The following is a 137,422-nucleotide window of genomic DNA, read 5'->3' on the forward strand; positions in this document are numbered from 1 at the left end:
ATCCCCATATTGTTTTAGTTTTTTTTGCTCTTTTGCACCCCATTATGTCTACTTGCACATCATCATCTGCACGTCTGTCACTCCAGTGTTAATGCTAAATTGTCATTATTTTGCCACTATGGCCAATTTATTGCCTTACCTCCCTAACCTTACTACATTTGCACAAACTGTACATAGATTCTTCTATTGTGTTTTTGACTGTACGTTTGTTTATCCCATGTGTTGATGTTTTTGTCGCACTGCTTTGCTTTATCTTGGCCAGGTCGCAGTTGTAAATGAGAACTTGTTCTCAACTGGCCTACCTAGTTAATAAAGGTGAAATAAAAATGATAGGAAGTACTGTACTAGTCAAACGTTTTGCACACATCTACTCATTTCAGGGGTTTTCTTTAGTTTGACTATTTTCTACATTGTAGAATAATAGTGAAGACATCAAAACAATGGAATTGCACATATGGAACCATGTAGTAACAACAAAGTGTTAAACAAATCAAAATATATTTTATATTTGAGATTCTTCAAAGTAGCCACCCATTGCCTTGATGACAGCTTTGCACACTCTTGGCATTCTCTCAATCAGCTTCACTTGGATTTTTTATCTTCACTTGGATTTTCCCAACAGTCTTGAAGGAGTTCCCACATGTGCTGAAGACTTGTTGGCTGCTTTTCCTTCACTCTGCAGTCCAACTCATCCCAAACCATCTCAATTGGGTTGAGGTTGGGTGATTGTGGAGGCCAGGTCATCTGATGCAGCACTCCATCACTTTCTTTCTTGGTCAAATAACCCTTGCACAGCCTGGAGGTGTGTTGGGTCATTGTCCTGTTAAAAAACAAATGATAGTTCCACTAAGCGCAGGGCAGATGGGATGGTGTATCGCTGCAGAATGCTGTGGTAGCCATGCTGGTTGTGTGCCTTGAATTCTAAATAAATCATTGACAGTGTCACCATCAAAGCACCTCCACACCATTTCACATCCCCCTCCATGCTTAACGGTGGGAACCACACTTCCGAAGATCATTTGTTCACCTACTCTGCGTCTCACAAAGACATGGCGGTTGGAACCAACAAATTTGGAATCAGACCAATGGACAGATTTCCACCGGTTGAATGTCATTTGCTCGTATTTCTTGGCCCAAGCAAGTCTCTTCTTCTTATTGATGTCCTTTAGTAGTGGTTTCTTTGCAGCAATTCAACCGTGAAGGCCTGATTCACACAGTCTCCTCTGAACAGTTGTGTCTGTTACTTGAACTCTGTGAAGCATTTATTTGGGCTGCAATTTCTGAGGCTGGTAACTCTAATGAACTTATCCTCTGCAGCAGAGATAACTCTGGGTCTTCCTTTCCTGTGGCGGTCCTCATGAGAGACAGTTTCATCATAGCTCTTGATGGTTTTTGCAACTGCACAATTTTCATAGTTATAGTTATTGAAATTTTCCGGATTGACTGACCTTCATGTCTTAAAGTAATGAAGGACTGCCGTTTCTCTTTGCCTATTTGAGCTGTTCTTGCTATTGATGGGTTCGGATTTCTAAACTTAAATATTGTTAATAATCACTTACACTAGAGACATGAGGAGTGCCTTAGTCTTGTTTATACACCAGAAGTTAATGGGTATCTGTTGGAGGAATGTATATGGTTGGGTCAGGAGGAGCTAGGGGGCTTTGGGAGGTGCTGAGTAGAGGAGAGGCAATCACATAATTGCGGTCACTGATAATGGAGAGCCGTGGATTTGTGAGGAATGGGGTTGAGGTCAGGTCACATTAAGGGAGAAGGAAGAGTTTATTGCCCACATCACTTAATGTCCTGAATAGTAATAAAGGTGTAATATTTAAAGGGAAGGAGGAGACTCCTCCCAAATTGGGGTATATATACTACCACTGGTGGACATATGTTTTTGTTTTATGCAGCTGTATGACCCAATGTGTGAATAAACTTGGTTTAAGCTTTACTAGTCGTCCGTGTGTTTTACTCGGTTCTTTGAGAACCTAACACCATAATATAGACTTGGTCTTCTACCACCCCTACCTTGTCACAACACAACTGATTTGTTCAAAAACGAAAAAACTCCACAAATGACATTTTAACAAAGCACACCTGTTAATTGAAATGCATTCCAGTTGAGTATGCAAGCTGTCATCAAGGCAAATGGTGGCTACTTTGAAGAATCTCAAATATAAAATATATTTGGATTTGTTTAACACTTTTTTGGTTACTAGACCATATGTGTTATTTCATAGTTTTGATGTCTTCACTATTATACTACAATGCAGAAAATAGTAAAAATAAAGAAAAACCCTGGAATGAGTAGGTGTGTCCAAACTTTTGACTGGTACTGTGTACAATCATGTGTCTTACCCGGTTGTACAGTACAATAGCATACAAATTGGATGACTTAACTTATGATACATCTTGGAGGATGTATAGTATCATACTTCTTTCTCTGAGACCAGGTTGCTTGTTGCCCAGTAACAACAAAGGAGATCTCCTCTAACAACAGAAATGGCAACCAAATTAATTTTTTTCAGGTTTTCCTCTAACCCCTCTTATGCAACATGTTGTTTGGGACAAACAATCAAATGCACGGGACTCTCTACCGCCTCGTGCCAGATGTCATCTATCAAGGTGCCAGAGGGCAGGAAGGGGGAGGGAGGGTTTGGCGCTGGGTAGGGAAACAGCTGGCTCACACTGAGGACACACCTCTCTTTGGTCCATATATACCTGTGCTGATACAGCCTGTAGTTTCAGGGTCACAGCCACACCCAGGGCAGGTCAAAGAGCATCACTGTCTCAGTACTTACTCAGCCTCCACCATGGGGAATTTCATCCAGGGATGCAAAGACTACTTCTCTCAGCAAAAGAACACCAACATCCGTCTTACACTGCCGGTAGTCTGCTTCGTCTGGCAGATTGCCATGATCATCCTCTTCGGAGTCTTCATCCGCTACGACGAGGAGTCGGACACACACTGGGTAGAGACCAAGGCCCATGACAACATCACCAGCGACATAGAGAATGACTTCTACTTCAGATACCCCAGTAAGTACATTCATAATCACTGGACTGCCTGGTGCATTGTTTAGGTTGACAATATACAGTAAATGTATGATTCATGGTTTCATCTTCATTGAAATGATAAAGAATCAGGTTATTAATAAGAAGCATGCTTGCTGTTTGATCAGATGACAACCTTTGATCTCTAGGATGTTTGACAATTTCCCCTGTGAAATCCCCTGGACAACGATCTCAGTCTGAGTTATTTTGAAAGCATCTATTCATTAGTGGACAAATGCAGTGGCAGTCCAAATTTGCCTCTCTAACGTGGGTTAAAACGACCTACCCTCTTTACCAAATGTAGGTCAGTGGTTATTTCCAATTTGTCTGATTCAAGCTTGGTTTATGCCAGCTTCGGATGGTGCATCTTTGCTGATAGCCAGGCTGAATGAGTGGCAAGTTAAGTTTACTTGTGATGTTATGTGGTATCTGTTTCCTCTTGTAATATGATGTGTTTTGATTTGTCAGGGATTATATCCTACCTGTAGCTCTGGCGTGTAAACTGATAGGGTGTGTATCATAAACGTGCTAATCTGATGATGACATATCCAGTTGAACATGTCGAGTTAACAGCTATAAAACTTTGACCAAATGGTACATCAGGACTGATTTTTTATAAAAAACTTTGCAACTACTGAGAGCCCCTTGCATTGGATGCAATAACATGTTGCATTACCTATTAGGATTTATTTCACACTTTGAATAATTCTCTCTCTCATTCTCCTTCTAACCCTCCTCTTTCCAGGCTTCCAGGATGTCCATGTGATGATCTTTGTGGGTTTCGGGTTCCTCATGACTTTCTTGAAGAGGTACAGCTTCGGCGCAGTCGGCTTCAACTTCCTCATTGCTTCCTTCGGCCTGCAGTGGGCTCTGCTCATGCAAGGCTGGTTCCACTCTCTCGATCCCCAGACAGGAAAGATCTTCATCGGTGTTGAAAGGTATGCACTGATGAGGTGTGCACACACATAGGAGAGGGGAGGCTTAATCAGTGACTTGCTACTCATACTGAAACAATGGCAGAATGGTTATTTTTTATTTTACCTTTATTTAACTAGGCAAGTCAGTTAAGAACAAATTAGTATTTTTAATGATGGTCTAGGAACAGTGGGTTAACTGCCTTGTTCAGGAGCAGAATGACAGATTTGTACCTTGTCAGCTCGGGGATTTGATCTTGCAACGTTTCGGTTACTAGTCCAACGCTCTAACCACTAGGCTACCCTGCCTCCCCTACCCTGCCCCTATTGGAGCAATAGACTGTACCATAGACTCTCTTAGGGTTAAGCAAGCTGTCACCATGGGTTAAGTGGTGATGGGTTAAAACAGGTACTGGAAACTGGCGGTCCGCGGGCATCATATTATTATTATTATTTAAACTGGGGGGGACTCGGGGTCTCAACTTACTATTGAGAGTTAGAATAATAGAATAAACTAAGTGCAATTTCAAAATGTGGTTGTGCATCAGAAGTCACTCAATTAGCCCATGTCAGCTACATTTGTTATTAGATCGGCGTGTTAGTCTAGTGGCCAGCTATCTAAGCATGATCGTATTATCGACCAGTGTGGGGCCCATTGATGCAAATATTTGCCTCCACCCCATGGCAAATTGTGTAGAATTGCAGCAAACTTGCTTTAGAACAGCAACATTTTCTTTATGTCCCATGCCAAAATGTGCTGTATTGCAGGAAATGAACTTTGAAATGTAAATGTCTTCTCTTCACTGTCACGAGGGGGGTCACCCCCATCAAAGTTGCCCATCCCTGGGTTCATCTGATGGATGGGTTCTTGTTCTGAGAATCTCAACAACAAGAGGCGGGGAGGTTTAAACCATTTAGGTTGACTTCATCACAAATATCATTATCCTTGAGACTTCTCTCCCGTGGTATTCATCTTGAAGGGCAGACTATCATTCCTCTCATAGCTGAGAGAAAGACCTGAAGGAGGATTACATGAAGGAGGATTACTTACTGATCTAGTCATTCAGGTTTTACAACTGTATACATGACTGACTCTCTCACATGACTCTCCAGTAATAATCTCCACCCCACCCACCTGTGTCTTCTATCTGCAGTCTGATCAATGCTGACTTCTGTGTGGCGGGCTGTCTCATAGCCTACGGGGCAGTGCTGGGCAAAGTCAGCCCGGTCCAGCTGTTGGTTATGACCCTGTTTGGTGTCACTCTGTTCGCTGTGGAAGAGTACATCATTCTGAACTTACTTCATGTGAGTCCCATCAAGCACTCTCTGGGCGTACAACTATTAAATTAAACACAGTGTATTAGCCATGGTTGGATTCATTTAATTCACCCTATAACCCTGATATAGTAACTTATTTATCTAACCTCAATGGCCTGCAGCCACGTAATCACATGGTTTGGTACACCTGGTAACAAATGACTGTTTCTGTCCACACAGGCTAGGGATGCCGGTGGCTCCATGGTTATTCACACCTTTGGAGGTTATTATGGTCTGACCATCTCCTGGGTCCTTTACCGACCTAATTTACACCAGAGCAAGCGTATGCAGGGCTCTGTGTACCACTCCGATATCTTCGCCATGATCGGTGAGTTAGTTGTCCATTGCATAAACATATGAATGGTTCTGATTTGCTCTGTGTGGGTTTCACTCCCTCTGGTGATGGTGACCTATCTTTAGTTTGTAGAAGTGTTCTGCCATGGCACTGTTCCTGTTCTGAAGTGTGTGTGATGATCGGTGTGTTTTAACTATGTTGTCCCTTCTCTATCCTCAGGCACACTGTTCCTGTTCTGAAATGTGTGTGATGATCGGTGTGTTTTAACTATGTTGTCCCTTCTCTATCCTCAGGCACACTGTTCCTGTGGATGTTCTGGCCCAGTTTCAACTCGGCCATTACTGACCATGGAGACGGTCAGCACAGGGCAGTCATCAACACCTACCTGTGCCTGGCCTCCACTGTCCTCACCACAGTGGCCATCTCCAGCTTCTCCCAGAAGACTGGCAAGCTCGACATGGCAAGGAACCGTATGTGTGTGTGTGTGCATGTGCGCGTGTGTGTGTGTGTGTGTGTGTATGTGTGCGTGTGTGTGTGTGTGTGTGTGTGTGTGTGCGTGCGTGCGTGCGTGTGTGTGTGTGCGTTTGGACGTACATTCTCTGTAACTGTGTATTTGTGACACTAACTGACAACCTCTCAGTCTGCACAATCTTCTTCTGCGCTCATCTTGTTGACTGACAAGTTTTCGAGTGTCATGACTGGTGCTCTCTCTTGCTTATCAGGTGCATATCCAGAATTCCACCCTGGCGGGGGGTGTTGCCTTGGGGACAGCGGCTGAGTTTATGATCTCTCCCTACGGCGCTCTGATCGTGGGCTTCTTATGCGGCATCATCTCTACCATGGGCTACATCTTCATTTCTGTGAGTCTCACCCCTGGTCTCTCACAGCTTGTTTTGTAGGCTTAGTAGGTTCTGTCCAAAGAAAGTCATGACAACTCTTACAACTCTTATTTTCTTCTTATGAATGATGTTGAGCCACACACAAAAAAAAGGTATAGCACTCTAAATGGCTGCCTAATCTTTATTGGGCAGATTCCTTTGCCATAAACGGTAATACACTATTTGGGTGTGTTGCGGGTATGTTGTTAAACCTTTGCCCGTCTCCTCCCAGCCCTTCTTGGAGAAGACACTGAAGATTCAGGACACGTGTGGAATACACAACCTGCACGCCATGCCTGGGGTGATTGGCGGTATAGTTGGAGCCATCACTGCTGCAGCTGCCAGCGAGTCAGTCTACGGAAAGCAGGGGTGAGTCAGGAGACCCGAGGGCCTAAGGCTACACAGCCAAACCACATGAACCTGAACATGCATCCTTGTTACCAGACAATCAGAACACATATTCCCCCACAACCTCTCATCAACCAATCATATCACACAGTTACTGTATGTCACAGGTCGTATCTTAAACGATTAATGTCATTTTACACCAACCAAATTATGTCACAGTCACAGTTTAGCCTGTAATCTGACAGTTAGTTGGAAATATACAGAGTCATTAGAAGACTCAACATAAAGCCTAAATATGGGACACAATCTGATTCTGTACATTGTTATTTTCCGTCCAGGTTGATCAACACGTTTGACTTCACTGGAGACTTTAAGGACAGAACCGTGTTAACTCAGGGTGGATACCAGGCCGCTGGAATGTGTGTGTCCATCGTCTTTGGTGTTGCAGGCGGAGCTATAGTCGGTGAGTTTGGCCGGCCATGGGCATTTTATAGGGTGACCTAGAGGTGACGTGGGTCGTATAGGGGGTGACGTGCCTGAAGGAGAGTGACTGAAGTTGACACTATCTCCTCTGGTCACAGGTTCCATCCTGAAGTTACCCATCTGGGGAGATCCTGCTGATGAGAACTGTTTTGATGATGAGGTGTACTGGGAGGTAAGGGAACCAGCCACTCATCACCTGCTGTTCACAATACAACCACTGGGTGGTGCCATTGTCTTTGATTTAGTCTCACGTGATGAACTACAGACCACCTTTGAGATCTACATCTGAATTTTTATGACTAAATGGAGAAAAAGAAGAAGAACTATAGTAGTCAATAAAACTATTGCATGACATTGTCCACACTGAAGACATTTCACACAAGTATGAAAAAAAACTTAAATCACCTATGATTTCTTCACAGCTCCCTGATGAAGAGGAGGAGCATCAGGAGAGCATCCCTCCCATTCTGGAGTACAACAACCACATGATCCACAAGCGGCAAGACCTGTAAGTCCATTCAGCATGCTCTGTTTGACCATATCACAAAACTAGTTTGTGATTTGTTGAAGTTATAATCAAGGATTAGTTTTGAATACAGTACTTGTTTATAGATAATCCAATCTTTTTTCAAACCATTATGTTCTCTGTTGATTGTAATGACTAATCATTCCACAGGATAGAACAGTGTAGGAAAAAAATGTGTGTTTCACTTTCTGTCATGGTTTGCTCCTAACAGATCTGAGTCCAACTTCTCTGTGGAACACTGTGAAAGCTAAATACAGAGGTGTGAGGACACCACCACCCAAACATGTCCTGCTGGACCATGGAATTACCACGGAAATCCAACAGACAACCGCACTCCCCCTAAATGAAGGCACCTATACAAGGCACATTAAAACATGCTTTCTTGCATCTTATGTTAAGGTCATTACCTAAATCTGAAGCCATTAGATACTGTACGTGCCTTCACCCCTCCCCCCACCAGCCACCACCCACTCCATTAGATCACATACACTTCCTATATGGATATCCACTGGCACGGAACACTGTGTCCTGAATTCTGGTAGAATGCTGATCTATTGCAAGGACCTCTAAGATCTGCACTTAATCCACATGATGTGTGTCTAACTATAACCTACCACACAAAATGGCCAATAGAGCTTTTCCTGAGCATTGGTATACTGTGTAATATATATATATATATATATAAAACAATCACACACTGTGAAATCTTTGATCAAAACCACTGAATTGAATGAGGATGAGGAAAGGATTTTTCAGGAAATTACTTTGACCAATCCTCATTCTGTGGCCTTGTGTGTTGTACATTTTCTTCCCATTTTCTTTTCAGAGAAAATTGTATTTTAATATAGCTGGTGCATATGTAAAGAGGACAGTAGTTTACTTTTAGTTCAAAGTGAATATTTTGTCTCTAGTGCTCTGGGGGAAAAAATGGTTTTGCTCTATTTTCACAATGCAGGAGTACCCTTTGAGTCCCCAATATGATCATTTTCTTTGTTTGGGATAAAGATTTAAAGTATTTAACCAAAGAGTTAGTGTTGAGGTGTAGAAGTACATTTAAACTTTACTTGAACGTTTTTGGTGACATGATGTATTTAAACAGCTTTTAAAGCTATGTACATGCCAACACATTTTCATCGCTATCGCTAATGATTCAATGTATCCCCTGCCTTCTGAGATGCCCTCTATGTCTTCCACCTCTTAATTACGTTTTTACTGTACTGTTAAAATCATGTTTATTTAAATGTTGCTACTCATATAACTTAATAAATAAAATGTGAGGTTAGATATACTGTTTGCCTCTTCTCCTTGATAGTTCCACAGTCATGCAAAATGAATGTCAGTATGTGTATATCTGATGTCATGCTCAGTGTGAATGAGAAGATACTGTACACAATATGTACATACAGACCAGCATGATCAACATGTACTGTAACAGGTGGGGCCTTTTGAATGTCCACCACTATGGTGAGGTAATGAAGGGCTAAAATCAATGACCTGCTATCCTTTTAAAAGGCAACTGCAGTCAGCAATTTCGGAGAGGGGAACCGCTTTTCACTGCACGCAAAATTACTTTTTTGCAGCAGATTAGGAAAATGAACGTAGCACGTTAGGAGACTGAGGTTAAGGTTGAGAAAAAAGATTTGGGTCAGAGCTAGCAAAAACTAACCTGCTACAAAAATCACTTTCTATGGAAGTGCTGTGAAAAGTACCCCATTTTGGAGAGACTAGTACCATGGGGCCTGCACCATGTGACCATGTCTGTTTGAGGATGATGAATTGTTTGTTGATTGTTTGAAAGTCATGGTAAGTCTTCTATTTCAGTTCAGTAATATTATCTGAATTGTTTTGAATATATTAATCATGTAAATGTTATTGACTGTAGGTGTAACAAGATGCTTTGGGACAGATTACAACTAAGGAGAGTTTGAAAGGGGTTTTTGGCTAGTGCTTCAGTGGTAACTTAAAGGTGTGTTTGAAAAGTGTGTTGCGCTCAACTGTTTTCCTCATAGAAGTGCTGTAAATCACTATTTTCTAGTCCAATTACTCTGAACATACCTACCAGGAATCAGCTTTGGACCTTTATTGTGTGATGCTATTGCCCCTACAGTTATCATAAAGCTTTTGCAATGTATGTAGGGTGCTCTGTCCTGTCTACACTAAGTGAGATCTTAGACCAGCACCTTTGACCTCACCCTGTGTTAAAATCTGAGCTAGTAAAAAAAAAGAACCTGCAGGGTTCTCTGTCCTGACTCTGTCCTGACTCACGAGGCACACCCCAATGTCATTGTGACCTAGCCTGGCCACTTCCTCCGGTCAAAGTTGGGAGTTGGAGGGCTTAGAGAGGTCAATCCAGAGGCCCAAGGGGCTGTATTACATAACCAGAGACACATGTTTAGCCTTATACGGCAACATGTTAGAGGTTAAAGGTTAGATCAATCTCTGTCACACTCTGTGAAGTGAAGAGCACCCCTCTGACTAACTGTCAGAGGCCTGGTGTTGGCCCTACCATCTGTTACTCTCAGCCAAGTCCCTCCCCTCATCTCTCGCTCTGTGTTTTCTGTGAACAGGTATTATTTGAATGTATTGTTGTGTATTTGAATGCGTATATGGATGTGTAGTTTCATGTGTATATTGTATTTTGATGTGTATTGTTGTGCTAAACAGATCTGGAAAAGAGACCTTGGTCTCAGCATTGACTCCCTGTCAAAATAAAGGTTAAATACCCCACTGATGTGGAATACGTCCTGTGTCTGTCTGAGACTCTCTATGGTATGTTCATTATAGGTCTGACAGACATGATTATCGCCATCATTGTACCAAGTTATTAGTAGCACCATAAACACAGACAGAAAGCAAACCATATCATTGTTCGCTGAGCATATATGTGGGTGTGGTGGGTTAAGGAGAGGGGATGAGCTGACCCGATAGAGGTCTGTGGCCTGTCCATTTTCGTCATACCAGACTGGTCACCCTCAAGGGCAACCTTTCCAATCCCAGGATTCTCATGGTAATGAGGCCTAACAGAGATCCCGGATCACTGGACCGACCAGTCAATAGGGTCATTTCCTGATCCATCACCATGGCGTTTAATCAACTCTAAACACTCAGTGTGGACACTAGCTTTGTGCCTGCCTGACAAACCAGCTGGTTTTATGAGTGAAGAGGACACAATAAATTATGATTCATATATTTAAGCTTAATTATGAGGTTACTTATCTTAACTATCAGTTTGAACACAATAGTTTGCTGAATATTTTACCAGGGACCATTTATTCACAATGGAAATGGTCTTCTACAGGAATGAGTGGCAAAATATACTGTATATACCTGCATTTGGAGAGAATTGGACAGCTTCCTCATAATGAATCTACTCTGGAGTAAGTTCAGTGAGCGCATGTCCCTAGGTTTGGCCCCTGAGTCCTGAAGTGACTTCATGAGGAATTCCTCACTTCTAATCCTGATGGGAGGAAAGTCAACCAGGGGAACCCTGACACTAAGGCAGTGTGCAGCAACTCCAGCCCAGGTTTAGGGGATTACATGGGATAAATTAGATGGACAGCAGGGGAGAGCAGGGAGGGTGGAGCAGCGATTTCCCTGATTCACATAGCTTTCCCATGAGGAGGAGGGAGGAGGGATTGGAGCTTCAAACGGAGGGAGAGAGAATGCTAGACAGAAGAGGTAAAGAATGAGACTGAGGGGGAGAAAGTGAGAGGGAAATGGCTTCAAATATCTTCTTCTGGCTAATCAAACAAGGCTGTGGGAGTTTGGGGGGCCGACAGAGGGGGATGGAGGCGGGATGCAGGATGAGGAGGAGGAGGCAGTGGGACTGTAACAGAGATGTCCCTGTTAATCTTGTGTTTGAAAAGTGCAGGAGGACAGGCAGGTGGGCAGACCCTGCTATAGTCCCGGGGTGCTGGAGGAGAGTGGAGGGAGCTCCTCTCCTGGATCACATGACCCTGGGAGTGTGTGTGAAACCACTCTACCCACCATTGTCCCCCTGGGGCCAGCACCATGTGAAAGGCTGCAGAAAGCCTGTAATCAGATTAAAGGTTGCTGGGAAGAGGGGGGGGCAGATTTTCGGGGAACGTGAAAGGGGGGAGGTCGGTCTCTAATCAATACCTGCCATTGAAGTGCAGGAGAGGGGCTAAATAACGCAGCAGGTGGGTGTGGGGTACTGGGCCGCGGGGACAAATTGGCCTGTTGTTGGAGGGGGGAATAACGGCTGGGCCAGGAGGAGTGGCACAATCAGTAAGCTTGGAGTGTGGTAGAATGGGTGGGTGGGAAAGGGGGGACCGGGAGAACTCAAAAGGTGGCGGCCCTCTCCCCTCCCGCCCTGGTAATTATATCACTTTTGTGAGCTGATTGGAGCAGGCTGCAGGGTCCATCTGGGCTGATAGATCTCTATTCTCAGACTCACACTGGTCTCACCAACCCACCACTCAATGAACTATCAGGGGCTCCTCTGCTCTTAATAAGACTCATCATCATCAGGCTTCCTGAGAGGTCTGTCCCTGTCAGTCAGCCATCACACAACACCACAGCTCCCTAATGACAGACAATAGGCTTCCCTCCAGGTCCCAGGTGGAGCATTAATGGAGAAAGAACTTCAACTAGTCGCACCATTTCATTTGAACACTGAGGCTGTGGATGGTCTTTTGTGCTTAGGTGCTTGAATGGATGTGATGTGGAAGGAATGAATGTGAAAGAGGTTTCTGGTTGGGAAGGACACCCTCTTGAAACATTCTGGAAAGTGAGAATTATCAGGGGTGGAATAATACATAAAGGAAACTTCTCATCTCCGTGTTTCCACACACTGAACTAGGCCAATTGCCTTATTTTTTTAATTTAACCTTTATTTAACCAGGTAAGTCAATTAAGAACAAATTCTTATTTACAATAACGGCCTAGCAAGGCGCAAAATGCCGCCTGTGAGGATGGGGGATAAGAAAAACGATGTAAGACAAAATGGACAACACAAACAGAAGACGCTGGCGACCGCACATTTACACCGGCAAACAAACAGTGGATGTGTGTGTGGTGTTTGTTAAGTAAAACAACATTTTTCCTTACGTAAGGAAACGCAAACTAGTGACATCAGGTGACAATTAGAAACAACTACTACCAGATCGCTTTAGGTTGGCTTGGAGGGAATTCCAAGACCAGGGGACTGAGTAATGAAAGGACTTTTTTCCATGCTCGGTTCTAATTTTCAGGATTGTTATAATAAAACAACATTGAGATTTGAGCTTGTTTTCATTTCGAGCTAGAAGAGAGGATAGATAAAATGGCAGTTTCCCTAAAATGGCCTTCCAAATAAGAATGTACCACGTGAATAAATAATACGGTTTACTATAGAATACTACGGTACTTATTATAGAATTCTGTAGTAAACTGTAGTATACTGTAGAAAACTATACTACGCAATATAGTATACCTCAATCATGTGTATACTTACTATAGAATGTTGGAGTATTCCCACTGGCTCCAGGTCATCTATACGTCTTTGCTAGGTAAAGCTCCGCCTTATCTCAGCTCACTGGTCAATATAGCAACACCCACCTGTAGCACACGCTCCAGCAGGTATATTTGACTGGTCATCCCCAAAGCCAACACCTACTTTGGCCGCCTTTCCTTTCAGTTCTCTGAAGCCACTGACTGGAACGAATTGCAAAAATCACTGAAGTTGGGGACTTATATCTCCCTCACTAACTTTAAGCGTCAGCTGTCAGAGCAGCTTACCGATCACTGCAGCTGTACACAGCCCATCTGTAAACAGCCCATCCAACCACCTACCTACCTCATCCCGATATTTGTTTTTGTTTTTCTGCTCTTTTGCACACCAGTATTTCTACTTGCACATCCTCATCTGCACATCTATCACTCCCGTGTTAATTGCTAAATTGTAATTACTTCGCCACTATTGGCCTATTTATTGTCTTACCTCCTTACTTCATTTGCACACACTGTATACAGATTTCTCTATTGTGTTATTGACTGTACGTTTGTTTATTCCATGTGTAACTCTGTGTTGTTGTTGTCGCACTGCTTTGCTTTATCTTGGCCAGGTCACAGTTGTAAATGAGAACTTGTTCTCAACTGGACGACCTGGTTAAATAAAGGTGAAAAAAATAAATAAAATACAACTGTAGAATAAATAGTATAATAGTAAATACTGCATTATACAACCGACCACAAAACGCTATATTAAATGATACAGTAATGTCTGCAAAAACACTACAGTCTGCAAAAACACAATAGTAATTACCATAGTATATACTACAGTATTTAATTGTTTGCACATACCCTGCCCATTCCCCTTACCATATCCCAATTTGCGTCACCCATAAGTGAGAAAACTACATGCCAAGTATAGACCATATATTGTGTTCCCTACAGGTTATCCTCTACAGGATCGGTGTCCTGACCTCGGGATGGTTGAGCTAACATAGGCTAATGTGATTAGCATGAGGTTGTAAGAAACAAAAAAAATTCCCAGGAATTTTCTGATATGGGCAGAAAACATAAATTCTTGTTAATCTAACTGCACTGTCCAATTTACAGTAGCTATTATAGTGAAAAGATATCATGTTATTGATTGAGGAGAGTGTACAATTATGAACTTGAAAATGTATGAATAAACCAATTAAGCACATTTGGGCAGTCTTGATACAACGTTTTGAATATATATACAATAGTTCATTGGATCAGTCTAAAACTTTGCACATGCATTGCTGTCTAAAGTCTAAATTGCGCCTAGGCTAAAATAATTCATTTTGGCCTTTCTCTTGCATTACAAAGATGATGGTACAAATAAAATACAAAAAAACAATAACAACAAAAAAAATCTTGGTATTATCTTTTACCAGATCGATTGTGTTATATTCTCCTACATTAATTTCACATTTCCACAAACCTTCCTTTCAAATGGTATCAATAATATGCATATCCTTGCTTCAGGTCCTGAGCTACAGGCAGTTAGAATTGGATATGTCATTTTAGGTGAAAAATTGAAAAAAAAGGAGCAGATCCTTAAGAGGTTTTAATTAAAGAAAAGAGGAGAAGCTATGAACTATCTATTCAGACCTCTGACCAACCAACAAACCAACACTACAGATCATGGAAAATTTGCTCTTTGAGGATTTTGTCCCATAGATTTCCTCAAGGACAAAGCCCCCACTTCTATCACAAAGTTTTTTTTAAACTATAGTAAATACTACAGTATACTACAGTCCACAAAACACTACAGTAATTGCTATAGTATATTACAGTTTTTTTTACTACAGTATTTATACTATAGTAAACTGTGAATAGTAGAGTATACTACAGTCATGTTCGTAACACAGTAAATATTGCAATAAAGTCTTCAAAAACACTACAGTGAATACTATAGTATTCATACCATAGTATACTATAGTATTTTTTTCATGTGGGGCTGCATGATATACAGAGTCAAGAGCCTTCAGTGTAGAGCTTGAGGCTTACACATAAATAGGATCACCTTAGTCCAACACAGATTAAAAGTACAACAAATCAACTATTTTCTGGCGACAAAGGAACAACAAGCCTCAAATCGTACAGATTATGTTGAATGATGTTAAAAGCTGTCTGAGCTTTTTCAAATACCAAAGTCAAACGGCTGCCATTTGAATAGAGAACAGTGTCATCCACATAAAAATGTACATCAGCTGTCTCAATATGTCTCCAAATGTTGTTGATCTAGATAATAAACAACAGGGGACCTAAAATTGATCCTTGAGGCATATCTGAGCACAGCTCTATGGTGTCCAACTTAGAACCGTGTTAAGGCAGATGGTTAGAAGAGTTAGAACAGTGTGTTAAGGCAGATGGTTGTATTGACAGGTAGTTAACAAATCACTCCATGACATGAGTAATCCCAATACCCTTCAATCTCTGCACCAAGACAGTATAGTCCACAGTGTCGAATGCCTTTGACAAGTCTATGATTGCAGATACACAATGCAGCTTCTTATCCAGGGCACAGTGAACATCAATCAGAACCCTCAAAGTTGCTGTGACAGTGCTGAGGCTAGACCTGAAACCTGTTTGCGTACCACTGAAAATATTGTTTTCCTGGAGGCAGGCTTTAAAATGCTTAATGACTAGGGATTCCAATACCTTTGCCAGAAACAGACCATTTAGATATGGGCCGATACTTATTCAGTAGAGTAGGATCACCTCCTTTCTAAAGAGGTAGGACAAATGCTGATTTTCACAACTTGTGGATTTCATTACATTCTAGGGTGAGGTTAAAGTTGTATGTTAAAGGAGGAGCAATGATGTCTGCAGCTAACTGTAGTAGGCGGGGGTCTAGATCAACAAGTCCAGGGGATTTGTTGACATCAATTGCTTTCAGGGCTCTACGCACCTCTGAGACAGAGAAAGACGAGAAGGAGAACCTGGAGAAAGAGTGCCTTGGAGAGGGAGAGGGAGTGCCTTGGAGAGGGAGAGGGAGTGCCTTGGAGAGGGAGAGGGAGTGCCTTGGAGAGGGAGTGCCTTGGAGAGGGAGAGGGAGTGCCTTGGAGAGGGAGAAGGAGTGCCTTGGAGAGGGAGAGGGAGTGCCTTGGAGAGGGAGAGGGAGTGCCTTGGAGAGGGAGAGGGAGTGCCTTGGAGAGGGAGAGGGAGAACCTGGAGAAGAAGTGCCTTGGAGAGGGAGAATGAGTGCCTTGGAGAGGGAGAGGGAGTGCCTTGGAGAGGGAGAGGGAGTGCCTTGGAGAGGGAGAGGGAGTGCATTGGAGAGGGAGAGGGAGTGCCTTGGAGAGGGAGAGGGAGTGCCTTGGAGAGGGAGAATGAGTGCCTTGGAGAGGGAGAAGGAGTGCCTTGGAGATTGAGAGGGAGTGCCTTGGAGAGGGAGAGGGAGTGCCTTGGAGAGGGAGAGGGAGTGCATTGGAGAGGGAGAGGGAGTGCCTTGGAGAGGGAGAATGAGTGCCTTGGAGAGGGAGAAGGAGTGCCTTGGAGATTGAGAGGGAGTGCCTTGGAGAGGGAGAGGGAGTGCCTTGGAGAGGGAATGTCTTGGAGAGGGAGAGGGAGTGTCAGGTAATAAATATAGTCATATATCACTACTCTTTCCTGACCCATATTCTTTCATGTCAGGTGACATAACTGGATGTGTGTTGATTTTATCTATCAAGCTCTTTTAGGTCACTGAGAAAAAGATACTGCTACCTGAGACTGTTGTAGTCATAGATTGGTTATTTTCCACTCTGTGAGATAGGTAGATTCTAGAGACCAGGATTTTTTTGACAGAGGTAGATGCTTATGTCGATGGAGAACTGCCCTACAAACGCTCCACGCTCCTCTCCCATCCCCAATCGTCACCTATTCACAGATAGAACACTGTTCTTTGTAAAACATTTGTTTTGCCATCTGACATTAGTCCATCTGTTGGGGTCAAAGGGGATGTTATTGTGAGGGAATGACTCTGTAGAGGAGTCACTGAGGAGGGAGAACCAGAGAAACATAAATTCATAGATGGACTGGGCTTTGATCAGGACACAAAAGCAGCAGGATCAGTGATGGTGTGAAAGGGCTGGCGAGCGGGGCTGGATTAAATGGATCCAATTAGTTGCTCCACCTGCATCAAACCACCAATTAGAGTGGGAGTAGGCTGGTGGGGAAATGTCTTATAGTGCCGTCTAATCGAGAGGTGATCATTAGCCTTTTATAAACCAATAGCTTGGTTTGATTGGCAGGTAGAATCAGAGAGTGAATAGGAGATGGAAAGGGTATAATGTGAGTGAAGGTTCTGTGTAGCTGCTACAATGCTCATTGTGGTGATCATCATGAACCCAACAGTAAGTTGAAATGCATATTATATGTTGTGATTATTGCTGGTATCATCTCTGGGATCTGAAATCCCTCCCTTGGCGATGCTGCTGGATAATTAACTAGTCAGGACTGTAAGTCTCGACCAGGGGTAGGCAACCCTGGTCCTGTTTGATTTAACCAACCTGGAAGACGAGGTGTGTTGAATTTAGTCAATCACTGAACTGATCAATTAGCTCTGTTGGTCTGGTGTGGTGCCTAGTTGGAACAAAATCCTGCAGTACCTGTCTCTCCAGGAACACCCCTGGTCTAGACATTGTCAACAAAGTTTTGTAGCTGGGTTCACTCGTTAGTTGACATGTTGTCAAATCGGGAGGATGACTCACCCCACTAGGTTGTATTTTCTTACTGTCACTCAGTTGTTTTATTGCACACCAATGCCCTCAGAGCGTTAACTAGAAATGTGACTATTCAGGACTTAAAGGTTCATTGAAAATGCAAGTAGAACATCACAGACATTAATTTGTTTATTTAGTTTTCTTAGTTGCTAATCATTTTCTGGAATTGTAGGTGGAGAAATAGCTGGAGGACATAAAGTCAAAGGGTGAAACAGACAGACATATTTTAAATATTGTTAGACAGTTCAGATACTATCAATGGCAGACCATTGACTGTAAAATAAAGCTATTATATTTCTGGTCCTGAGAATAAGTTAAGATGTGATAGTGATTGCAAGATGGTATTCTAAAACAGAGCTGCAAATTAAGCTTCCGTAAAGCAGTTGTTGGAGCAGCCTGGGTGCTCATCCCCACGCCCAGAGCGGTCTCTGAGTGGGGACAATGTCCTTTCTTGCATCATGATGCTGCTGGAGGAATAGAGTTACTGATAATGACAGGGTTTAGTCCCTGAATACAGGCCTACTGACCTTCCCCAGCCATGATAGACTAATGGATCAGAAAAAACTGATCAACAGCATTCTATAAAGGCCCAGTGCAGCCGAAAACATTATTTTCCTGTGTTTTATATATATATATATATATATTTACACACTACGAGGTTGGAATTATACTGTGAAAATTATTATAATGCCCTTTTAGTGTAAGAGCTGTTTGAAAAGACCACATGAAATTTCAGCCTGTTTTAATGGGATGTAGTTTTGGCCTGCCAGGTGACATCACCAGGCGATATTGTCACGGGATTCTTCTGTTGAAGGAGAGGCGGACCAAAACGCAGCGTGGTTATTTCGATACATCTTTAATAAAGATGAAAATAGAACAATATTCAGAACCATGAAAAACCGAAAACAGCCCTATCTGGTGTAACAAACACAAAGACAGGAACAATCACCCACAAAACAGGCTACCTAAATATGGCTCCCAATCAGAGACAATGACTAACACCTGCCTCTGATTGAGAACCATATCAGTCCCAAACACAGAAACAGACAAACAAGACATCCAACATAGAATGCCCACTCAGATCACACCCTGACCAAACAAAACATAGAACATTCAAAGCAAACTATGGTCAGGGTGTGACAGATATAAGTTAATAGACCAAAAACAAAGAGTGTTTCAAACCTCTCTGCCGATAACAGATAGTTTTCAGGTTAAATATCCCTCCCATTAGGCTCATCCAATTAAGCCCCTAACTCAGACCTCTCAGTTCTAGAAAAAATCTTGCTTGAAAAATTGCTCTTTGTTTCTTTTTGAGGATTTTAATTGAAAACAATCACAGTAAAGTACTAAATTGCTACCCATAAATTATTTGATATTGAGATTAAATGGCTACATTGGACCTTTAATCAATCCCTCTGTTACCAGACAGGAGAACTTAACTGATCCTCCTTCACTGGCCCGGGAAAAAAGGATGGCTACCTGACAGAGTGAAGGAAAAGATAAAGAGAGAGAGAAAGAAAGAGGGAAATACAACAGGCCCCTAAATTTAACCCACAATCAAAAAAAGGAAGCACCAAGAAAGTACTTAGGACAACTACACCTCTCTACGGCCCTTTTGTTCCACCATCTACACCTCTCCACGGCCCTTCTGTTCCACCATCTACACCTCTCCACGGCCCTTCTGTTCCACCATCTACACCTCTCCACGGCCCTTCTGTTCCACCATCTACACCTCTCCACGGCCCTTCTGTTCCACCATCTACACCTCTCCACGGCCCTTCTGTTCCACCATCTACACCTCTCCACTGCCCTTCTGTTCCACCATCTACACCTCTCCACGGCCCTTCTGTTCCACCATCTACGCCTCTCCACGGCCCTTCTGTTCCACCATCTACACCTCTCCACGGCCCTTCTGTTCCACCATCTACACCTCTCCACGACCCTTCTGTTCCACCATCTACACCTCTCCACGGCCCTTCTGTTCCACCATCTACACCTCTCCACGGCCCTTCTGTTCCACCATCTACACCTCTCCACGGCCCTTCTGTTCCACCATCTACACCTCTCCACGACCCTTCTGTTCCACCATCTACACCTCTCCACGACCCTTCTGTTCCACCATCTACACCTTTCCACGGCCCTTCTGTTCCACCATCTACACCTCTCCACGGCCCTTCTGTTCCACCATCTACACCTCTCCACGGCCCTTCTGTTCCACCATCTACACCTCTCCACGACCCTTCTGTTCCACCATCTACACCTCTCCACGGCCCTTCTGTTCCACCATCTACACCTCTCCACGGCCCTTCTGTTCCATCATCTACACCTCTCCACGGCCCTTCTGTTCCACCATCTACACCTCTCCACGGCCCTTCTGTTCCACCATCTACACCTCTCCACGACCCCTCTGTTCCACCATCTACACCTCTCCACGACCCTTATGTTCCACCATCTACACCTCTCCACGGCCCTTCTGTTCCACCATCTACACCTCTCCACGGCCCTTCTGTTCCACCATCTACACCTCTCCACGGCCCTTCTGTTCCACCATCTACACCTCTCCACGGCCCTTCTGTTCCACCATCTACACCTCTCCACGGCCCTTCTGTTCCACCATCTACACCTCTCCACGGCCCTTCTGTTCCACCATCTACACCTCTCCACGACCCTTCTGTTCCACCATCTACACCTCTCCACGGCCCTTCTGTTCCACCATCTACACCTCTCCACGACCCTTCTGTTCCACCATCTACACCTCTCCACGACCCTTCTGTTCCACCATCTACACCTCTCCACGACCCTTCTGTTCCACCATCTACACCTCTCCACGGCCCTTCTGTTCCACCATCTACACCTCTCCACGACCCCTCTGTTCCACCATCTACACCTCTCCACGACCCTTATGTTCCACCATCTACACCTCTCCACGGCCCTTCTGTTCCACCATCTACACCTCTCCAAGGCCCTTCTGTTCCACCATCTACACCTCTCCACGGCCCTTCTGTTCCACCATCTACACCTCTCCACGGCCCTTCTGTTCCACCATCTACACCTCTCCACGACCCTTCTGTTCCACCATCTACACCTCTCCACGGCCCTTCTCTTCCACCATCTACACCTCTCCACGGCCCTTCTGTTCCACCATCTACACCTCTCCACGGCCCTTCTGTTCCACCATCTACACCTCTCCACGACCCTTCTGTTCCACCATCTACACCTCTCCACGGCCCTTCTCTTCCACCATCTACACCTCTCTCTCTTTTTAAGCCAACACTTTGAGAATGGATTGACTTTTGGTTTATTTGCCTAAATGCCAGTCACATCGGTGAGCTCTCAAATGAATCTCTCTCCGGTAACACATATCTGTTCCTTTAGCATTCAAGCAAGTTGCTCCCGAGTAACTTTTCCCATATCCCTATTCCTTCCTCATTCTACGTTCCCGCTCTTTTCTTTCATATGCAAAGGAGAGCCTGTGCTCCAACCCCCCAGCCCGTCATCATCATTCTGTACCAGTGGCCTGCAGCTCACTGCAGTTGTTTTAGAGTCTCTGTCAGACCTCCACCGCAAAGAACAACCATTAGTCATGATCTTATCCTCCAAGTATCTGCCCCTTTCTTTTCTTCCTCTCCAAGTTTCTGCCTCTCTTCATTCTCTGTGTGACAAGTGATGGAGAGAGGGAGGGGTCTCTTCTCTGAACCATCAGTTGAACTTCACACTGGATAAATAAAGAGGCCTTTTCAGTCGGTCACAGAGAAGGCCCTCTCTCTACTGCAGGGCGCCGTTGCTAAGGTACAAGGCCTTTTCATTGCTCGGCTCCTGTTGCTAGGGATGGCGCTTCTCTCTCACTTGAGGCTGGTTGCTAGGCAAGGCAGAGTGCTAGAGAGTGCACGCGGCCCGGTCTGGCGGTATTGTTCTGCCTGGCGAGACATCTCTGTCCAACGGGAGCCGTGATTGACGCGTCCCTGCCTGCCTCATGTTGGCCTGGTCTGGACTCTGAACCCTGAGGCTGCTGGGTGGCACACACACACACACACACACACACACACATACACACACACACACACACACTCACACTCACACAGTCTTGTGAATGAGTCGGGCTGATTGAAGGCAGGTCTGACTCCTCTCGGCAGTGAAGCACTCCACACATTCCTCCACACCCAGGGGAGGGACAGAGTAATTGTCGCTAGCCCCGATGGTCATCCATTCAGGCTCTGGACTTAGCCACAACCAAGCTATGTTTCATAACTGCAGTTGAATTTGAGTAATCTTTTTGCAAGTGTGTTTGGTTTTCTATGAAGGACTATCTCAAAAGATGTGTGAAAAAACTGAATTGAGGTAAATGGATGGAGTCTTCAATGCTATTTCCAATCTTATTTCCAAAACTATTATCCTGGTTCTCAGAACACACATTGTCCAATACAGCGCTGGTATGCCCTCACGTAGACATTCCCATGCATGTAAATCAAGGAGCTGAGAGTGACATGTCCATGTGTTGTCAGACTGTCCCATGGTGACTGGTGGGGAGCTGAAACAGAGAAGCAGAGTGGCTGCCCATTGTGTCCCTGTAGGGTTTGGCAGCCCAGAAGTTGTCCCAAGTGGCTGCATTTGCAACACATGCATATTTATGCCCACATGCAGATGTATGCAAATTGAGGGCTGTGGGAGGCTGTAGATGTGTCTGTGTCTGACTCTGCAGTGAGAGAGACAAGGGAGAAATCAGAGTACTGACCTTGCTGTCACAGGGCTTCAATTGAGGATGGGGGGCTGAATACCCCTCTCTCTAGCCCTGTCTGGGTGAGACCACCCCAGGCATTGCCCCAGCCTAAGACCCAGCCCCAACCACAGCCCCAGCTACAGAGCACAGCACATCACAGCAGCCACACAGACAGACAGGTTTGGAAATCAGAAAGGGGAGGTGAAAGCAACATTGTTCCCCTCACCCAGCCCCCAGAGGCCTTGTCTGGTCGTGGTCTGGGTCTGGAGCCCCTTCCATTGCGCTCACTACAGTATAGGCTACTACTATGCTCACCGTGAGAGATGGGGCGGGCTGAGAGACCACAGCTACAATAGGAATCTAGATGCAGCAGGCTGCAGGTGCTGCTGTTATGTGGCCTGCATTGATGATGCATATTTGATTATGATAGTTAGCATGCATGGGAATACAGTGCCTTGCAAAAGTATTCACCCCCTTGGCGTTTTTCCTATTGTGTTTCATTACAACCTGGTATTTAAATTGATTTTTATTTGAATTTCATGTAATGGACATACACAAAATAGTCCAAATTGGTGAAGTGAAATTTAAAAAAGTACTTGTTTCAAATTCTAAATAATAAAAAAGGGAAAAGTGGTGCGTACATATGTATTCATCCCCTTTGCTATGAAGCCCCTAAATAAGATCTGGTGCAGCCAATTACCTCCAGAAGTCACATAATTAGTTCAATAAAGTCCACCTGTGTGCAATCTAAAGTGTCACATGATCTCAGTATATACAGTGCCTTGCGAAAGTATTTGGCCCCCTTGAACTTTGCGACCTTTTGCCACATTTCAGGCTTCAAACATAAAGATATAAAACTGTATTTTTTTGTGAAGAATCAACAACAAGTGGGACACAATCATGAAGTGGAACGACATTTATTGGATATTTCAAACTTTGTAACAAATCAAAAACTGAAAAATTGGGCGTGCAAAATTATTCAGCCCCTTTACTTTCAGTGAGTTCAGTGAGGATCTCTGAATGATCCAATGTTGACCTAAATGACTAATGATGATAAATACAATCCACCTGTGTGTAATCAAGTCTCCGTATAAATGCACCTGCACTGTGATAGTCTCAGAGGTCCGTTAAAAGCGCAGAGAGCATCATGAAGAACAAGGAACACGCCAGGCAGGTCCGAGATACTGTTGTGAAGAAGTTTAAAGCCGGATTTGGATACAAAAAGATTTCCCAAGCTTTAAACATCCCAAGGAGCACTGTGCAAGCGATAATATTGAAATGGAAGGAGTATCAGACCACTGCAAATCTACCAAGACCTGGCCGTCCCTCTAAACTTTCAGCTCATACAAGGAGAAGACTGATCAGAGCTGCAGCCAAGAGGCCCATGATCACTCTGGATGAACTGCAGAGATCTACAGCTGAGGTGGGAGACTCTGTCCATAGGACAACAATCAGTCGTATATTGCACAAATCTGGCCTTTATGGAAGAGTGGCAAGAAGAAAGCCATTTCTTAAAGATATCCATAAAAAGTGTCGTTTAAAGTTTGCCACATGTTTGGTGTGTCTGGGAGACACACCAAACATGTGGAAGAAGGTGCTCTGGTCAGATGAAACCAAAATTGAACTTTTTGGCAACAATGCAAGACGTTATGTTTGGCGTAAAAGCAACACAGCTGAACACACCATCCCCACTGTCAAACATGGTGGTGGCAGCATCATGGTTTGGGACTGCTTTTCTTCAGCAGGGACAGGGAAGATGGTTAAAATTGATGGGAAGATGGATGGAGCCAAATACAGGACCATTCTGGAAGAAAACCTGATGGAGTCTGCAAAAGACCTGAGACTGGGACGGAGATTTGTCTTCCAACAAGACAATGATCCAAAACATAAAGCAAAATCTACAATGGAATGGTTCAAAAATAAACATATCCAGGTGTTAGAATGGCCAAGTCAAAGTCCAGACCTGAATCCAATCGAGAATCTGTGGAAAGAACTGAAAACTGCTGTTCACAAATGCTCTCCATCCAACCTCACTGAGCTCGAGCTGTTTTGCAAGGAGGAATGGGAAAAAATTCTCTCGATGTGCAAAACTGATAGAGACATACCCCAAGCGACTTACAGCTGTAATCGCAGCAAAAGGTGGCGCTACAAAGTATTAACTTAAGGGGGCTGAATAATTTTGCACGCCCAATTTTTCAGTTTTTGATTTGTTAAAAAAGTTTGAAATATCCAATAAATGTCGTTCCACTTCATGATTGTGTCCTACTTGTTGTTGATTCTTCACAAAAAAATACAGTTTTATATCTTTATGTTTGAAGCCTGAAATGTGGCAAAAGGTCGCAAAGTTCAAGGGGGCCGAATACTTTCGCAAGGCACTGTATATATACACGTGTTCTGAAAGGCCCCAGAGTCTGCAACACCACTAAGCAAGGGGCACCACCAAGCAAGCGGTACTATGAAGACCAAGGAAGACCACTATGAAGACCTCTCCAAACAGGTCAGGGAGAAAGTTGTGGAGAAGTACAGACCAGGGTTGTGTTATAAAAAATATCTGAAACTTTGTACATCCCACAGAGCACCATTAAATCCATTATTAAAAAATGGAAAGAATATGGCACCACAACAAACCTGCCAAGAGAGGGCCGCCCACCAAAACTAACCGACGATGAAAGAAGGGAATTAATCAGAGGCAACAAAGAGACCAAAGATAACTCTGAAGGAGCTGAAAAGCTCCACAGCAGAGATTGGAGTATCTGTCCATAGGACCACTTTAAGCCGTACACTCCACAGAGCTGGGCTTTACGGAAGAGCGGTCAGAAAAAAAGCCATTGTTTAAAGAAAAAAATAAGCAAACACGTGTGGTGTTCGCCAAAAGGCATGTGGGAGACTCCCCAAACATATGGAAGAAGATACTCTGGTCAGATTGAGCTTTTTGGAGGTTCACCTTCCAGGAGGACAATGACCCTAAGCATACTGCTAAAACAACACTCAAGTGGTTTAAGGGGAAACATTTAAATGTCTTGGAATGGCCTAGTCAAAGCCCAGACCTCAATCCAATTGAGAATCTGTGGTATGACTAAAAGATTGCTGTACACCAGCGGAATCCATCCAACTTGAAGGAGCTGGAGCAGTTTTGCCTTTTAGAATGGGCAAAAATCCCAGTGGCTAGATGTACCAAGCTTATCGAGACATACCCCAAGAGACTTGCAGCTGTAATTGCTGCAAAAGGTGGCTCTACAAAGTTTTGGCTTTGGGGGGTGAATAGTTATGCACGCTCAAGTTATCCATTTTTTGTCTTATTTCTTGTTTGTTTCACAAAAAATATTTTTGCATCTTCAAAGTGGTAGGCATTTTGTGTAAGTCAAATGAACCCCCCCAAAATCTATTTTAATTCTAGGTTGTAAGGCAACAAAATAGGAAAAATGCCAATGAGGGTGAATACTTTCACAAGCAACTGTAAACTCAGGAATTTTCATTGCTGAGAAGAACATCCCCCACCCTTTCCTTGATTGTATTTGTATTCTTTTTGTTTTTGTTACCCCCTTTTCTCCCCAATTTCGTGGTATTCAATTATTAGTAGTTACTGTCATGTCTCATCGCTACAACCCCCGTACGGACTCGGGAGAGACGAAGGTCGAGAGCCCTGCGTCCTCCGAAACACAACCCAACCAAGCCGCACTGCTTCTTAATACAGCGCGCATCCAACCCAGAAGCCAGCCGCACCAATGTGTCGGAGGAAACACCGTACACCTAGCGACCTGGTCAGCGTGGACCTCTCGGTCGCGGCCGGCTGCGACAGAGCCTTGGCTCGAACCCAGAGTCTCTGGTGGCACAGCTAGCACTGCGATGGATTGTATTTGTATTCTGATTTGAAAAGGGTTAAACTACAGTACATTTAGGGTGAGAGAAGAGGCGGATGGAAAGTAAACACAGCTCCTGCTTGGCTGTTGGTCTTGGTGTTAAACATGGTGAAATGTACAATTCAACACCTCCAAGTTATGTCACATGCTTTTTTTCCTCTTGTTTTGGGAAATCCTGAGTTGTTGTTTTGTCCAATTCTGATTGGTTTAGGACCTTCTGTGTGTATTGTCCTTCACTAAGCCCTTCCACTATGGCTTCTTGCAGTGTTGTTTTGAGCTTAGGTGAATGACAGAGCATCTTCGAAGGTGTCACCATGCTTACTGTCAGAATGTCGATGGAAATGCTGTAAACCAACTGAAATCGTATTCGTATTTTGCATTCCTGTTGTACTTACAGTACCAGTCAAAAGTTTGGACACACCTACTATTTTCAGGGTTTTTCTTTATTTTTACTATTTTCTACATTGTAGAATAATAGTGAAGACATCAAAACTATGAAATAACACATATGGAATCATCTAGTAACCAAAAAAGGGTTAAAAAAAATCCAAATATATTTTATATTTGATATTCCTCAAAGTTGTCACCCTTTGCCTTGACAGCTTTGCACACTCTTAGCAATCTCTCAACCAGCTTCGCCGGGAATGCTTTTTTAAAATAGTCTTGAAGGAGTTCCCACATGAGCACTTGTTGGCTGCTTTTCCTTCACTCTGCAGTCCAACTCATCCCAAACCATCTCAATTGGGTTGAGGTTGGGTGATGGTGGAGGCCATGTCATCTGATGCAGCACTCTATCACTCTCCTTCTTGGTCAAATATCCCTTACACAGCCTGGAGGTGTTTTGGGTCATTGTCCTGTTGAAAAACCCCCCAAAATTTTGGGGGGGGTTGCAATTTCTGAGGCTGGTAACTCAAATGAAATTATCCTCTGCAGCAGAGATAACTCTAGGTCTTCCTTTCCTGTGGCAGTCCTCACGAGAGCCAGTTTCATCATAGCGCTTGATGGTTTTTGCACCTGCATTTGAAGAAACTTTCAAAGTTTTAGAAATGTTCCGTATTGACTGACCTTCATGTCTTAAAGTAACGGACTGTCATTTCTCTTTGCTTATTTGATCTCTCCTTGCCATGATATGGACTTGGTATTTTACCAAATAGGGCTGTATTCTGTATACCAACCCTACCTTGTCAAAACACAACTGATTGGCTGAAACGCATTAAGAAGGAAAGAAATTCCACAAATTAACTTTTAAGAAGGCACATCTGTTAATTGAAATGCATTCCATGTGACTGCTTCCTTATGAAGCTGGTTGAGAGAATTCCAAGAGTGTGCAAAGCTGTCAATACGAAGGGTGGCTACTTTGAAAATCTCAAATATAATATTTGTTTAACACTTTTTTGGTTACCACATGTTCCCATATGTGTCATTTCATAGTTTTGATGTCTTCACTATTATTCTACAATGTAGAAAATAGTCCAAATATAGAAAAACCCTTGAATGAGTAGGTGTGTCCAAACTTTTGACTGGTACTGTATACGTTTTCAAAGTAGAAAGTAATAGAAACAAACTTCAGGAGAAAACCTGTTGTAAATCTTGCCCATTGGGAGTCAGGTCCATCACATTACTTTTATAGTGTGGTATAAAGGATTTGGAGACAGGCGCAGGAATACACAATAGGGTTTTTTAATACACCCAAAACAAACACGTATACAAAACACTTGTTTGTACCCAAACAAAAGAGGACACGGGACGATAATACACAATATATAAAGCACGCAGCATAATAGCTGCACCAACGCATAGGTACTCACACGACCAACAGACATGGGAAAAATAACCGACAAAGACAGAGGGAACAGAGGGCATATAATTTATATAACATACAAATCAGGGGAAATGGGAACCAGGTGTGTGTAATCAGACAAGACCGTCTGGGGTTGATGATAATGAAACCCGTTCAGTGAAGCCTAGAAAGCTGGTGACGTTGACCTCCGGAACTGGTGAACAGAATGAGCAGCAGTACCGAGGGGATCCGTGACAGTACCCCCCTCCCCTCCCCCCTCCGATGCGACACTGGCCTCGGGGACGACCATAGGGGCGCGGGGGGGGGGGGGGGGGGGGGTTGATCTGGGCGCCGACGGTGAAAATCCCTGGTCAGCGAAGGATGTCCACCACAGGAACGCAGCACTGCTCCTCTGGGCCGTACCTCTCCCAGTCGATGAGGTACTGGAGACGACCCTCCCGACGCCTCGAAATCCAGGACCTCCCGGACCGAGTTCGCCGGAGCTCCCTCGATGTCCAGAGGAGGAGACGAGCCATCACTGGGACCAGCCTCAGCAAGGGAACCAGGCACCACTGGCCTGAGGAGAGACACGTGAAAGCTTGGGTTAATGCGTTAATCAACTAGGAGTTGTAAATGTTACGTTACCTCATTAAGCCTCCTCAGGACTTTAAAACCTGTTACGGCTAGACGTTCCACTAGCGGAACCGCTCGACAACATCCGGTGAAATGCAGAGAGCCAAATTCAAATTAAATTACTATAAATACTAAACTTTCATGAAATCACACATGCAATGCACCAAATTAAAGCTACACTTGTTGTTAATCCAGCCAACGTGTCAGATACATGACATTCATATTTCAACCTGCCAGGCGAGACACAAAACGCAAAAATAACAATATAATTCATGCCTTACCTTTGAAGATCTTCTTTTGTTGGCACTCCAATATGTCCCATAAACATCACAAACGGTCCTTTTGTTTGATAAATTCTGTCGTTATATCTTCAAAATGTCAATTTCTTTGGTGCGTTTGATCCAGAAAAATACTGGTTCCAACTCGCGCAACATGAGTACAAAATATCTAATAAGTCATCTGTAAACTTGTTCCGAACATTTCAAACAACTTTCCTAATACAACTTTATGTATTTTTTTACGTAAATAATAGATCAAATTTAAGACGGGATAAACTGTGTTCAATACCGGACAAAAACAAAGTGGAGCGAGCTTTCAGGTCGCGCTCCCCTAACAAACAGTACACTAGAGTCGACCCTCGTTCTGAACAGCCATCCTTCTTCATTTCTCAAAAGATAAACATCAACCAATTTCTAAAGACTGTTGACATCTAGTGGAAGCGATAGGAACTGCAAGCAAGTGCCTTAGAAATCTAGATCCCCATCGAAAATCCATTGAAAAGAGAGTGACCTCAATTTTTCTTTCCTAGATGGATTTTTCTCACGTTTTTGCCTGACATATCAGTTCTGTTATACTCACAGACATTATTCGAACAGTTTCAGAAACTTTAGAATGTTTTCTATCTAAGTGTACCAATTATATGCATATCCTAGCTTCTGGGCCTGAGTAGCAGGCAGTTTACTTTGGGCACGCTTTCATCCGGAAGTGAAAATACTGCCCCCTAGCCCGAAGAGGTTTTAAACGGCCAAAAAACCGTGGGGTCAGCTTCCTGCAGGGCAGGTGGAGTAGTAGGTTCCGGGTGGAGAGCCAGACCCGGTCACCTGGGGAGGAAACAGGCACCTCACTGCGGTGGCGGTCGGCTTGTTCATTGTGCCAACACACTGGAGACGAGGGCTGGAGACGAGGATACGCAGCGTTGCAGATCTCCTCAGCTCGCTGAAACCACTGATCCCCCACAAGAGCCTCGATCTGGCTCGGATGCCAAGGTGCCAGGGCCGGCTGATACCCCAACACACACTGGAAAGGAGTGAGGTTAGTGGAGGAGTGGCGGAGGGAATTCTGCACTACTCCGTCCAAGGTAGAAAATCTGCTCACTCCCCCGGCCGATCCTGACAGTAACAGCGCAGGAACCTGCCCAACTCCTGGTTGACCCTCTCCACCTGCCCATTAGCTTGAGGCCGATACCCGGAGGTGAGACTGACCATGACCCCCAGGCGTTCCATGAACGCCTTCCATAACTGTGAGGTGAACTGAGGGCCACGATCTGACACAATATCCTCCGGGATCCCGTAGTGCCGAAAGATGTGCATAAAAAGAGCCTCAGCAGATTGCATGGCCAACGGAATCCCAAGCAGAGGAAGGAGGCGACAAGCTTTGGAAAACCGGTCCACAACGATGAGAATGGTGGTGTTCCCCTGGGAGGGGGGAAGGTCAGTGACAAAGTCCACCGAGGGTCGTTGAGGAACCGGCAGGGGAAGGAGCTTTCCATAAGGGAGGTGTCTGGGTGTCTTTGACTGAACAGAGATGGAGCAGGAAGAGACATAAACCAGGATGTCCCTAGCCAAGGTGGGCCACCAGTACTTTTCCGTTAGGCAGGCGATGGTATGGCCTATCCCAGCATGACCCGACACAGTGCCCAGGAAAGGAGGCGGTTCCGCACACCTGTGGGCACGTAGGCGCGGTTCTCCGGGCACTGTGCAGGTGCGGGTTCCGTATGCAGGGCCTTCCATATGTCGGCGTTCACATCCCATACCACTGGCGCGATGATGGGGATCTCCTCTCCCTGCCTCTCCTCTACGTCATAGAGGCGAGACAGGGCGTCCGCCTTCACATTCTTCGAGCCTGGCCTATAGGAAATTGTGAATTGGAACCTGGCAAAGAATAGAGCCCACCTGGCTTGTCTCGTGTTTAGCCTCTTCGCTACCCTAATGTACTCCAGGTTGCGGTGGTCTGTCCACACCGGGAAAGCTGTTTGGACCCCTCCAGCCAGTGCCTCCATGCCTTCGGAGCCTTCTTGACTACCAAAAGTTCCCGTTTCCTACGTCGTAGTTCTACTGGGCGGGGCTCAGCAGCTTAAAGGAGAAAGCACAGGACCGCAGCTTTGGAGGGGTCCCCGGTACACTGGGACAGCACTGCGCCATATATCTTACTTCAGAGGCATCCACCTCTACGATGAAGGGGAGTGAGGGGTCGGGATGTGCCAACACGGGAGCAGTGGTGAAAAGTGCCTTCAGCGTCTCGAACGCCCTCTCCGCCTCCGCCATCCAAAGAAGCCGCTGGGGACCTCCTCTCAGCAGGGAGGTAAGAGGCGCGACCACCGTGCTGAAGCCCCGGATGAACCTCTGGAAATAGGTGGCGAACCCCAGGAATCGCTGAATTGCTTTTACGGAATTGGGGATGGGCCATGACCTGAGTGCGCTGACTTGTTGCTCCTCCATCTCCACTCCTTCCGTGGCGATGAGACACGGACCGATGGAAAAACTAACTTTTCTCCTGTTTAACATATAGATCATGCTCCAACAGTCTTCTCAGCACAGACCTGACTAACGAGACATGCTGGACATGGTCAGAAGAATAGACCAAAACGTTGTCTATATAGACCACTACGCCCCATCCCAGCATGTCCCGAAACACTTTGTTGATGAAGGTCTGGAAGATTGAAGGAGCATTCGACAGGCCAAAGGGCATTATGAGACACTCGTAATATGACCTGTGTTCATGAAAAAAGCAGTCTTCCATTCATTGCCTGCACGAATGCGCTCCAGATTGTAGGCGCTCCTCAAGCCCAGCTTCATGAAGTACTGCGCCCCGTCCATTTGTTCGACGATGGTTAGGGCGAGGGGTAAAGGATAGCTGAACATGATGGTGGCCTTGTTCAGTGTTCAATAATCAATGCAGGGGTGCAGTCCCCCCATGTTTCTTCTTGACACAAAATAAGCTTGAGGAGGATGGTGACTTAGAGGGGCGGATAAAACTCTGCTGGAGACTCTCCTGTACATAGGTCTCCATGGCCTCGGTCTCCACATAGGAGAGGGGATAGACATGTCCTCTCGGGAGTGCTGCGTCAGACAATAGGTCAATGGCACAGTCCCAGAGGCGATGGGGAGGCAGGCGTGTAGCCTGCGTCTTTGAGAAAACCCTGTGCAGATCCTGGTACTCCTCCGGTAAGTCCACTTGAGGAGCACAGTACAGACTTTCCACCGTAGTGACGTGACAGACACCGCGAGACACCTCCCCTGACACTCCTGCCAACCCAGCAGTCTCCTCTCCGACCAGGAAATAACTGGGTTATGCAAACTCAATCAGGGGAGACATAAAACAATGGGGTGCGTGGAGGTGTCTATAATCAAGAAAGTGATCTGTTCTGAATGAGTGTCATGGGTCAGCAAAGAAACAGGAACAGTAATGTGATGTACGAGCCCTGTTCCTATTGGATGATTATCCAGGGCTCGAACTGGAATTGGTGACTGTAGGGGAACCAAAGGAATGCGTAATGCAGTGGCCATCTAAGAGATTCCCGGCAGCTCTGGAATCAATCAGAGCTAACGGGAGTGAAGGGTACTCGGGGAATTTAACGGGAAAAGACACTGGTTGATTTGACAGACAAGGAGAGGAGACCTTGCCTCCTACCTGGTTGGTGCGGGGGAATTCCCTGGCTTGTCACCTCCTCGCCTCTCAGTGGATAGAGAGCAGGTCGGGAGAAATGACCCCTTTCTCCACAATAGAAGCAGAGGCCCAGATTCATCCTTCTCCTATGCTCTGCCTCAGGCAAATGTGCCGAGCCCACCTCCATCGGCTCTGGCCACTTAGCAGGTGTAGCCATGGGCTCCGAATTTCTCACAGGTCTTCTTCAGGACCGGAGGAGGTTGTCCAACCGGATCCCCATGCTGATGAGCTGGTCGAATGACAGGTTGCCATCACGGCAGGCTAACTCCAGCTGTACCTCCTCCTGCAGTCTACTGCGGAAAACGTTGACCAGAGCCAACTCGTTCCATCCGGTGGAGGCTGTGATGGTCCGGAACTTCAGGGCGAACTCCGAGGCGGTCCTAGATCCCTGGCATAGTTAAAGTAGATGCTCACCCTCCTCTCTGCCCTCCACAGGATGACCAAACACTGAGTGGAAGAGGAGGGTGAAGCGCTTGTAGGACTCAACCTCGGGTCCGCCCGTCTCCCAGACCGCGGCACCCCAGTCCAAAGCCCGTCCGGTCAGTGCCGAGATGACGGTGGCAACCTTGTCTCTTCCGGAAACAGCCCTGGCGTAGCAAGCGAGGTACAGGTTGCATTGTAGAAGGAACCCCTTGCATCTTGCTGGTGCGTGGTCAAAGCGCTCTGGGAGGAACAGGGGTATTCCACGGACCGGCTTCGATGGAATGGAGGTAGATTGTGGTGTGGGAGCTGGAGAGACTGGTGAGACTGCACACTCCGCTCCAAGCGCAGGATGGTTTCCAGCACACTGTCCATGGCGATACCGAGTCTGGAGAGACAGTCCTCATGGTACTGTACTGTCCCTACAATGTTCGCCAGCTCGCCAGCTGTCTCCATTTTGCTGTCGGTTATTCTGTCACGCTGGTAAAAAGGATTTGGAGTCAGGCGCAGGAATACACAATAGGCATTTTTAATACACCCAAAACAAACACGTATACAAAACACTGGGCTGTACCCAAACAAAAGAGCGAGGGTAAACCTCGTTGAAGGACACAGGACGATACCCGTAATACACAATATATAAAGCATGCAACATAACAGCTGCACCAACGCATAGGTACTCACACGACCAATGGACATGAGAACAATAACCGGCAAAGACGGAGGGAACAGAGGGCACATAAATAACATACTATTCAGAGGAAATGGGAACCTGGTGTGTGTAATCAGACAAGACAGTCCGGTTTGATGATAATGAATCCGTTCAGTGAAGAAAAGAAAACCGGTGATGTAGACCTCCAGAACTGGTGAACAGAATGAGCAGCAGTACCGGGGGAAATTTGTGACATATAGCATGAAGCCAATGGTGTGCACACTTTACTCTTTCTACTTTGATGCATTTTGATGCATCACATTGTCCTGTGTGGCTGTGGTGAGAGGAGGCTGCTGCTACTGACACACAGACAGGCAGACAGGGGGCAGCCGACTCATACAGCACAGGACAAGTGCAGTGGAGGAAGAGAGAGAGAGTCAGAGAGAGGGAAGGAAGGACAGACTCACAAAAAGGGAGGGAGGGAGCGAGAGAGCATGGGACAGGGAGGGAGGGGTGTATTCTCTGGGGAAGGCTGTGTGTTTGGGTGAAAGGCGACAGAGTGTGTATTGTTGGAGCCTCTGACTCGCCACCCTGGAGAGCCCCCTGTTCCCACGGTCCGCTCGGCAAACAAATGCAACCCACCTCCCCTTCCCCATCTTCCCCCAGTCCAACCCTCGAACTCCGAGGTGATGTCATTAATTACCATCAAAATTAGTGTGACAGCAAGCGTGCATGTGTCTGCCAGTGTGTGTGCGTGTGTGCGTGTGTGTGGAGGTGGGTGTGGGGATGAGAAAGAAAGAGACCATTGTCTGCTCTGGAATAAAGAAATCTCCACTGAACCATTGTTAACAAGGAAGGCAGAAATATTGACAAAAATACAGAGTTCTGTGAGTGAGAGTTGGCCTGTCACATCATGTCAGAGCCTCACAAAACCTGATCTCCACACACTGCCCTGCCTGACCACTGAGAGACACTGTGCCCCGGTGACTGTGGGAGACTGTGTGTACTCCTGATGTAACTCAGTTTTACCTCCAATGTCTCGAAACAGAGGGAGTGATCTTATTTTTTTATGAACGGTCGTGTGTGTGTGTGTGTGTGTGTGTTTGTGCTTGTGAGTGTGTGTGTGTGACAGAGACAGAGACACAGTATTTGTGTGTGTGCGTGTATGCATTTGTTTCTTCATAATGTGTGTATTGGCGGGTGTATGAACACGGTCTGAACATACAGTAATAACACAGCTGCCTGGCCATTAGCCTCTTCCTCTGTGCTAGGATCTCTACTCATTACCATATATACAGTATACACAGTTGGAGAGAAATGCTTTGTGAAAATGGATGGAGTATATGTCCTGTTTCCCTTCCTTCAGAAAAATGTAATTTGTATTGGACATATATGGTAGCTTAAATGCTGCAGTGTTCTAGAATGTGTGCGATGTCACATAACCCAAACCTTTGCGAGTTATTTTAGTCGCATCGTGTTGTTTAGCCGAGGAAGACACACAAACATGCTGCCCTCCCTCTTTGTGCCATGAGCAGGGGAACCAGATTATTGTTGATCAAATTTGCAGCCACATGAATGCATGGGAGTCCACCTCATCAAAGTCCACACAGATAATTGCTACTATTTGATCTCCACTCTCTCGAAGGACATTCAGTGTTAATTAGGAGCTCTGATTGGGGCAGAATGAGGCGAGAAATTAGGGGAATGTTTGTGCTTTGTTGTCCAGCACAAAGCTCTCTTCTCTGGGTTTACCCTGCTCTGCTGGGTCGAGGTGGACGGAGGTCCTAGACCCTGTGTGGCTCCTTGTTTCCAGGACCAGGCCCGTCTCTGTCTCTGGGAGAATGCTTCTCATCTGCCCCTCATCCTCCAAGCTCATCAAGGCATCCCAATGAGCTGAAACAATAAGCTGCATTGAGGGGAAGAGATGGACAAATTAATGCCCTTTCCTATGATTGCTAGTGTTGGGGCCACAGGAAACATCTTCACATACCCCTTGTTGTTAAACTCATCATGGCAGCCAGGCATGCTACCTTTGGATCCTTTGGATGGGAAGCCAGATATTTTAATTGGGTTTTATGTGTTTTTGTGTGTCTGTGTGTGCACTTGTGTGTGTTTATGCATGTCTGCTTGTGTGTGTGTGTACGTGTGTGTGTGTGTGTGTGTGTGTGTGTGTGTGTGTGTGTGTGTGTGTGTGTGTGCGTGTGCGTGTGTGCGAGTGCGTGTGCGTGCGTGTGTGTGTGTGTGTGTGCGTGCGTGCGCCAAAGAGGAGGACCATAAATTAGCATGTGTATGTGCATGCCGACTTGCATTAAAGTACATGTAATAATTAATGCAACAAAATAATCTAACATTAATATCACTTTAATATCACTTTTAAGTTCAATATACAGTACATACACAATGTATTGGCATGGGACTGAGTCAATGGAAAAGCATCCAATTTGTGGATACATTTTTTCCACTTACAAAATCTAGTGTCACACCCTGATCTGTTTTACCTGTTCATGTGTTTGTCTCCACCTCCTCCAGGTGTAGCTTATTTTCCCCAGTGTATTTATCCCTGTGTTTCCTGTCTCTCTGTGACAGTTCGTCTTGTATGTCAAGTCAACCAGCGTGTTTCTCCCATTGTCCTGTTTTTTCTAGTCTTCCCGGTTTTGACCCTTGCCTGTTTTCTCTGGACTCTGTACCCGCCTGCCTGACCCTTCTGCCTGGCATAACATCGAGCCTGTCTGCCACTCTATACCTCTTGGACTCAGAATCTGGTTTTGACCTTGACCTTGCCTGTCCACGACCATTTTCTTGCCTACTCCTTTTGGATATAAATAAACAACTAAGTCTCTAACCATCTGCCTCTTGTGTCTGCATCTGGGTCTCGCCTTGTGCCCTTATTGTACAAACTGGCCATGACAGACTTGGACCAGCTCTGCCACACTGTCTCCCTGCAGGGAGCCACTATTAGGAGACATGAGGAGCTGTACAGGACCTTCGGGAAGGGCTCCGTTCCTTGACGGAGCGCCACGACCAAGGATTTAAGGAGATTATGGAGCAAATCAGGGAATTAGCTCAGAGGCTGCCTGCCACCTCTGAGAAACCCCAACCACCCAGTAATTTTTTCCTATTAGTGGTGAGCTTGTACAGCCTACCTTGGCTCCCTGAGAACCCCATTTAGCTCTTCCGAAGCGATATTCTGGGGATCCTGCACCTGCCGGGGTTTTCTTTCTCAGTGATCTCTTGTCTTTGAGCTACAGCCATCTTTGTTTCCTTCAGACCCATCTAAGATAGCGTATGTTATTACGCTAATGTCGGGAAGGGCGCTCTCCTGGGCTACGGCAGTTTGGAGCCACAATCTGCCATTTGTTGTCATCTGGAGGATTTCATGGCAGAAGTGAGGAAGGTATTCGATTCTCCGGTATCCAGGAGAGAGGCGGCCAGTAAACCTCTGGAATTACGTCAAAACTCCCGTAGTGTGGCAGACTACGCAGTTGATTTTCACACGTTGGCCGCCGAGAGTGCCTGGAATCCGTAGTCTCTTTTCGATACTTTTCTTCACGGATTATCTGAGGTGGTAAAAGATGAACTAGCTGCTCGGGAACTACCGGTGGACCTCAACTCTCTCATCGCCCTCACCATTAGAATTGATGGACGCCTAAGGGAACGCAGGAGAGAGAGAGAGTCTTGTCTCATTCATCCGCAGTGGCTCGCTCACCCCTGAGGGAAACTGGAAGTCCCCGAGGATTGTTTTTCCGAGAGGATCTGAAGCCACACGAGCTCCCTCGAGAATCATTGACAAGGGGTGAATCAGATACACCAGAACCTATGCAACTGGAAAGAGCTAGATTTTCACCTAGGGAACGTTCACATAGGCTAAGCTCCAACAGTTGTCTGTATTGTGGGGCATTTCATTGCTACCTGTCCAGTGAGGAGACCTAGATCATTAGTAGGTACAAGTACTCTGGTGAGTCAGATTGGGAATTCCCTAATTCCTATTACCCGTACCCCTTTTGCTATTATTCTGCTGTGGGGAGACCAGTCAGTCTTTTCGGGTGCTCATTGACTCTGGGGCTGATGAGAGTTTCATGGAGGCTACCCTGGTTTCTGAACTAGTTATTCCCACTCAACCCCTTTCCGTTCCCATGGATGCCAGAGCACTGGAAGGCCGTTCAATTGGCAGAGTCACACACAGCACAGTTCCCAGGACTATTTCTGGTAATCACAGTGAGTCAATACAACTGCTTCTCATTGAGTCTCTTTACATCCCTATTGTTTTGGGATTTTCTTGGCTCCAGAAGCACAATCCCAATATTGACTGGACCATGGGTTCAATCCTGGGTTGGAGCCCATTCTCACTCACACTGCCTGAAGGCGGCGCAGCCTTCCCCTAAACCTCTGCCTGCTGGGTTAAGTTTGGCCTCAGATCTCTCTGCCGTTCCCACAGAGTATCATGACCTCCGGGAGGTTTTCAGTAAAGCTCGTGCTACCTCCCTTCCTCAACATTGTCCTTACAATTGTGAGATTGACCACCTCCTAGGCACCACACCGCCTCGAGTCCGGATTTATTCCCTGTCTGGCCCTGAGACCAAGGACATGGAGGAGTACATTGATAACTCTCTGGCGGCTGGAAGCATTCGCCCTTCGGCCTCTCCTGCCGGTGCAGGGTTGTTCTTTGTAGGAAAGAAGGACAAGACCCTGCGTACATGTATTGATTACCGGGGACTCAATGACATCAAGAACCGGTACGCGCTACCACTCCTTGCCTCGGCTTTCAAACCTCTCCAGGGGGAAAACATATTTTCTAAACTGGACCTCCGGAATGCCTACCACCTTGTCCGGATACGTGAAGGAGACGAGTGGAAGACTGCTTTCAATACAGAAAGTAGACACTATGAGTACCTAGTCATGCCATTTGGACTCACTAACGATCCTGCAGTCTTCCAGGCTCTGGTTAACGATGTGCTCCGGGACACGTTGAATCGGTTTGTTTTGTATACCTCGATGACATCCTGGTTTTCTCCCGTTCTGCCCAGGAACACGTTCTCCATGTTTGACAAGTTCTTCAGCACCTTCTGGAGAACCAATTGTTTGTTAAAGCGGAGAAGTGCGAGTTCCACCTCTACACAATCACTTTTCTGGGATACATCATCTCTGAAGGGAATGTTCAGATGGATCCGGAAAAAGTGAGAGCGGTGGTGGATTGGCGCCAACTCACGTCCAGGGTGCAGCTACAGTGGTTTCTGGGGTTTGCAAATTTTTACCGCCGTTTCATTCGGGGCTACAGAAACCTGCCAGCTTCCCTCTCTGCACTCACCTCTCCCAAGGTACCGTTCACATGGTCCCCAGCAGCAAACAAGGCTTTTGTGGATTTGAAGCAAAGATTCACCACTGCCCCCATCCTCATCCATCCGGATCCGACCCGTCAGTTTGTGGTGGAGGTTGACGCTTCCGACATGGGAGTAGGGGCCGTTCTTTCCAAGCGATCCGTCAAGGACCAAAAGCTTCATCCCTGTGCCTTCATGTCTCAACTCGACGGAGGAGAACTATGACATTGGCAACCGGGAACTCCTAGCAGTAAAGATGGCCCTGGAGGAGTGGAGGCATTGGCTGGAAGGGGAGGAACATCCATTTTTAGTTTGGACCGACCACAAGAATTTGGAATATCTCCGCACAGACAACTGCCTTAACTCTAGGCAGGCCCGGTGGGCTCTGTTATTCACTGGGTTTAATTTCACCAGCTCCTACCGCCCAGGGTCCAAAAATGCGAAGCCGGATGCCCTTTCCCGCCTGTACAGATCCGCTGCCACACCCTCGGAATCAGAAACCATCCTCCCTGCCTGATGTTTGGCCGCTGCGGTTGTCTGGGGTATTAATGTTCCCAGCCAGACCCTGGGGAAGGCCCGGCTACCCAGATGTTCGTTCCTGATTCAGTCCAGTCCCAAGTCCTGGAATGGGCTCACTCCTCCAGGCTTACCTGTCATCCTGGTGCTTGTCGTACCCTGGCTTTCCTCCGACAGCGCTTCTGGTGGCCGACCATGGCTCCTGATGTCTCGGCCTTCGTTGCCGCATGCATGGTGTGTGCTCAAAGCAAGACTCCGCGGCAAGCTCCGTCTGGTCTCCTTCAGCCACTTCCTGTTCCTCATCGGCTCTGGTCCCTTATTTTCCTGGATTTTGTCACTGGGCTTCCTCCGTCAGATGGCAACACCACCATGCTGATGGTGGTTGACAGGTTCTCCAAGGCCGCCCATTTCATCCCTCTTCCTAAATTACCTTCCACCAAGGAGAAGGCCCAGCTCATGGTGCAGCATGTCTTCCGAATCCATGGACTCCCGGTCGACATTGTCTCAGATCGGGGTCCTCAGTTTTTGTCCCGATTCTGGAAGGAGTTCTGCACCCTTATCGGGTCGTCGGCCAGCCTGTTCCCCGGGTTTCATCCCCAGTCCAACGGCCAGTCGGAGCGAGCTAATCAAGATATGGAGACGGCACATCCGGTGTCTTGTTGCCAGTAACCCCACCACCTGGAGTCAGCAACTGGTCTGGGTGGAATGTGCCAAGAACACTCTCCCCTGCTTGGTAACTTAACTATCCCCCTTCGAATGCTCCATGAGATATCAGCTCCCGTTCTTCCCAGAGAAAGAAGAGGAGGTCAACATACTTTCAGCCCAAATGTTCATCCGCCGCTGTCAGCGTACCTGGAAAAGAGCTCGGGCGGCTCGTCCCAAGACAACCTCCAGGTATCATCGACAAGCAGACCGTCACCGGACTCTGACACCTTGCTAACGGGTCTGGCAGAGGGTATGGCTATCCACTCGGGACCTACCCCTCCGGGTAGAATCCCGTAAACTTTCCCCCTGTTTCATTGGTCCTTTCCCCATTTATGTAGTCATTAGTCCCACTGCTGTCTGTCTGCTGTTGCCCCGTACCCTCCGTGTTCATCCTACTTTTCATGTGTCCAGGATTAAGCCCTTGTCTCACAGTCCACTGTCTTCCGTTTCTAGGCCTATCCCTCCCCCTGGGTCATTGATGGCCAGCCTGCATATAAGGTGAGATGCCTCCCGAGGGTTCGGCCACGGGGCAGGGGTCTCCAGTACTTGGTTGACTGGGAGGGTTATGGTCCGGAGGAGAGGTGCTGGGTTCCTGCTAAAGACATCCTGGACCCGGCCGTCATCGCCCTCTTTTCGTCTTGTATGTTTTCAAGTCAACCAGCATGTTTTTCCTGTTTTCTATTCTCTTTTTCTAATCTTCCCGGTTTTGACCCTTGCCTGTTTATTTCTGGACTCTGTACCCGCCTGCCTGACCCTTCTGCCTGCCCTGACACCGAGCCTGTCTGCCACTCTGTACCTCAGACTCAGAATCTGGTTTTGACCTTTTGCCTGTCCACGACCATTCTCTTGCCTACTCCTTTTGGATATAAATAAACAACTATGACTCTAACCACCTGCCTCCTGTGTCTGCATCTGGGTCTCGCCTTGCGCCCTTATATCAAGGTTTTGCCAATTATTCAGAACATGTCATGGAGATCAGAATGCTGAGTTTAATTATATTTCCTACACCAGGGTCAATATCCACAAAGCATCTCAGAGTAGGAGTGCTGATTTAGAGTCAGTTTTGCTTTTTAGATCAAAATTAATAATACAGATCCTAGATCAGCACTTCTACTCTGAGACGCTTTGTGGATACGGACCAAGATCTTACTTATCATAGTTTGAAAATGAATCTAAAGGCACTGTTTCAACTAATGTTAAACCTCCTGCGATTACAGTTGTAATGGATAACATGTCTTCTTGACAGCTTATTATCTTTGAAACATTTAATTGATGTATGTTGTTTTGATTAAAGAAGAAATAAAACTGGCCATCTTTAGACTAGTTGAGTATCTGGAGCATCAGCATTTGTGGGTTCGATTACAGGCTCAAAATGGCCAGAAACAAAGATCTTTCTCCTGAAACTCGTCAGTCTATTCTTGTTCTGACAAATGAAGGCTATTCCATGCAAGAAATTGTCAAGAACCTGAAGATCTCGTACAACGCTGTTTACTACTCCCTTCACAAAACAGCACAAACTTGCTCTAACCAGAATAGAAAGAGGAGTGTGAGGCCCCGGTGCACAACTGAGCAAGAGGACAAGTACATTAGAGTGTCTAGTTTAAGAAACAGATGCCTCACAAGTCTTCAACTGGCAGCTTCATTAAATAGCACACGCAAAACACCAGTCTCAACGTCAACAGTGAAGAGATGACTCCGGGATGCTGGCCTTCTAGGCAGACTATCAAAGAAAAAGCCATATCTCAGACTGGCCAATAAAAATAAAAGATTTAGATGGGCAAAAGAAGGCCAGCATCCTGGAGTCGCCTCTTCACTGTTGATGTTGAGACTGGTGTTTTACGGGTACTATTTAATGAAGCTGCCAGTTGAGGACTGTCACGCCCTGACCTTAGATATCTCTGTTTTCTATATATTTTGGTTAGGTCAGGGTGTGACTAGGGTGGGTACTCTAGGGGTTTTTGTATGTCTAGGGGTTTTCGTATGTCTAGGGTTTTTGTAGGTCTAGGGGTTTTTGTATATCTATGTTAGCCTGATATGGTTCCCAATCAGAGACAGCTGTTTATCGTTGGGATCATATTTAGGTAGCCATTTTCCCTTTTGTGTTCGTGGGTTCTTGTCTATGTGTAGTTGCCTGTCAGCACTCGTTTGTATAGCGTTTCGTTTTGTTATTTTGTTAGTTTGTTCAGTGTTCATTCTTTTAATAAATAAGAATGTACGCATACCATGCTGCGCCTTGGTCCAATCCTTATAACGAACGTGACAAGGACTGTTTCTCAAACAGACTCCTCACAATGCAGTTTTAAGAAAATAGAGAAAATAAAGTGTTTACTAAATAAACTAAAGCAAAATAAATAACAATAATGAGGCTATATACAGGAGGTATGCGTGGGGGTACAGGTTAGTCGAGGTAATTTGTACAAGGGGGTGGCCATTTGATTAATTGTTCAGCAGTCTTATAACTTGGGGGTAGAAGCTGTTAAGGAGCCTTTTTGACCTAGAATAGACTGCTGAACAATAGAGTTCTCCATACAAGAAGTATAGTTATAGTACAGTTGACATGCTGAGTTCTCCAGTGCAAGGCTGAGACAGAGGCCCGCGTTACCAGCAGATGGTGCCAAAGTGGCATAGACTGGCACAGAGAAGCCTGGCAGCGATTTGGGCATCTGATCTTCACCCACTGGGTTTACCATGCAGCCTCTGCTCTCTGTGTGAAACACAATACCTTATGTAGTCATCTATATTACACTTACATTGACTTTCTGCAGGCATGGTCTGTATGTGGGGGGTAGGCCTGGAAAAATCTGGTTTGTAATGTGCTCTCCTGTTTAATGGCCCATATAGTTAACAGTGTGCATCCACATATAGATTGTACATACATAATTGAATTCATGTTCATTTGGAAATGATCACAATATTTCTAAGTTGTTTTGAGCGGCAGACTTGAAATGGATTTGGAATGGCACTTTGCATGAGTTGATGCTGAGGCATTACAAGCTGCTATAATGAATATGTTTGTACATTGTTGCAATCATTTGAAAAGGTCAAGAGTTTAAAGAAAATTGATACCACATTGGAACTCCACAGGATCAACAGAGATTTCAACGTAACAATGCCATTACAATAGAGTGAAAGAAGTTACAAATAGGTAACATACAGAATATTTTTTTCACGAGAAATGGCAATGTCTTGTTTGAGTTGTGGTTGACATATATAATTATATATGTTTGACTGAGATGTGTTGAATAAAAAAAACGCATCACTTCACTTGGACATAACCCACACATAGGCTTTACTGGCCAGTCACCAAGATGGCAGTGAGTGGGCAACATTATTGAGTCCTTCCTACTACACAGGAACTGTATCAATCACTCAGAGAGACCCAAACGGAAGAGCTTAACACATTTCTCCCTCTTTCTTTTCCACTTTTCACAATAAACAAAAGGGGGATAGAACCAGAACCAGTGCACAGATCCAGGTCTCGAGTAGGGCCGGCAGTAATGGTGGTGTTGGTCTTGGCTACTTCCCCCATGGTCTGTTCTGTCTCCATTAACATTCTGAGGCTGTGCCACTTGGAGCACCAGGCTCTGAAAGAGAACGCTTAGACTCTCTCTCTCTCTGACTAGGAGACAGCTAGGACAATAACTCTACTGTGTGACTTCCTACTCTCTATATATTCAACCTCCCCCTACAAATATACACACTGCACCACCGCCATGAATGGACCCCACTGTTAACTAACCCTACAGTGAGTGGCCATGATTAAATATAGGCCTCTGTGTTATTTTGTTATACTTTTTGGGGCTTAATGAATGTGTTTAATACACTGGTGTATGTCCATTCTAGAGCAGAGTCTCGCGTTCAGATGACATAATACACATGAGTTAGATCATCTAAAAACATGGGCTCTATGCTTTCATGGAGAAATCACGGAATTCCCATCCGCTTCCGTGCCTACTTACTAATGAGCATTGATTACAGGATGCCACTAGATGCCGCACTCTTAGCAGCTCCTTTTCCCTTATGGGATGTAGTACAGTAATTTCATTTAGGACAGTCATTGTGATAAAATTGCCTAAAACATAGTCCCTGTTTTTTTTGAAAATGGTATTAGTAAAGCTAAATTTATTTCGATTTATTTCAGTGTCTTAGAAAAATACCCTTTGAGAAGAAAATATGAAATAAATAAAATACATCAAATGTTGCATTTATAAGGACCAAACGTTTTCTACAAATGGATATATGTCACTTAATAGATTTAAATAATAGTAGAGATTTAGTTGAACTAGATATACGTCATACCAACACATTATGAAAATAATCTCAATGGGCTATTTGATGAAAACATCTGAAAGGATGGTGACAATAAAAGATTACGAGGAGAAGTCAAATAGTATTTACCATAAGTACAATATAGTCTTTAAAATGTATAGGCTACTATTAACACAAAGGCAATCAGCACACATTTAGAAATGCTCACAAACACCATATAAGTTGTAATATAGCCTATTAGGCTACAGTGGCATGCAAATATGCCTAGAAGAAAATGTAATTCATTAAAAAAAATGAAAAATAGAGAAACAAAGGTTACAGTAAGTATGTTTTTATGATAGTGTGGTTTATATATTTGTTTCTCCTACGAGACTCGCCTGATGCCAATTAAACGATTAAAGATCGATAATTATACAACTCTGAAAAGAAAAGTTGAATATAATTTCCACTCCTCTAAAATATAATTTTAAATATTTTTGAGGGACTATCCCGATTAATCTCAAATAAAAAATGGGTCTATAAAATATAATAAATTCCGTTCTGATGAGATCAAATATGTAGCTGAGATATAATAGAGAAATGCATAACGATTGAACTATAAAAACATATTTCCTGCTATGATGCTATGTCAATCCCTTTTGTTTCAAAGGGGCTGACATGAACAGTTGAAGTCCCTTTTATCCGCAGCATAGAAATGTGCTTGATCGAAATGTTTTATTGTCAATTCGTTGGTTGAGGTCTTTGTGCAAGAGGACTTAAAACTATACAATTGAAAAGCTATAAGCATTGTAGTAGCATGTCAAATGCATCACATAGTTAAAATAATGTCTTAATTTTTTCCATGGACCAGATCAGGTAGGCTACAGACTACTGTAGCTGGCAACCACACCCCTGAAGTATGGTCAGCACATTCTTTTGAAAACTTATTAAAACGTTTTTCATTACAGTAACTTTAATTTAGTGTTTGAATAAGTTCTGCAACTACAACTGCTACAATAACACATGCTTAAAATGATAAATAAGATAAGAGTTTATAGTATGAGATTTCTGATATCACAACTAGAAACGCTGAAACTATGAAGCTCTGAAACGTATCGAAATGTATCAATGCTGAAAAAATAAGCAGCCCTCTGGACGAGAGCCTAATTAAAGCGAGCCAAGAATAGAGACACCATTTAGACGCCATCTATTTAAACATTTAAATCATGATTTTCCATAATAGCTCAAACTTTGAAGCTCTTTATCAGATGTCGTTGGTCTTCATAGCATTGTATTGGAAGCAGTTGGGTTTTGTCATATTGACACAGTTGAGTTCATTTCATTTGGAGATTAGAATATTTCTCTGTCCGCCACGGGCTCTGTGAGTTAGCCCACTCAACATGCCCTGCCTAGCCTACCGATTTGCTCTGTTCTCTAAACTCTATTCAATAAGCCTACAATATGTGGCCTCTCTATAAGCGGATACATTTTCACCTGATCTGTAGGCTATTTATTATCGAGCATACCAAGGTTTTCTAATGCATGCATAAAGCTATAGACCTAATACAGCAGTGTGCATTAATGTGCTGGTTATTAATTGCCCAACAAATAAGTTCAAAATACATTAGATATCTTATCGAATGTAGCCTTCAGTAGCCCTACTGGAGCACTTGGGGATATGTTAAGGTTATGGGACGTTATTCATCCCATACTTGGACTTGGAAAATCTATTTAGCTACATTGATGAGGAGCACTTATTTTACAACACGATAACACCTATTGTTAACAGGGCTATGCCCACGAAGAATTCAAACATCATTAAAACATCATGAAATTAGAGAGCACGAGTACTGCTCTTCTTCATTAGGTCTACACTTTACATTGGTGCCACTCTACGCTCGTTTGTCAGAGTAGGCCTACTTGGCATCATGTTTGAGGCCGACCACACGTTAGTACGACCACGACGAAGGGCACATTCAGAAAACACTTACAAGCTATGTATCATCAATGGAGTGATCAAATTCGTCTTTGTTTCACGCGTGCAAAAATGGGTCGCTCTCCTTGGTCTTTAACCTTTTCAGTTTTTGTTGAAAAGTGTTTCATGTCTTGAGTCTAATCAGGCCACAATCGTGCTTTAAGGAGTTAAATATGTTTCTGCCTTCGCTGTAACTAGGTCTATAGTTGTAGAAATGGTGGTTGTTAGAAAAGAGTGGTAATTACTCAGCCACGACATGCTCATACATGCGTGTAGTCACATTGTTCAGCACCTTGTACACTGGACAGCGCCCAACTAGACTTTCTCTGCACAGCAGGTCTCTCTCTCGCTCTCTCTCTCTGTTCAAAATTATATTGATGTTATTTAATATAGCTTATCACACATATATCATGCAAGTACAATATGTAGTAAATTATCTAGTTAGACAAGTGAGATTTTATTGCTGATAAAAATACAGTTGTATTTTTCTCAGCATCTTGAAAACAGAAACAGTGGCCTATCTTAGTAATAAGAATCGAATACTAAAAAGACGAACATGCGTCATAAAACAACAGAATAAAATACTTTGTGGAGGAGTTAATGACTGCTATTTGCAAATTGGCTGCTATTTTTTAAATGACTTTATGCTGTTGTACTGATCAAAAGGCTTGTTGGGAGCATAATGGCCATGTGTCTATCCCTCTTGACAAAGAGAAGGCTTTTAAACCTGGACACTTTCCAAACGTCACACCTTCCCGCCTGCCCAGGGTGCATTAACAGTATAGCTGGCAGTGGTGAAGGAGTAATTATGTTTAATTATGTTTAACACTGTGTAGTTAACGCTGTAGCAGCGGCAGTGAGAGCATTTATAAAATGAAATTACATAAAAGAACATGTATTTTAATAAAGCTTTTTAAAGATTAATTGATGTTGGGCACATTGCTTTACGCGGACACAGGGGCAGTGTCATATCCGTATAAAATAATGTTTCATATCTAATGTAGGCCTATTCTATCTCAGCGACACATACTCTGTAAAAACTTTAACCTACTTAATGTGGCTAAAGTTGAACTCAATTTTCAATGAAGTATGAACACATTGCCAACTCTTTTTAGGCTTATTTAGTTTATTGTTTTAAGACATTCTGATATGGGGCACATTTTTGCTATGCTTCACGTGAGCACTTCATGTTCATGACTGATATATGATTGGCTATAATACGCACGGGCACCCTATCAAAAATGATTTATTGAGATATTTCTCGAGAACATTATTTAATAGAAAATGATAAGGTTATCTTTTAAAAGTAATGTTTTGGCTACACGTGCATAATTTTCTACTTTGCCAAAGGCCGTTGCCAAAGTTCAAACAGGGCCGTTCTTCAAACATAACGCTCTCCTTTCAGCTCTATAGTATACAGAGCTATATGCCTCAAAAGTCATTGCCGAGATGCTTGCCTTCCTTCATGTTCTGGGTCCACTACCACAAACCCCTGTGTATAATTGGACTACAAACTGCTGCAGTCTGTAGAAATGCATTCTCTCTCCTGAGGAGGTCGCTTTTGCACCTCTCCACTGAAATGCGCATGTGTGTTAAGGATGCTTGCGTAGATACTTTGTCGTAAAGATGTTGTTTGTGCTTTTATGTTGACACAGATATATTGTTCCTACCGAATAGGATTGTAATATAAAGAGTGAATAAAAATATGGATGAAATTGTTAAAAATGTCTCTCTCTCTCACGCACGCACGCGCGCGCGCACATACACATACACATTCACACACACACACAAGAGCGGAGGAGGGAGGGAGGGAGAGACGTGCATCGCTAAGTCACTCCCCAGTTGGTCATTGTGCTTTGAGATTTTCAGGCATTTTGTCATCTTTTCATTCGCATTTACATGAACACTGATGTAAAATAATCCTATGTGTAAAAGTCTAGTTATACAATCTCTCAGTTATACAATTACGTTTGTACAGTTTGGGACTGTTCAGCAGGTTTAGTGACCAATAATACTGACAACGAGGAGGATCATCATTGAGAAATAAATGTAAATGCATCTTCATCTACTGTCTATTAGGCCTATCCCCAGCGTTAAATTACCCTGCCCTTCCTCCTCTTCCTCTTCCTCCCACATCGTATTATCATGCATCCTCAGTGCACAACTCAATGAGGTGTGTGTGTGTGCATGTGTATGCGTGTATTTTCAGAGAGATATACGCATGAGTGTGTGTGTGCCAGTGGTTATGGTGGGCCACAATTTGCAACATATGTAAATAGTGTAGAATTATATCCAAGACAGGGTCATTCTCTGGCATGGTTCTTCATGCCAGAGTACAGTATCTTGCCTCAGTGAGGTTTCCTCTTTTTGTTGTCTTGATCTGAAAAGACTGAATAGTTGAGAAAACCGTTCTAATTATATGGCAGCACAGCTTATTTAGGTGATGAAAAGGGACTTGCAGTGTCATAGCACCCCTTTAAATTTGCCAAATAAGGAGTGGTAATGATGAGGTGAGAAGGAGTGAATGCCTAAAACAAACTATAGAGGAGCTCCACTAAAGCAGCCAGGGGCTTAAGATATATTAAATTACCATGATTAGGACTTTAGGCATGGTTCAAGCCTGTTTGAGAGGCTGGGGAGCCTGAAAGTGGTGCTATTCATGTCTGGGGAGCAGGGTCAATAGGTCGGTGAAGTTCACAGGACCTGTTTCTATTCTTATGCTAACACAGAATACAGGCCCTAATGCTCACTGGCTTGGAAGATATAAATGATTGGGCAATAATCCACGGCCCTCCGTTGCAGGGGGAGCTGGTCTATAGCTAATTGCGCTCTGCCTGCTCTCCATTCAGGAGACGGCCATAATGATGTCAATGAAAGACTGGCCGTTTTCTCTGCTCTCCTCTTTCCCCACTTGCAGTTAAGAGAGGTACACGATTGTGTTTTGATATCAGTGCACGGGGGCTCAGGCGTTTCTGAGTGCTAGTCTTGTACAGGAGGTTCTTGGTTCTATTGAGTTTATGGCTACATACAGTGAGATGCTGTGTTCTGTTGACAATGACTGCTTACAGTCCATTCTGAAGTTGGCTAGATGTTTTTCCCTCCACATCTCATAATGATAGCCACAGAAAAGATGTCTATTTTACAGTCCCATAAACCGTTTTAGGAATGATAGAGTTTGAGCTGTTAGACTATAGATGCCATGTTTAGTCACCTCCCTACTCCCCAGGATGGTTTAGTTGTTCCTCCATCCAAGAACGCCTCTTAGAGTGTAGCAATGTAAATAGATTAAATTATGATGACGAGTATTTCATTCATTTACATATTGTTACACGGCACATAAAAGGTTGTTTTGTTCTCCTACGGCAAGCCTGAAGATTAATTTCTCAGTGATGGTAAGTATGAGGACCCTCAATGCCTCCCGCTACAATAGGCCCTATCTATCTCCTTATGACAAGCAGAAAATCTGAGAAGAATAAACGAATGAATACAAATGATCTTGGAGTGCCATGTGACAGAACACCTGCAGTCAAGTTCCTGTGGCTGAGACACGGTCTAGTCAGCTCGTCTGGGAGCCTGGGCTGTTTCTCAAGTATTTTTCACATTTACACAACTAGTCTAGTTTAGGCTAGGCTGGGAGCATCGTGGGAGTGGCTTCAGTTTACACTGCACACATACAGAATGTATTGACATTATCATAAACGTTTTACCCCAAGCAAGAGTAGTGGGGATTCTGTAAGAGATGGGATACATTGTTACTGACTTTTAGTCAGGGATACATTGTTACTTTTGATAGTTAAAAACCCTTAAAATGCAAGGGAAATTAGGTATATTATTGGAATTTTAAGTCTATTGTGCATTGAAAAACTGCAAGGTCAAGGTTACAGAGTACGGTTTTGAATATACTGTAATTAAAACACATATATGTAATCCTTTATTACCTAGTAGGGGATATGATTATAAGCATGTTTCAGTGTCTGTAATCAAATGATCACACTTTCAGTGTCACTGTGAAAGAAATTCATGTCAGCTCCTGTCAATGGAGTTCATTCCATTGGCCATTGGGGAATAGACGGACAAGCCACTTAAACTGCGGTCATCCCCTCTGACCCCTAGCTGCTCTAGAGGGCCCTGGGGAGACACTTAATAGCACTGACATCTAGGATTCTAACAGGTCCCTCTCTGAATCACATTCCAAGCATCGAAACCCTTCACCCCATCATCAAAACTCATATTTTCTATACACTGTATTGTTATATTGCATTGATGAAAGCTATATTTGACATCATTCCTGAATATGAAGTGCAGCCATTTTTTTAAGTACCTGCATTTCAACATAACATTGCCCATTAGTGCCCTATGAACTGTCCGGTATCATAGAATGAAATGTAGAATTTAAAAAACTATTTTCATAAAAATACATATTATGAAAGGTTAAATTGTTTATAATAGATGGCTAGTTATAGATTCACTGGATAAATTGTATGGGAATAAATAGAGAAGTATAAGGAATAACAATGTTAATTTTATAAACTATCTACAAACTAGTTAATTGTCTATAAACTATGTAAACACTTCATCAACTACTGTATTTATAAACCTTTTAACATAGTTATTTGTTTTCTTACTTGCCTGTTATCTATACGTTTAGGAAATTACTATGTCTTAAAACACCCCAGGTTTGTTGTGAGCAGGACATGTTGATAAGCACGTGTCACTTTATTGGTCTTTCCCGGGTCAAGCTGTCCCTTTACAAGGACAGGTCATAACCCTCTCTGGCTGGCGCATCCATCCAGCCCTGTTTGGCACTGGACTTGGATATGGGATTGTCAGCAATATAGACTCACACTCAGCTTACTGCTTGATCCCCTCCTGACACTAAAACACAATAAAGTGCACATTTATGATAATTTCTGTCATTGTGTTTTAATTTCACCAAATTACATTCAGAGTCTCTTCTGAATGCTGTGGCTATTTGGGATAGCAAAATGTCTGCATTTTGGCGGAAAGTAATGCAGCTTTTCCGACAAAAGAACGTGCAATAAACAATATTCTATTTGAACACTAACCCTCATTTTATTTTATGTAAAGCAATCCAGAAACGTTTTATTGTAGGCTATTGTATTTGCAATTAAACCTCCTTTAAGGAAGTAAACTCAACTGACTAGAATGTAAAGCTAGTGTAGTGTTCACGTATAGGGTATCTGAAGCGCTAATATATGGAGGCAAAATGTTACAAGTACGTATTATTTTGAGATGTTCTACTGTAGGCACTCTAGAAATCTAAGCTAATAAACGATTAATAAAGATGTATCGATATTATATTCTTATACCGTTCATTTGTATAGGCTAGATGTTTCATTAAAAAGGTGTCAGAGATAGGTGTCCCATGACATAAAACTCGTAAAACAATCTGTGAGAGAGTCAAATATACTAAGTAGCCAGCCCGTCTATGGGCAAACGAAAGCGACTTCAGTTGGAAGGGTCGAAAATAAAATATAACTTTTGATAACCGTATTGGATATATTTAGAATAAGAAATCACTTGAGGTATTTTGGCATCAACTAAACGTTCGATTGGAGTGTGTTTCGGGCCAATCTATGACCAAATGTCAGTGACCAATGCAAATTATTCCCAACGTGGACGCGACTAATAATGCAGAGACAACATAGCCGTAAATTAGTTGTCAGACCCATGATCAATATCATTGCTTTACAGACTGGTTAAGCACAACACAAAATTAAATAATTCGCTGCTTACCTTAATCACAGGCTTTGTGAAAGCAATGATTCGTGATTTTTAAAAATCTAAAATTCAGATGTAGGCCTAGCCTATTAATTTGGGTAGAATGTATTTGATTTTCAGATTATTTTTTTCTGCGGTCAATTCACGATGAAGCATCTTTGAGGGGAACGATGAGTTGCTTGTTTTGAGTCGACGAGTCTGTGCTATCCAGTCTGAAGTCAAATGGCGAATGATTGGCGATACTCTATAGAATTTAAAGAGCAATTAACAATTAAATGTTCAAAACAACAACGCCTTCTGAGCGAGAGGGAGTTAGCTCAAGGAGGGAGACTTCTGCAGGAGCATGTCTGTATTCTGCACCACTGTGTCTCAACCGGCTCGCTCAACTTCTACACTTTCAGTGTTTCTCTCTTTTTTGATTCACGTCTATTTTCTTTGCATGTTATTATGCCTTTGCACTTTAGATTTCGTCCAATCCATTAGCCTGATTTTATTTATCTCAGTTTTTGCAGAATAATTTTAGGTTATGTTCAATGTTTCTCAGCAATTACGTGTCACCTGTCACTCAAAATGCATAGACAAAAAATGTATTTGAAAACAGTTACCGATCAAAGACCAACAAACCTGAGAGCTTAGAATCCTTGGTAGGCTACTTTTTAAAATGTATTTTAGGCTACTTCAGAAGACTTCATGAGGATGGTCTGTTTATGTCCAAACGGTTGAAGGCCTATATTCACATTTCAAAATAAGGCATAATATTCACACTCATCTGGTAAATAGAAGATCCAGACCAATCTACCAACAGCTTTCTATTGTGGTGTGCTTTCCAACGTGCTGATACACATACTGTCTTTAAGAACAACATACTGTCGTTCTCAGAGTCTGTGTCTCTAGGCTGCGTTTAGACAGGCAGCCCAATTCTGATCTGTTTTTCACTTATTAGTCTTTTGGCCAATCAGATAATCTCTGAAAAAGATCTGATGTGAAAAGATTCGATGTCTAAAAAAAAATCAGAATTGGGCTGTCTGTCTAAATGCAGACATATAAACTTCAATATCAATCATTTCTGTATTTCCAATCAAAAAAACACTAGAATATTTTAGACATCTGTTGTATTATTTATTCTGTATACACATTCAATTCAAACAGCACAGAAGTCATGACAAGTCAGAACTCAATTACAACAACATGTTTTGTAAGACGTTTGTGTACAAGTATGTGTCCCTTTCTTTATTGCAGGTATGTTCAAAACTGTCTATCTCTCTGAATAAGGATAATAATAAAAATCAGGCAATGAGACGGCTATTAATGTGACTGCTTCAATACTGTATCTAACACATTTCATGTAGAACATTCCCTGATCACTATGAACACATGCAGATAATATTTGTAATAGGAAAAATGCAGCATTTGATGGATATACAGTAAATGGATGGAATCTTCACCAAACAATGTCTTTCTTTTCACTGTGACAGTCAAACATTAAACAACATTTGCAATACAGCCAGAGGGTGAGTCATTCACATTTATTTGCATAGAGTAGTCAGTTCTATTCATAAAGTAACTAATTGCACATGACAGAGGATAGACATCCAGAGAGCTTCTCTTGTAAACAGCCCACACATTAGGGCACTGTAGTGCTTCTCTGAAGCCCAGTACACTCCAGAGTACTCTAAAGAGTACAGTAGGGACCAACCCCCCCCCCCCCCCCCCCCCCCCCCCCCCCACACACACGCACACTCACACACACGCACACACATGTTGATCTCATCCCTTTTGATTTCACATCATACACACATTGTCTTACATTCTGCTGTAATGTTAAAAGTTATGTTGAAACTATACACTCTCAGCCGTGCAATATATCATCAGATAATCTGTTGTCCTCTGTTGTCCATTGTCCTTACAGTACATTTCTCCAAACATTGTCCTTACAGTACATTTCTCCAAACATTGTCCTTACAGTAAATATCTCCAAACATTGTCCTTAGAGTAAATATCTCCAAACATTGTCCTTACAGTAAATATCTCCAAACATTGTCCTTAGAGTAAATATCTCCAAACATTGTCCTTACAGTAAATATCTCCAAACATTGTCCTTACAGTAAATATCTCCATACATTGTCCTTACAGTAAATATCTCCAAACATTGTCCTTACAGTAAATATCTCCAAACATTGTCCTTAGAGTAAATATCTCCAAACATTGTCCTTACAGTAAATATCTCCAAACATTGTCCTTACAGTAAATATCTCCATACATTGTCCTTACAGTAAATATCTCCAAACATTGTCCTTACAGTAAATATCTCCAAACATTGTCCTTACAGTAAATCTCTCCAAACATTGTCCTTACAATAAATATCTCCAAACATTGTCCTACAGTAAATATCTCCAAACATTGTCCTTACAATAAATATCGCCAAACATTGTCCTTACAGTAAATATCTCCATACATTGTCCTTACAGTAAATATCGCCAAACATTGTCCTATAGTAAATATCTCCAAACATTGTCCTTACAGTAAATTTCTACAAGCATTGTCTGTTAACTTTAGGGGGGATTCTTCAGTGCCCTCATTTCTCAGTGTTTGACTGGAGAGGATGCCAATGAGGAAGGGCCCAGGGCTCAGGGTTCAAGGCCCAGGGCTCAGGGCTCAGGGCTGATGGAAGAGTCTTCCCCTAGAGGTTGTCAACACCTGCAGGACCTGGAGACACAGAGATCAGAAACAACATGTAAGTCACCCATGTCACATTGCTTAACACAGGAACCCAGAACACAGCGGATTGGCTAACTGTAAACAGTGACTAGTATTGTTTTAGGTCACAGTAAGATGGAGTGATGACAATGATCTTGGGCTTGACGCTTGATGGAATCTAGTTTGGAAGCAGAGAATGTGTCAGTCAGTGAATGATTGGTTAAAAAATAAATACAGTCTTCCATCTATTTCTACTGGGTTATTCAAAACACATTAACACCAGTTTCGGTACTTGGAGTACGCCAATAGAAATGTTATGAATAATAAGGACAATTGTGTTACAGTATGTGCAAAGCAATTCCAGAGTGGATAGAAGCAGAAAAGTGACAGATTTTACCAATACAAAGAATCATTGTGAATTCATGTGGGATATTAAAGTTTTCTGATAACTGTGTTTATTGCTTCATCCTTAACTGTCATCAACTTAACAACTAAGACAAATCTAGCAGCCTCTCATCAAGTTTTGAATATACACGGGGCAGTCTACCCGCACCATTACCAATTTCACCAAATTATATATAGAGAGAGAGTTCCTGGACAATTTAATCCCACCGGGGGACTTGGCCAGACCCTTTCTCTGTCAATTTTCACCCTCTCCCTTATTCAAGCCCCCTCTTTTTTTCTCTGCCTCCACAATGCGGGGATCTCACCCTCTTTCTTTTTTATGTTCTCTCATATATTTTTTTCTCTGTGCCCCCCCCCCCCCCCCCGCCAAACCCTCAGACAGCATGCAGCTTATGCAAATCATCAGCCTTTTATACTCAATACTCGTCTTCAGTCCTGAATGAGACCTCAACAAAACACACACACACACACACTCAGGTTCATTTAAAATGTACAAATACACATAGCCCCCAGTGTTCTCACTCAAAGTCTTTAGCGCCATTCCAGTCCATTTGAAAGCTCCAACCTGACTGCATGAGCTCCCAGTTAGTAGGGTAGGAAGAGGCAGACAGATGAGAGGGTCCTGCTTCTACTGTCCCAGAGAGGGAGGGAGAGAGGGATGCATAGGAGAGACAGGATGGGAGAAAGATGGAGGGAGAGTGAAGGAGACAGGGAGGTAAGGAGTGAGTGATGGAGGGAGGGGGAGAGGGGAGTCTGATGAATATAAAATGTTCTCTGTGTTTCTGTGTTCCCAGGCTCTGAGCTGTGTGCTAGGGGACAGGAGGGGGACGGGAGGGGGACAAGAGGGGACCAGAGTGGGGGGACAGGGTGCCTTTGCCCAGCTGTAAGGGGGACCTAAGGGACTTCTCACACACTTTCTGACAGGCTGTCCCTTTCACCAGCACATAGCTGGGCCCGCCAGGCCTGCTACCATAACAACGCCGCAGCCCCTCTGTCATAGCAACGCCACGGAAACACCACAGAACACTGGGCTCCCCCAGCCTGCCTTGGACATGACCATGAGGGGAGAGGATGGGAGGGGGAGTTGACAAAAGTAGATGAAGAAGTACTGAATGTGAATCAGAGTCTAGACATTCCCACCGCTGTGAACTTGAACTTGACAGACAGCCTGAAATGTTCACAGGTCGTGTGAGTGATGGAAAGATAGAGAGATACAAGCAGTACAATGGAGGTGCAGACTATCTAGTGATACATTTCCTTAACATTTTCTAAATGATTCCACAATAAATGGATACAACATGCCTGTTGAAGTGGTCATTAAAACTTGTTTGGTTGACCAATTGGTTGCCCTTATTTGGTGAATACACCATAGCCTTTAGCTAGGGCTGTTATTGACGTTGTCTCCAGACTAATGCCTGTAAGCTGAGGCAGGCCCATGTCTGGGGGTCCAGGCTGTTTATGGCTACTGGGCCGTGGGAAGAAAAGAGATGTGAAAGGTCCCCTGTCGCCGTTACAAAGCTGAGAACAACTCTTGGTGGGATAATCGCATTTATCCCCAGATTAAGACGAGATCGCAGCTGAGGTATCCTCACAGGGGGAGAGGAGAGGAGAGGGAGCGTAAAACATACAATCTCTAGACAAAGCTCAGAGCAGGGTGTGTGATTTAGTCCCTTTTATTGACAGGTTATAACATTGAATGTGATGGAAGATTACTATGCAATTTAATTGTGTTTGTCTGAACCCACCAGTCAATTGTTAATTCTGCCTGGATCATGGTGAAAAAATGTCTTGATACATTGGTTGTGTTTAGCAGGGGGATCTTGATAAAATCCACAAGGCTTCAGCAACAGTCTGTCACAGTACAATGCGGGATGTGGGAACCACAGTTCAGTGGAGGTGTAACAGAAGCATTCACAGCCATCATTCTATTCTTATTGTTAACCCATTCTCTAACAGCCCACTTGACCTCATGAGAAATGGCAGAATAGAGCTAAGGTAACACTCTGAAAAGAAAGAACTCATTTTATAGTCATAACCCAAGTATGATCGGTATCTTGCATTTGATTCAGATTGAGCTCCTTAGTGGGATAATACAAGGTGGTTCCAGACAGCTCCCAGACCCCTGTTCACCCTGTCTATTAATATGCCAGCTGCAGCCTCTGCCACATGGAAACACAGACAGACACACAGAGGCAGACAGTACAGTCCCTCCCCCAACACACACACTGACTGTCCACACACACATATAAACACACAGACGTGTTAATAAGTGCATAAAAACACACATATACTATGCATAAATACACACATGCACACGCACACACACACTTTCCCAACACGCACACACTCCCCACCACCTTACATTCTGAATGGATAAACCTGTTAACGCTCAAACATAATTTCTCTCTCATTACAACTGTTTAAAACAGGATATTTATGTGAGCTCTTCTGTGCTATCCCTCTCACATTCTTAGTTCCTGCATACATTATCACCTACTTTCTTCATTGTCTGTATGCTTTGCTGTGAAATATTGTTGTCTGCCCCTTGGTAAAAACAACAACTTCGCTCCCTCCTTTCTCTCTCATTTTCCCTCTGCCTGCCTCCTTTTACAGGGTAATATATTGTGATTGCCGTTTAATTAATAGCCTGTCTGTGGTAGAAGGGGAATCAAGAATACAGTCTGCCACCCAGCTGAAATGTAACACGACATACTCAATGCCAATTTGTTAATCCATACTTATTGGAAAATCTAACAAATTATGCTTTTTTTAAATCCTAAGATTCTGTAAAGACATTACGTCTGGGAATTATTGAAAATTGTTCTCCCATAAACAACCATTAATATGCTGGCTGTTTTAGACACCAGGTAGTTGAAGCTTTTATGAGGGGCAGTAACCCCCAGCGTACTCAGTGAGTTAAGATACGTTTAGGTTTTCCAACATGGTAACTATGTATTATGTTTTTAACACATGCATCTGATTATCCTTTAAGTTATTATTTTAAGAGCGCAGCATAATTTCAAAAACAGCTAATTTAGGGCTTTAAACTAATTTGATAATTTGTGCAAACACACACACGCACACACACACACACACACACACACACACACACACACACACACACACACACACACACACTGAGACACATTCACTAACACACACAGACATAAATACATAGAAAAACGGGGGGAGAGGGGCTGCTTTTCCAGGGGGCACTCTCATGGTTTTGGCACTAATGCAGGCATCTGGCAGTGTCTGGTATGGAGCGTCTTTCCCACCCCATTACCCCCTGTGTCTCCTGCAGCACCCACCCACACAATGGTGGGAAAGAGGGGTGGTGGACCTCCGTCAAGAGCTCTCCTCACAAAGCAGTCATTGTGGAGGGGAGCCAGGAGCAGAATGATAATGTGGTATCCATCTACTGTTTACCAACAGGCAGACTAGCTACAGACAGACAGCTGCAGTACACAGTGCATTACACCGACCTGCAGCCCTGCAGCCTGGGCTCAGAGATCCCAGCTCACTGTTGCTCTCTGCTCTCCCTTGTGCCAGGGGCTAAAAGTAACATTTAACAGGAATCTGTATGGTTATTTTGTATGTGTGTGTGTGTGTGTGTGTGTATGTGTGTGTATGTGTGTGTGTGTGTGTGTGTGTGTGTGTGTGTCTTTCTGTTCACGTGTGCATTTCAGACTTCCGTGTCTATGGGCACCCTACAATGTGACATTAATCACATTGCGGAAAGATAGCATTGTCCCATGCTCTTATAGAACACATTTAAATCCAGCCAGTTCACCTGTGACACAAGTCAATATTAGACGTCCATCCATGTCTGAGGACATCGGGAGATGATGTGGAAACCGGCCACCAGGGGCAACACTGAGTGCTTTTACCATCAAGTAGGTTTGGGTTTGCTAGGCCGTTGTGGAAGGGGATGGCGGATGGGCTTAATGTTGCATGTTCTAATCCAGCGATAGAAAGTTGTTTTTGAGATTTTTGTTTTAAACCGATCCCAAACCTTAAACCTTACCTTAACCATTCTGAGTTAATGCCTAACCTTAAGATTTTGGAGTTAATGCCTAAACTTAAGCTTAAACACTTTGAAATTTGACGTTTGGAATAACTTTGAAATTTGACATTTGAGAAACATGGATGAAAGTCTAATTCTGACGTGAGACTGTGAGAGCTAGTTGTTCAAATCAACGTGTTTTGGTTCACACAGCCAATGTCTAATTAAAACGTGCATCGACTCGGCACATGTGCATGCAGAATGCAACATCACCAGCCATTACAGTAAAAACATCTGCCTTGATCTGATGCTGTCCTAGGTGCTGAATTAGATTGCAATGCTACTGCATTCACTGACAAACCACTGATTACATACCGTACAACTGGCTCCCACCACATCACCACCAAATAATTCACTGTGTCCAGCGTTAACAATCAGGGTTGAAGACAATGGGGAGATATGCACGTAGACCTCTGTAACAGCAATAGTCTTCTTCATTAACTGGGAACTAGGCCATATGAAATCAATCCACCCAATGAAAACAAAGAGATCAGTCATGTTTACAGATTTCATAACCTTTAAACCTGTCAACCAGGAGGATTATAGACAGAGCATTCTCTATATCACCCCCCAATTAGTAGTAAGAATCATCCAAATACAAGCCCACGGTCTCTGAGTAAATGGGACATGAAGCATCAGGATCAAAATACGTCTATTTTAGTCCCACAGTCAGTCTGAAACGGAACAGACTTTTTATCTGCGTTCATGTGTTGAAAGTAGAATATACAGTAAATGAGAATGTTATGACAGATATATGGTGGAAAAGGATCACTGTAAGAACTTTCTCTCACATGAATGCAAAATGACTCACATCTGTGCTCTGCGTAGAATAGTTGCTATGGCACCTAATCCACATAGTGGAAATGATTCATTAATTAATACAAGGCAGATGTGATAGCATTTCAACACAGGAATAGACTTAACAAAGCATATTCAATGTCATAGGCATTTACCTTGGACGCACGCACACACACACACACACACACACACACACACACACACACACACACACACACACACACACACACACACACACACACACACACACACACACACACACACACACACACACATCATCATATTTACATCAAGTGCTATTAATTATAAGATTCCCTACAATTGATCGTAGGTTTAATTTACACATTGTGTGTAGAGCTAGTCCTTTGCTTCATCCATTAAGCTTTTTTATGTCTGCCCATCCCTGTATTCTACGCAGTGACACATCTGAGATGGAGGCCTTGAAAATATGCAAATCAGGTATGAGGAGGCCCCTCCCCCCTATGGAGAGACTGCTAGTCTAATTAAAGCTTGCTTGGGCATTAAAGGCACAGTTACCCTTTGTTGTATTAAAGGCATAGCGGATTTCCTTCATCATGTTAAAGGCACATTTTTTTCTTTGTTATGTTAAAGCTACAGTAATCTTTGATAGTACTAAAATACATCGTGGTTATTCATTTATCATCCCATGTACTGTACATGATGATGAATATATGCAAGTATGGGTAGGCTAGGCTAGCGTAGATCTTTCATCCAATTCATGTAAGATGTATAATCACTCAACAAGCATTGTGATTTTATTTTTGTTTGTGCAAACAATTAAGCATACATTTTTTGGAATACAAATAAATGTTTCTCCAAATGAATGCTATTTCCCTACATGATTTAGTGGGGTATTATCCCTTAATCAAAATCTCATAGAAACATAATATACCATATGATGTCAGGTGGAATGTGTCTATAGGCCTGTTTTTTGTAATTAAATGAAATCATAATTTAACAATTGACATTATATTTACAATATAGGAGGCATTAGGCTGTATGTATTATAAGTCACTCTCTCTTTGTATCTGGTGTGGTTTTGTTTGGCTGCCATAAAGGTTTCATAAAAAGATACCCTACTGTAAGGGATGATCTACACTGGCTTTTACATTTCATTAGTTACAGTAAAGGGACTTCAGGATTTAGGGGATATTCGGTTAAACTGGATATTTTTACATTTGGCAAAAATTAATCCCACATTTTCCACTTTGCTGTCGCATGTCTCGTGCAGCTAAACCCCACGTGCATACAAGGCTGCAGCGCGCGACTCTAATGTGCTGCTGTGCCTTTAAAGACGGCTCTGCTTTCTCTCCTCGTTTCTATGCAATTATGTTAATATGCAGAGCTTGTCTGGTGCTCTTCATTAACGGCTGCAGTTGCATCATTGTTTCCTTTATTTGTCATCTCTGTAAAGCCAATGATTCAGTAACAGGCTATATTTTGGTGTTTTCTTCCTTACAAATATGTGGTCTTTAATAGTGATGGATGAAGTAGGCCGTATGTAAAGCCGTTTTATACATATTTGCGTTTATTTGTGGGTTTTCTATTGCAACATATGATCCTATCTCAAGGTCGTGATTTGCATCCGGTTTGTGTTGGACATCGGTTTCTAAATAGGCAGACAAGGTCCTACCTTCAGTGAGTATGCGAATAATTTCTTGTTCAGGATAATATGATTATTTATTTTCGATATAAAATATTTTCAGTACATTGTGAGATTAAATACATTTGATATTGCCATGCAGTCTCTGTAATATTAGACTGTGAAATTCCGTTTTATACTAACGTTATATCAACCACATAACCTACATTAGCCTACCTTTTTTCCATTTATCATGCCATATTCATATTCCTAGCTTGTTAACATAATTGTCCAGCTAATTGTCTCAACGTGTAATTTCTAAATTGCATAGCAACAGCAGTATGTGCAGTGAAAGCAATGACCTGCTCTGATCATTATAATCATTTCATCCTGTACTGTGACCAAGAGACATATTTTTAGTTCAAATCAAGGAGCCTAAAAGGTCTTCTTCAATACCTATGTCCTCTCAAACTATTATAGAAACATCTATAATGTATATAAATATTTTCTGTAGAAATACATTTGCCATGTTACATTGACTGATAATTTAAAGCAATGAAAAATCATACTCCAATTATACTCTTCACCATAACCCAGATGATAATATAAACAGAACATGTTGTACAGTACACCATCCAACATGACTGACACATAGGCCTAGCCTACAGTACTGTAAATCGTGTTTCCCTCTCTATGATAAACACACAGATACAACCATAGTTGCTGTTGTCTTATTTTGTGAATATGCACATTTTTCATGACAGATGAAAATAAAAAGTGCTGATAATAAGGATATATCAATTGTAGTTAATCTCTGTTATACATAAAGACAACATCTGAAATGACTGAAACTAATTTGGGCTAAATGAGTCACCCCCTGTGCACATTTGCCCTTTTTGAATAGTTTATAGCTTAATATCAAATAGCCAAAGTGACCAAGAGTGGAAGTAAACAATGAGGTACAATGATGGAAAATGAAAAAGGCCTTGTATTTTGTAATTCCATGTGCAACGTAAGCAATATCCACATCTTTGAAATGACAGTATATACAGGAATAAATGTAGCTCTAAGACATGTGGCAGGGTGCATATGAATGTGCATATTATGGACAATAGTTGTGAAACATAGAAGATGTATGTAGGTAGGAGACACATTATAGTATGAGGCATGAATGCATACACGATAGACGTATCATGAGTGAGAGAAGTTGTAGGCTAAGTATTAGAAAACAGTGGGTTTAGATGTGAGACACATATGTAAGTTGTATGTATGAGACAAACAGCGGTTTGAGACGTGAGGGTTGATTGTAGGTTTGAGACTGATTGAAGGTGTCATGACTAAAGAGTGTGCTAGTTCTGCTCTGTGGCTGAAGGCCACAAGGGCATCATCATCATCTCACATGACCAGATTTATGTAACCTGAGAGTGCAAGGATTGTGTGTGTGTGCCGTGTGAATGTGCGTGTGTGTGAGAGAAAGATACATGTTCAAAATTAGGATTAGTTAAGAGATTAATATTTATTCATATAGAAATGTGTATTTAATGTGGTGTATTGTTTAAAAAAACTGATTGTCTGTCGCAATGTGTGATGAATGCACATTACAATCAAAAAATCATACAAGGCTATTGTCAGTTTGTTAATGCAATGCCTCGTTAACATCTAAACAGTAATGGATGGGGCTGCTTTTTCTCTAGCCTACAAGCGTTAATTTATCTAATATCTCCTAAACCCTGCCACACTCGTTAGCCAGTTCAGACTGGAGAGGGTAAGATAAGAGAGCTGACAGAGGCTAGCCTACTGATGAGGGGAGTGATGGATAAAAGCCTGATAGAAATAATGGTCCTGCCAGCCCTACCTCATGCCAACACAGCCATTTTAGGAGCAGCAGCAAGACTCTCCATCAAGATGGCTTCCGTAGCTCAGCCCCAGTCAGTCACACAGAGTCCTCTGGCTGCCTGCGAGGGGGGCCGCTCTAACTGGCAGCTCCTTTGTCCCCGTTGGCACAGGGTGGAGGCATCTCGCCCGTCCTTTTCTCCAGGGTCACAGATGGCACCAAAGGCTTCCGGTGATGGAGATTTAAGGGAAGAGGGACAAGGGGGTTGGCCTTTTTCTTCCCCTCCTGCTTTCTGTTTTTTTGTGACGACTGTGCCACTTTCCCCTTGCTCAATCCAGACATGGTGTGAATGGCTGGCAGTCACTGTGGAGGAAATAAAGCACAAAACAGACCCCCTTTTACCACTGCCATGGCAACTACCACATAATCTGTCTTTAGGGAAATAAAAGGACAGAATAACTGTAATTCCTTTGTATCCGACAGTCACACCACTACAAGGTACTAGACTCTGGGTGAAGCTTTTGATAGTAATCTTAATAGAGTGCAGAATTAAAACTGTCTGGTTATTTGACACAAGCAATGGTGTACAGTAGACTGTATGGCATATATTGTACTGGCTTTGTGCTACCCATAGTGGCTGCAATGTTGCTTTAGTGTGTATGTGAGCCTGCTGTCGTTTCAGACCGTGGGAGGGGGTCAGTGCATTAGAGACAATAGAGAACGAGCCGCTCTCAACATCGTTAATTAATTAAAGGGGTTGCCAGCTCGTCAGAGAGTGGTTAGATGCCGGGGAGAAAAAAACATTACCCGCCAGCCACCCTACATCTTGCCAGCACAAAATTCTTTGTTGTGGTGCGTTGTTCCGTTTAGCAGATGGTCTAATGTAAAGAGTGTACTTGTTCATCATTAGTTATTTATTTCACAAAAAGATTAATGATTAAATTGATGTAAAAGAAACTCATAATACTAATTTCTATTTTAGCGTTCTAATCTATGCCTTCATGAATAAAAGGAGGAAATATAGTTTCAGGCTGTAAAATGTACTCAGAATAGCAATCTGCTTGCTACTGTGTCAGGTCAAATGAATTTAGAGTCCATAAAGGAGGTTATTCTATTATTAGCCTATAAAAGCAGAGAATGAGAGAGGGAGTGGGAGATGGAGACTATAGTTCCTCCATCTTCAGGGAGAATGCATTTTTGAAGATCAGTGAGGAACGTGGGTGGTGGGTGGGTGGCGGGTCGGAAAACAAAACCCAGATGAGATGAAACAGGCAGACAGCCTCTTTGTAAACAGAATGGATTCAGAGGAAAGAAGTGGCTGAAGCAGATGCTGAAGTTTCAGCGTTTTTCCTCCTTTACTCCTCCTCTGCTCTTTCCTCCTTTCTGTAGTACAAAGCTGAAGGCAGCAGAGTCAGAACCTGACGACTACAGGGAGCCAGCTCAGATCTGGGTCATGCTGCCACCAGCACAAACCAGAAACATACTGGAGCTTTTACACATCTTCATCTCCACCAAGGCTCCCATGGAGGCATAGAGAAACCTGAAGCCAAGAGGCACGGAGCTGCATCCTAGCACCTGTCATTCACACCCCGATTGGTTCATGTTCATGTTCTGTTTTCAACCTCTCTCTCATATTCTCTCCTCTCATCATGCCTCTCTATATCTGCCATTAGCTGTTACTCTACCATATAATATGCACATGTACTGTATACCTTACTTACCATTTAGTAGACAGTTTGTGCTGTTCATACTGCAGAGTTTGTGGGTGTATCTCAGGCAGCCACTGCAGTGACAAGGGCACTGGATCAACCTTTGACAATAACAAAGACATTTACAAATACAATCTAATGCAATAGTTCAAAAAAAATAAAACTAAACGTATCCATTAAAACAATATGCTTGAATTCTCATCACTAACATTCAGCAACAATTAATTTGATCATTGTCGGGTAATAGAATAGTCATGCCAAGGGTTCTTCTACAACAGGCAAAGGACACGTTTATATGGATTAGGCCTAGAGAAGAATAGAGTGGTGAGATAGGTGTGGTTGAATTAGATAATGTCTCCATTCTTCTTTGTTGGGACTTGTATGGATCAGAGCCTGCATTACAGTTATTGATGAGGAGATTCAGATAGGCAGGTTGGAGGAGGTCGACACAAGGCTTTTGTTTTGAGGATAGTAGAGGTACAATCAGAATGCAGTTAGTGAATAAAGGTGAAGTAACAATAAATAATAATAGATGGATATTTTAAGCATAAATTGAGATTGATCAGAATACGAAATGTTCAAATCAAGTGAGTTAATAGTAGTAGTCAACAACTAGCCTACTCTCAGTATTAAAAGACCTGAGGAGGATATCGGCCTACACTTGGATAATGTAAAGCTCACAATAGACATCAAGAGGACGCAGTTTTGGTTAAGGACGATATTATCAGAGTAGCGACTGGTAGGCCCTATGTCACTGGGTTGACCAGTGGAAATTCTAAATTGTCTGGTGACACACTAGAATGGAGAGATCCGGCCAGTCGTGGGAAAAGCTCGCTCGGACGTTTCACAAATCCAGCGTATAGCCAGCCTCCTTTACTGAATCAAACCAATTAGCCAGGAGCGCGCTCCAGCCATTGAGCGCCACTGTAGGTTCTGAGAGGAGTTGTTGGTTGAATGAAAATGCATCCCCGGATTTGGTTCTCCAAGAGAAGCTATAGAAGTTGCCTTTTGAGGGATAGCTATAGCACCGTGAAGGGCCAGGCAGAAAGTCCAAATTGAGACACTTGAATAATTTGTGCCGATTAGGTGTGCGCACAATGCGTAAAGGTATTGTGAGACTCACATGGGAGGTATAATGCATTTAAATCTAGAAAAACCATGAATATCTTAAGTGTTCTTCCTTTCTAGACAACACAACTCTATGTGAGAACACAACTGAAAGTATGCGTTTATGTAATGACATGGATCGCTTGACTTAATATCGACTGAAATATCGACTGACATAGCTCATCTTAATCAGGACCGTCTTTTTTATAGGCGTTGGCCTATAGTATGCCTAAATACGTCATAAAGGCTAATATCGGCCATATTCTGGGAAATCAAAACGTTTCCACCTGAGACAAGAATGATATCAATATGAGTCACAAATCTTAATCCATCTGATTAAACCTTAATTCAATATGTGTTTGCGTGTGCGTAAACCTGATTTATGCAGTGAGAACTATAAGGAATACTGGTCAACTACGGATACTTTGATGCGACAAAGCTTTATTCATATTCATGCCCGAATATCAATTGTTACAGTTCACTCATATGACTGGATAAAGTTATCTATTCCTCTGACCGGAATAAAGGCTTTTTATTAAGTATTTTTCCTTTTAGAATATGTTTTCGGCAAAATCACTCTAGATGCCTTGCGTGATGGAATAAATAAATGTATAAAGAGTATTCTTGCTCTAAGCATACTAAACAAAAGTGGGACAAATATACACTTCAATTCACAACATGATTTTGAATCCATTGTGGAAAATGTTGATTTATCATTTAAAGGCATGCTATAAAGATTACCCTACTTATATTTAGAGAATATATTCTCTAAATGAAATAAGAAAAAGCATTCATTTCGGGTTGTATCAGGTTTTGAGGAATTCAGAAGTGTTTCAACAGATGTTTATAATAAATGATTAGGGAAAATTGTTATAACTTACCGGAAAGGCAATGAGGTATTGGCCTGTAATTGCATATCAATTATGTTATTTTGTGTCTTTACTCCTAGACACCATTTATTCCTGTCCGAGTCGCAGGTTTGGAGGACATTCCTACATTCGGTTAGCTAGCTTTATGACGGCCGAGTAACACTCATACAGCTAGATAACCAAAGATAGCAACCGACTCCTCCTCGTACATACTGCCAGAGTATCGTATGGGTTCCACCTAACATGAAAAATAAACATTTTGTTAATGCAATAACTAGCCTAATATTGATATTGCTACTACCAATTTGTATCCATAAATCTGCCCCCTTCCCAAAATAAGATAATAATAATAACAAATAGGCCTACATCAATAGACATCAATATAAATATATCCTATTATTAGTTGATGTGCAGGCCATGGGGTCGATGAATAAGACTCTGTGAAAGGTTTTAATCTGTCTCCATCTCTAACTACTCTCGCTGATATAGACCCATGCATGATGACATCGCTAGCATATAGGCCTACAGGGCTACAAGCCTGGCCTGGACGTGCAACCAGCTTCCCGCCTTTTGTGAAAGATCCTTCTATTCTGCATAACTTAAATCATCGTCATATTAAATCCTAAATCACTTTAGAGTAAATCGATCAATAGACTCTCAACCAGTGGAGGACTTGGCTAACATTGAAATGTTCTATTTACAGACCTATAGCTCTGCTCCCATACAACATCACCATCTTCACCACTTAACATTCCACTCCCACTACATATCTTGTGACAATAATGAGGATCAATTAATGTAAAAACATATCACAGGCGATTTAATTGCATCGATTGACATCGTATTTGCAGGCAGTATATTATAGGCTTAGTGACTTTTCCAGAAAAATAGCCTGTGTCTATTATGGTAAGGACTGCATGGCACTATGTGATCACTATAATGAAATTATTTGTATTATTATTAATGTCATATTATTATTGGAATCCTTAGTCTATAGGCTATTTATATCTGGATATATTTTAGTTTCTTTCCCCTCCTGGAAAAATGTATCTATTTCAAAAGATCATAGAGGACACCCACAATAACACACATGTAGGCTCTTCATTCACTAATTCATTAATTTCTCACAAGAGAGTGCAAAAAAAAACTAGCTAAATCATGTCATCAAGATGAAAGCGTGTAGGCCTGTAGACCATCATTATTTTACCGGCTTTAGTATTGTAGCTAGTCTATCTATAATGAGCCTTCTGCACATGTTTAAAGACAGACTAACCTCGTGATGAACCCACGTCTCCCTTTATCAGTGCGTCTGACGTCATAGCTTTTAATTGAAAAAGTCACGAATAATAGTGTGCTTGTAAGCCATTTCCAAATCATTATGATTTAACACATCAATAATTTAACACAACGCAATGTTATTTGTTATTAATATAATGTAACAATGAAAAGATTTACAGAAATGTATACCACTGTATTGCTATTTTAGAGAATAGCCAAAATAATTGCATATTCTATGTACATTTCTTTGTATGTGAAAAGGTGTGGGTGACATTACACATCCTAATGTATGGATGAGGATATTCCTACAAAGCAGTTAGGTTACCGGGCTATAGGCTACATTTGAAACTGCTCAATTTCATCACACCGACTATCTTACTAAATGAATGTAGAACATAATATAACCAATATACCATATAAATTAAACCCCTAGCAGTATCTGCACGACCAAAAGAACTGCGTTTATTTCACAAATAGGCCTATACATGTCATAGAGGCTATACAGGGCGATGTAGATCTATCCGCTCTTTCGACTATATAGGCCTGGGCTACAGTTGATCAGATCAAACGCAGGTGAATTTGTCCCATAATTACACAACTTTATGTAGACTAGATCAATTCAAACTCCTTAACACTGTATATATATATAATAGATGGTCAGAATTGATGGCTGCGATATGATTAACAAAGATGAGTGTCTGCAGCTAGCGGTATGTTATTAAGCCTGGAATAAACTCACATCGACGTCTATTGAATAAGGAATCCTTACTTTTCAATGCGAGGAAATTTGTCCTGGTTCTTTTGCCATCCAATGGAGGGCTGCGTATCCGCGTGGAAGTCAACAGTAAGGGTTCCGGTAAAGGATGAGAAGCATATGGCTAGCATATAGAATAGGTTTTACCGAGGAAATGAAATCAGATTATTTACCTATGAAGAGAGGACATGTGTCTGTACAGAAAACGATAAATGCTTCTCATCCCAAATTCGCCGTTCGAAGCAGGCGGAGGCATACGGTTTCTAAAAGGCGCTGTCGATGCTCAAACCTCTGTTTTGGAACGATCCATGTCGAATTGGTGGTTTATTTCCGAGGTTGTGAGATCCCTTAACCATTATTTCACTTGTCTCTCGTGAATGGCATAAGAGATGGTATCTCTCTACGGATTATAAATCAAAGCGCGGTCCTCCCGTGGCCCGTTAGTTTATCCATTGTAGCGCTCCTCCGTGCCGCGGTTGCTCTCACTACCCTGAGAGCATAGAGTTTTTTCTCTAAATGCTTCTTCCTCTGACAGTTCTCTTCTGCAGTGACGTCACTCCAGCAGCAAACGGCCGAGTGACCAATCACAGACAGGCTAGAGGGGACGTGTGTGTGTGTGTGTGTGTGAGTGAGTGTGTGTGTGTGCGCGCGCGCGCGCGCGAGCGGGTGTGTGTCTGGTACAAGAGTGAGTATGCACGTGTGAGTTAAGCATGCTTTGCGCGTATGCCATTATGTGAGTAAGCGCTTTTTCTATTCATTTTTAGGCTATAGGCTACTTGAGATAATATTACCGCCTGGTTATTACACTATATAAGAAAAATATCGAAAGATTACCCCAAATTTAGGGCAACGGGTAGGCTACAATTTGTTTGCATGGGCTTTAAGTACGTTTGGTGACTTTTACGCAGGTTTATACCTCTCTCTCTGTGTGTGTGTGTGTGTGTGTGTGTGTGTGTGTGTGTGCTTTATGCAAAATTAGGTAACAGAAATTGCTAAACACCTCTTACCCAAACCATTTAGCCCTTAAAAACACCTTATAGAAGCAAGCATTATGACAATGTTATTACAACAGTATTACATGTGTTTATTAGATGCATTTCCCCCCATTAACTCTATATGAATGTTATTGGATGACGACATACTGAGCTAGGCCTAGTATTGCACAATCCACCTTCGGGTTTTGGTGTGGCAGATTTAAATTAAGCTAATTCGGATGAAATATGGTGCTAGAATAGGCCTATCACCGAAGGAGAGAGAGAGGGAATCTATTGAAACTGGATTTTGCCTTGTAGTTCTGTACTTTGATACTATTGGTGCTCAGTCTAAGATGTGCTCTGTGGTAGATGTGCTCAGTAAAGATGCTGTGTAGCTTTTCATAATACATTAACAATACGTCTGTTAATGTAATTTCTATGTCTTTATCATATTTATTTGGCTATATTATCCTAGTTTTTTATTATGGCATTTTTTTTCTCCCACCGTTTTAGCAAACTGTCCAGGTGGGCTATGGGTTAGTGCGTGCTATGTGATGAGACGTAATCAATGCAGCTTGCTATATCTTCATTTATCAGCTGAGTTATTTAGACCTGCAGTTTACACTTTTAGCATGAGCATTTTCTTCTCGCTAATCCCCCTTTTTACCTTCAGTGCTTGGCACTCTCCATGTTTCATGTTTGAAAGCAGATATTCTACACCACAAAGATCCAGTCCAGCAGTGTATGTAGGCTACTTTAATCCAATAGGCAATGACAATAGATCCAGTCCAGCAGTGTATGTAGGCTACTTTAATCCAATAGGCAATGAGAATAGATCCAGTCCAGCAGTGTATGTAGCCAATAGGCAATGAGAATAGAGAAAATACAAATACTTTATGGAAGGTAAACGATTTTTTATGCTTCATGAAATGTCGTGATCTAATTTCTCTAAACTATCAAACCGATTGAAGTTTCGATTAAGTTTGCAATATCACAACCAACAAATACATTTTAAAGTAACTCAAAAAGCTATTTGGACTATGTTTGTGGGTATACAATTTTCCCCAGGCTTGGAAGACGAAATTCGTGAACTTATCTCTGATCTCCTCTCTCCGTTTGGCCCCAGTCGGACAGGGAAGTAGAGAAAATAATATGCAGATATACTGTAAAAAGTGTACTTTTTTAAATGTACCATTTATGTACCATGTATGTACCATTTTGGATGGTGGACCAAACAAAGCTACGGCATGATTATACAGCTCTCAGTGATGGAGCACCTTGTAAGAAAAGTATCCTGATCATCATGTTTTAAATAGAAATACATTTATTTACGAGACAATGGAAATACGGCATAAACAGATAAACACAGGTATCTTTTGGTTATCACTACGGCAACAGCTTCCAGGAACGACACAATATTTACATCTTACAGTTATTTAGAAAATAAGCAAAAGGAATAAAACAACAATATGTACATAACAACTGCCAAGTGGTACAGTATTTGGAATTTCAGTACAGTACGTTCTTTTTTAAAGGCTCCTTGCGGTAGGTATATTAACTGGACAGCCTTGACTGTGCCCTTTGTCTAATGCAAAAAAACAAAAATGTTACTGAAGGCATTGTAGTTTTTATTTTTGGTAAAATCATATGGTTACACTAGTGTGAAGCAGATTGTCTTTACTTGGCTATTTACTCAATTAGATCACACACACACACACACACACACATACACACACACACACACACACACACACAGACACACACACACTTTATCTCACACACATATGGAATTTCGAATGGGTGAAATGCATGTCTATTAGCCCATGTGTGTATCATATTCATTAATCGATCATAGACTAATGTCATGGACTATTGTCACGAGGGATTTTGAGGGCTTGATGGCTCAGGCAGTGACAGAACACGTCACTAACGCGGAGAGAGCAGGTCAGTTCTTGACCTCTAAACCCTGGGTTTTGTTATAACAAAGTGGTGCTTTCCTTGAGAGTCCGGTCTCTCCATGTAGAGAGGGTCAGTTAAGGTTAGATTAAGTGCTCGTGTCTATATAGACTGATGTATTACTAGCTTGTTAACCAATTGTGCGAGCCATTGTCAGATAAACGATTTTACAATGCATTATCTAAATAAAATATATGAAGTGATGTTACCCAGGTCAGCCTAAAAATCCAAAGCCTATATTCACACATACATTAACCTGCTGGATCTCCAGATCAAATTGTTGAAATATGTCCCAAATAGTAGGTTTTTCAATCCGTAAATCGATGACATCGAACAATACTGAGGTGCGTATAGGCTTTGACCGTGGGCTATTTTAATCTTAATTTTATGTCACTGACCCATGGATTGACCGTAATCTGATAAAAGAGGATAGGGCCTATAAGAAATCCATGAATTGGTTTGAACAATGGTCCAACTGACTTGGGTTATACCGACATCTAGCGCTCAGTTGATGTTTTTTATTCCTCGTGTTATCATACTGTAAAGTCAATGGGATATGCTCTAGGCATAACCTCTATAATGTTTGTAATCGAAAAATGCAACATATACGTTTAATTGGGCAATTAAGATAATTTTGTAAATATTAGGCCTATTTAAATTTGTTTCAGCATTGTAATATAGGATTGCGAATTGTTTGTGTCAGATGCTTTGTAATATATCAGAAATGATAGTAGTAAATCAACAAAATTATGGTCGAGACACAAAAATCCTAATCTTTAATAGATCGTTTATATTTTATATTTCTCCCCCAATGCATATTCTCATATTCTAAAAAAGTTTACAAACTACAATCGATATTCTATAAGATATTTTTTCTAATATGCCAATATAATACACACTAAACCTAGGAATTAGATTCACTGCACAAACAGTCCTTGTTTTCTTAGAAGTCAAATGCAATATTTTCAATGTTTGGTGCAGACAAGACCGTAAAATGATTTGTATAGTCCTAAAGTAGCTTTGTTGTTGCAGTTGGTTAACAAATTAATGAAAGTGAACTATACATTTCAACACTGTTCAATATGTAACTTTAGAATTAAAGTTGTGTTCTAACAAATGGCAGTGCACAGTTTCAGAGATCTAGAATTATTGAGATTTTTAACATGATTATTAAATTATAATAACATGTTTAATGTGTTTAAATTTGTTTGGATTATTACATGTCTCCTTATAATAAACAATTATATGTTGACATATTGTCGAGACACGCCATTTCCATACATGTGTGTGAGTCAGTTGTTATACGTTGATAAATTAGGCCAACAACACCGTAACCCGGCCACATGTGCGTGCGTGTGTGTGTGTGTGTGTGAGAGAGAGATTTCTTAAGAAAAAAAATGGCTCATCAGTTTAAAGCAAAAATAAAATATTACCTTACAATTGATGTCGTTACAATTTTCAGTAGGTTGAAGCCTAAGGAAACTTTATATGTTGCACTCGGTTCTCACTAACGTTACGCGCGCCCCAAATTAAACACAGTATATGACCGATCAAGATTAATTTCCACAAATAGAGTAAAATTGGATACATCATTCATTGATTTAGTTCATGCATACACCATTGTCATGTGTGCAAAATAGGACATAATCTATTCTTTGAGTGTCCGTATGGAATAATTTTGGGAAGGAAGCCGCACCACCAGTTTCCACCCGCCACAGTGCATGGGATGGGATGGAATCCACCACAAACCTCCCAGAGCAGGTAGGTTACAGGCACAATTTAACGATTTAGGCCACATGGCCTTGAAGAAATACATTCACTATTACTGTGAATAGGCCTAGGCCTATTAATAAAGACAAAAATACAACATTTTCGTAAAAAGTTTTAGGAAGTCCAAACGAGAATTTGCTCCTTGAATTCATTGCACATCTGAAATGACTGCAGTGAGTTGGGTTTATGATGGAAATATGACGGAAATCCTATTAGAAAGTTAGACAAAACGATCACAATTTACTTACCCCCCTCGAGTCCATTAGTTCCGCTAGGCACGTCATCAACTCCAGAGATAGAAAGGCTACAAAGTTTTCCGTTTGGAATTTAGGTGAAGTCGCTCCTTCTGGAAGGAGATGAGCAAAACAATTCCAGTCCTTTGCCGCCGTCTAGTGTGTGAATCCATAAAGTAGAACAATTCAAATTGCAGGCTATTTGACACTAAGAGTCAATAATGAATAACAAACACACTTCGATTAAACAAATGGGGTTGAAAAACAATTGATCAACAAATGGTTTTTACAAACGTATGTTCCATAATATGCATACAACATTTAATGACCATCATCAAATTAGGAAACGGGCAGATGTAGCCTAGCCAGCGCAGGCTGGATTGCAAATGTTCATAAATACGTACAAAACATATCTGCTTTCCCGTCCTGGATCTTTTAGTTGTGTCTTTTGCCCATTTATTAGCAGCAAATATTAAAACAGCAATAATTCCATACTGTCAGATGTAATTGCCATCTGCCATATCATAGTTACAAAGGGTTAACACTTGAGCAGGAAACATATGCTCTCCATACCTATACATCCCTAATTACTGGTCACCTGTGTGTCCATATAGGCCTACATGTGACCATGACCCGTGACCCAACATAGTGCCCTCTACTGTAGGACTAGTCTAGAAATGAAGTGGAATATACAAAGACAGACAAACTATAGACAGTAAAACACAACAACTATATAAGTAGGTCAACATTGCTCTTATAGCAGACATGGTTAACAAATCCATGTCCTTTTGTCGCTGTGTCTGAATTGCAACACTTTCCACACTGCGACTCTCAGAGAACTGCTCGGCTACATGCGGGAATGTGGGGCGGGCACCATTATCTTACATCAGATTGCACGACGGCCGTCTGCAACAAGCATTTTTCATTAAAAAAAATAAATTCTTACAGATATTTCAAGATAGTGTGATGAATATTATTTAAAGTCAGACCTCCTGAAAAGCTTGTTCACACAAGCAGAATTCACCTGTTCACTCCTGTCTCAGGACATAGCAGAGGGCCATGGAGATGACCCCAGTCTGTCAACCTGTAATTACAGCTCAGCTACCAGGCTTGTCTGGAGAATGCTAAAAGACAGCATGTCAGTCGGTAAGCCTACAAGACAACAATATGTATTTTGCAGGTGCACAAATGTGTAAAAACCTAGTTTATGAAGCCTAGTTTAATCTACTGAGTGGACAAAACATGAGAAAACATTGCTCTTTCCATGACATAGACTGACCAAGTGAATCCATTTTACATTTACATTTGAGTAATTTAGCAGACGGTCTATCCAGAGTGACTTACATTAGTGCATTCATCTTAAGGTAGCTACTGTAGGTGAGACAACAACACATCACAATCATATCAATACATTTTGCTCAAACAAAGTATTTATCAGCAAAGTCAGTGCTAGTGGGAAAAACTATGATCCCTTATTGATGTCACCTGTAATGTCCACTTCAATCAGTGTAGATGAAGGGGAGGAGACAGGTTATAGAAGGATTTTTAAGCCTGGAGACAATTGAGACATGGATTGTGTATGTGTGCCATTCAGAGGGTGAAGTGTCTTTGAACAGGGTATGGTACAGTAGTAGGTGCCAGGTGCACCGGTTTTTGTGTCAAGAACTGCAACACTGCTGGGTTTTTCATGCTCAACAGTTTCCAATGTGTATCAAGAATGGTTCACCACCCAAATAACATCCAGTCAACTTGACACAATAATGGGAAGCATTGGAGTCAACATGGGCCAGCATCACTATGGAACCCTTCAACACCTTGTAGAGTCAATTCCCTGACAAATTGAGGATGTTCTGATGGCAAAAGTGGGTGTAACTCAATATTAGGAAGATGTTCCTAAAGTTTTGTACATTCTGTGTATAACTAGGCATAAAGTTCTGAGAGACAGAAAACACATTTTTAATGAAGACTTCAATAACCCCTTGCCCCGGGTATTTTGGGTGGTTCTGGGTTCAGACTGCAGGCTCTGGGGTGTGAACTGATGTTGATGGAGAGACAGTGGGACAGCAAGTTGTAGACACAAAGCACCAGATTCTGCTGATAGAGAACCAAAGGCTGGTCCAAACCCTACTCTGTCTACGGGAGACTCCGGAGCTGTATTTGAACAGACCTTTATCAGTCAAGCACAGAAAGGTGTTTCAGATCCCTCCCATGTAATTTAGTCTGAGTATCACTAGCTCCCCTCAGGCAGACACAAGGGCACCTATACTCAACTGGCGGGCTGCGAACGAGATCGGACCAAGAACGGGGTCAATACAAACCGGGCTTCCTTGTATCATAAAAACACACATAAAACATGGAATAATGCCTAGAATTGCGGGAAAATAGCTTTAAAACAGCAAATAAAAATGTTTGCCACATGCAAAATGTGTAGAATTGCGGAAAATTAGCTTTAAAACAGCAACCTTTTCTCTCCACCAACAAGAGGGGTGTGAACAGTTTTGGGTCGCATGGGTTGCGAGGTGGGGTTTTGTTACTACACCAATAAATGACATTATCCATCAGGACCTTTGCCACCTAGGACATTTGTGTGACCGGAGCTTCTCAAATAGTACTTCAGTACCCCTGCTATATGGTACCCACATGTAAGCTGAACAGGTGTAAGCACTGCTTCATTCCCATATCCATCTAATACCTAAACAGCAATAAGTATGGCTGAGCTGTGTTAGTATGCTGCTGACAGAATAAGGGAATATTCAAAGTATTATGTATGTGGCTATATGAGAAGTGTATGATGATAAGTTTAACATGCAATGTATGTATTATGTTGAGTGTGTAATGTACAGTGTCTAAGACAATTTTCCCCTTGAGACATTAGTTCACAATATCCTCCTATCCTAAACCCTTATCCTAACCTGAACCGAATTTAAACCTAATTTGCAGGTCAGCAGTGTCCATATAGCCTTATGGTTAGTGCTATATGGGATCCTTGTGACAGCCATACCCTAAACCCTAACTTTAACCCCTACCCTTGCCCTAACCATATCCCTTAATAACCAACCCTAACCATTTAAATGTCAACTTCAAAGGGGTAAGGACATCCCAAGGATCCCAGATAGCAATGATCATAGCCTTTTCCCTCTGACACCGCTCATCATTACAGTGCCGAAGTGTCTGGCTGTTGAACTCTCTCACCTTCCTGACCTTGGCCACCTAACCTCTGATTTGTTGCCATGTAGCCCGGCAACTGTGATTCTGAGTGCCAGACCTATTTAGCCAATCAGCTGCAGACAGTTACCTGGTTTTGACCAGTTCAGGCTGAATCTAATGTTAGTCTCCTAGTGATGGGCAATCCGGCTCACTGAGCCATCTCATTCAGCTCAGCACTCCAAAAAGAGCCGGCTCTTTTGGCTCCCAAACGACTCTTTAAAAAATATATGCTTTGTATTTTTTCAAGTCAAACAGTTTGCGATAGTTTGACTATGATTGGTGTTAAAACAATTCTAATTAAATTATTAAATGAAATCATACTCTACCTTAACCACAATGTATTTAAAAATGCATTGGTTTGTTATGAAAAATAATGCTATTAAACATTTGCATTTAAAGTATAACTTCTCAATGTATATAAACAAAGTGCATATAAATCTAACCATTCAAAACTAATACAATCTGAACAGCATAATATAATATTGCACCATATCAAAGAAAAATAAATAACAATTTGCAAAACTGCAGCATTCCACCAATTGAAATAAATGTAAAAATGAAGGATGCTATTACACATGTGCATTTAAAGTGTAACTTTTTTAATGTAAAATCAGCAAAAAATGAAACAGTAAAACTACTCATAACTAGACCATGCTATGCAAATTTGGTAAAGTATATTTATGCAACAGATTATACTATCTAAACTCAGCAAAAAAAGAAACGTCCTCTCACTGTCAACTGTGTTTATTTTCAGCAAACTTAACATGTGTAAATATTTGTATGAACATAACAAGACTCAACAACTGAGACATAAACTGAACAAGTTCCATAGACATGTCACCAACAGAAATGGAATAGTGTGTCCCTGAACAAAGGGGGGGTCAAAATCAAAAGTAACAGTCAGTATTTGGTGTGGCCACCAGCTGCATTAAGTACTGCAGTGCATCTCCTCCTCGTGGACTGCACCAGATTTGCCAGTTCTTGCTGTAAGATTTTACCCCGCTCTTCCACCAAGGCATCTGCAAGTTCCCGGACATTTCTGTCTCGGCCCTCCCTCACGCATCTTTGGTTCACTGGTTGACACTGCGTGTCTGATTGACAGGAACAACAGGTGAGGCTGTTAGTCTGGGCAGACAGTCAGAACGAATGTGTGTGCGCTTGAGCGTTTAGGCCTATACTATTATTTTATTTTTTGTTCTTTGAATTAGTTCATTATATTCATTAAAATATTTTTGAGATTATTCAAATCTTCATTTTTTAAATATTTTTATAAATAGATTCGGCTCTTCTGATATGCAAGCTGGCTCCCAACGTTCACCTCTTCGAGCCGAATCGTTCGTGAACGATCCATCACTACAGTCTCTTTCAACTGCACAGAGAGAGTGGATGCTCCTGTATCTCTGCGCTGCTCCTTTCACCTCTAGACTTCCACATTAAATTATTACCACCTCCTGACACCTTTCATCTGGACTCCTTTAGTGTGTGTGCTTCACTGCCCAAAGTAAGTAGACTTAGTGGAGCCAGAGGGTCTTTGTGTATTAGTTTATGCACCTGTTGTATTCTATGTTATTACCTGCTTACTAACTATTCAACTGTTATCCAACAGGTATTTGGTGTAATTTAAACTCAGCAAAAAATGAAACGTCCCTTTTTCAAGACACTGTTTTTCAAAGATATTTCGTAAAAATCGAAATAACTTCACAGCTCTTCATTGTAAAGGGTTTAAACACTGTTTCCCACGCTTGTTCAATGGACCATAAACAATTAATGAACATGCACCTGTGGAACGGTCGTTAAGACACTAACAGCTTACAGACGGTAGGCAATTAAGGTCACAGTTATGAAAACTTAGGACACTAAAGAGGCCTTTCTACTGACTCTGAAAAACACCAAAAGAAAGATGCCCAGGGTATCATGACACAAGGCGAAACCCAGATGCAGACACAGGAGGCAGATGGTTGGAGTCTTACAATATTTATTAATCCAATAGGGTAAGGCAAGAGAATGGTTGTGGACAGGCAAAAGGGTCAAAACCAGTTCAGAGTCCAAAAGGTACCGAAGGGCAGGCGGAATCAAGGTCAGGGCAGGTAGGATGATCAGGCAGGCGAGAAAGTAGTCCAGAGTCAGGCAGTGGTCAAAACCGGGAAGACTATCAAAAAGAGAATAGCAAAAGGAGTATGGGAAAAACACGCTGGTTGACTTGACTAACATACAAGACCAACTGGCACAGAGAGACAGGAAACACAAGGATAAATACACTGGGGAAAATAAGTGACACCTGGAGGGGGTGGAGACAATAACAGGAACAGGTGAAACAGATCAGGGCGTGACACAGGGTCCCACCTCATCTGTGTGAACGTGCCTTAGGCATGCTACAAGGAGGCATGAGGACTGCAGATGTGGCCAGGGCAATAAATTGCAATGTCCGTACTGTGAGACACCTAAGACAGTGCTACAGGGAGACAGGATGGACAGCTGATTGTCCTCGCAGTGGCAGACCACGTGTAACAACAACTGCACAGGTTCGGTACATCCGAACATCACACCTGCGGGACAGGTACAGGATGGCAACAACAACTGCCCGAGTTACACCAGGAATGCACAATCACTCCATCAGTGCTCAGACTGTCCTCAATAGGCTGAGAGAGAATGGACTGAGGGCTTGTAGGCCTGGTGTAAGGCATGTCCTCACCAGACATCACCGGCAACAACGTTGCCTATGGGCACAAACCCACCGTCGCTGAAAAGTTATCTTCACTGACGAGTCGCGGTTTTGTCTCACCAGGGGTGATGGTTGGATTTGCGTTTATCATCGAAGGAATGTGCATTACACCGATGCCTGTACTCTGGAGCAGGAGTTTGTGTATATACAGGACGTACCACCCCAACCTACCGTCAACGAATCATCTCATTGCGGAGCTTTATGGAGCCCTCAGCATTGTTACAAAATTTGGGAAGCTGTGTGGTACAAGACAGAGCTCGATTTGCAACCTGGTTTCAGAGCATTTCGTATTATTCTGTACCTAAATCCGAAGACGCCCCATTTAATATGATAGGCTACATTTCGTATGGTATGTATTAACTTGTGGATGTCCAATACTCAATTCGTACAATATGTTTCGAATTTGCAAAATATATGATATGTTACAAATTCTGGCAAGGTGGCTAATGTTAGCTAGCTGGCAAACATTAGCTAAGCTAGGGGTTAGGGTTCATGATAGAGTTAAATTTAGGAGTTAGGTTAAAGGGAGTTAGGTTAAAGGGTTAAGGTTAGGATTAGCTAACATGCTAAGTAGTTGCAAAGTAGCTAAACAATTGTAATTAGTTGAAAAGTTGCTAATTAGCTACAGTTGTCATTATGATATTTGAATGTATACATTTTGATTACGTGACCAAACACCCTCCTTTCGTTTTTTGCCTGGGCCTCTGCAGAAGTCAGGGCATTCATACTTCTTGTGCTTCATGGAGCAGAGCTGTTGCGTTTGTGTTTATAAAGGACCTGCAGTCCCACCTCCCGTTAACCAATCATATAAATACAGAGCTTATATGGAGCCCTCCACATTGTTACAACGTTTGGGAGGCGCAAAGTATGCTATTACGGAACTCAATTTGGCCTCCGCATGCCTACGTTATTGCGTTACTCCGTCACACCATCCATATGGCGCTTCCACATGTTCAAATCAAGCATAAATAGGCTCTTAACGTTAACGTTACTGTCTGTGTTGCCAACCAGGCACCCCCATAATACATCACCCGTCTTCAACTGAAATATTGACAATGTTTTTCAGCCCGGTTACCGATTTGAGGTCGGCAACTGTGTTATGAATAGCCTGCGTGATGATAACAAAGATCTAACTTAGCTAATGTTATTTAGCTTCACATATTCCTCTCTGGTGATAACAATGGCTATTTTCAACAGAACCTTTGTATTTGGATGCATTGACATCCCATCATGTGAGAATCTCGTTTTGTGAAGCAAAAAGAAAAAGAACGAGCTTGCCAGGAGTCGAACCTAGAATCTTCTGATCCGTAGTCAGACGCGTTATCCATTGCGCCACAAGCCCGCTTACATACCATACGCCCGCCATTGCTTTCTTATCATTGGTTTATCCCTGGTAACTTCTTGTAGTGGTATTGGCTTGTGCGTATTTTCTTCGGAGGCGGACAGTTATATGATTGGTCCTCACCCTGCTGTTAATATTCGGGGACATCAAAGATTTTCTAAATCTTTAAAATCAACTAAATCTTTAAATGTTTTTCTGAGATAGCTACACGTCGAGCATTTTGTCCAGGATACCTATTGTTGACACTGTATGTATTCGTTCTAACATATATATAGTTATATTCTTGTGTATTGTATTTTATTACTCTTGTGTTACTATTTTATTTTCAAACTGCATTGTTGAGGGCATTTCACAGTAAAGTTTACACCAGTTGTATTCGTCGAATGTGACAAATACAATTTGATTTGCATGTATTCCCCCCCCCCCCCCCCCCTAAATATAATATACATATAACTAAATGCCCCATGAGCTTACCTGTCATTACTCCAATGTTGGTCTTACACTGTAAATGTAAGTACATATACACTGTGTAGCTTCAAAACATGGTTACAACTATAATTTTGATATCAAGGATGGCCATCTTCTGTCTATGAATTTGAGAGTGTTGTTACATTTCTCCTGCCCCACCCCTCAGCTTTTTACCAAAACAGTGGTTGTTGCAACTGTGGCCGGCAGCCATTTTAGGCCTAGGTTTCTAAACTCAGCAGAAAAATAAAGTCCTCTCACTGTCAACTGCGTTTATTTTCATCAAACTTAACATGTGTAAATATTTGTATGAACATAACAAGATTCAACAACTGTGACATAAACTGAACAAGTTCCTCAGACATGTGACTAACAGAAATTGAATAATGTGTCCCTGAACAAAGGGGGGGTCAAAATAAAAAGTAACAGTCAGTAACTGTTGTATCAGTATCTCTCATACTGCTCCACGCAGTATGAGTGCCCTGCCTTCTGCACAGACCGCATCTCAGTAAACGCTGTATGTCTATTGCTGACGCTAGATTGACCAAGCTGCTAGCTTTATGCTAACCAATCACATTCAGTGTCACTACAAATAATTTACCAGGAATTGCCCAATAAAAAACTTGCTATCTTGGCAATTTAAAGCAGGAGAGGGCTTGTGGCGCAATGGATAACGCGTCTGACTACGGATCAGAAGATTCTAGGTTCGACTCCTGGCAAGCTCGTTCATTTTGTTTTTGCGCCACCCATCCAAATCACAAAACGAGATTCTCACATGACAAGGCTCTGCCGAAACAATGCATTGTTATCAGTAATAGAGGCATATGTGAAGCAAAGTAGCGTAAGCTAGCTAAAGTAAGCTTTATTCCACTATCATCACGCAGGCTATTCATAACACAGTTTGCCAACCACAAATCGGGGCCGGGCTGCTGTACTGAGTGAGATAAAACGTTCAGAACATTGTCTATATTTCAGTAGGAGGAGGTGATTTGTTATGGGGGTGCCCGGTTATCATCACAGACAGTAGTGTTAAGAGCCAATTAATGCTTGATCTGAAAATTTGGTCGGAGGCGCCATATGAATGGTGTGATGCTATTTCCGGAATCTCAGTAGGCACGCAGAGGCCAAATTGAGCTCTTTGCTTTGTGTCTCCCAAATTTTGTAACAATGTGGAGGTTTCCATATAGCTCTGCATTTTCAACCTAAAGTCTGTGAGTTCAAATCTAATAACTCACAATGTTAACTAATTAGCAACTTTTCAACTAATTACTACTTTTTAGCTACTTTGAAACTAACGTTACTTGGCATGTTAGCTAACTCTTCCTTTTTATCTAACCCTAACCCCTAGCCTAGCTAACGTTAGTCACCTAGCTAGAATGTGTAACATACCATATGTTTTGCAAATTCGAAACAGATTGTACAGTTTCACTACCAATAATTTACCTTGAATTGACCAATTACAAAATAGCAATTTTGGTGTCTTTTTGCAGCTGCAAAAACGTGTCTGACTACGGATCAGAAGATTCTAGGTTCGAATTCTGGCAAGTGGAACCGCTTGCTTCCGTCCCTCTCGCCCCTACCTCGGCTTGAACATCAACAACAGTCACGTGACCCACGAAGTTTCGTTTACCCATCGCTCCACAAAAGCCGCGGCTCTTGCAGAGCAAGGGGAACAACTACTTCAGGTCTCAGAGCGAGTGACGTCACCCGATTGAAACGCTATTAGCGCGCACCACCGCTAACTAGCTAGCCATTTCACATCGGTTACACAAGCTCAAAAGTTTTTTGCCCCTTACATTGAGGCATATCTTATCCAGGATCGTTAGATCAGTATTAGAAATCATTGTGTACCATATTTGCCCTCTGTAGCAGCCGAACTCATTTATAGACTACACTATTGTTCAAAAGTTTGGGGTCACTTAGAAATGTCCTTGTTTTTGAAAGAAAAGCCATTTTTTTGTCCATTAAAATAACATCAAATTGATCAGAAATACAGTGTAGACATTGTTAATGTTGTAAATGACTATTGCAGCTTATTTTTAATGGAATATCAACATAGGCATACAGAGGCCCATTATCAGCAACCATCACTTCTGTGTTCCAATGGCACGTTGTGTTAGCTAATCCAAGTTTATCATTTTAAAAGGCGAATTGATCATTAGAAAACCCTTTTGCAATTGTTAGCACAGCTGAAAACTATTGTTCTGATTAAAGAAGCAATAAAACGGACCTTTAAACTAGTTGAGTATCTGGAGCATCAGCATTTGTGTGGTCGATTACAGGATCAAAATGGCCAGAAACAAAGACCTTTCTTCTGAAACTCGTCAGTCTATTCTAGTTCTGAGAAATGAAGGCTATTCCATGTGAGAAATTGCCAAGAAACTGAAGATCTCGTTCAACGCTGTGTACTACTACCTTCACAGAACAGCGCAAACTGGCTCTAACCAGAATAGAAAGAGGAGTGGGAGGCCCCGGTGCACAACTGAGCAAGAGGACAAGTGCATTAGAGTGTGTAGTTTGAAAAACAGACACCTCACAAGTCCTCAACTGGCAGCTTCATTAAATTGTACCCGCAAAACACCAGTCTCAACGTCAACCGTAAAGAGACGACTCCGGGATGCTGGCCTTCTAGGCAGAGTTGCAAAGAAAAAGCCATATCTCAGACTGGCCCATAAAAATAAAAGATTAAGATGGGCAAAGGAACACAGACGAATCTGGATTTGGCAGATGCCATGAGACCTCTACCTGTCCCAATGCATTGTGCCAGCTGAGAAGTTTGGTGGAGGAGAACTAATGGTCTGGGGCTATTTTTCATTTTTTGGACTAGGCCCCTTAATTCCAGTGAAAGGAAATCTTAACGCTACTGCATACAATGACATTCTAGACGATTCTTTGCTTCCAACTTTGTGGCAACAGTTTGGGGAAAGCCTTTTCCTGTTTCAACATGACAATGCCCCATGTACAAAGCGAGGTCCATACACAAATGGTTTGTCGAGATCGGTGTGGAAGAACTTGACTGGCCTGCACAGAGCCCTGACCTCAACCCCATCAAACACCTTTGGGATGAATTGTAACGCTGACTGTAAGCCAGGCCTAATCGCCCAACATCAGTGCCCAACCTCACTAATGCTCTTGTGGCTGAATGGAAGCAAGTCCCTGCAGCAATGTTCCAACATCTAGTGGAAAGCCTTCCCAGAAGAGTGGAGGTTATTATAGCAGCAAAGGGGGGACCAACTCCATACTAATGCCCATGGTTTTAGAATGAGATGTTTGACGAGCAGGTGTCCACATACATTTGGTAATGTATATGTAAATAGATCTTCAATGTCTATATTTTCCTTTTCTTGGAAAGCTGTGAGTGCTATTATATGATACAATATCAAGTTGCATCTACAACTTGCCATCAACTGATTTCAGACAGTGTATGGCTGTGGAGTGACTGCATTGTTTGAATGTAATTCTGGCATATTGGAAGTTAATGGAAAAATGTATGGAATCATTCTTCTAGAACTGTCTGGCTAACTAACAATCATACAGTGTAGTTACGTTCTTCAAATTCATTATTTCACACAATATTTTATCACAGCACAGACCAACTCCCTGACCAAAATGGTTGATTTTTATCCCATCGTAATAAGTTTAATTCCCATTGTAGTATTCTAATTCTATGACGACTAGCCACCCCTCGGAGCCTGGCTCTGCCCTTCTAGGGAGTTTTTCCCTAGACACTGTGCCTCTGCATTGCTTGCCATTTGGGGATTTAGGCTGGGGTATCTATATAGCACTGATGTAAAAAGGGCTTTACAAAATACATTTGATTGATTGATGTCCAAATGTATGGCTTTATGCATTTAAGATAGCAGTTTTTATAAATTATTTAGCCAACAAACCACAACTTTCAATATTTTTTTATATTACGCCTTTACAACATATTATTCAGTCAGAGATTACAGAAGCAAGAATCGTATTTTATTTCACATACAGAAATGGGTAGTGATGACAAAATAGCAACAGTGAAGAGTATAACCGATGATGACAACATCTATGATTGTAAAAACGGATATGAATTACACGGAGGAAAAGAAAAGTGCTTGATATAGAAAATGAAGAGCATTCTTCCAACATTTATTTATAAAACCACAAATATAGAAAAATAAGAATGAATGAATACAACAGATACTTACAGGTAAAAAAAAAAATACATACTTTTAACAATATGAAAACAGGATAAAAAAACAAGTTCATTTTGACATGTTGAATTGAACTTGATTCTGTTGCATTTTAAACAGGATCCTGCCATTAAGTCCTTTTGCATTTCAACTTGATTCTACCATGAGGTCCTTGTGCTTTTAAACAGGATTCTTCCTCACATCAATTCTGGAATTGTTTGAGATCAGTGGTCCGGTGTTGAGGCTGGATCGGCGGGACTCTCTGCGTGATTTGGCAAATGGCAGAGATGTTGTCCCACTCCAAGGGCCCGTAACAGTCTGAACCACCCGGTTTACAGGCGTCTCCATGGCCACCTGCTGCTGTAGCTCCTCCATGCCGCAGGGGTCCTCGGTGGGGAGGGAGGAGCGCCTCCATGTGGCAGGGAGAGGTGCGTTGACCAGCTCCCTTATTTCTTCCCGGGACCTGGTTGGTCTCTCTGGCTCCCCTGGCCCTCCCCTACGGCTGTCGTCTGGGCCTCGGCTCAGCCTCTCCACACTGCCACTGCCTATTCTGCCCTCAAAGACTGGAACTGCAACGCAACATATAAAATAATGAATATTCACATGCCTCACAGCCCAGCACTGAACAGGACAGGCTAAGAGGAATACTCAGTCACAAACACTGAATACTTATTATTCCCTGACAGATGTGCCTATTTTACATGAGAGATAGAGCAGATGTCTGAGTATTTGAGCAGATGAGGATTATTTTAGCAAAAATCAGAGATTGGATTGTTTTTTAATACCCATACCTTCTGTTATCTTACCTACATTATGTTACATTAATGTACTTTACCCACTGACTAGAGCGCTTTGAAAAAAATAACAATAGTATGTCCCTATCCAAAATGAGCCATACATTACCCTTTCCCTGCTCCATGGGTTGGCTGGTGTTGCCACACAGCTCCCTGAACCGGTTGCTCAGTTCCAGGTTGGCAGTCTTGTAGTGGTTGAGCTCTTTACTGAGGTTATGGATCCAGCCTTCGTACTGCCTCTGCCTCCCCGCCAGGCCCTCGTCCATTTGCTCTGTAGGGAAGTAAACATCAGGGGGACCACAACAATACCTGAGGAACACTGCGCTGCAGATAATGGGCCTGGTGGCTGGTATCACACTGGGTGTGGGAGGGTTGAATGGGAGGTATAGACATGGCAAACTGAATGGAGATAAAATATCAACAATATATATATATTTTTAAAAAGATATGCGTAGTTGTGCCTGTGTCTCATTTTGTTGGCTTGAGGTGGAGCAAAAACGGCAAATGTGCCTAAATCTTCGTTGAAAACAAAAAATGTTGGTTATATTCTGCCTAAATCCTACAGGTGTGTGTATTTATTTGTGTGTGAGGCCCACCTCGGCACTGCTGCAGCAGTAGCTGTACACTCCTCTCGTGCTCCTTCTGCTGCTGTGTGAGCCTGCGGTCCGTATCGAGCTGCGTGCGGTCCAGAGCGTTCTCCAGCCACTGCACCAGCTGCAACTGCTCCTCACCACGCATCTCTAGATCTGCGAGGGCCAGCTGCAGTTTACGCTCCTCCTCCCGCAGCGACACCACCTACACACACAAACAACTTACATTCCCTATCTTTCTCTCACTCCATTTCCATGCTGCTTTGAATCATAATGGAGATTTGCTGTGTACACATTGGCTATGCGGCCATGTATTTGAGCAGACACAGTGAAAACCACAACAGTAGAGAAGAGGGCCACACAGACAGACCTTGTCAAAGTACTTGCAGAGCAGTGCACGGGTCTCTGAGGCAGACAGGTAGCTGAGTTTGGCCATGAGGTTCATCTCCCACTGGGAGAGCATGCTGGCAGAGGCCCTCAGCTGCCTCTGTCTCTGGGTGATGGCCTCGTTCTTATACTCTATAGCAGCGTCCAGAGCCTCGATGGCCTCGTCCAGCTGGAACACAGACCGCTCCTCCTGGGGACAGAACAAAGAGAACCACAGGGGTTGAAATGGGGGAGGAATACAGGCACACACACAATATACCAAACTACAGAAACTATACAAATACTACGTATGGAAAGAATCCACAGAGAAGTGTTGGGGCGGTGTTAGAAGCTTCTGTAAGCCTGTAGGGTCTCTGACCTCTGGTGAGAGCAGACTACCCTGCCGTAGTTTGTCATCCAGCTCCACTCTCTGTTTGAGCAGTGTGTCCTTCTCCTGGCGCAGGTTGTTGATCTCCTGGCGGATCTGCTGGGAGTCCTGGGCACTGCTGCTGCGGAGCAGGCCATTCCTCTCACTCAGCTCCCGCTCCAGAGACTCGATACGGCCAGACAATGTCACCAGGTCCTCACTGAGGGCCTACGGGGAGAGAAGAGATACACTACAGTTGAAGGAAAGACACTACTCGGCCGTACTAGATTTATGAATGATTTATCAAATAGAAGTACAGAAAATCATTAAATTGACAGTGAAATTAACTTGGCAAACCACTATACCTGTAGGGCCACTGAGTGTGTGGGGCCTGTTTAATGTGTGTGTACCTGACTGGAGCGGAGTCTCTTGGTCTCCAGGCCACTGCGTTCCTGCAGCAGGGCCTCCTTCTTGGCTAGGATCTGTTCCCTCTTGGTCAGCTCGCCCTCCAGGTCCTCCAGTCCTTTCCTCTGCTCCAGAACACTTTCCATCTCCTCATCCAGCCAGCGCTTCTGCTCCTCAATCTTCTGCACGCACGGGAACACATGCAGACACACTTCATTTGGATCCACAATGAAACACGGTAGTACAGTACAAAGGAACTCAATATTTCAGAAGTAACACACATTGCCCACAAAGGGGCACACACAGCAAATGTAGACACACCCCACATCTGAAGAACATTCAATAACAAGACAAGCCATTTTGCTCATTGGAAGCTCAGAAAATAACAATTAAACACTTGTAAATCTATAACTGACAGGCAGCTGAGAATTTTTGTTGTTGATTGCCCATCATTCAGTGTATTGATCTATATCGCACTCATCTCCATCACACAGACTGCCAGGTCTCTTACTCTCTTCATTAAAAAGACCATGCTAAGAGATCCACTAAAACAGGCTTTCTCACAGAGTTCAGTATGGTGGCCGCGTATCACACTGGTCCAGTGTGAGTGTCAGTGTGAGATCTGGGCCTGTCCAGGCACACCAGTTAATGACTTGAGACTCTCTCCACTCAATGTGTACTATGAGTGTGAGATTTAAGACACACAGGGGAAACTCAGCTGCATATAGTTGCTGGGGGATACGAGGCATTTTTCATCTTTCACTTTTAACAATGGAAATAAAGCCTTTGGATGTTGAAACATGCCTTTTGGCTAAATATGTAGCCAGCTGATCTCCTGGCCAGGCTAGTGTTTTGTTGTTTTATGTCCTTGGCTCAAATATAGAGGAAACTGTGTAAAACCACATAAATTAGGTGAAAAGGCTGTAGAATTACTCTATAAATGGTGTAGAACTACTGCATAGAGGTGAATGAACATGGTTTGTATGTAACATCTATATAAATGCTTCTGAGATTCTATGCCTATTGTATAACTGGTGTATAAATACTTCGTCAACTGTTTATATGTGCTATATAAATGCTTCATAAGCATTGTAGAAGACCCATGTCACACCAGTTGCTCCTCCAGTGATATGACAGAGCCGTTGCTGCCGCTGCGTCTCTGTCTCTGGAAGGCAGCAATCTCCTCCGTCTTTATCCTCAAGATCTTCTGCTGCTGTTCATTCTTTATCTCCAACTCCTGGGGAGGGAGGGAAAGAAGGAGTATTCAGTAAAAACAGGGATACCAAGGTAGGCAGGCATCATATTTTATGATTCTGTCCAAACTGTAACTGTAAAAACCACAGCATTGTAAAAACCACAGCATTGTCCTGCTCCACTCTGTTTCTTAGCAGGTATTCTACATTCTCCAGGGCTGAACCTTGACTCGGTGCGTGCGTCGCTGCATCTCTGTCTCCAGGCGTCGTTTCTGTTGGCTCTCGTGTCGCAGACGTCTCTGCAGCTGCTCCTGCTGCTGCCTCATGCCCTGCACGCTGCGCTCCAGCTCCAAAACACGCCGCTCGCTCTGCGCAGACAGCATGGCCAGCCGTGCAGTGTCCCTCTGACGCTGGCTCAGGACCTAACGTGCACACACGGACGCACACACACACACACACACACACATATATATATATATATATATGAACAAACCGACACAGGCAAATACAAACATCCACTATGAGCAGACAATCTAACTGATGTTACGAGTGTACAGTATGCATTAGTGTAGGAGTCTGACTCAGACAGACCGACCTGTACTTTGTTCTGTGCTGCAGCTATCTTCCTGCGACACTCCTGGGCCCTGGTCCTGTCAGTGACACCGCTGGTCTCCTTCTCATGTTTCTCCAGGTCCTGAAGCTGTCTCTGGGCCTCCTGGACCTCCTGCCTGGCCTGCTCAGCTTCCCCCTCCAGGGCAGAGATCTTACGGGTGTACTGCCTGTTCAGAGCCTGGGCGTCCTTACCTACAGTAACACACGATAACATCTGTCCCACCACTCCATGGTACATTACATATTGTTTATGGGGAGATAACAGGCATGTGATTGCCATCATATAGAAAGCCAGGAAGGAATGGTCTTAGGTATGTACCTGTCTTAACCAGTTCTCTGATGAGCTCCTCCTTCATGCGGATGGTGACAGACAGCTCTCTGATTTTCTGCTGGGCCTGTAGCAGGCCCCACTCTGACCCCAGCCCCACTGAGCTCTCCCCTACACTGGAGTTGGCTGCACAGAGAGAAGGGGACGCAAATACATGTTAGTGCTTCCACAGTCATAACTTAACTTTGAATTAGTTCATTTAGAATTTTATTAGGCCTCGTCCTGCTGTGGGACTCACATGGTCGCCTGGTGGAGAATTGTTCAGAGGGAGGCAGCCTAGGCAGCTGAGACAGGAGACCTCTCCCTCCAGGTGCTGATCCACCCATGATATCTCTCTTAGTCCAAGTCAGATTCACGTGTCTAAGAGATACATACAGTAGCCATCAATAACCTAGACAGTCAATGATGCTTGGGCATTCTATAATCTGCCTGATCTCAGTCAGTTTTAAATAAAGATGTGATATTCTCTCCATACTTCCGTCTGTCATGGCTCATGTTGACGTAAGTGTCCTCCTCCTCAGAGTCCTTCACCTCTCCCCCTCCCAGGTCCTCGTGGTCATGAGAAGATTGACCATAACCACACTGGATCTGGTCACCAAACGAGCTGCTCTCCACACAGCCCAGTGGACCAACCTACAGCCAACACAGTCACACTCATAGCACACAGAGACATACACTGTGGAACACACTACTGATTAATGTTGAGACTAGAACTTCATGCCAGTTTTCAATCCACTACTAAAAGGTGCTGACCTGTCTGTTGGTGAGTCCATTGTGGGAGTGGCGCATGGAGCCCTGGGGGGCGGTGTGGGGGCGTGGTGTCAGGAGTAATCCTAGCCCGGGTACACCTGGCCTTGAGAGCAGACACTGCAGCTCCACTATCACATCCTGCTGCTCCTGCAGCTTATCACTCTAGGGGAGGGGGAGAGAATATAACATTGAAACAATGAACAATGTTGATCATCTCTCAAGATGGAAATTATTATCGACAGAGACTAGTACTGAAATATAGGAGGCAAGTGAGAACAGACTAAGAAATGAGACAAAATGTATTTGCTTTTATTCTTTGATGATTAGGTTTCTTCCTAGGTTCTGGCCTTTCTAGGGAGTTTTTCCTAGCCACCGTGCTTCTACACCTGCATTGCTTGCTGTTTGGGGTTTTAGGCTGGGTTTCTGTACAGCACTTTGTGACATCAGCTGAGAAAAGAAGGGCTTTATAAATTGATTTGATGATTACAGTGCTGTCATGTTGAAAACCAAAATGCCAGTAAGAAGTCAAAATGCTGTGTAGTTCTGACCTGGAGCTGAGCCACACTCTCCTCCCTCTCACGGCCCAACTCCTCTCCACCACTCTCTGCCTCCTGTGGGGTTCAATGACAGATACATTATGAGTCACAGAGCACAACAACACTTCCTGGATTGTTCGGTGAGATGATTGATGCTTTACCACCATAACTCCATCAGGTTGTTTGAATGTTTTAGGATAGGATGAACTTGGGCTGGGCGACATGGCCAAAATATCACATGACAATATTTTTCTCATTTTTGACAGCATGGTGGTATTTGACAGTATTTTATGTTTCTGAAAAATAAACATTCTAAATATGTTTTATGAGCAGTGAAACCTCTTTCTTCATATCTTCCTCTCGGAACCTTCTCTGTGTGTGCCGGGTATCATTTATCCACAAGAAAATACTTTCGACCACTAGCGTTGGGTGCACTAGTGGATATCCGACGGATGAATGTGGACCAAAGTGCTTAAAAGTATGCCACCATGTGCATACATATGAAAATGTTACCCATTACTCTGGCAACAACTTTACTTTGGTGAGTTACAACAACAAATTCATTTTAAGTGGTTTTACTGGGCATCTGCCATTCTGACTGCTTTAAACTCAAATCAAACTAGGAAAAAACTGACCGTGAAGTAGTCCACTTTATAGAACTGTTAACTTAGCACTGTATCAACATATCGCTATAAACAGCATTGTAAAAACCCATAGCAGTATACATCTGCTAGTGTTTACTGAATGACATCGCTTCATCCAAACATTCCCACACCTTTCCTGCAACTCTCAAGTCTCTCTGCTGGAGGGTAATGGATTGGAAGATGAAAGGTTAACGTTTCAGTAAGTGAATACATTGCAATATGTTATTTACGTATTCATTTTACACATTCGTTTTTTCCTGCTTTATGTATGTATAAGATTACTAATTTGTGTGTAACAACAACAAAAACGTTTTAGCTAAAACCCATAGCAGTCCATACCGGTATACCTCAAAATACGATATATTACCCAGCCCTAGGAGGAACCTCTTTTTGATAAGATAAAATATTTTGTTAAGCCTTTTCTTTGAATAAATTGGAGCTTTATGAATATGTAGTGAGCGATGTAGTGATTGTTAATGTGTGTATGACCTGGTTCTTGACAGCAGCCCTCCCCCTCCTCAGAGCGGAGGTGTCTTCGGTGGAGCTGCTCTCGATGCCGCTGTCAGGTCCTGAGGCAGTGGTCAGGCCGCTGCGTTCTTCCTCCACAGAACACAGCCAGTCCTTCACCCTCAGGACTTGCTCCGCAGACAGTGTCCCCTCACCCTGCAGCTCACACAGCAACCTGGGGATGGGTACACAGACTTATATATTCAGACAACTACTCCTGAGCTCATTAGCCAAACAACACCCACACACATCTGTCCTCACAATAAAGTGCACTTTGTTTATGAAACTGATTATATTACATCTAGTCAACTACTTAACTTATTGCCAATGATTATTAAGAAAAATAAAGCAGTTTCATCTCACCTGTATGCAGTGTCAGTGCAGGTCCTGTAGTGGGCACTCTGGGCTTGCAGTCTGATGATCTCTCCCTCTCCTGGGCGCGACCGCTTGTCTGGGTCCAAGCGGGCGATGATACGGGTCTCTGAGCGTTGACGGTTCTCTAGGGCCCTGCGGAGCGCCCGGATCTGCTGCTCCAGCCCCTCCACACGGTCCGGCTCTCCTCGGCAGTTCACCGTGGCCCGGTTCTGGATGTTGCGGGCCCGCTTGGCGTAGTTCAGTGTGTTCAGGCTCTCGTCAAAGTCCGCAGAGGAGGGGCTGATGCATGCAATCATTAGTGTTTTGGCGTTTCCTCCCAGAGAATCTTTCAAGATCCTGCATACAGAGTTTAAATGTCATAAGTCAATCGGGGGAAAATAATTTGCAAAATAAAAGAAGGAGGAAAGCAATATATCCTGCACACCATTTTATGAGTCCCCAAAAGTTAGAGGACTACATACCTGGTGATTTTGGAGTCCCTGTATGGTATATGGGTGCCTCTCCTCTTGGGGTCTCCCAGGGCTCCTATGACATTCCCCAGGGCCAGTAGGCCACTGTTGATCTGGATGCTCTCCTTCAGCCTCTCCCCTGTGTTCCCTGTGCGGAGGATCCTCTCCGACCCTGCCAGGTCCACAAAGTGGAACTTAGAGGAGAAGATGTGAGGCCCAGTGCCCGTGGTGGGGTTACCATGGGCCTGGGAGCCGCCGCGGCGCTGGTCCATGTGCACGCTGAAGATGGTGTGTGAGCGGCTGGAGTGGGGATTCATCTGGGTGACGCCTGTGTGTCTGGCTGTGTTGCCAGACTCCAGCAGGCTCAGCACCTCGTCCAGCCCCTCCACCTCACACTCCTTCACCCCGCACAGCACTGCAGGGAAGCGCACAAACATGAGCACAGACAGAGCCATGAATAACTAACACACACGACTTTGACTACTCCCTACCCTCATGTTGAAATTTAAGATCCCCGACAACACAGAGAGATGCTTGTTTGTGATAAATATTTGTTATAAAAACAAAACAAAAAATCCATACCAATGTTGCCCTTGTCATCCTCTCTGATGTGGATGTCCTTGCTGGATGTCTCCACCTCCAGCAGGTCCCTGAAGTCCTCCTTGTACACCTCCAGGTATGACACTCGGACAGAGAAGTCACTGAGGTCATTCTCATCTAGCAGCTTGAAGACCTCAGCCACAGCCCTGGGGACGATGCCCTGCTCCTCATCCCTAAAGGAAGCTACACACAGACACTGGGTTCATATACCCTGTATGGTATAGCCTAGTAACCTCTGAAGATAATTAAATATGTACGTATATAAAACCATTGCCTGCAGCTTTGCACTGTTTTCATTGAAGGAACATGTACCTCTGACACACACATGCACCACAGAACTGATCTAATATAACACATACTTCATCTCACACAAACACACACGCTCTGTGTTATAACCATAACCCACCCACACAGCTTTGCCATCTCACACACCAGTAGCTCAGATGGCAAGCCTGTCTGGTATGGACTGTTCCCGCAGGCTGTGGCAGCTGAATTGTAGGAAGTGCAGTTGGCTTCCAGGACGGGTGTGAACTCTCTGCATATCAGCATTTATATATCACACACCAGAAGACGTGCATCCATTCTCCGCTCCTCTACACTACAAGCTAGTACATCTCCTTTGATTGGACTCAAAAGCCATAGAACAAAAAGTATTAAATGACCAAACATTGCAGGTAGCAGGGAAGAAACCAGAAACTCACAAATGTTGGCCTCTCCAATAGTGTATGTCTTGCCAGAGCCTGTCTGTCCATAGGCGAAGACAGTGGCGTTGAAACCCTGAAAGAAGGCCTCTATGAGGGGCTGGACACACACAGCGTACACCTCCTCCTGGCAGCTGTTCTCCTCAAACAGGAAGTCACAATGGAAGTGTCGGTCGTGACCCAGAGTGACCCTGCGCTGCTCAGGGTCAGCCGTCATGCAGCTCTCGTGTCTGTGCAGCAGCTCCTTGGGCAGCAGGGGGCGCACTCGAACAGCGACCTGCACCGCCATGTCCTCCGACCTGCCATGGCCAGGAACTTTGGGAGACATCGCTGACAGGCTGGGCTAGCTGTCAGGGGTCCAGGAGTCCCTTCAGGGTTTCTGGTTTGTGAGTTCAATCATCTTAGACAGGACATCCTACACAGGCCAAAATAACCACAATCTACTCATACACTCATACAGAAAAACCCCATCAATAATCCTCATACAGAAAATATGTTAACATTCAATGTGATCCATGTTGGAAAGAAATACAATGTGTGAAAGAAAGAAAATACTAATAGAAAGAGGCACAGCAAATATATTGTGTAAATAATATATTATAAACTGGGTGGTTCGAGCCCTGAAGGCCGATTGGCTGAAAACAATGGTATAAAACCATCTAATTACATTGGTAACCAGTTCACAATAGCAATACGCTTTGTGGTATATGGCCAATATACCACGGCTAAGGGCTGTATCCAGGCTATCCGCGTTGCGGCGTGCCTGGATACAGCCCTTAGCCATGGTATATTGGCCATATACCACACCCCGTCGGGCCTTATTGCTTAAATATAGGCCTAGCTCTATCGTTATATAAACAATGCCAATGAGTCCATGCTATGATGGGAACTTCATAGATGGCATTGTTATCTGGTCATAATAAAATAAGCATCTAGCAAAACAAGATGTGCTAGTCATTTGATGGCTAGTCATCTGCTAAACAGCACATCCAGTCTGAATTTGTTTTGGGGATTTGTATACATTAATTAGCATAGAAAAGATGTCTGACGTCTTGGCTGCAAAGTAAACAAAAACGTTGATTTGGAACTCGCACAGCCTGCAGGCTAGCTTTAGCTTAACCTACACACAGGATGGCATAGCTCTGGTCCATTGCGTGTCCATTGCATATACGAACCCAATCAATGATTTGAAGTTTTCCAGAGATCTGTATATAATGACGAGATGTTCATGTCTCCGCCCTAATAATGGGAGTCATTGTCCCAAAGGTAGGAAGGCAGGCGCAAGTTCAGGTAAATATTAGCCCATACATACTAACGCTTCGCAAATTCCTCTCTGACCCTTCTCTGCGTGTGCAGGGTACCATTTATCCCAAATAAAATACTTTCGACCACTTATGTCGGGTGCGCTTGCACTAGTGGCGACCCGTCGTATGAGCGTGGACCAAAGTGCTTAAAGGTATGCCACCATGTGCGCACATAAGAAAACGTTATCCATCACTCTGGCAACATCTTTACTCGGAGTTACAGCAATGGTATATTGATGCCAGTCACTAAACAAAAGTGTTGTCTTGTCTCTTGTTGTGATGTGTTTTGTCCTAATTTATATTGTATTTATTTTTAATCCCAGGCCCCTGTCCCGCATGAGGCTTTTTGGTATAGGCCGTCATTGTAAATAATAATTTGTTCTTAACTGACTTGCCTAGTTAAATAAATAAAAAATGACCAGCCAATTCGTTGTCATCGCGCGATGGACCAGATCTAATGATAGTCTCGGTAGCTAGCTGGCTAACTAGCGAGGAAAGTAACTTTTGTTGCTAACTCACTAGCGTTAGCTGGCTAACATTGTTTTACGAGAACAACAAAATACATACGTATACCGTAACGTGAGTTAACCAAATTAGCTATTTTGGTTGAGTATCTTCACAAAACGTCATCGTTAGCTAGCAGAATTTGGCCAAAAAAAGTTAGCTAGCTAACATTAGCTAAAACGTTTTTGTTCTTGTTACACACAAATTAGTTATCCCGTACCTCTTATGTATACATAAAGCAGGAAAAAAGTGTCAAATGAATACGTAAATAACATATTGCAATGTATTCACTTACTGAAAACTTTATCTTTACATCTTCCAATCCATTACCCTCCAGCAGAGAGATTTGAGAGTTGCAGGGAATGTTTGGATGAAGTGATGTCATTCAGTAAACACTAACAGATGCTCGTCCAAAGGGTTTCGACTATGTGGTGGCACAGATAGAACATATATTTGGGTATACATCCATGACCGTAAGTTACTTTTTCGTAGCAGGTTAGGATAATTAGGTTAGGAAAAGGGTTAGCTAAAATCCTCTACTAGCGTACTATGAAAAGTCACTTCCGTTCGTAGCTGTACTGTATCTATTCACAACCCGTCCAAAGTAATGTGCTGAGCGTGTTCAATTGAAACCGCTCTGGTCCAATGACTGTAATCAAACAAACTATGATTCTGAATCTTCTCCGGTTTTTTACATTTGAATAAGACAGGAAAAATAAGAGTACTCTCACAAATATGCAGTAGTTTATTTGGCAGTTTATCCTTCAATATTAAAACATGGTTAATCATAGTCTCATTATTATTATTATTGCAATATCCACATGGTTATATTATGTTATCTGAATCAAACCGCTTCCCTTTTTCCACATTGTTACATTACAACCTTATTCTAAAATTGATTAAATTAAACATGTTCCTCAATCTACACACAATACAGCATAATGATAAAGCAAGAACAGGTTATTAGAAATGTTTGCAAATTTCTTAAAAATGAAAAACTTATACATAATTATTCAGACCCTTTGCTATGAGACTTGACATTTTGCTCAGGTGCATCCTGTTTCCATTGATCATCCTTGAGATGTTTCTACAACTTAATTGGAGTTCACCTGTGGTAAATTCAATTGATTGGACATGATTTGGAAAGGCACTATAGTTCACTATAGTTTTTCTGTTGAGTTTCATAAATTATTGATGCTACACAGCAAATGCCACAGTCTTTGATTTCATTCATACTTAATTTTGAAGATTCTATTAGACAGATTACTGCTTGTTCGGTCTTTGTTGGGGATGTAATGCTGTTTTCTGCAGCATTGAAGTTCCCCAAGAACACTGTGGCCACCATCATTCTTAAATGAAAGAAGTTTGGAACCACCAAGACTCTTCCTAGAGCTGGCGGCCAGGCCAAACTGTGCAATCGAGGAAGAAGGGCCTTGGTCAGGGAGATGACCAAGAACCCGATGGTCACTCTGACAGAGATCCAGAGTTCCTCGGTGGAGATGGGAGAACCTTCCAGAAGGACAACCATCTCTGCAGCACTCCACCAATCAGGCATTTATGGTAGAGTAGCCAGACGGAAGCCACTCTTCAGTATCAGGCACATGAAAGCCCACTTGGAGTTTGCCAAATTGCACCTAATGGACTCTGACATGAGAAACAAGATTCTCTGGTCTAATAAAACCAAGATTGAACTCCAAGCATCACGTCTGGAGGATACCTGGCACCACCCCTACAGTGAAGCATGGTGGTGGCAGCATCATGCTGTGGGGATATCTTTCAGTGGCAGGGACTGGGAGACTAGTCAGGATCGAGGGAAAGCTGAACGGTGCAAAGTACAGAGTGAATCTTGATGAAACCTGTTCCAGAGCGCTCAGGACCTCAGACTGGGGCGTAGGTTCACCTTCCAACAGGACAACGACTCTGAATGTCCTTGACGGCCCAGCCAGAGCCCGGACTTGAACCCGATCGAACATCTCTGGAGAGACCTGAAAAAAGCTGTGCAGCGACTCTCCCAATCCAACTTGACAGAGCTTGAGATGATATGCAGAGAAGAATGGGAGAAACTCCCCAAATACAGGCGTGCCAAGCTTGTAGTGTCAAAAAGTAATTGCCCCCTAAACCTAATAACTGATTGCGCCACCCTCAGCAGCAACAACTGCAATCAAGCGTTTGCGATATCTGGCAATGAGTCTTTCACATCGCTGTGGAGGAATTTTGGCCCACTCTTCTTTACAGAATTGTTTTAATTCAGCCACATTGGAGGGTTTTCGAGCATGAAGCGTCTTTTTAAGGTCACACCACAGCATCTCAATCGGATTCAAGTCTGGACTTTGACTAGGCCACTTCAAAACCTTAATTTAATCTTTTTTTAAGCCATTCAAAGGTGGACTTGCTGGTGTGTTTTGGATCATTGTCCTGCTGCAGAACCCAAGTGCGCTTCAGCTTGAGGTCACAAACCTTTTGGTAGAGAGCAGAAGTCATGGTTCCATCAATCACAGCAAGTCGTCCAGGTCCTGAAGCAGCAAAGCAGCCCCAGACCATCACACTACCACCACCATATTTGACTGTTGGTATGATGTTCTTTTTCTGAAATGCTGTGTTACTTTTACGCCAGATGTAACGGGACGCACACCTTCCAAAAAGTTCAACTTTTGTCTCGTCAGTACACAGAATATTTTCCCAAATGTCTTGGGAATCATCAAGATGTTTTTTTGCCAAAAGAGAGACGAGCCTTTGTTACTTTTGGGCAGCAGTGGTTTTCGCCTTGGAACTCTGCCATGGATGCACAGCCTCTTTCTTATGGTTGAGTCATGAACACTGAGCTTAACTGAGGCAAGTGAGGCCTGCAGTTATTTTGATGTTGTGGGTTCTTTTGTGACCTCTTGGATGAGTCGTCGCTACGCTCTTGGGGTAATTTTGGTAGGCCGGCCACTCTTGGGAAGGTTCTCCACTGTTCCAAATTTTCTCCATTTGTGGATAATGGCTCTCACAGTGGTTCGCTGGAGTCCCAAGCTTTAGAAATGGCTTTGTGACCCTTTCCAGACTGATAGATGTAAATTACTTTGTTTCTCATCTGTTCCTGAATTTCTTTGGATGGCGTCATGATGTCTTGCTTTTTGAGATCTTTTGGCCTACTTCACTTTGTCAGACAGGTTCTCTTTAAGTGATTTCTTGATTCAACAGGTCTGGCAGTAATCAGGCCTGAGTGTGGCTAGTGAAATTGAACTCGGCTTTCCAAAAAATGTGATTAACCACAGTAAATTCATGATTTAACAAGGGGGGAAATTACTTTGTTCACATATTGCCATGAAGGTTTGGATAGCTTTTTTCCCTTAATAATTAAATTCACTTAAATTGCATTGTGTTTACTTGGGTTATCTTTGTGTAACATTTACATTTGTTTGATCTGAAACATTTAAGTGTGACAAATGTACAAAAAAAATAAGAAATCAAGAAGGGGGCAAATACTTTTTCACAGCACTGTGTGTGTGTGTGTGTGTGTGTGTGTGTGTGTATGTATATGTATGTATGTATGGTGTGAAAAATGTATATTGGTGTATATGGTACAGAACGACCTTGTCAGCTCGGGGGTTTGAACTTGAAACCTTCCGGTTACTAGTCCAACGCTCTAACTAGGCTACCCTGCCGCCCCAATAATTCTGTAACGTAACAAAGTATGGAAGAAGTCAAGGGGTCTGAATACTTTCCTAATGAGCTGTATGGATCATGTTTGTCATGTTTCTGCAGAAAGCCAACTGGAGTCACATTAAAAATGACCTTTCCCAAATACTAGAATGCAAATCCAAAATAAAAGATGGCAAATAATTACAAATAAACCAATAATAACACTAAGAATTTATGTAAATGTCATGTTTTGGTTGTAGTATCACATCCTTGCTCATTAAAGGCCCTGTGCAGTCAACTGTGATTGAAAACAATCACAGTAAGTTACTTAATTGTTACCCATAAATTATTTGATATAGAGATAAAGTGGCTGCATTGGATCTTTTAAGAAATTGATTTTGAGACTATTGGATCTATGCTTGGAAAGCCATTTCGGTAGGCTATTGCTGCTGAGCCCCTGTCTCAAACCCACTCAACGTAACCAACCCTATGGCACAATTAATGACCTAAGAAAAATGTAGACAGAGGAGGTCTACTGCTAAAATGATCCCAAAGGTATTTTTCCAACATTGTTTTATACGGCGCATTTTGAAATGAATCCATAATAGATGATACCAAACTGAACTCAATCTTTTCACTGTACTTCAGGCCATTTGTGATACTCAATGTTGCAAAAAGACCTGGAGATTATTCTTCCTGCAGTATAGCCTGATATTATTGTAGCAGTTAAGTCTATATTTTGGTTGTCTGTCCATTTCAGTTGAGGCACCATTCAATTATCCAGCTTTCTACAGCATGCCCCTTTTCCATAGAGATGTAGTTCTACAGCACAGTGAAAGGGTTGTTGAGTTTCACCAACAATGACCCTCGAGGCCATGGAAATCAGACTATTCCATACTGATTTGTTCTAGGCTGATGTCTGTTTTTTGGTAAAGGTTGCCATGGTAGTAACCATGGAAACATCATACACTGATCTCAGAGTTGAAGGTAACGCCCACTCTCATTGTTACTCTCTGATGCATATTCATATTAAAAAAAAGCTATTACAAATGGCTGTCATTAGGCTTCCATTTCATATCTGTCCATCTCTCTTTGCATCCAGTAACTACTGTAAATTCAATAAACAACACATTTCCACCAATACATTCTTCTTTCCTTGCGGCAAATTTATTTAAAATTCGATAGAGGTCTAGAATTTCACTACATTGATCAAGGCTATACTGCTGGGAAATTATACATAGTCATTTGGCACTATTGTCCGTCTGGCACGGACAAGGCTTTCCTGTCCAAGGCTTAGTACTTACTATTTGCTACTCAAGGGCCATGGAATGATATCTGTAAACAGAGTGTGTGCATTGTGTTATTACAGTGTTAATAACCTTCTGATTGGTAACACTAAAGAAGAAGTTAAGGACCTACGATAAGATTTCTTAAGACTTGATCGAATAAGAAATCACAACACATAATCCATTATTTTATAACATATTTCAATACATTTCCCAAAAAGGCTGGAGATCAGCAGCAGTGGCGCTCTCCCTTAGAAAACTTGTGTTCCACATAGGAACGAAGAGGATTAAGTATGAGTATTTATTCCATATCAACACTCACAATGGACCCATTTTGGCCAGCCATAAAGTCTTCATCAGCATCTGATGATTGAAGCCTCTGGCTGAAACGTGTCAATTTTAACATCAGATGCAGCCTAAACACACAACTGACAAAAGCCATTATATTTTAAAAGAAGATTAAAAGTTGCCTCAGTCAAGATGGAGAGTTTTCTTTAATGGTAATAGACTTACATTATGTGAATTTATGATGAAATGTCAAAGAACACATGAGCCATAGGAAATGACAATAGGTTACAGTGCATCCTACAATTTCAAAAAAAAGAGTCCACTCTTCCTAAGCGTTGTACGATTATGTCTCTACTAAAAGCTTGAGGTGTCATTGATGCATGAGTTCTGGACACTGAGGTAGACTATGACTTGTTGTCTGGGTGCTGAATTTACAACAACAAAATCACTAGTCTTCCATAGTGTCCCGGACCACAAAAGTCAGAACTCTTCACCTTGAGCTGTGGCTCCGTTTCTGTTGTAGCGTTCTGTAAGGTCAGCTTGGATGGTAGCCCTCTTGAGTCACGATGCAGTGTCATCTCCCTAGGGAAAATAAAAAGACATGACAAGCTCGATCAGGGCCAGCCAGATACATTGTAAGATTTAATTTATCACCTCTATTAATTAATAGGTAATTAAGACAAATTCAAGACTGCAGTTATAGCTACTGAACTGTTTGAATTGTTTATTAAGACTATGTGCCCTTACAAATCCTGTTTTGGAGAAGTTAATAATGTCATGGTGTAAAATCCCAATGCCCTTTCCTGTGAGTGGGCAGTCCCTCCCAAATCCTTAATATTGTCCTTCATTTCCAGAGACTGTCACCTGTGTCCCCCTCCTCTCTCAGTGGTCAGGAAGGACACAGTCAATACAGCCACATCACTCTGAGTCTAATAAAACCCATCAATGGAGAGAGGGTGTCCTTGTAAACGCTCAAACTGCATCTAATGCATAGTGCAACCAATCGTCCAACTGACGAGGTGGGACACAGAGAAACTAAATGTGCAATAGACCGTGTTTATGCACATCATTTTCCTAAGATACTTTCAATCACGATCAGATCTCTTGATTGGATGCATTGAAGTAGAAATAAAGAGTTCAAATAGGACATGATACCTCACCCGCTATTCTCTCTGATGAATATTTAGCCATTCTGTTTAACGGTCGGAACATACTGAGTAGCAGAAGTATAACAGTCTTTCAGTGTTAAGTTAGCAACTTGCTCATCAAAGACAGTTCAACCTGTCTGGATGCTGAAAAGGTGCTGAAAGGGAGTTGGGTCCATGAATTTTAAACGAGTCAATGTGAAATAAGGCACTTGGGTAAATGAATGATTCCCCATTGATCTCAGCAGGTAGTATGGAGCTGTGTTGGCCGCCTCTGACTGGAACTGTGGCTAATCGGCTTCATTTGAAATGGTCTAAGGCTAAGTAGTCACAATACCGTCTCTCCACTCTTCTCCATCCCTCTTGCTTTCTCTTTGTCTAAACGCCTACACAAACACATCATTCTATATCAATGAATATATAATTATTAGCCTCTAAATAGCTTTTTGTCATTACCCCCACTGACGGGTTTGGCTGTGTGCTAACTGGCCTGATTAGCCTATATTCAAGTCCCATTTATTTTGCATAAGGAACTGCTTGGGTTATCACAAACAAAAGCAGAGGTTATAATTGGATAGCATTGTATGGGAGTCAGCTCCACTCAATGGGAGCAGACTTGGCTGGGGAGGAAAGGGTAACTTGCCACCGACATGGGTAATGTATTACGTTAGGAGTCCCACTGTGAGAGTGAAATTGACTTGGATCAAATACGTTTTCCCAATTAAATATATATTAACCATAATAGGGCCAGCCGCTAGTGTGAATATGAGAGACTCGTTCAAAATAGCAGAGCCTGCCTCTGCATCCATTTATTTATTTACTTGGGGTCTTCATGAGGAAAAAGGTCTGGAATATGTTCCTCTTATTTCTGCTGGAGTCCTGGCAGAACTAATAGGTGCAGCATGGAATGGTAATGCATTATTAAAGCCGGCTGAATTATGCTCTCCAGCTCAAATGAAGGCCTGTCCTCTATACAATTACCGACGCAGCGGGCAGAGAGGGGCCAGGGCCAATTCTGTCCTTGTACGCTTTGAATGGAAACTAATGTTCAACTAGAGCGCCTATGATTATGGCAGACTATGATTCATAAAATGCTGGCAATTTGCTTTTTTTTTTTTTTTGCATCAACACAAAAAAGGAGAAAATAACAAACACAAAAGCATGTTTCTTCCTGTCTCGGCTTGACCCCGTGACTAAAATACACCACCTTGGAACATTTCACATTCTCCTTTCGACATAAGATGTAGAATGGTGAACAAAAGAGGAAGAACACTTAGATACAGTATATGTCGTTACATTTAAAACCACAATGTCTAGACAGTGCAGTTGTAAACATTCTGATTCCAAGTAACACTGACAGACTAGACCAGCATGCACCTGGCATGGGGGAGAAAGATAAAACCGACTCCCTGAGGCCAAACAATCAGGTGTAAAAAGAAAAATGCATTCCAGTTTTCCAGAACCAGACTGAAATGAGGATGAGGGGGACTTTAATTCAATAACTCTGAGTGAGAATAATCATGCCCTTAGGGCAGCTCTCTGGCCTCACCTTAACTCCATTATAACATCCCATCACCCAGCCCTGTCAGCAGGGAACATGGCAGGAATTTCTTAAATGGCATTTTATTCACCCCTCGTTTCATTAGTTCTGTATCTCCACAGGCGTGGAGCGGCTCTGATTAGTGGAGAGACTTATGGAGACAAACAGACCCTCCCCTATCTCCGATAACACAGATATACATACATACTGCATGATGTGCATGCACAAACACACACACACACACACACACACACACACAGAAACACACACACAGAAACACACAAACAGATGAACAAACAGATGAACAAACAGACAGGCACTCCCATGCATGCAGGTACACAAACACTGGTGGGGGCTTCCCTATTGATCTCACATTAAGAAGCTGATGAGGGAATAACTGTCAGGAGTACATTGGGAGTTAGGAGCCAAGACAGCCCCCCCCCCATCCACCACTAAATAATCCCTTATGGCCCTAGGTACTACTTTCACTCTGTTCCCAGGGGCTTCATCTTTATGCGAGTGACAGCAAACGGCTCAGAAAACAGCTCAAATCAATCTGAAATGCAGTTTGACAGACTAACATTACAGTGGCATGGGAACATGAAATACAGCAGGCGTTGTTGTTTCTTATTGTATGTAATAATAGAATACCTGCCTGTGGCCTGTCGGCAGATCTGAGGAGGTTTCAGAGCTCTAGAAACAGCACACGATCCAGTGTCTGCTATGACTGGAGCACAGCTCAGCTTCTCTTTACTACTCAAGCGTGATGTCTCCCCTGAGGTCTCTGTCGAGTTACATGAACAATTTGTTTTATTACAGTAACGAGAGGGCTGCGCTTTAGAAATCAGTCCAGAGTCCCTGTGCTCTCATCTTCACGCCCGTCAAAGTGTAAAAAATCCAGTCTGAAATACATCTGGCACAGAAAGAATCTTACACTAGACGGGGAATCGTACTCTATAACGAGAAAAAATGTTTGGGAATTGCAATTTGCTGTAATTGCAATTGAATGATTTTCTACTGTAGCTCATCTACATGGTGTGATTCCCAACAACACTGTACATGTCCTACCTAGAGAGCCTCCCTAGTATTGAATTAAGAATGATCATTATCTAAATGGATTTTTTATCATTGTGTATATTTATTTTGTTTTGTCTTAAAGGGTAATCTTATGGGCCAATGGGGTGCCTTTGGAAACAAGCTCTAAATATGTGGCTTCTTTCTTGTAAAAACTGTGGCTAGAAACTGAATTTTGCACAATGGAAGAAATCCTGTAGGTCCTAATATTAAATCTTATCTTACAGCTGCTGACACGCGGTGCAGGAAAATCAAATCCACCACATCCCCAGGCTATCCATACTGTATTTTCGCTTATAAATTACCCAGCAAATCAAATAAAAACACCTTTGGGTCAATACACATTTGATTACAATTCTCTGTCACCTCAAAGGATCGGCAGTTTGATCCCATTTTCAGGAGACACTAACCGAAATAACATTTTGCTGGTGTATGATCAAATGACAGTAAAAGATCACATTAGGTGTAGCCCGACTGCAACTGTCCGCTGTATTTATTATGTATTCTCCATGTTTCATTGCACTTAGTGTGTAATTTCATGTCAGGTGCTGTGCTATCAGTGACCCCGTTCATGTGTAGGGCAGTGATCTATCTCCACTCCTGCACCAGAGCTGCTGCCACAGACAGTAGGCCAGCTGGAGCCTGGCGACTCACCACCCACAGCCATGCCTCAGCAGGAGAGAAGACTGGGGGCAGCGGCCCCCTCCCCGCCACCCTGGCCCCCTCCCCAATGGATGTGCTCTATGGTGACTCAGTGTGCACTGCACGCTCTCCAAATCGTTTTACCTCGTTATTGCGTACGATACCCCGTCTAGTGTAAGATTCTTTCTGTGCCAGATGTATTTCAGAGTGGATTTTTTTACACTCTGACGGGCGTGAAGAAGACGAGCTCAGGGACTTTCTACTGATTTCTAAAGCGCAGCCCTCTTGTTACTGTAATAAAACAAATTTCAGGGAAAGTAAGGTGCTGGGGGATGGAGGGAGGGGAGTCAGGGATGGAGGTATACAGTGGTGTAGTGGAAGGTAAACACATTATGGCCGTTAACCCACCTTTTGCGTAAAAATGCATTGAAAGTATAGGGAACGTTACTTTACTCATGAGAACTGCGATCAGCATATATATATTTTTTTACAATAACATCACTGGAGGTATATCAAAGTGATGGTGGGGTGCGATTCTGGGGTTGAAGTGTAGGCTGCTGTTGCAGAAGGGGTAGGGATGGGATGGAGGGGGGGATGGGTTATGAAGGTTACAGGTGGATGCAGGGTGATATTTGGGGGGATGGGGGGTGTTCAAGGTGTGGGGGAGAGTGATTGGAGGTGATGGTGGGGGTAAGTGTGTAGAAAAGGTTGGGGGTTGAGGTAGTCATAAAAGGCAATGTAGTCATTCATAAGAGGGATATGAGAGATATGTGAGTACCGTAGTAATATTATGATGTGTGGATGCCTGGGAATGAGTGTGTTGGTTAGAGACAGCGGCTGGGGGGTTAGGGCCATGGTGTCCGTGTAAGTAAGTGAATATATGGTCCTCAGAGCCTTGGTGACTCTCTCTGGGCACACAGCCACACTGACTGACTCTCAACTCATCCATCTGGCGTCAGATCTGCCACGTTCCTTCCCCACTCCTCTGCATTACATTAGGACTGAGCTTCAACTCTGACTACATGTTATCCACCAAACTGACTGTATAACAGACTTCTACCATGCATCCACACCGCCACCTCACCTCCTTCTCCATAGATACTGTTCACACTTTTTCTCCTTCCCTTCTGCTTCCGTGAAACCATGGAAATGTATTCTAAGATACCAAAAGCTGTGTGAACAATCTATCGTCACAAACCAACATGGATGGATAAGCTTAGACACATTCACTTTCTATTCTATTATCCTTTGTTTGTTTTTATTGGAGCATAGAAAGATTAGTGCATTTGGAGTGAATGTTTGCTCTTCCTTCCTGTCTCATCTCGGCTGTTGTGGATTTCTTCTTTAAATATCTGAGTCGTGTGGTGATGAGGAGTCTGGGTGCTCTTTCTCAGTGTGGGTGACCAGCTCCCTGCACTGACAGGCTGATGAAAGGACAGTTCAGATGCTGGGTCTCCTCCCCTGGGCTCCATGGGGACCCACATACAAACCGGCCACTTGGGCATTAACTACTGGGACTGCACTTCAAATGTATCTCTGTAAATGGCATCCATTCTCACACACACACACATAAAAATCCATTTAGACCGGTTTTTGTGTGTGTGTGTGTGTGTTTCTGTACCCTGTGGCGCTTCAAAAGAGCTGCTCTTTCAGAAGCAGATTGCCCTCTTCAAGGTTAGAGCTGAGACTGAATTTTGCGCGATGTGCTCCTGGCAGATGCATCCCTGCTTGCACATATCTGTTTAGCCTTGGGGGGGCCAGAGGCATCAATATCATAAATCATTTCTCCACAAACAATCAGCCATCAAAGATTGACTCCTAGCATGAATTGGGTTGGTTAATTTCTACATTTATGTATACTGGTTGGTTCCAAATAACTACACCAAACCCACTGAATTAATTTAACCGACCTGTTTGTTAAAAATGTTTGCTCATATTATATGCTACTCATTTTCTCAACCAGTTTAACATAATACATCAATAAGTACAGCTGCCCTATTCTGCCACTTCAATTGGTTAAACAGGAACAATGAACAGGTATACTCGTTAACCTTCAATTGTTATGCAAATATGATTTGTTTCTGCTAGTTTTGTGTTTACTGTGGATCATTTACAGTGTGAAACTAACAGGCCAATTACAACCAACACCATAGCGAAAGGAGCTGTCCACATCGGTGGTGCTGAACCGGAGATGACGGTGCTGTGTGTGTGCTATGGATGGTTTATCTATCAGGAAGTAACATAAAGCAATAATAAATGATGTCAGAAATGGCAATGGTTACATATAGCCTACTTATCGGAAAGCAAAGTAGAAGACGTTTTTACAAATAATGAACAGCAAATCCGTTTGATAGCGGTGCACTACAGCTGCTCAATCCTAATCCTAGGAATCGTGAATAAATATATAATGTAGTCTACGGTTCGAAAGGTCATGGTTTATGGGAAATATATAAATGGTACAATATATCTATTTCAATCGGGGGTTCTTTACCAATGCTTTTGACCGACGAATGTAGCCCAAGTAGCTTACTGTGTAGGTGGAGGAAAAAGCCGTCGGTGTGTTTGGTTTTTGCTTGCTACAGCCTACCTGTTGCACTGTCCGGCATCCTCTCTCCTTTCACCCCGACCCCAACATAATCTCCCTCTCTCTCTCTCACTCACACACACACACACACACATACAGTAAATACAAGTATCTTACCTTCAGAGTAGACACAGCGTGCATTTCTTCCTTCAATCCTCCCTGGTTTCTGATGCCACACGCGTCACTGGTTTGCTGAGAAGGACTATGTTCAGATGGTATAAACTGCACATCATGAATTAGCGCCAACCTATAGCACTTCCTTCTCTCCCTCTGTCAACCTGCTCTATCTCTGTTCCTCCGTTTATTTGTCGCTCACTCTCTTGCTATATGTTGAGGAAGAAAGATGACGGCCCGTCTCTTTGCCATGTGTAAAGAGAGAGAAGTCTAGCGTTGTTACAGTCCTGCCGCTTTAAAGAGCAGGTCGCCCGACAGGTGGCCTGTCAATATTCCGAACATCAGTGACGTCACCATCGAGGAGACTGAATTTGAAAGTCCCTGAATATCTTTTTTTTTTTTTTTTAAAGGGCACACCACAACTCCAGCCAATCTTCCACCAAGCCATTCAACAGATACATATGAATATGCAAGATACTATATACTTGTTCATATTAGAGAGAGATTTCACAGCTGTTGCCTGTTGGTCCTAGATCTGGTTAAACCCCTTCCACATTTTTTGCATGCATTGTGAAAACCCAATTGAAAACACCTCCAATTAACCCCTTAATGCATTAAGACTACATCTATAATCTTAATTCCTTGATAATCATAGAGAAATTAGCAACAATATCAATGATTGTGACAAATCATATAGTTTATTTTTAATGTGATAAAAGTCACTATATGTTTTATTCACAAGGCATTTTATTGTTCAAATAAGACACACACTCTCTGTTCATGTTGACCACTGTCTCACTGTATTCCTGTCCTGTTAAATAAATAGCTGTATAAGTAGCCTACCAGTATGCTTGCCTGACTGATCTACTCCTGCTTTGTCCCACTGTGTGTAGACTACAGTATACAGAACATTGCCTCCATTCTCCGCTGGAGACCAGCACCTCAGCCTTTCAAAGAAACAGCTTGTATTTAAACACAGTGTCTCCACCCTCAGGAAGAACGCATGGAGGCAAATTGTTCTTTGTATTGATCTCAAATTGGGCTTTTTACATGCATATTTCCTCTCTTTTATCCAAGACCGCAGCAAAGAGCCTGTAACTGGCATTTAGCAGTTTCATAATGTTTCACAAAGCAAGAGACCATGTAATCTTTTCAGATGTCAATGTGCTGCTTTAAACAGTATTATCTACTCAAAATATGTAGAGTTATAGTTTTTTCCTGATTGAATGAACACCTGCATTTTGTATTTTGTCCAAAGAAATGTGCTTGGATTTGTATGCAAGTGTCTTGGTGGGTATACATGAGACATATGGAAATATATCTTATGAAGAGCGCACAAAAATATAGTTTGAGCGTTATACTAATGACTTCAATATAATATACTAGCTTTTTTATTGTGTGGCACTAAATGTTCGGGTCTGACATACTGTAGTCGATGAAAACACATTTGCATATATCACAGATCTAGATATTCTTTCATGTATGAAACATTATTACTGAAACATTATGGTTATTATGATATGGGTAGGTAGGTAGGTAGCATAGTGGTTAGAGCATTGGACTAGTAACTGAATGGTTGCTAGATTGAATCTCTGAGCTGACAAGGTACGAATCTGTCGTTCTGCCCCGGACAATGCAGTTAACCCACTGTTCCTAGTCCGTCATTGAAAATAAGAATTTGTTCTTAACTGACTTGCCTTGTAAAATAAAATAAAAATATTGGTGTAGTATTTCTGCAATTCCAGTCGATACTGTCATTTTCTCTGTAAGGGTGGGATTCTTGAACTGCATTGTGTTAAGGGCTTGTAAGTAAGCATTTTATGATAAAGTCTACATATGTTGTTTTTGTCGCATGTGACAAATACAATTCGATTTGATTCTATTTTAATCCCTGTGTATAAAGAGTGCTTAATGAGACAATTAATAAAAAGCCTGGACCAGAGGGAGTGGCTCACAATGTGTTTATACACCATGGTTCATCATGCTCCCCGATGGTTCCAATCAGCCACTCAAGAGTTCTCAGGAGATGATAAGGGCTTTGCTACCTGCCATGAAAACAGACATGGGGTTCAAAGGTCACTAGAACAGATGTCTGTACTCGGTATCAGTGCTACAACACACACACCTGCCTGGGCTGGGTTTGTTTAGGCAGGGTATGGGCAATTCACTGTGCTGCGTGAGAGTGAGCATCTGCTCATGTATTTTCTCTCTCTATTTCTATCTTTCTATTTCTCTCTCTTTCTCTCTCTCTCTCTCCATCTCTCCAGCCAACAGGAAAGCAGAATCACCCACCAGGTGCCTCTCTTCCAGGTAACTGACCTCATCAGCTAATGACCTTTTCTTTGGTAGGGTGTAAAACCTCAAACAATGCTAATGCTCTCCAGCCGGGCAATGCATGCTGCAGAACCATGACCTCAATTTAGGTCCTAACTAATCTTTTGTGGACAGACGAGACATATCTGACCAAATTACGCAAGATTTTAGTTCTGGTTTAAGACCTAACTGAGAATCAGATTGATTTGATATCTGAGGGTATAACGGCAGCATGATGTCATGTGGCAAATGAAAAGTAAACCACTGGTAGTCCAATGTTGGTTTTTGTGAATTTGAGCCCCGAACTCCCCAGTGTTTCTCCTGTTGAGTTCAGATGTCAGTCTGTTCTCACTTCAGCCCACCCACAGTGCTGCTTGACCTCTTAGTGCTCTGCTCTTCATTTAGAAAATGGAGGGAATAATTGATTGGCCAATCTCTATTCCATTTCTCCTCCTTCGCTCAGTACCTTGCTCTCCCTGAAACTCTCATTAGTGTTCTACTACAATTCACCCCACACTCCAACAGCACCAGCTCTCGAAAAGAAAGTGTGAAAAATTGAGAAAGATGTAACATATTCCATTTATGTAACATATTCCATTTATGTAGTAGTGCAGTGCAAAAAAATATCAGTATCAAACTTCACTATAGTGGGTGATATGACTGTAGGCGATACGAACATTCATTTAGCCTTCAGCGTGACTGGAGTAGGCAATATACTCCTTGAATGTTTCAGAGTAAAACCCTTTTCAATACTATGCCTATTCATAGTTCATAGTAATATCAAAGAATACTGACAGAGTACATAGCTCACCACATGAGAGAAGACTAGTTTAACAGCAAACAACCGTGCAACACCAAGAGCGTAGTCATCCAATCCGTTAGGACACCCACGTAACACCCACACAAACACATGGTCTCTCTCTCTCTCTCTCTCGCTCAATCTCTCCCTCTTCCCTCCTCTCTCTTCCTCTTGAACATACGGATAAAAGTAGCCAATTAATCACCAATCAAAAGTCCAAGACGTTTCACACATATTTACAGGTGCCTTGATGGCTTTTGAACTTCCTTTATAGCAAACATACACACTTACTCCATCACACCTGAATAAATATTTTACTGGATGCAAGACAAACCACACACAGTTGTTAAGCTATCTCCTTTCCTTCCTGTTTCTCTCTTCCTCTCTCCCTCTCCCTCTGTCCTTTGTTTGGCACATTTCTATTTCCATGGCAACCAGCATTAGAGTAAAAAGCAACCAATATTTTCCTGAGCTGTTTTTCAGTGAGTGGCAGACTTTCCTTTTCAGCGTGATTCGTGAAAAGGATGAAGCTTGGCCAGCAACACAGGCAGGGCGGGAGGAGTAGGACTAGTCCCTCCGATTGGGTGGGAAAACAGACAGAGACGGTGACTTTTACACATCACACGTTACTCATGTGTTGTACACACTTTTAAATATGTTTTTGATATAGAGCCAAATAAGGGTTATTTGGAGCTTAAAAATACAGGAACCCTTTTAGGTGCTATATAGAACTCGTTTTTAAAGGTTCTATAAAAAAACATGCTCATACATTTCTGAATGGAACCTTTAAAAATAAAGGTTTCACATTTATTTAACGAGGCAAGTCAGTTAACAACAAATTCTTATTTACAATGAAAGGCCTACCAGGAAACAGTGGGTTGGCTGCCTTGTTCAGGGGCAGAACAACATATTTTTACCTTGTCAGCTCAGTTATTCAATCCAGCAACCTTTCGGTTACTGGCCCAACACTCTAACCACTAGGCTACCTGCCACCCAAAATACCCAGTTATTATTGTGCTATCAATAATCATTTTCTAAGCATCTATAAAGAACAATATATATATATATATATATCTATAAATTATATAGCACAATAAATCATTACAACCCTTTTCTGGTACTATAAATTACCTTTTTTTTCTGTATGTAACCTTTATGGAGAATCTCAATAGCCTTTTGAAAACCATACAGGGTTATTTATTCTGGTTAGCCATATTATATATTTTTTTCTCTTAAATTAAAATTCCATTGTTGTTATTATAGTGTTAGTTGATTCATCTGGTGAGCTAGCTCTGGAATAGATCATTTACATGGAACTGCTCTGAGTCCCCAGGGAGAGGTTTGAGAACCACTGATTTCGACAACAGTTCCCATGACACAAGGACTTACGTGAGTCTTTCACGAGACACAATTTCTGGCTGTAGTCATGTTCAACATTTAATGGTATAAGACAACACATTAGATAAACTGGAATGACACTTACGTTTGCACAAAAAAGCTGTGCGCAAACCACGCCTCAAAATATTAATTTGAGCCGCCGCTCCTACATTTTAATTATCACAGAAAGAGGAAAGGACCCTTTTCTGAACTGCAAAGAATCATTGACGGGCTCAAAGGGATATTTGAGTCATTATGGTTCAACATAGAACCATCACCCTTACCAAAGAACCCTTGAAGAACTATGTACTGGAGAGGGTGTACAGGCCACAAATTGTGTGCCAATCATCATCAAAGAGTGAATTGCAAAGGTTCTTGCTGAAATTTGAGGATGCCATGGTTACACAGAGAGAAACCACAATTGCAGTGGAATAGTAATATTTCAAAAGGTATCCTAGAGGTTAGAGCATTGGGCCAGTAACCAAAAGTTCGCTGGTTTGAATACTTGATTGCTCCAGGGGCGTAGGACAATGGTGACCTTTGCCATGACTTCACTTCCTGCGGGTGTCTCAGGAGGAGTGGAGATATGCAAGAAACACATTTGCATTACACACTTGTGTGTAACAGGACAAATATAAACACCCACCAATTATTATTTTATTTGTATCTTTATTTTATTATTTGATTTGTATCTTTATTTTGTGTGATTTTCACAGCCAAACAACTACAGTATATTTTCTCTGAGCTTTAGAGTAATATGGCGTGGCATTACCAAGGGGAGATAATTGTTCAATAAATCTGAATAAACTAGTACCATTTACTCAGACACATTTGTCAAGAACATCCTTAAATGTAATTCTATGTGAGCTAAAACTATTTTTATTCACTCATGTACTACACAATTTGATGAGGATGTAGTGAGTCATTCAATTCAATTCTGAATGAGGCTTTCTTCAAAATGTCAGACATTGCTTTTTAGATAACAAAGCATATATATTCTTTATTATCTGGTCCCCACAAAAAAAGTTTGTGCGTGTGTATATATATTAGTACATGCATATAATATCAGTCAAAAGTTTGGACTCACCTTCTCATTCAAGGGTTTATTTTTACTATTTTCGACATTGTAAAATAATAGTGAAGACATCAAAACTATTAAATAACACATATGGAATCATATAGTAACCAAAAAAGTGTTAAACAAATAAAAATATATTTTAGATTCTTTAAAGTAGCCACACTTTGCCTTGATGACAGCTTTGCACATTCTTGGCATTCTCTCAAACAGCTTCATGAGGTAGTCACCGGGAAAACATTTTAATTAAAAGTTGTGCCTTGTTGAAAGTTCATATGTGGAATTTCTTTCCCATCTTAATGCATTTCAGCCAATCAGTTGTGTTGTGATACGGTAGGGGTGGTATACAGGAGATAGCCCTATTTGGTAAAAGACAGAGTCCATATAATGGCAAGAACAGCTCAAATAAGAAAAGAGAAATGACAGTCCATCATTTCTTTAAGACATGAAGGTCAGTCGATCCAGAACATTTCAAGAACTTTGAAAGTTTCTTCAAGTGCAGTCGCAAAAAACTCTCGAGCACTATGATGAAACTGGCTCTCATGAAGACCGCCACAGGAAAGGAAGACCCAAGTTCATTACAGTTACCAGCCTCAGAAATTGCAGCCCCAAAAAATGCTTCACAGAGTTCAAGTAACAGACTCATATCAACATCAACTGTTCAGAGGAGACTGTGTTAATCAGGCCTTCATGACCGAATTGCTGCAAAGAAACCACTACTAAAGGACACCAATAAGATGAAGAGACTTGGGCCAAGAAACACAAGTAATGGACATTAGACTGGTAGAAATATGTCCGTTGGCTTGCTGAGTCCAAATTTGAGATTTTTGGTTCCAACCGCTGTCTTTGTGAGAACAGATGATCTCTGCATGTGTGATTCCCACCGTGAAGCATGGAGGAGGAGGTGTAATGGTGTGGGAGTGCTTTGCTGGTGACACTGTTGGTGATTTATTTAGAATTCAAGGCACACGTAACCAGCATGGCTACCACAGCGATTTGCAAAACACCAGTCTCAACGTCAACAATGAAGAGGCGACTCCGGGATGCTAGCCTTCTAGGCAGAGTTCCTCTGTCCAGTGTCTGTGGTCTTTTGCCCATCTTAATATATTATTTGTATTGTCCAGCCTGAGATATGTTTTTTTCTTTGCAACTCTGCCTAGAAGGCCAGCCTCCCGGAGTTGACTCTTCACTGCTGACGTTGAGACTGGTGTTTTGCGGGTACTATTTAATGAAGCTGCCAGTTGAGGACTTGTGAGGCGTCTGTTTCTCAAACCAGACACAAATGAACTTGTCCTCTTGCTCAGTTGTGCAACGGGGCCTCCCACTCCCACTTTCTATTCTGGTTAGGGCCAGTTTGTGCTGTTCTGTGAAGGGAGTAGTAAATAGCGTTATACGAGATCTTTTGTTTCTTGACAATTTCTTGCATGGAATAGCCTTCATTTCTCAGAACAAGAATAGACTGATGAGTTTCAGAAGAAAAATCTTTGTTTCTGGCTATTTTGAGCCTGTAATCGAACCCATAAATGCTGATGCTCCAGATACTCAACTAGTCTACAGAAGGTCAGTTTTATTGCTTCTTTAATCAGGACTACAGTTTTCCGCTGTGCTAACATAATTGCAAAAGGGTTTTCTAATGGTCAATTAGCCTTTTAAAACTATAAACTTGGATTAGCTAACAACGTGCCATGGGAACACAGGAGTGATGATTGCTGATAATGTGCCTCTGTATGTAGATATTCCATAAAAAATCTACAGTTTCCAGCTACAATAGTCATTTACACTGTATTTCTGATCAATTTTATGTTATTTTAATGGACAAAAATAATGACATTTCTAAGTGACCTCAAACTTAGAAACGGTAGTGTATATTAATATAATACAAAGACATGCGCTTTTTAGCATTAATAGTAAACTTTTCAGTCACGTCCATCACAGCTCTCCGACTGTACCTGAATTCAATTTCCTTTCATAATTTGCCTATTCTAAAATGGCTTGGCCCACCATGTCTAAACAACACTGGAGGAACAACTTACCAAAATGCAGCCCCCCTCCTAAGCATCTGTAAACTCCCTCATGGTACCCTGCAGAACAAAGGAGCTTTTCACAGATGAGAGGCAGGTGAGAGCCACCAAATGGAGCTCAAGTAGGCCCCTGCCTTCCTCCGCTGATGGCACAAGTACTGCTCTCTTTCTCCTTCTCACTGTGTCACCCACAGGTCTAGTCTATCTTTATAGTACATCTCAGGCTTCTGCTAAAAGCCTGAGCGAACAAGACTGGTATAATTGCATTTCTAGAAATACACTAATAATGTCATGTACTCAGGAAAACGCTTGGCCAAATGTGTGTGTCCTCAGCACAACCCTGGACAGGCACAGATACAGGCATTCCACATACAGGATGTGAGTTTTACCCTGATGAAAAGATTTTGTCCCCATAGCCCCTATTAGGGAGAATGCTCGGTACATACTGCAATGTTCACTAAGAAACTCTAATGTTCTTTCCCTTGTTTTTAAAGTCTGTTTTTAATGTTAGACTGTACTATAACATGCTGCTAGCAAAGGAAATTATAAGTTGTAGAGTGGCCATGCGTGGAACAGGGATAATTGGTGTTAGACCCATTATGCTGCACTCAAGGCCATGCGTGCAGTCCTTCCCACTGCTTTAAGCCTTTTTCGCTCTTTTTTTTGAGTTTTTTTTATACACACATCCATCGCTGCTACAGCGCACAGAATCACAGCGCAAGATCAAACAGGGAGCTGAGAAGACCGTTTCTTTTGTTTGTGTTTTCTTTGTCGTATAAAGAAAATCTAAACCCACCACGTTATTCCTTAAAAAGTGGAATATCAAATATAATACAATACAATAACAGACTGCTATAATCGACACAAAAAGTGTATAAAATGCCATTCTTGTTCATTTTTGACGAACAGACACATGTAAGGGTTGAAAGAACATGGGCTTATAATAGTTGGGTACATCCAATGTAAAAAAGGAATGAATGAAAATTGTAGGATAAATCAATTGTATGAGAAAGCGGTAATAGCTGCGTACTGTATAAAGGAGTCTTTTCATTGTGGACTTTGCATTAAGGCCTTTCACAAGACGTCTTACCTATCCATGGAAACCTATCCTGAAACAAATACCCAATGCTGCGACATACAGTATGTCCTTAGCACATTGCAAGGTTATTAAACGTAATGAAAAAGGCGTGGGTGGTATACTGTGCATATACTGTGCATTGGGTTGCACCCTTTTTGCCTTCAGAACAGCCTCACTTTGTCAGGGCATGGACTCTACAAGGCATCAAAAGCGTTCCACAGGGACGCTGGACCATGTTGACTCCAACGTTGCCCACAGTTGTGTCAACTTGGCTGGATGCCCTTTTGGTGGTGGACCATTCTTGATACACACAGGAAACTGTTGAGTGTGAAAAACCCAGCAGCGTTGCAGTTCTTGACACACTCAAATCAGTGGGCTACTACCACTGGCACCTACTACCATACCCCATTCAAAGACACTTCAATCTTTTGTCTTGCCCATTCACCCTCTGAATGACACATACGCAATCCATGTCTCAAGGTTTAAAAATCCTTCTTTAATCTGTCTCCTCCCCTTCATCTACACTGATTTGAAGTGTATTTAACAACTGACATCAATAAGGGATCTTAGCTTTCACCTGGATTCATCTGGTCAGTGTATGATGCCCTGCAAAGAGCAGGTGTTCCTAATGTTTTGTAAACTCAGTGTTTATAACTATAAGTTAATTTATTTGGCACATCTTAGATTGTAATCTCCAGCTCAGGGCTCCAGCTATGCATTTGGTGGCTAGCTTTTGCAATATCAAGCTTCTTTGTTACAGCAGAGACAATCAATCCCCTCCACTTCTCTAAACCCGACCCTGAAAAGACTGTGCCCCACGTGATCAATCAATCAAATTTATTTTATATAGCCCTTCGTACATCAGCTGATATCTCAAAGTGCTGTACAGAAACCCAGCCTAAAACCCCAAACAGCAAGCAATGCAGGTGAAGAAGCACGGTGGCTAGGAAAAACTCCCTAGAAAGGCCAAAACCTAGGAAGAAACCTAGAGAGGAACCAGGCTATGTGGGGTGGCCAGTCCTCTTCTGGCTGTGCCGGGTGGAGATTATAACAAAACATGGTCAAGATGTTCAAATGTTCATAAATGACCAGCATGGTCGAATAATAATAAGGCAGAATAGTTGAAACTGGAGCAGCAGCACAGTCAGGTGGACTGGGGACAGCAAGGAGTCATCATGTCAGGTATTCCTGGGGCATGGTCCTAGGGCTCAGGTCCTCCGAGAGAGAGAAAGAAAGAGAGAATTAGAGAGAGCATATGTGGGATGGCCAGTCCTCTTCTGGCTGTGCCGGGTGGAGATTATAACAAAACATGGTCAAGATGTTCAAATGTTCATAAATGACCAGCATGGTCGAATAATAATAAGGCAGAATAGTTGAAACTGGAGCAGCAGCACAGTCAGGTGGACTGGGGACAGCAAGGAGTCATCATGTCAGGTAGTCCTGGGGCATGGTCCTAGGGCTCAGGTCCTCCGAGAGAGAGAAAGAGAGAAGGAGAGAATTAGAGAACGCACACTTAGATTCACACAGGACACCGAATAGGACAGGAGAAGTACTCCAGATATAACAAACTGACCCTAGCCCCCCGACACATAAACTACTGCAGCATAAATACTGGAGGCTGAGACAGGAGGGGTCAGGAGACACTGTGGCCCACTCCGAGGACACCCCCGGACAGGGCCAAACAGGAAGGATATAACCCCACCCACTTTGCCAAAGCACAGCCCCCACACCACTAGAGGGATATCTTCAACCACCAACATACCATCCTGAGACAAGGCTGAGTATAGCCCACAAAGACCTCCGCCACGGCACAACTTAAGGGGGGGGGGGGGGCAACCCAGACAGGATGACCACATCAGTGACTCAACCCACTCAGGTGACGCACCCCCTCCAGGGACGGCATGAGAGAGCCCCAGTAAAGCCAGTGACTCAGCCCCTGCAATAGGGTTAGAGGCAGAGAATCCCAGTGGAAAGAGGGGAACCGGCCAGGCAGAGACAGCAAGGGTGGTTCGTTGCTCCAGAGCCTTTCCGTTCACCCTCCCACTCCTGGGCCAGACTACACTCAATCATATGACCCACTGAAGAGATGAGTCTTCAGTAGAGACTTAAAGGTTGAGACCGAGTTTGCGTCTCTGACATGGGTAGGCAGACCGTTCCATAAAAATGGAGCTCTATAGGAGAAAGCCCTGCCTCCAGCTGTTTGCTTAAAAATTCTAGGGACAATTAGGAGGCCTGCGTCTTGTGACCGTAGCGTACGTGTAGGTATGTACGGCAGGACCAAATCAGAGAGATAGATAGATAGATGGGCATCCATATATGATGCCATTCAATATGTGCAGTTCCGCTATGCAGACATCATGGTGGCGTTGAGCAAAGCAGCCAACTCCACGTCCACCCCAATATGTTTTGTTCTTGCACCAAACTGTGAGCAGCCTTTTAAGATACAGTAGTTGTAGAACTTTATGAGCTGGATTGTCCGCCCTTGCAATTAGTTTATGTTTGCTTGTTAGCATTTCTTTTTATTTTTTAAAAACTTTTGGAAATAAATAGTACCCCTTGTGTGCACTGCCGGTGCTACTGTTTACCCCGGTATGGTACAAGAACGGTATGAAGGTATGAACATCTGTATACTGCCCAACCCTAGTATGAGATATTGTCCTGTATTGACCTGAATCGTTCTTGAAAGCCCTCCATAGAGAAGCATACAATATGTTCTACAGTGAAGGATTATTCACAGGACTGTTGCTAACAGATGCTGATCCTTCGGTAGGAAGGGGGTGGGGGACATTGGGGAACTAAGATACATGTTTAGGAGGAAGGACTGTTACATTACTCTTTAGGACAGGATGGCCATCTGGAAGAAAAAACACAATTTAGAGTGAGTGGGCTCAAGAGATGCCAATGCAGTGTTAGTGGAGCTGGTGCGGCCTCATCTTAGGGTTGAATTTGTGTTCGATGAGCTGGTCGATAATTTATTGGAATATTCTGTGTTAGTTTGTGAATTTGCCTTGATTGTGTTATGTGTGTGATGTGAACTGATAGTGTACAATTCTCTCACTTTCTATCACTTACACTCTCTCTCTCTGAGAGAGGTGTGATTCTACAGCGGCTCCCTGTGTGTGAGGGTGTGTGTGTGTGTGAGGGTGTCCGTCCGCATGTGGAATGCTTTCCATTTGATTTCACCTGGATGCCAGACCTGTAATATGAAACAGAAAACCCTACAGGAGTCCCTATTTCAGTCTAATCACTTCAGCACTCTCTCTCACTTGGGAAAAGTGAGAATTGCAGGTACTTCATGCAAGAGCAAATGACATGAAAGTGGATTTTTGAAATTACGATCGCATAGTGACCTTATAAAAGTTTATCCTCATGGTCGGGGGTATTTCCGAAGTCCATATGTAGTTTGAAGGTTCACAGTTTTTATTTCAATTGCAAAATCTTTCAAAAAGAATCTTGGTTCCCGATGGCTCAGGTTGTTGAGGCATGGTGCTTGCATGCAAGTCTATACAGTATATGGCTGAACTGTATTGGTTTAAATAACATGTGCAATGAAACAGTAATCTCATATGTTTAAAAAAAACTGAAACCTGTTGCCATTAATGCTCCACTACATTTACCATATGCATTTTGCGCTGAGGCCTTTTGCATACAGGCTATGTATTTTGGTCATGTTTGACCTTGTGATGTGAACAGGATGAACAGTAGACACATCTTTATTATTATGGTTCTCTTGAGTAAATGTAGTCGATTTGATCAACAGTGTTGACCTCCCATATTACACTACACACACTAAGACATGTACCATCCCCATGAACGCTTCCAGTGAGCGGTCATCATATCATGACCGAAACACTAAAAGATCACGTAACATCAGAGCTGCCAACTCACATGCATTGGCTGTGAGACACACGCATTTTACGCTATTCTCACGCTCACGCGGCACACCTCTTATATCTCACCCATTGAAAAGTACTGCTTTTATTTTCCTAATTAGTCCATTATATAGTCAGTGCGTTGACTTTTCAACTGATCTCCAAATCGTTTCGAAGTCGGAGCATCTGCGATTGCAATTTAACATCACGGGCGGAATCTCTATCATTATTCTGTCTTGCCACATCACTGTGAACTGCGGCACATTGAAGCATATGATTGGTCTAGTTATGTAAGGGATCAAGGGGATTGGATGCATTTTTTAAACAAACGCCCCTCAAGATTAGAGTGGCGCTGAATGGAGAGAGAACGTTCTCTTCTGAGTTTATAAAACTGTAAAAAGAGCAGCATGGTAACGTTGTTTTATGTACAATGTTGTCAACTAAATTTGGTTGCGTCCCTGTTGCACAATGCAGCCTTTTGACAGCATGTACTAAAACCGATTTATTCCACACTTGCATTGGTCCCCTCTTTTGGTGATTGGAATTAAGGTTGTAACAACGAAAAGGCAGCAGAGACCTACAGTATGTTTTAGCAGGGAAGTTTGGTAGGGTGAACTGATTTGTAACCATGAATGCCATTTTGTCAAACTGTTGTGATTCCATAAGCATACGTTTGATTCTATAGGGGAAACAATCAATCGGAAAATTATTTGTGAGGGTGTAGGGACAACTTTGTGTAATCGTGTCTTTGGGAGATTTTATCTAGTTACTTTATTTAGTCTAATCAGTACAATAATTATTATTCTTAACAATGGGCTAATAATGAGTAATTACTCTGCTTGTGTCTTCACCATTTTTCCAGTGTGTTCACATATTTTAAATCAAATATTTCTACTTTTGTCTTTGAAAATGAACTACAGTGCCTTGCGAAAGTATTCGGCCCCCAGGTCTTTTGCAGACTCCATCAGGTTTCCTTCCAGAATGGTCCTGTATTTGGCTCCAGCCATCTTCCCATCAATTTTAACCATCTTCCCTGTCCCTGCTGAAGAAAAGCAGGCCCAAACCATGATGCTGCCACCACCATGTTTGACAGTGGGGATGGTGTGTTGCTTTTACGCCAAACATAACGTTTTGGATTGTTGCCAAAAAGTTCAATTTTAGTTTCATCTGACCAGAGCACCTTCTTCCACATGTTTGGTGTGTCTCCCAGGTGGCTTGTGGCAAACTTTAAACAACACTTTTTATGGATATCTTTAAGAAATGACTTTCTTCTTGCCACTCTTCCATAAAGGCCAGATTTGTGCAATATACGACTGATTGTTGTCCTATGGACAGAGTCTCCCACCTCAGCTGTAGATCTCTGCAGTTCATCCAGAGTGATCATGGGCCTCTTGGCTGCATCTCTGATCAGTCTTCTCCTTGTATGAGCTGAAAGTTTAGAGGGACGGCCAGGTCTTGGTAGATTTGCAGTGATCTGATACTCCTTCCATTTCAATATTATCGCTTGCACAGTGCTCCTTGGGATGTTTAAAGCTTGGGAAATCTTTTTGTATCCAAATCTGGCTTTAAACTTCTTCACAACAGTATCTCGGACCTGCCTGGTGTGTTCCTTGTTCTTCATGATGCTCTCTGCACTTTTAACGGACCTCTGAGACTATCACAGTGCAGGTGCATTTATACGGAGACTTGATTACACACAGGTGGATTGTATTTATCATCATTAGTCATTTAGGTCAACATTGGATCATTCAGAGATCCTCACTGAACTTCTGGAGAGAGTTTGCTGCACTGAAAGTAAAGGGGCTGATTTTGCACGCCCAATTTTTCAGTTTTTGATTTGTTAAAAAAGTTTGAAATATCCAATAAATGTCGTTCCACTTCATGATTGTGTCCCACATGTTGTTGATTCTTCAAAAAAAAATACAGTTTTATATCTTTATGTTTGAAGCCTGAAATGTGGCAAAAGGTCGCAAAGTTCAAAGGGGCCGAATACTTTCGCAAGGCACTGTATATGAGGCCATGTATTATTGCAGCCATTCATGGACAATTTTGAACAAGTCATACAAATAAGCATTGGGTATTAATAGAATTTGTACATTTTAGTATTTTGTACATGCTAGGCGGAGATGTTAGGGGTACTCACAACTCATAAACACATACATTTTGTCATTATAGAGTAAGAGAATGGCAAGGATCTTCAACTAGTAGGCATAAAGCACCTGAATATTGATATTCATTAGATTTTCTTAAAGGTTTTGGTGATTTTGAGAAATGAATTGTTATAACAAAAACATTTTCAAACACCCAGCAGTTGGGAAACATAGATCAGGGGTGGGAAACATAGATCAGGGGTGGGAAACATAGATCAGTGGTGGGAAACATAGATCAGGGGTGGGAAACATAGATCAGAATACTAAATGTTTGTGTCTTTATCTTGAAAGCAGTCTATTGACAAGGAGACTACAATCTATGATTTGGTTACCCACTGCCAATAACTATTAATATTAGCATTTCCTGTGGAGAGCATTGGTGAAGTGGTAGCACTTCCCAGCACATGTTGCATACAACTTTCCACCTGAGAATAGGGATCAAACCCTGCTTCCAACCTTCCCACTGTTTCTCACGTTTGCCTGTCTCCCTTTCACATTTCATTACTATCTGAATAAAATGTCAAACCACCTAAAAAATATTAACATACTTTAAATATACCCCCCCCCCCCCCTCTCAAAGTAACAAAGTCGTCAGCATTTTGAGTGTTAATTTGATGTTCAAAGCATCCTGAATACACCTGACCTGTGTTTAAAAATAAAAAAACATTTTCCACCCTGGTCATCGGGCCTAAGCCATGTCAAAATATGTTGAATTGCAGGAAGTTAGCTTTAAAACAGTACCATTTTCCTGGGGGTGGAAACCCAGTACCCCCGTCTAGGGGTTGTGCCAATGGGCAGTGAAATTCACATTACAAATCTCACTCCAAGCTTTCTTCAAAATGTGGCAACCCTGTGGAATGTGACAGGTGTAGGCATTAGTCCTTCTATGTTCAAAGAAACATGGCATCAAATCTCTTCAGTAGCCAAGGGTGATATGACTACACAAAGGAATAAAATGAACTGATCAACTAAACCCAATACTTAATGCAACTGCTATGTCATGCACTATACGTTTTGCTTAGCTTAGATAGTTGTATTTTGATAAATTGTATCTGTCCCCACAGAGAGAAGCCCATGTGCTTTGCTCCACGCCATCATGGCTGCTTTTCACTTCAGACGGATGTGTGTGTGGCTGCCCTGATCTTGGTTTCCATGGTGACAAGGCACAGAGTTTTTCACTGCCTGCCTGGAAACTGAGTTCCTGCTAATTGCTGTTGTCATGGCAACGAAGCAGCTGATGTAATAGTGGGAAAGGGCAAGAATCTTAACCCATTTTAGATGCAGCCCTAAAATACCATGCACTTCTCCAAGAGCCAGGGTACGGGAGGATGTGCTGTAGTTAAATTAGTATTTGAATGAATGTAAAATATATCTATATATATATGGATAACAAAAATACATTTAGGCCTCCAATTAAATATGGCACAAAGAAATTATGGATGGCGAACACACATTTCTTATTGTGTTCTTTACACACAGTCTCAGTAATTACCGAGTGATAATTAAATAAGTGGTCTTATTCTGGTTTGTCTTAAAGATGGCAATTTGTTATGGCCTCGTGCAACGGGTGTCGTCGGAAGGAGACCAAAGCGCAGCATTCTTTGAGTTCCACATAATTTATTAACGAAGTGAAACTTTAGAAAAGACAAAACAATAAAGAATACAACGACCAAACAGCTTTGTTGTGCAAACTACCTGCACACAAACCAAGAACAAGATCCCACACAGAAGGAGGGAAAGGGCTGCCTAAGTATGATCCCCAATCAGAGACAACGATAGACAGCTGCCTCTGATTGGGATCCACACTTGGCCAGAAACAAAGAAATAAAGAACCTAGAATGCCCACCCAAATCACACCCTGACCAAACTAAAATAGAGACATAAAAAGGCTCTCTAAGGTCAGGGCGTGACACCGCGTGGTAAACTGCAGTGTATTGATTTTTGCCAAGTCCATATGATTTAACCCTGCTGTGCCTCTACTTATGCAATCACTTGTTACAATAGAGGTTGCCTAACTGCATTGTCAGTGGTTGATTTAACAATAGCAACAGGTCATGTCATCAACAACAAGAGCCTTCGACGACTGCATCACTAACCCAACATCAAAACCAACATTCTGTGATTCTAGGGCCAAATGCTGATTGTCAATCTTTTACATGAGCAACAAGTAGAATAACATCACTATTTCAGTATTTCCAAGGTTTAATAGCAACGTTTCAACCACTTACTGTAGTTGCCTGATGAACACAGCATGCAGGTATTCATTTGGCATTATATACTGCTCCTGTTGGTGTTTGATTTTGTACACTACTCAATCTTGAACATGGACCAAACATTACTCAGAATTTGTTCATATTGTGTATGTACAGTTTGTGAGATTTTACTTTCTTACTCCCTCCTCTTTGCTCCTTGTGGAGCATAAGTCTGCAACAAATCCATGCCACAAGGGTCCTTGACCTTCCCCGGAGACGTCTCCTTTGTGGTGTCCAACAAAGGACTATCTTGACTTTGACGTCTGATTACATCCTCAGTACATAACCTATCCACCTGAGACTGGATTGATTGACTTGGCATGACCCAAAGCCATGACTATGCATCTCTGACTGTAGCATGACCCTTGTCTTAAGATAACAACACTTCCAGACATAAGGGCAGTGTTTCTCTATGTGAACCACAGACATCAGAAATCCCTATCTCACCAGTCACTTCCAACAGGCAGAAAAGGGGGTTTAATGAGAGATGGCATTTTATTGAGTGTTTCTTACCAGAGGGCAGGGTCCCTTCTGTCCCACAGAGAAGGAGGTATGTAATTTTCACTTCCGCTGGGTCCTACAGAGTGACAGTGTGATGGGGGAGCACCCATTGAGAGGAATAAAGTTGTCATTAATGACGAACACCTCCAGTCTTTCTACATTTAACCCTTGTATGTGACTAGCAACTCTTAACTTGTTTATTTGCAATTTGAGCATAATCCAATGGAAAGTGCTTGATAAATTATCATTTATCACTATAATTGTTACTAATTTGCAGGACTGGGCCTGGGATAGCTACTTGGATCGGATACCTCCAAGGAAAATCAGGTTGTTAGTGATTGTGTCACATACTTAGCTTCTGACTCTGTGTGGTCACTAAAGATCCTATGGCACTTGTCATTAGAAGGGCTATCGATCCGGTTTCCTAGCTTCCTAATCTGGCCCTTCATACAGTATTATCATACCAACCTAATCATCCCAGCTTCTAATTGGCCCATTCAACCCCTCAACACTCTCTTGCAAGTGTCCAGTTGGCTGTTGTTGGAAATGAGAATGCATTCTCGATCTGTTTATAGATATATGTATGACAAAAAAGAGAAACAAAGATTTTTTTATTTAACTAGGCAAGTCAGTTAAGAACAATTTCTTATTTTCATTAACTGCCTGTTCAGGGGCAGAACGACAGATTTGTAACTCCGGGGTTTGAACTTGCAACCTTCCGGTTACTAGTCCACCGCTCTAACAACTAGGCTACCCTGCTTATTCTACCAACTGTGTATCGACTACATGGACCCCTGTAGTTATTGATGTTTTTTCCTCTAGAGCGTTATCATATTTAAATCTTCTATATTGACACACCATACTTTTGGTTTTGATTACGTTGTTCTCTCTCCACAGGGAAATCATTTGACATCAGCAAGGAGTGCATAAAGTGCATTTATTTACTAACTAGGAGATAAGACCCTCCCTATGCGTTCGGCTCTGACATATTCATCATCAATGATTCTGTTCCCTTTCCCCTGATGTCGCTGTCACATAGACACTGTTTTTTAATATGATATTTAAAAAAATAAGCATGAAAAACATAGTTAGAGAAAGCAGACCATCAGGGGAAATAGCTAAATACTTAAAGTATAAGGACTAATTGGCGGAGGGAAAATAAACAGCAATAGAGTTGTAGCCTTGAACTCTCTCACACCCTATTGTCAAGACTAGAACATGAAGGCTTAGGAGGAGTTTGCCCCCAACTATTGATCTCACCACATGTAATTCATTATTTCATAGCAGCTTTATATCTCAGTACAGACGCTGTCTTGAAAGCATGATCTCCACCTGAGGAGAGGCCTGTTACAACACTAAGACGCATGCACTGCTGACAGCTGATATTAAATTGAGTACTGTCGCCTGGTGATGCAGGCTGTGAATGTATTGGGTGAGGAGAGGAAGGCCTCAACAGGTTCTGACAGTCCCTCCACAGCCCACCACAGCCGCTCCTCACAGTCCTCCCAGTGTGTCTGTGTGTGTGCGTTCATCTGTGGGAGCATATGTGCAGGGAATGGGGGGCGGGGTTTCTGCAGGCCACTGAGGATACAGAGTTGAAGTTCTTATCATTGACTGGATTATAAGTGTTCAAATTAGCATTCACCGTCCAAACAACATATCAACAACAGCATCCTAATGGTCCAGCACAATGCAGACACACACACAACTCCAGTGTAGATTTGGCCTTGTGTTTAGGGATATTGTCCTGTTGAAAGCAGTGGGCTGGTAGGAGGAGCTATAGGAGGATGGGCTCATTGTAATGTCTGGAATGGAATGAATGGAACAGTATCAAATACAGTGCCTTGCGAAAGTATTCGGCCCCCTTGAACTTTGCGACCTTTTGCCACATTTCAGGCTTCAAACATAAAGATAGAAAACTGTATTTTTTTGTGAAGAATCAACAACAAGTGGGACACAATCATGAAGTGGAACGACATTTATTGGATATTTCAAACTTTTTTAACAAATCAAAAACTGAAAAATTGGGCGGGCAAAATTATTGAGCCCCCTTAAGTTAATACTTTGTAGCGCCACCTTTTGCTGCGATTACAGCTGTAAGTCGCTTGGGGTATGTCTCTATCAGTTTTGCACATCGAGAGACTGAATTTTTTTCCCATTCCTCCTTGCAAAACAGCTCGAGCTCAGTGAGGTTGGATGGAGAGCATTTGTGAACAGCAGTTTTCAGTTCTTTCCACAGATTCTCGATTGGATTCAGGTCTGGACTTTGACTTGGCCATTCTAACACCTGGATATGTTTATTTTTGAACCATTCCATTGTAGATTTTGCTTTATGTTTTGGATCATTGTCTTGTTGGAAGACAAATCTCCGTCCCAGTCTCAGGTCTTTTGCAGACTCCATCAGGTTTTCTTCCAGAATGGTCCTGTATTTGGCTCCATCCATCTTCCCATCAATTATAACCATCTTCCCTGTCCCTGCTGAAGAAAAGCAGGCCCAAACCATGATGCTGCCACCACCATGTTTGACAGTGGTGATGGTGTGTTCAGCTGTGTTGCTTTTACGCCAAACATAACGTTTTGCATTGTTGTCAAAAAGTTCAATTTTGGTTTCATCTGACCAGAGCACCTTCTTCCACATGTTTGGTGTGTCTCCCAGGTGGCTTGTGGCAAACTTTAAACAACACTTTTTATGGATATCTTTAAGAAATGGCTTTCTTCTTGCCACTCTTCCATAAAGGCCAGATTTGTGCAATATACGACTGATTGTTGTCCTATGGACAGAGTCTCCCACCTCAGCTGTAGATCTCTGCAGTTCATCCAGAGTGATCATGGGCCTCTTGGCTGCATCTCTGATCAGTCTTCTCCTTGTATGAGCTGAAAGTTTAGAGGGACGGCCAGGTCTTGGTAGATTTGCAGTGGTCTGATACTCCTTCCATTTCAATATTATCGCTTGCACAGTGCTCCTTGGGATGTTTAAAGCTTGGGAAATCTTTTTGTATCCAAATCTGGCTTTAAACTTCTTCACAACAGTATCTTGGACCTGCCTGGTGTGTTCCTTGTTCTTCATGACGCTCTCTGCGCTTTTAACGGACTTCTGAGACTATCACAGTGCAGGTGCATTTATACGGAGACTTGATTACACACAGGTGGATTGTATTTATCATCATTAGTCATTAAGGTCAACATTGGATCATTCAGAGATCCTCACTGAACTTCTGGAGAGAGTTTGCTGCACTGAAAGTAAAGGGGCTGAATAATTTTGCACGCCCAATTTTTCAGTTTTTGATTTGTTAAAAAAGTTTGAAATATCCAATAAATGTCATTCCACTTCATGATTGTGTCCCACTTGTTGTTGATTCTTCACAAAAAAAATACAGTTTTATATCTTTATGTTTGAAGCCTGAAATGTGGCAAAAGGTCGCAAAGTTCAAGGGGGCCGAATACTTTCGCAAGGCACTGTACATCAAACATATGGATACCACATGTTTGACTCCATTCCATTTATTCCATTCCAGCCATTACAATGAGCCTGTTCTCCTAATGTTCCTCCCACCAGCCTCCTGAATTCATCTCCCAGTGTCTGGTGGAAAGCAGACTGAACCAGGCTTCCCTCTAGGATTTTGCCTGTGCTTGTAACGGCTCTCGTTGGTGGTAGGAAGCGTTGACCAAAGCGCAGCGTGGAAAGTGTTCATGATTATTTTATTCAAAAACACTCAAACAAAATAACAAAAGCGAAAACGAAAGTTCCCAGTTCTATAAGGCAAAAAACACTAAACAGAAAACAAGATCCCACAAAACCCAAAAGGAAAATGACAACCTATATATGATCCCCAATCAGAGACAACGATAGACAGCTTTCTCTGATTGGGAACCACACTCGGCCAAAAACAAAGAAATAGAAAACATAGACTTTCCCACCCGAGTCACACCCTGACCTAACCAAACACAGAGAATAATAAGGATCTTTAAGGTCAGGGCGTGACAGTGCTGTTCTTTTGTATCCTGAAACACTCCCCAGTTCTTAACGATTACAAGCGTACCCATAACATGATGCAGCCAACACAATGCTTGAAAATATGGAGAGTGGTACTCAGTAATGTGTTGTATTTGATTTGCCCCACTCTGCATTCAGGACAAATAGTTAATTGCTTTGCCACATTTTTTGCAATATTACTTTAGTGCCATGTTGCATATTTTTTGAATATTTTTATTCTGTACGGGCGTTCATATTTTCACTCTGTCATTAAGGTTAGTATTGTGGAGGAACTAGAATGTTGTTGATCCATCCTCGGTTTTTTATCTTACAACAGCCATTAAACTCTAACCATTTTAATGCAACCATTGGCCTCATGGTAAAATTCCTGAACGATTCCCTTCCTCTCTGGTGACTGAGTTAGGAAGGATGCCTGTATATTTCTAGTGATTGGTTGTATTGATACACATTCCAAAATGTAATTAACAACCATGCTCAAAAGGATATTCATTGTCTTTAAAAAATGTTTTATCTTCCAGTAGGTGCCCTTTTTTGTGAGGCATTGGAAAACCTTTGCTTAATAGTTACAAGGGTAATAAACCTGCTTTATCAGAGTTTTGGGACATAGCCACAGGTGTAAACCTGGTTCATATGTAGATCTGGTTTATATTAGTATTGGAACTAAGTCAAAGGTGTAGTCCGGGTTTACAGTTTATGAGTAGTCAGGTTCGGCACATTTAGACCTGGCTTAGTTGACTAGTTGGGTTCAAGCACAGGTGCAGACTTTGTAGGTATGTACATTGGAGCTGAAGTACAGGTGTAGACATCCTTGATTGCGTTGCATTCATTGCAATACACCCTCTCAGTTCAGATGTCAGACAGCTATCTAAGCTAGGCAAATTAATCAGCAACATAAATAGACATAACCTTTCAGCAGTATTCCAATATTCCTCCTTGTCATAAATAAAACAAGGACATCTGTTTGCATATGTCATCACCACATTCCAGACCTAAGGTCTCATTTACAGTGCCTTCAGAAAGTATTCACACCCCTTGACTTTTTCCACATTTGTTGTGTTACAAATTGGGATTAAAATGGATTTGAATGGATTTTTTTGATCTGCACAAAATACTCCTTAATGTCAAAGTGGAAGAAAAATTAAATGTGTAAAAAAAATTATGAAAAATTAAACACTCATATAAAATGAGTATACCAAACATTATGAACACCTTCATAATATTGAGTTGCACCCCCTTTCCCCTCAGAACAGCCTCAATTAGTTTGGGGGCATAGACTCTACAATGTGTCAAAAGCGTTCCACAGGGATGCTGACCCATGTTGACTCAAATCAATCAATCAATCAATTCAATCAAATATATTTATAAAGCCCTTTTTACATCAGCCGATGTCACAAAGTGCTACACAGAAACTCAGACTAATATCCAAAACAGTGAGCAATGCAGATGTAGAGGCATGGTGGCTAGAAAAAGCTTCCTAGAAAGGCAGGAACCTAGGAAGAAACGTAGAGAGGAAACAGGCTCTGAGGGGTGGCCAGTCCTCTTCTGGCTGTGCTGGTGTCGAATATAAGAGTAAATGGCTGTTAAGGTTAGATCGTTCTTCAAGATGTTCAAACCATATATGACCAGTAGGGTCAAATAATAATCACAGTGGTTATAGAGGGTGCAAGAGGACAGCACCTCAGGAGTTAATGTCAGTTGGCTTTTCAGAGTCGAGCATTCAGAGGTTGAGACGGCAGGTGCGGGGGAGAGAGAGAAAGGGAGAGAGAGAGACACAAACACACACATCGTTACAACACTGTATATAGACATAATATGACATTTGAAATGTCTCTATTCCTTTGGAACTTTTGTGAGTAATGTTTACTGTTCATTTTTATTGTTTATTTCACTTTTGTTTATTATCTATTTCACTTGCTTTGGCAATGTAACATGTTTCCCATGCCAATAAAGCCCCTTAAATTGAATTGAAATTGAATTGAGAGAGATGTCCTTTGGGCGGTGGACTATTCTTGATACATGGGAAACTGTTGAGTGTGAAAAACCCAGCATCGTTGCAGTTCTTGACACAAACTTGTGCTCCTGGCACCTACTACCATACCCCATTCAAAGGCACTTAAACATTTTTGTCTTGCCCATACACCCTCTGAATGGCACACATACTCAGTTTTCTCAAGGCTTAAAAATCCTTATTTAACCTGTCTCCTCCCCTTCATCTACACTGATTTGAAGTGGATTTAACAAGTGACGTCAATAAGGGATCATAGCTTTCTGTAACGTGCGTTGTTTGAAGGAGACCAAGGCGCAGTGTAATTTGTGGTCATCATATTTATTAAATGAGAACCAGCAACAAAATAACAAAGTGAAACCAAAACGACCGTACCGTTCCGTAGGCTACAAGAGCTGTACAAAAACAAGATCCCACAACATAGGTGGGAAAAAGGCTACCTAAGTATGATTCCCAATCAGAGACAACGATAGACAGCTGCCTCTGATTGGGAACCACACTCGGCCAAACACAAAGAAATACAAAACATAAATGCCCACCCCACATCACACCCTGACCTCACCAAATAGAGAAATAAACGGCTCTCTAAGGTCAGGGCGTGACACTTTCACCTGGATTCACCTGGTCAGTCTATGTCAAGGAAAGAGCAAGTGTTCTTAATTTTTTTGTATACACAATATATCTTGATTAGATAAGTATACAACCCCCTGAGTCAATACATGTTAGAATCATCTTTGGCACAATTACAGCTGTGAGTCTTTCTGGGTAAGTCTCTAAGAGCTTTCCACACCTGGATTGTGCAACATTTGCACATTATTCTTTTCTAAATTCTTCAAGCTCTGTCAAATTGGTTGTTGATCATTGCTAGACAACCATTTTCAAGTCTTGCCATATATTCTCAAGCAGATTTCAGAGAAAACTGTATTCGGCCACTCGGGAACAGTCACTGGCATCTTGGTAAGCAACTCCAGTGTAGATTTGGCCTTGTGTTTAGCGATATTGTCCTGTTGAAAGCAGCGGGCTGGTAGGAGGAGCTATAGGAGGATGGGCTCATTGTAATGTCTGAAATGGAATGAATGGAACAGTATCAAATACATCAAACATATGGATACCACATGTTTGACTCCATTCCATGTATTCCATTCCAGCCATTACAATGAGCCTGTTCTCCTAATGTTCCTCCCACCAGCCTCCTCAGGTTGAAAGTTTAATTCATCTCCCAGTGTCTGGTGGAAAGCAGACTGAACCAGGTTTTCCTCTAGGATTTTACCTGTGCTGTTCTTTTTAAAAATCCTGAAACACTCCCCAGTCCTTTCAAGCAAACTCATAACATGATCATATCAATTTGATTGGTCACATACACGTGTTTAGCAGATGTTATTGTGAGTGTAGCGAAATGCTTGTGCTTCTAATTCCGACAGTGCAGAAATATCTTTACAAGTAATATCTAACAATTCCACAACAAATACCTAATACACACCAAATCTAAGTAAAGGAATTTAATTAAGAATATATAAATATATGGACGAGCAATGTCAGAGCGGCATAGAGTAAGATACAGTAGATAGTATAGAATACAGTATATACATATGAGATTTGTAATGCAAGATATATAAACATTATTAAAGTTACATTATTGAATTTTTTTGATACCCCTTTTTCTCCCCAATTTCATGGTATCGAATTGGTAGTTAGTCTTGTCTCATCGCTGCAACTCCCGTATGGACTTGGGAGAGGCGAAGGTCGAGAGCCGCGCGTCCTCCGAAACACAACCCAACCAAGCCACACTGCTTCTTGACACAATGCCCACTTTACCCAGAAGCCAGCCACACACATTTAGACCTGGCTTAGTTGACTAATTAGGTTCAAGCACAGGTGCAGACATTGTAGGTATGTACATTGGAGCTGAAGTACAGTGGTAGACCTGGTTTGTAGGAGTATTGGGGCTGAAATGCAGAAGTACACCAATTTTTGGAAAATTGGGGCTAACATGAAGGAGTATTCCTGTTTATTTATTTTTTAAATCAGTACTTGGGTTAGACATGCAGGTGTACACCTGGTCTGTAAGAATATTGGGGCTGAAGTATGAGTGTAGACCAGGTTTGTATGGAACTTGGGTCTATGAATAACAAATAGGGCATTTAGGGCTAGGAAATGGGTGTATCGGTACTTTATTGTATCACTATTAGGATATTGGCTTGTGGGTGTTAGGGTTAGGACATGGGCTGGGGTGTGTGGATAATTAGGTTTAGGTGTGTGGGTAATGTGAGGAATATAGATATTGGGGCTAAGGAATATGTGTAAATGTCTGTTAATTTTATTAGAGGCATAGCACTGTTGGTCAAGATCGAGAATACAATAAATAAATAAATAAATAAAATATTTATATAGGACTACTGTTCAAAAGATTGGGGTCACTTTGAAATGTTCTTGTTTTTGAAAGAAAAGCACATTTTCTGTCCATTAAAATAACATCAAATTGATCAGGGTGGCGCAGCCTCCTGGGTGGTCTAGGGCATTGCATCGCAGCAACAGCTGTGCCACCAGAGACTCTAGGTTTGCGCCCAGGTCCGTGGGGCGACGCACAATTGACCTAGCGTCGTCCGGGTTAGGGAGGGTTTGGCCGGTAGGGATATCCTTGTCTCATCGCGCACCGGCGACTCGGGCGCAGTCCGCGCTAACCAAGGTAGCCGGGTGCACGGTGTTTCCTCCGACACATTTGTGCGGCTGGCTTCTGGGTTGGAGGCGCGCTGTGTTAAGAAGCAGTGCGGCTTGGTTGGTTTGTGTTTCGGAGGACGCATGGCTTTCGACCTTCGTCTCTCCCGAGCCCGTACGGGAGTTGTAGCGATGAGACAAGATAGTAATTACTAACAATTGGATATCACGAAATTGGGGAGAAAGGGGGTAAAATTAAAAAGAAAAACAGTATAGATATTGTTAATTTTGTAAATGACTATTGTAGCTGGAAAGGGCAGATTTATTATGGAATATCTACATAGGCGTACAGAGGCACATTATCAGCAACCATCACTCCTGTGTTCCAATGGCACATTGTGTTAGCTAATCCAAGTTTATCATTTTGAAAGGCTAATTGATTATTAGAAAACCCTTTTGCAATCATGTTAGCACAGCTGAAAACCGTTGTCCTGGTTAAAGAACCAATACAACTGTCCTTCTTTAGACTAGTTGAGTATCTGGAGCATCAGCATTTGTGGGTTCGATTACAGGCTTAAAATGGTCAGAAACAAAGGACTTTCTTCTGAAACTCGTCAGTCTATTCTTGTTCTGAGAAATGAAGGCTATTCCATGCGAGAAATTTCCAAGAAACTGAAGATCTCGTACTACTCCTTTCACAGAACAGCACACACTGGCCCTAAACAGAATATAATGAGGAGTGGGTGGCCCCGGTGCACAACTGAGCAAGAGGTCAATATATACATATATATATAATATACTTTTAAATATATATAAAAAAGTCAATATGGATTACATGTTAGGCTTACTAATTGCAAAATATTTGCACAGTGTCATGTCTGTATTTAAAGCCATCATACCTGCAAGTACAGTTACCCTGAGCATGATGTTGAGGAAGAAACAGGTGGCCTAACTCTGGAGCTGTAATTGGGAAAGCTTGTGTTATTTCTGTCACTGAGCCACAGTAATCACACAGACATGCTCTCTCCCACACAGTAAAGGTAGAAAGATATGAACGACCACCTGTTTGTGAGCTTGACTGTCTAATAAGTGATGGAGGTAGTACGAGAGGGATGAGGAAGAATAACAAACTAGAAGAGGAAACATACTGCAGGCTCCATTTGCTGATGAACAACAGCTAATAGATGGGAAAACACCTGAGTCTCTCATGCTGCAGTTACAGGAAACATCATCAACTTCTCTGAAACCATTGACTAACCTGATATCAACATTTAGGATCAATAACAGGAGAGACTTTAGTGTTACGAGTACTTTATTGATTAATTTGATGCCATGATTGTGAGATGTGAGTCCTTTTAAAATTGATATTGAATTTACAGCAAGGGAAACAGTTTTAACTTCATTTTAGGAACTGTGGAGAAGCAGTAGCAGCTCAGGCCACCTTTCACCATAATAATGAATCAATGTTCGCTGGTGCTGCCACCTAGTGGTATAACACTATTGTTGACCAATCTTACACACCCAGTAATTAATATTTTGACATCAATTA

The 137,422-nt window shown here is 42.5% G+C and overlaps 2 protein-coding genes, 4 long non-coding RNA genes and 2 other non-coding genes across 12 annotated transcripts; 3 read left to right on the plus strand and 5 right to left on the minus strand.

The window, feature by feature from the left end:
• Window positions 1-2,775: 2,775 nt before the first annotated feature.
• rhcg (Rhesus blood group, C glycoprotein) lies at window positions 2,776-9,096 on the plus strand. Its single transcript, NM_001124523.1, is given in 11 exon segments — window positions 2,776-3,036; window positions 3,797-3,989; window positions 5,120-5,270; window positions 5,463-5,610; window positions 5,871-6,037; window positions 6,300-6,437; window positions 6,688-6,824; window positions 7,142-7,266; window positions 7,385-7,458; window positions 7,709-7,794; window positions 8,024-9,096. Coding segments are annotated over 11 exon segments (1,485 nt in total). The 5' UTR covers window positions 2,776-2,810; the 3' UTR covers window positions 8,064-9,096.
• Window positions 9,097-28,234: 19,138 nt separating this feature from the next.
• LOC118964924 lies at window positions 28,235-52,902 on the minus strand. The gene is made up of 2 exons (XR_005052223.1): window positions 52,517-52,902; window positions 28,235-28,927 (listed from the first exon to the last, which is right to left on the minus strand). It is a non-coding gene; the product is annotated as an uncharacterized LOC118964924 (long non-coding RNA).
• Window positions 52,903-53,598: 696 nt separating this feature from the next.
• On the minus strand, window positions 53,599-69,773 carry LOC110526462. Of its 2 annotated transcripts, XR_002473959.2 has the most exons (5): window positions 69,637-69,773; window positions 67,602-67,827; window positions 65,626-65,714; window positions 63,926-64,267; window positions 53,599-55,207 (listed from the first exon to the last, which is right to left on the minus strand). It is a non-coding gene; the product is annotated as an uncharacterized LOC110526462 (long non-coding RNA). The 2 variants fall into 2 exon arrangements; XR_002473958.2 differs by having other exon boundaries at window positions 65,626-67,827.
• Window positions 60,796-73,805, plus strand: LOC118964925. The gene is made up of 2 exons (XR_005052224.1): window positions 60,796-62,126; window positions 65,294-73,805. It is a non-coding gene; the product is annotated as an uncharacterized LOC118964925 (long non-coding RNA).
• Window positions 73,806-81,752: 7,947 nt separating this feature from the next.
• On the minus strand, window positions 81,753-81,825 carry trnar-acg. The gene has a single exon. It is a non-coding gene; the product is annotated as a tRNA-Arg (tRNA).
• A 1,117-nt stretch (window positions 81,826-82,942) lies between these two features.
• Window positions 82,943-83,015, plus strand: trnar-acg. The gene has a single exon. It is a non-coding gene; the product is annotated as a tRNA-Arg (tRNA).
• Window positions 83,016-86,183: 3,168 nt separating this feature from the next.
• Window positions 86,184-98,107, minus strand: LOC110526463 (kinesin-like protein kif7). 4 transcript variants are annotated; one of them, XM_036980849.1, is made up of 20 exons: window positions 97,780-98,107; window positions 95,677-96,091; window positions 94,958-95,158; window positions 94,388-94,790; window positions 93,915-94,262; window positions 93,534-93,726; window positions 92,413-92,475; window positions 91,868-92,026; window positions 91,590-91,747; window positions 91,353-91,474; window positions 91,106-91,240; window positions 90,770-90,978; window positions 90,399-90,596; window positions 90,093-90,218; window positions 88,987-89,160; window positions 88,589-88,804; window positions 88,214-88,420; window positions 87,850-88,048; window positions 87,363-87,524; window positions 86,184-87,028 (listed from the first exon to the last, which is right to left on the minus strand). In XM_036980849.1, exons 2-20 carry the CDS (start codon window positions 96,002-96,004, stop codon window positions 86,640-86,642), a joined length of 3,990 nt encoding a protein of 1,329 aa, XP_036836744.1. In that variant the 5' UTR covers window positions 96,005-96,091; window positions 97,780-98,107; the 3' UTR covers window positions 86,184-86,639. The 4 variants fall into 4 exon arrangements, with proteins under 4 accessions (XP_036836744.1, XP_021463130.2, XP_021463128.2 ...); XM_021607455.2 differs by having other exon boundaries at window positions 88,987-89,163; window positions 95,677-96,055; window positions 97,780-98,105; XM_021607453.2 differs by having other exon boundaries at window positions 88,987-89,163; window positions 97,780-98,105.
• A 4,146-nt stretch (window positions 98,108-102,253) lies between these two features.
• Window positions 102,254-110,058, minus strand: LOC110526464. The gene is made up of 2 exons (XR_002473961.2): window positions 109,785-110,058; window positions 102,254-103,264 (listed from the first exon to the last, which is right to left on the minus strand). It is a non-coding gene; the product is annotated as an uncharacterized LOC110526464 (long non-coding RNA).
• Window positions 110,059-137,422: the final 27,364 nt, after the last annotated feature.

This window comes from Oncorhynchus mykiss, chromosome 6, assembly GCF_013265735.2.
Source record: "Oncorhynchus mykiss isolate Arlee chromosome 6, USDA_OmykA_1.1, whole genome shotgun sequence".
NCBI classification, from domain to species: domain Eukaryota; kingdom Metazoa; phylum Chordata; class Actinopteri; order Salmoniformes; family Salmonidae; genus Oncorhynchus; species Oncorhynchus mykiss.

What these genes read in the sequence shown, in the direction of transcription:
- LOC110526463 (XM_021607455.2), bottom strand. Translation starts at nt 96,004, where the DNA reads ATGTCTCCCAAAGTTCCTGGCCATGGCAGGTCGGAGGACATGGCGGTG. An exon ending in ATTCTCCACCAGGCGACCAT is followed by an intron (nt 91,241 to 91,352) that starts GTGAGTCCCACA and finishes CTCTCTGTGCAG; the next exon opens with CCAACTCCAGTGTAGGGGAG. An exon ending in CAGAGAACTGGTTAAGACAG is followed by an intron (nt 90,979 to 91,105) that starts GTACATACCTAA and finishes GTGTTACTGTAG; the next exon opens with GTAAGGACGCCCAGGCTCTG.